The sequence below is a fragment of the Lepidothrix coronata genome, unplaced genomic scaffold, assembly GCF_001604755.1.
Source record: "Lepidothrix coronata isolate B3197 unplaced genomic scaffold, Lepidothrix_coronata-1.0 Scaffold94, whole genome shotgun sequence".
NCBI lineage: Eukaryota > Metazoa > Chordata > Aves > Passeriformes > Pipridae > Lepidothrix > Lepidothrix coronata.
The window spans coordinates 2,901,376-3,039,421 of NW_016690274.1; the positions used below are offsets into that span (position 1 = coordinate 2,901,376).

At 39.8% G+C, this 138,046-nt stretch overlaps 5 protein-coding genes and 1 non-coding gene across 15 annotated transcripts; 5 read left to right on the forward strand and 1 right to left on the reverse strand.

The window, feature by feature from the left end:
* Positions 1-9,214: 9,214 nt before the first annotated feature.
* Positions 9,215-29,318, forward strand: LRP11 (LDL receptor related protein 11). The gene is made up of 8 exons (XM_017822070.1): positions 9,215-9,774; positions 10,501-10,538; positions 14,905-15,068; positions 18,223-18,364; positions 20,427-20,552; positions 21,299-21,511; positions 27,387-27,488; positions 27,731-29,318. The coding sequence occupies exons 1-8, from the start codon at positions 9,215-9,217 to the stop codon at positions 27,883-27,885; spliced, it is 1,500 nt and encodes a 499-aa protein (XP_017677559.1). The 3' UTR covers positions 27,886-29,318.
* A 5,634-nt stretch (positions 29,319-34,952) lies between these two features.
* On the reverse strand, positions 34,953-72,626 carry PCMT1 (protein-L-isoaspartate (D-aspartate) O-methyltransferase). Of its 4 annotated transcripts, none has more exons than XM_017822000.1 (8): positions 72,526-72,626; positions 58,700-58,804; positions 57,516-57,547; positions 55,685-55,789; positions 52,337-52,457; positions 47,542-47,627; positions 45,661-45,830; positions 34,953-37,196 (listed from the first exon to the last, which is right to left on the reverse strand). In XM_017822000.1, exons 2-8 carry the CDS (start codon positions 58,764-58,766, stop codon positions 37,184-37,186), a joined length of 594 nt encoding a protein of 197 aa, XP_017677489.1. In that variant the 5' UTR covers positions 58,767-58,804; positions 72,526-72,626; the 3' UTR covers positions 34,953-37,183. The 4 variants fall into 4 exon arrangements, with proteins under 4 accessions (XP_017677489.1, XP_017677486.1, XP_017677487.1 ...); XM_017821997.1 differs by lacking the exon at positions 72,526-72,626 and adding an exon at positions 71,975-72,230 and having other exon boundaries at positions 45,614-45,830; XM_017821998.1 differs by lacking the exon at positions 72,526-72,626 and adding an exon at positions 71,975-72,158.
* A 6,219-nt stretch (positions 72,627-78,845) lies between these two features.
* On the forward strand, positions 78,846-90,674 carry NUP43 (nucleoporin 43). Its single transcript, XM_017822056.1, has 8 exons — positions 78,846-78,988; positions 79,360-79,482; positions 79,757-79,834; positions 80,741-80,918; positions 84,137-84,272; positions 85,182-85,333; positions 88,188-88,310; positions 89,589-90,674. The coding sequence occupies exons 1-8, from the start codon at positions 78,869-78,871 to the stop codon at positions 89,801-89,803; spliced, it is 1,125 nt and encodes a 374-aa protein (XP_017677545.1). The 5' UTR covers positions 78,846-78,868; the 3' UTR covers positions 89,804-90,674.
* Positions 90,675-91,615: 941 nt separating this feature from the next.
* LATS1 (large tumor suppressor kinase 1) lies at positions 91,616-115,620 on the forward strand. 5 transcript variants are annotated; one of them, XM_017822002.1, is made up of 8 exons: positions 91,616-91,672; positions 96,682-97,190; positions 100,337-100,487; positions 102,246-103,774; positions 108,365-108,947; positions 109,954-110,136; positions 110,381-110,487; positions 111,467-115,620. In XM_017822002.1, the coding sequence occupies exons 2-8, from the start codon at positions 96,840-96,842 to the stop codon at positions 111,983-111,985; spliced, it is 3,423 nt and encodes a 1,140-aa protein (XP_017677491.1). In that variant the 5' UTR covers positions 91,616-91,672; positions 96,682-96,839; the 3' UTR covers positions 111,986-115,620. The 5 variants fall into 5 exon arrangements, with proteins under 5 accessions (XP_017677491.1, XP_017677494.1, XP_017677495.1 ...); XM_017822005.1 differs by having other exon boundaries at positions 102,249-103,774; XM_017822006.1 differs by having other exon boundaries at positions 100,337-100,472; positions 102,249-103,774.
* Positions 115,621-117,533: 1,913 nt separating this feature from the next.
* TRNAG-GCC lies at positions 117,534-117,604 on the forward strand. The gene has a single exon. It is a non-coding gene; the product is annotated as a tRNA-Gly (tRNA).
* Positions 117,605-117,874: 270 nt separating this feature from the next.
* On the forward strand, positions 117,875-136,460 carry KATNA1 (katanin catalytic subunit A1). Of its 3 annotated transcripts, none has more exons than XM_017822008.1 (12): positions 117,875-117,959; positions 120,145-120,445; positions 122,865-123,039; positions 123,768-123,925; positions 125,357-125,540; positions 127,292-127,413; positions 128,706-128,811; positions 129,139-129,297; positions 130,431-130,557; positions 132,121-132,255; positions 132,529-132,655; positions 136,120-136,460. In XM_017822008.1, the coding sequence occupies exons 3-12, from the start codon at positions 122,869-122,871 to the stop codon at positions 136,316-136,318; spliced, it is 1,488 nt and encodes a 495-aa protein (XP_017677497.1). In that variant the 5' UTR covers positions 117,875-117,959; positions 120,145-120,445; positions 122,865-122,868; the 3' UTR covers positions 136,319-136,460. The 3 variants fall into 3 exon arrangements, 2 of the variants coding, with proteins under 2 accessions (XP_017677497.1, XP_017677496.1); XR_001875999.1 differs by lacking the exon at positions 120,145-120,445 and adding an exon at positions 133,604-133,803 and having other exon boundaries at positions 117,879-117,959; positions 136,120-136,225; XM_017822007.1 differs by lacking the exon at positions 120,145-120,445 and having other exon boundaries at positions 117,879-117,959.
* The last annotated feature ends 1,586 nt before the right edge of the window (positions 136,461-138,046 follow it).

A 138,046-nucleotide genomic window follows, 5' to 3' on the forward strand; every position in this document is an offset into this window, starting at 1 on the left:
TTCAACTCCAGAAGCGCCAAGCACATATGCATTGCACAATAACTTGCCTATACAGGGACAGCCTTTTAAAATGGCTTCATGATACAAATCTAATACACTCTTACTGTGAATTGCGCTGCTTCTAATCACAGTTTCCTGTGAAGGAGCAAGATTCAGGATGGGAACAGTTCCAGGCGTGGAGAAAAGCGTACAGCAATTGGCAGGACTTTATTATATGGACCTTACAGTTATCATACGGACTTTACTGTTATTATGTGGTGTCACTGTATTTACACTACAAAGTGCACAGCCTGGACATGCCCAAGCTTGCCATGAGTTTGCCTGCTGCCTGCTCCCTGGTTCCCTCACTCCTACCCCTTTTGCCCATGTCCCTATCCTGGTTTGTCCCCCTGCTTGTCCGTCTCATGCTCCGCCCTGTGTTCTGGCCCTTTCCCCTTCCGAGCTGACAAAAGACAGCGCGCACACGTGAATAGAGGATTCTACTTGCACCCTTCCTCGTGTCCCATCCCCTCTTCGGATCGTGGCAGTTTCCCAATTTCACATATAAATAACTTCTGTACAATATTACCAACGAGAAAACAACCTAGGTGAAAAGTATATTGCATAATGCATATAAACTGCATTCATTCACTGCCCCATATACTGGCAGAAGCACTGTCTGGTTAAGTAGGAATGTACTGTCTTGATCAAATAGAATCATAGAATGATTTGGGTTGGAAAGGACCTTAGAGATAATCTAGTTCCAATCCCCCTGCCATGGGCAGGGACACCTTCCACTAGAGCAGATTGCTCAAAGTCCCATCCAACCTGGCCTTGAAAACTGCCAGGGATGGAGCATCCCCAGCTTCTCTGGGAAACCTATTCCAGTGCTTCACCACCCTTAAAAAATTTCTTCTATACGTCTAACCTAAATTTCCCCTCTTTCAGTTTGAACCCATTACTTCTCATCCTATCAGTACAGTTCCTAATGGAGAGTCCCTCTCTGGCTTTGTTGTAGGCCCTCTTCAGATTCTGGAAGGTTGCTGAGAGATCTCCACGCAGTCCTCTCTTCTCCAGACTGAACAGCCCCACCTTTCTCAGCCTATCTTCATAGAGGAATTGCTCTGGTCCCCTTATCAATCTCATGGCCCTCCTTTGGACTTGCTCCAACAGTTCCATGTCCTTCTTACATTTGGATCACCAGAGCTGGACACAGCACTCCATGTGGTGTCTCACAGGAGCAGTGTCAAGGGAGAGAATCATCTCCCTTGACCTGCTAGCCACTCTCCTTTTGGTGCAGTCCAATATATATATATATATATATGTATGTATGTATGTATGTATGTATGTAGATACAAAAAGTCAGTATTGTTCAAGTCCAAGTATTTTCTTTTTCTCTCTCTAAAATAAACACATGAGGGGACAAACTGGTTTGGTGAAACCATGAACCTGCTGAAACCTTCATGTCCTGACAGAACTGAGCTTCAGGGGAGTTGCTTCTGAGAGTCTGAAATAAATGGTTTCTAGATCAGCTCAGATAAGAATTGTAGAAACACTAAGAAAAGTGATGTTATTACAATATTTCAAGTCCACATTTGAAGCAAGAAAAAAATAATGCTAATTTTAAAAGTATTTTTCAATAGTATTACCAGTCACTTATGGAAATTCTAATGTGCAGTAGCTCAGATATGTATTCAAGCCACGGGTGCTTATTAAATAATAATGCAATCCAAAGTGTTGGGGAAAATTTGAAACTTACACTCCCTGAAACAAAGTCTATATCATATTTAGGACCTTTTTTGGTTAATGCAGCCAGTGATCTTCAATGCACAATTACCCTGGGCAATCTGTATCTGAGCCTAATCAAAATCCAGATATTCTTCCATTGCAATGTGTATACTGTGATGGCATTTAAATTACAGGTGACTGAGATAAAATGACTGGGATTTTTTATGCTGACACCCTGTGCAGCATTTGCCTCGCCAAGTTTGTCACCTTTGAGGAAACATATGCATCCTCTGAGACACATACGGGAGAATACTGGGAAGAACATTGGAGGATTATCTGCATTCAAGTCATTTTGCCTCAAGCTTCACTACAAAATCTGTGATTTGCAGCCCAATTTAAAGAAAATCCCACTCTCTCATCTATCTAAGTTAATTTAACAGCACTCCTGCTTTGAAGTCCAGAAAGGCATTTTTAATGAGGATAGAAGTAAAATGCTTGGGATAAAACTCATATGAGCGTTCCAATTAACACGGCAGTTACAACACACCTAAAACCTGTTTCTCCGCTGGTAGCAAAACAGGAACACCATTAAACCACACCACTGATTTCACCTGGAGAGATTTCTCTGTAGGTACAATGCAACTGAAATCCAAAGGAACTGCTAGGATTGTACCAAGTTCTTCAAACCTCCCCCCAGATATGCAAATACAGCAACATAGGGCAATCACAGTCAGCTCAACATGCAGTAGAGGAATTGGATTGTACTGAGTGAAAAATCAGACAACAATATTTTTAATTGCAGCATTTAATTATTCAAGACTGACCTCAAAGTGTATTATTAACATTAATTATGTTTCCTATTGTAGCTCTCCATTTGTATATATCTATTAGTATTTCCAATTTGCAAATAAGAGATGTAGATTTTGAATCTGACCCTAAGAAAATTGAAGCTAGCAAAAGACTTTTGTCAGAGCGGGGAGGACAAGTTTTGTGATCTGCTCTGCAAGACAGATCTACCAATCTTTGTACATCTTCAGACTAAGAAAAACCATTGTGCTTCCAGCCATCATGGGTTCATTTTTTTATGCCTGCAACAGAAAAATACATCAGGTCGTACTTATTTGACAAAATACTAGCTAGGCAAACCAATTTGGCAAGGCCATAAGCTATCACTTCTGTTATTAAAAATTACTTGAAAACCTAAGAACAGTCTTTGACTTTTTGAACACTGAGATTCAGAATTCTTTCACATAAATTTTATTGTCTTTCCACCTAGTCATGGCTGCATGCATTTAAGACAGTAGAAAAATAGAAAAGCAGAAACTTGAGTGGCTGACTGAACCAAAGTGCCCATTTTTCCAGTGTTAGCTGATTCATTAAACTAGCCAATGCATTCTCAGCATCAAGAGACAAAGTTTTATCCAAGAAATTACTTTAGAAAAATCACAGAGACATCTATCAGCTGTAATACAATGGATTAAAATTATATGCAATTGTTGCTACACTCATTTCTATTGTTTAACATCCCCAGGAAAAGAAGAGAGAAGTGGCGGGAAAGAAAATGGAAGTAGATTTGAGTTTACAATGAGTTTCATCTTTTGCAATGGAGGTTAAAAGGAAGCCTTAAATAGAATGGAGTGAAAAAGATCTTCCACTGTAGATCAAGCTGTCCAGTCAGCTCATGCTTTTTACTGTTGCCAGTAAGTTAAACATCATTATCATTATATTTCTGTTTTCTTGTAGAATCAGTAAGGATGCAAAGGATCTGCTGCCCTTGCAAACATTCCCAAAGCCCTGAAGAGTTTGGTAACTGCCAAAAAGAAAGAAGTGCTAAGAAGTTCAAAACTGTTCAATTAAGAGGAGCATACTAAATCCAGAGTGTATAAATGAAGAACTCCATATAAAACTGCTCCCAGTGACCAACCATTTGGCTTGGTTTTGCTCTTTCTTGCTCTTATGAAAATCACCAGGGGTTACTAACAGACAAAAGAATGTTGGTGGTCACATCCAGTATATTTGCAAATTCAGTGGCATCTACAGAACCCACTATTATTTTGTAACATGTTTCAAAATCTTGACATTATTGACCAACATCAAGGCTGCCACCAGCTTCCATTGACTCACTATTCATGAGCATATTACCGAACTGATTTTTATCAACATACCATGCTGCAGAAGAGTACATGGCTGAAATAGCAATGACTACTTTTTTCAGCTAGATATTTTCCTTCTGGGAAGTGATCCTTTGTAGTTTTATGCATATCAAAGCTTCATGTATTTCAAAAAAAAAACCCGACCCCAAGCAAAAAGGATTTAGACTGTCAATTATGTACATTCAGCCAGTACATGAAATATTTTTCCACATTTTCAATATGCAGTAGGAAATTTTTTCAATGACTAGTGGACTCAAATTATACAAATCTTTGCTTAGCTAACACCTTGGAGCGCAAGTTGTTCTGCTCCAGTACAAATATAGGAAGAGATAGTGTTTTCAAAGGTTATAATATGATGACTGTAAAAAAATGCATAGTATTGACTCACCTTTATTCTCTCAACCATTCTCCTCTTAATGGTGCTGTTTAGGAGGCAAATGACTTTTTCTGCTCCTGACTTCACCTGGGCTCTGGCTGTTAGATTTACTGTTTGTAAATCAGCGGTAACCTATTTCTACAGAACTGGCTGAAATTCTAGCTAAAGATCTGAAGCTCTAACCCTAACTAACCCTTTCACAGAGAAGTATTTTAATAAAAATAAGTGTCCTTCACCTCTCAGACAGCCTTCATGCCTCAAGCAGCAGTTTCCAATGCTATTGCACTGATCAGAAGAATGCTGAAGGAGTATTTGGTAGATTTCAGTTGAAAAGAAATGTTGTGTTTTTCTGTATGCTGACAGATCCAGCTAAGATATGTGATAAGAATGGTACTATTCTGCCAGTAATATTAGGATTTATTTGCTTAGCTTTACCCTACCTCTCTTTTTACCCTGCTTGATTTTGATTTTGATTAAGCAGTCAGTTCACTGTCGTAATGACTATACTTCAGCAGCAAGGATCATGATCATTATGTGACCTCTCTTCTCACAGTGAATTTCACCTTACACCAGGTAATAAGCACAATTAATAACTTCATTTTACAGAAAAGGCTCCCCCCTTCTCACCCCTACCCACCCTTGCTCTTTAAAAGAAGGTTGCTTTTTAATTTAAAAAAAAAAAATTGTTTCAGTAGCAGAGCCTTCGTGCTTTTACTGTCAGAGTGTCTCTGTTGGTACCACGTGGTGCCTGGCTAATGCTGTGCAGTCAATTATGCAGTATCCAGGCAGAAAAGCAATCACAGCACGTATGAACGTAACGTTAAAGTAATCACCTGATGTCTCAGCTCGATCCTTACCACTGCTGCTAGTGGGAAAGGATCTCTAAAAAACAGTCCTGTGCCTTTCTTCATTCTCTGTCTCCTTCCCTGTTTTGTCGTAAAATACTTGCTTTGTGTTAGGCACAATTACAGTAAGCATACAGAAAGGAGGGGAGGTTGTTAATAACATTCCACTTTATCAACCAGCAGAGCTCTCACTTTCTGTACACTGATATTAAATATAGCAGTAGAAAGGCAAGCACAATTACACACACACACACTGCCAAGATACGGTTTAGCTATTTTTCTTTTCTTAAAGAGGGCAAGGAAAACTGTTTACCTACTTGGACTAATATCAGCTCAAGCTGTAATCAGTCATACCTTTTTAATTTGCATCATCATGGGATGTTCATATAATCAATACAATATGAAGCACCTTCACAATTACATTTTTTATTTAGTAATTTGAAAAACTATTCTGCCTGCTATTTTCATAACACCAGTACCAAAGCATTACACAATTATGCTTGGGAAGGATGGGAAATATTAAAAAATAACACTACACAAAAACTGAGTGATATACCTGTAATTCCTCTGCTCCCACTCCTAACATTTAACACCCTACCCTCTGTAATTTGTGCAGAACACCTCGTCTCTCACTCTCAGGGTCAGAAACCTGAATCTTCAAGCTGCAAAGAAAAGGTTATCACTTCAATTCATTCATGGGCAAATTGCTCAAACTCAGCTGTCAATCATCAGTCCACTCCAGCATCTGAGCTGATTTGTATCTATCATGGGTGTTTACTCAACAAATTCTCACAAGCAAACTGGAGCAGAGAAAATGTGTTTAATGATAGCATCATGCCGACAACACGTTTTCTGCAGATAACATTTGCATTATGTGTTTACTGTTTGCAGAGCATCTGTAAGACTTCAAATGAAAAGGAAGACATATTTCTTTTTCTGAGCACATGTTCTCCACAAAAAAGAAAGCACAACTCCATAGGAAAGCAGTTCAGATGAGGAAGTCTGGATGTAACTTTGCCTTTTCTTCTTGCTCTCTTTCTACATTCTCAGTTTTTTTTCATCCTCCTCCATTTCTTTCCCCTGCTTTTTTAATTCTTATTATTCTCTTGCTTTGGAAAAAATATAACCAACAGAAGAAAAAAGCAGATGCACTCAGATCTCACTCTCATAGTTTCAGCAATTTAGGAATTTTGAATATGAATAAAGATTGAAACTAATCAACAGATGGTTGGAAACATGAATATTAATGAATTCTGAATCCCTGTATTACTCTGCCAGGTATTGTTTGGATATAAAGAGTATATGTGTAGCCCAATCACCACTTTTGGAAAAGAAAGATAGCAGTCTCTTTAGCTGTCCCATGTCTGATGGACATTTTGGGTAGTAAACTGTGGTACATGCATGTATCCTTTGAAAAGGGAAAAAGAACTAAAACCTGACAAATACCTTTAGGAATTTCTAATGCCTTCTGCTTGAAAATCAACCATCCCAAAACTTCATTTTCATGAGAGGTAGGAACAAAATATCTTATATTTTACTATAACCTAAATATTAATTCATATTTGTACCTCCACAAACCAAAGGAAATCTAAGGCACTCACAACAATGAAGCAGTAAAGAAATGTGAAATTAAGTATAAGTAGTTATTTACCCTCAGGCAGACATTAACGTCTAGCAGCAATCTGTTTTATATAAGTAATAAACTGCTGCCACCTTCTGAAAGAAGCTCAGTACAACTACAAATGCCATCTTTCTCACAAAGCCAAAGTAATGATATGCGTATTCTAAGCCAAGAAAATTAGGCAAGAAAACAAATTCTTCTGCAGCATCAATACAAAAAAATCTGCTGCACTTAGACACTCTTGCTCAAGAAACTAGTCTGAAGGTGGCATCAACACTTCCAAACACAAATGTAAGAATGTCATCCTTATCCCAACCCAGGAAAACATTTTGACATCTACTAACCATCAAACTGTTAAAACTGACACTGAAGCAAGCCAACAGGACAGTGACCTGTTGGACATACCCTTCTTTACCTCTTAAATGCTCACCTGCTTGAAGAAGAATCTACTCTCCTTGGAGACACCTTCCAACCACAGCTTTCTCATTATAAAGCAATAGAAAGTGAACATTTCTCTCAGTGTTTTCTGCAAGAACCTGCTGCTTCAGTGTCACCACCACTGACAATCAGGGACCACTCTTCCGGTAGAATTGGATACAACAAGGGTTGTGGGATGAGTGACCCCCTATGCCCTGTAAAGGGGCCCCCACTAAGGAACACTGGCTGCGTGCTGATCCAGAACTGGGAGCTTCTGCTCAAAGAAAGTAATTTCAAATCTTTGGTGACTCTGAGAAGTCATGACCTGGTGCATTTTTTCCCTCTGCCAACTTCAGCCTTCACAATGGTGGAGTGAGCTTTAATTTCATTTACATTTTAGAAGCAAAATAGTATCAGAGGGTATGACAGCAGAGCAGCAGCAAACCAGTGTCACTTCTAGCAAATCAGTACCTTACAGTCAGCATCTCCATATGAATAAATTGATCACCTCTTGAAAATTTCCCTAAGAAATTAAATTATGTCATTTTAGCCTGATTTTCAAAGCAAACAAGGATTATACCATTTTATTGTCTAGCTGGTTCATTTTCCCATAACCTTTAAATGTATTGATCATTTTCAACTAAAATTGGTCAGAAATTGAAAGTCTCAAAAATATAATTTCTAGAAATTTAGAAAACCCACAGAGCACACAGCCAGGAAAAAATCAGTCTTCAACAGCTGTACTGATGGCAGGCCAACCTGCTTCAATGACTACAGCCCCATGATTTGGGAGAGGCAGAGGAGAAATCATAACCCAAACTATAAAGCTGCATGTGAATTTTTTGGGCAACACCCAAGGGTCCACAATGGCAGAATAATAAAGTGTATTTGCTTTGGAGGCAATTCTGAGTTATGCTGGGAACATGGCCTGAAATAAGACTTTTCCAGTAATTCAATAAATGTAAGAGTCTGTGTCTAAAGGTGCTTGCAAGAATGAAGCTAATATGGAAAGACAGAGCTACCTCTCTGCCCCTTATGACATCCCCTTGTACGCAGCACAAGGCCCATCACCAGCTCTATACATTTACTGTCAAGCTTAGCTTTTACTAGCTCGGTGCTAGTAGACAGGTCTCAGTGTGCCATTCCAGTGCTTTGAGGCTTCATATATCTGATGAAAAATAACAAAGCGGCTGTTTTGGAGGATTGCTGATTTTGAGGGATAACACACTTATTAATTTGTGTCGCAGAATCAGCCTTAATTTCATGATAAAGCAGAAGTTGTGACAGATATAAAATTGATTCATTTAATTAGAAGAACTTCTCTGAAAGTCATTTAGCAAACATTTCAAAAACGTGCACGGGGAGCTCTTCACCAATGTCTTGGGTGGTTAAGATCCCATGTGGGATTTTTTGCTAAAACTGAAGAGGTCACATCTTTATGTGTTACGTTTTTGACTACCGGGCTTTTTTTCCCCCCCTTAATTTGTGAGCAGAAATGCTACACCTGGGATGGAGCCCTCCACACGATTTCTGGTTGGTTTGTTTGTTTATTTCCTTCCTCAGGGTCACAGAATCACCAGCAGTTTCAGTGATCACCAGCCCCGATTATTTGCAGGTGTCACCTCCCCTAGTGGAGTCACAGAGTCATAGAAGGCTAAAGGCTGGAAGGGACCTTAAAGATCACCTAGTCCCAACCCTGCTGCCATGGGCAGGGGTACCTTCAACTAGACCAGGCTGCTCAAGGCCTTATCCAGCCTGGTCTTGAACAGTACCAGGGACGAGGCACCCACAACTTCTTTGGGCATCCTGTTCCAGCATCTAACCACCCTCGCAGTAAAATATTTCTTCCGTGTATCCAACCTAAATCTCCCTTCTCTGAGTTCGAACCCATCACTCCTCGTCCTATGGCTCCAGCCCCTGACGGAGAGTCCCCCTCGGGGGCGGGGCCGGGGCGGGGCCCGCCGGAGCTGTTCGGGCGGCGGGTGCTGAGCGCGGCCGCGCCGCCTGGTGCAGCCGGGCGGGGCCGGCGCCTCCCGCGCCCGCTCGCTCGGGGGAGCCGGCGGGGGGAGCCGCGCCGCCGCCGCCGCCTGGGGCCATGGCGGCGCTGGTGCTGGTGCTGCTGGCGGCGCTGGGCGGCCGGGCCGTGCTGCCGGGCGGGCGCTGCGCGGCGCCGCTGGCCGACCTGCGCTCGCAGATCTCGGGCGTGGAGACGCTGCTGGAGGAGTTCCGCCGGCAGCTGCAGCAGGAGGAGCCGGGGCCGCCGGCGACGGCGAGCGGCGGCGGGGGCGGCGGGGAGCGGTGCGGCGGCAGCGGCAGCTTCTCCGCCAGGCCCGACTCCATCATCCGCACCAAGGACTCCATCGCGGCCGGCGCCACCTTCTTGCGGGCGCCGGGCGCCGTGTCGGGCTGGCGGCAGTGCCTGGACGCCTGCTGCGCCGAGCCGCGCTGCACGCTGGCCGTGGTGCAGGGGCCCGCCCGCCCTCGGGGCACGGCGGCCGAGCCGGGCTGCTACCTCTTCAACTGCACGCACCGCGGCCGCCCCGTGTGCCGCTTCGCCCCGCACCGCGGGTACAGCTCCTACAGCCGCCGGACGGCCGGCAGCGCCCCAGCGCCGCCGGGTAAGCGACCAGCGCGGGCGGGAGCGGCGGCCCCGCGGCGGGAGGGACATGGCGGCCTTCGGCACGGGGGTGGCGGGGCCGGCGGGGGGAGCGGGCGCCGTCCGTGCGGCTGCCCCGGTGCCGGGAAGGCGCTCCGGGGACGAGAGGCGTCGCCGGCGGGAGGAGGGAGCGAGGAGCGCCTTTCGGCGGGACTCCCCGAGCCGGGAGAGGCGGCCCGGCCGCGCCCGAGGTGACCTTATCCACGTGTATAAGTATCTAAAGGAGGTATGCCAAGAGGATGGAGTCAGGCTTTTCTAGGTGGTGCCGAGCAACAGGACAAGAGTCAACGGGCAGAAACGGGCGCACAGAAAGTTCCGCCTGAATATGAGGAAGAACAACTTTGATGTGCAGGTGACCGTGCACTGGAACAGGTTGCCCAGAGACTCTGTCCAGTCTCCCTCACTGGAGATACTCAAGAACGATCTGGACACAATCCTGTTCCATGTGATGCTGCTAGAGCAGGGAGGTTAGACCAGGTGACCCACTGTGGTCCCTTCCAACCTTACCCATTCTGGGAGGGTGTTCGGGCTTTGGGGGTATTCAGGCTTGGAGAAACCCACCCCTCATCCGTCTGTCTCTGCAGAACCCTTGGGGTCCACTGTGCCAGCTGGCCTGTGGCTGGGAGCCAGCCAGTGGGGTGAGCTTGTTCATGGGCCATACACCCCTGGGGGACCAGAAAGGTCCCAGCTCCCTGGGAACTGCAGGTGCTGGGCACCTTGGAAAGCATGACTGGGATGCTGATCCCAGCTATGCCAGAACCTGGTGCAGTAGCCTGAGGGCAAGCAAATGCCTTTCTTCTTGAGGGTGCTGTCCAAATGTTATTGCCTAAGCTGGTTTCTCATTCACTTAATTCAGGATTTTTCCTGCTTAAGAACTTGAGAGCTAGACTGAAGAAGACAAGGATACCTCACCAGTAGTTCAGAGGTAGCATGGACATTCTCTATAAGCACCTCTGGAACCTGGGCCACATCCAAAGCAGCGGTTTGTTCAACCCTGAAGCATATTTAAAAACAACATATTCCAGAGCAAGCAGCTGTAGATGAAAACAAGTCTGGATTTCTAGATTTGGAGTCTGTTTCCTAGCACCTGATCCAAAGAATTTACTTTCCCTCCCCCACCTCCTGTTGTTAAACAGTTACATCTTAAATAATTTTGACTTAATTTCATTACCTCTGTTGACAATACCTTCCTAAATATCATTTGCATCTCCTTCAGCAATAGATTTCAACTGAAGTAAATTAGTCACTGCATGCAACAGGAAGACCTGATATTGGTGTGGATGAAAACTGTGCCCAGATGTGCCTGCTGTTACTGCTCCCTTGGCAGGGGTCCATCCAGTCCTGCCTATTTCTTGAGAATGTCAGTGGGAATCCCCTGGAAATATGAGAGAGCAGGGGCTGAATTTGTAGAGGCGTTATGATGCCTAAATATTTTTTTGCAAAGTGTGTGAGCAGGATAATTAGAGAACTATAGCAAGAATCTTATGTCACCAGAGATGAAGCAAGCTTAAGGTACCAGAAAAACCCAAGGTATGATTTTGACATTTTCAACGGGGAAAGTATTAGTTACAGAGCATTATTTATGTAGCAACTTCAGGGTAATTGTGTTTCATAAGCCCATATGCACTTGCAAGATGGAAGGGTTAAGACTAGATTTTACATTGAAGCCTTGAATTAGGCTTCATTTTGAACTGCCTTAATTCTTTTATAACCTGGAGCTAATACTATTGTACAACTAATACTCTACCTATTAGAAATCTTGAATTTCTTGAGTTCCTTGAGTTCTTGAATTCTGGAATTCTTAAAAGCTTTGCCTTTTTGTCAGATTTGTGTCTATCGGCACTGGGCTTGCAAGGCAGTTTCAATTCCCAATCTGCAAATTGCTCTGCGTTCTTTTGGGTTTATTTAAAAGTCTGCCTTGTGGGTGATGGTGGTATCAGAAACAGGGGATTATGATTTCTTAATGCAATTACACTGGAGCTGAAGCAAAGCCACAAAGGAGAATGAACTTTTATTCAAATGTCTGTCAGCTGTGACATGGACCAGAAGAGATAAAATTAAGATTGAATTATTTTGCTCTGATGTTCTTTACCACTGAATTAAATTACATTGAAAAAATAATCTAGACAACAGGACAACAAAGGCACATCTCTTTTCCCTTCTGTCACCCCATAACTGAATTTAGAAAATTTAAGAAAGAACTTCTCATTTCAAGATTTTCTTCTATGAGAGGATCATGTTTTAGCTGTTCCTTTTTTTTTTCAGAGTATTTGGTGTTTAGTCTTTTTTTATTTTCTTTCTGAGAATACCAAAACAACATTTTTCCATAGATGTGGTGCCCTCATAATTCCAAAATATTTTTGAGCATTACGATACAGTGTGGGGTTTCATTTATGTTAAGGATCCTCATTAAACCAAACCCAATTGCTATTTAATTCTGTGAGCAATTAATGGCAGATACATATTTCTCAGATCAAGTGTGTCTGTGCAATTCCAGGACAGTTTAGAGAGACTTACATTTCAGTGTAAGTCCAAGTTCTTCACTATACATCCAGTTTGTGCTGGTTTGGCTGTGGATTTATGTTGCACTCCCAGGCAGTTTGTGCTGTGCTAACAGTGAACCCCCGTATGCCTATACAGAAATGAGAGGTAATTGTTTTCACCTTTGCTAGGCAAATTCTTAAATTTTTGATGTAGACATAAAGAGGACTCGAGTGTCTCACTGGAAATGTCTGACTTTGCTTCTGTGCCGCTCATTAGTGATGAGCAATGAAAAGATTCAGCATTAAGGTAAACTAATATCAAACACATTCAGGAGTTGTCAGCGAAATAAACTTTTGTAACAAAGTCTTCATTCAGAAGGCAGCTTAATTATTGGCAGGATAAGTCTGTATAAAGGATGGAGGAAGCAGAATAAGTTAAACCTATCGTGTTACCCTCTCAAAATAAAAAGCATTATAAAGTTGCACCCCTTTTTCTAGAAAGTAGCCAGCTCCATCATCTCAGTGTTGACCTGAGATACCAGTTCTGTACTGCTTATTTACATTCAACCTAATTGCATGTTAAAAACAGAAGTTTAGAGATGCTTTCTGAGTTTTATTTTTCTGCTAACCTGTGGCTGATAGTCCTTTACTCCCATGAGTGGTGTTTTAAGTGGCTCCTGAGAATCCCTCCTTGTTTTTTTATGCTGATTTCTTAGAAGTATGTATTCCTCAGATCTGAAGGTGTTTCACTAACTAAGAATTATGTATTCCATTACTTAAAACTTTGCTGTGGAAAAAGAGTCTTCAGCTCAATAGAATATCTCCTCCCATGCCATATGTCTCTATCAGGCCAATTTTTCCTTTACTAGAACAAACTTGAGCGGTTTTGCTGTGGATTTACTTTTCTGAAGATAATCTGGTGCCTTACAAGCAAAAGGTGGTGCTTCCATCCTTTGGGACCAGAGTGGTCCCTCACTCATCTTTAGCAAAGAGCTGGCATGAATTTCTGTGACCTGCCTCAACATGCAGTGGTCCTTCCATTGCAACTCATGCTGTTGGAGTATAAAGTTAGTCCAGGAAGACAGTATCCTTATTGCTTAGGGCCCAGGGGAAGTGGGGTTTGTCTCTGCCCCTGCAGGACGTTGATCTAGTCATTTAAACAGGCATGTGACATGAAACCCCTTTCCAAGGTAGAAGCGGAAGAATGGGCTCTGCTGTTTCAGACCCAGGTTGTTCTCTTTTTGACAGTTATTGGTAAAGTTAATAATTGTGGAAAGATGTTACATAACTCATATATACCAAATAAAAGTTGCCCTGGCACTATAATGGTGGTGGTTATTAACAATTAGGGGTTTTTTTGCACCTAGATGTTGCTTTTTTTAAACAAAGTTGGTTTTGAGAACTGAGCATGTACAAATTAGGCAAACCTTCCTGTGCCAGCTGGATGAGTGAGAACTGGTTCCTTACTTTCTATTATCAGACCCTGTTTTCAGTTATTTGTATGCTTTCCTAACTTACAACATTTGCCTTGTATTTTTCTATCTCTTACCTACTGCTGACAAAAACAAGAAATAAGAAGTTTGCTGTTCAGTCAGAGATAAACAGTTGTCCAACTGCTCTGATGAGCTCTGTGCCTTCGAGCAAGTTCTTGATACTGTTGAAGAGCATATCCAAGTAAGATCCCCTACAATGACAGGGAAATGCCTTTCCTTGTGCAGCTAACACAGAGTGAAGTTACAACCTTATGTTCAGTAGATGCTTTTCTGAGCATAATATCAATATCCTTTACAGGGGTTGAAGAGCAGAAAACGCCCTGGCACTCCAGAGTGCCAGAAAGAATGAAACTTGAGTGGGGAACTGCAGAAAAATACAATCTTCTGGCTAAAGTTGTCAAATACTGACTTGTTGATCTAGATTTTATCCCTCTGTCTTCTCTGCACTGTCTGCAGATTGCAGAACAAATGGCTTTACTTCTCACAGGCTCTGTCTCTTAACAGCTCATGGCTTTTGTTAGTCTAACCTGAAAAATTTGTGGTTTGATTGGCAAAAATACTTAGTACTCATAATTTTAATCAATAACGATTGTACTTTGAATGTAGCAAAATGCTACAAATCCTAAATAGTCTGAAAATCAACCTTTGAATATCTTAAATGAGGCACTTAAAATTGGTGGTTGTTTCTGATTCTGCTTCACCAGGGTGCCACCTTATGCTAAATAAGTCTTTCACTCCTGTAATGATATATTATAAAGAGACTAAAAGCCTATTGAATTATGCAGAGTGCTATAAAAAGTGTGCTGTAACTGTTTATGTAATTCATATTTAAACCCATTTTCATTAGTTCAGATTTAAAAACTACACTGATGCTAAAAATCTTGTTTGTTGTATTACTGAAACACACAGGTGCCTGAGAGGTTTTCTATGCCATGTGTTTCTAATGTAGCAGTTAATTCCCGAAGACATCATTCAATATAGAACAACTAACTAAAATTGAAGTAGATATTACTTTGGTGCACTAATGAACATGTCCATCTTTCAGAAAGTTGCACAGCAGTGAAACAATACCTTAACCAAGAAAAAAAATGTGTTGTATATAAATAACTCAGCTTCCCCTGATAGTAACTGGTCTTCTCCTTTTTTGTTGAAGAAGAAGAATATGATGAGCCTCCACAGTGCAAGGCAGGACAAGATATTGTGCTACAGTCACCTGTTGACTGGGTGCTTTTGGATGGCCGAGAAAGTTCAGATGACCATGGAATTGTGCAGTATGAGTGGACACTGCTGCAGGGTGACTCATCGGTTGAAATGCAGGTACATGTGCAATCTCACAACATGGACAGTTAATTCCAGATTGTTGTGTTTATACAGTTTTAAATGTAGAGCTAAAAATATTAAATGTATTCAAATGGATCTGTCTACCAGGCACCAAAATTAGGATGTCTGTACAATTTGAACATTTATTTCACAGAAATGTAGAGCAGCCCAGGTTGGAAGAGACCTCAAAAGATCATCTGGGCCAACCTTTTGTGGGACAAGGAGCCTAGATGAAATTATCTGTTGAATCACATCTTGAAGACCTCCAGTGAAGGAGGACTCCCTGGGGAGTTTGTTCCAGTGATTATTTCTAGTGGTTTATACAGTTAATCTCTATCCTGGATGGCATGAGACAGCCAGCAGCAAACAAATAGATGCTAATGCTTTACTGCATTTCAGCTCTGCTTCCTTTTGCCATTGTTTGTGCTCACTTGCACTTGGTTTTCAGCTTCTGTGATCCAGGTTAGAGACTCATCAGTAATTCAGTTACTAAAAATTATTACCTTATTAGGTATTTTCACCAACAGCCTACTGTCGATGCTTCTGGAGAAACTGCAAAGAAATGTGTGATATAGACCTTTTGAGATATTTCATCCATCGCTTTGGTTTCAGCTTAAAATTAGCCATCGAGAGAGGGATCTTTCATCTTAGCCTTCTTTGTGAATGCTCTAGGATCAGCAGAAAAGAAAGGAAAAATGTCTCAAACCCAAAGAGTCTACTCATAGTCTGTTCACAGCCCACAGTATCCAGGGCACACTGGGAACTCCATCTTGAGCGGGAAGGATATGTAAAGGTGAGAGAGCGTGGACCAAAATGAAGCTTTAAGAATAGTTGCTAGATATCATCTAGATGAAATGAACATTTTATTAGCAAGACTTGTTAATATAACACCTTGCAGTATTATTTTCTTTCAAGAGCAATTAAGCACTTAGTGATGTAGTAATATATCTAGAGTAAGAAAAAAATGCAAATTTAAAAAAAAGATTTAAAATTTATATGTTTTACTATTACTCAGAGTCACTCTGAAAATACAGACAAGCCTCATATCCATTCAAACTTGTGAAAATCACATTAGTCTTGGTGGTTTCTTTGTATCTGTTAACGGAAAATGAATTTGACACACTTTCATGCTTAAATAAATACTTTTTCATTGTGTTCAAATAAGCAGGGATTTCTCCTACAGATATGTACCCTGATGATCAGTCATGATAATTTAATTTTTAGAGTTGAATTAATAATTGTGATTTTTTTCATACATTCTTCAGTTGATGTCTTTTGTGCTTTAGTTACTGCCGTGAAGTTACTGAATTTCATGTCATTTATTCTTTGAGAATAATGCATGAATCCACAGCTACAAGGGAGAATGGGAATGTGTTTAAATAAGATAAAAGGCAGCTGTTGCATTGCTCTTATGGACTGAAGAATAAATAGAAGACAAAGGAGGTGAAAGGACTGCTATAGAGAGATCTTATCATATTGTAGAAGGAAGCCAGCGTAATTATTTTTTTTCTATTGTGACTGATTATTGCTTTTTAGATAATTTGCTTCTCAGATTGGGACCCACACTCTGTAGCTGTGCAGCTCCTCGACACTTAGGGACAATAATGGGTTGGGGTTTTTTAAAATGCTGATTATCTGGAAATTTACTATCTATTTTAAGCCAAAGTTTCTAAGAAAGCAAGTTCAGGCAAGCATTCTTCGGGGCAGGATGAAGATAATAAGGAAAGCACAGAGGTCACTGGGAGCAGTGGTGGCATATTTGGAAGTCAGTGGCATTTCTCTAGCTCTGCACTGAGAAGAAACTTGGACTCCAGGGCTCATGAGTTTTAAATACCATGTTTGCTCTCCCAGTAGTCACAGTGAACAGCAGCACATATTTTTTAGAGCATATTAATTTCTGTAATACACTAAAGAATAAAATTCTAATGGATCATACACTCTATCAGAATGTAATCAACAGAATGATCAGATAAGCAAGTGCATTCATGCAAATAGAAAAGGAAAGAAATTTCAGTTAGCAAATTCTGTTACTCAGAGAGAAAAATGCATTTATCAATACATTCTGCTATAAAGGTAGGTCTAGGATGCTATGATCATATTAATCAAAAACTCCTGTTTTCTTTCATGAAAAGCAACTTTAAATAAGCAAAGATCTTTATTGAATCTTTGGTTTAATATTAAAGATAATCACAGAGGATTTTAATATGCCTTTCAATTACTTATAAAAATAGCCCTGTGTGCTTAATTTGTAAAAGTGCACTACATGTCCAGTAAACCTGATGTGCTTTTTTGTAGTTACTGAAGTATGTGTTAGTGAATTCTGAGACAGATGAAATTATTTGTGACTGGTAATGGTTATGAGGTTAAAAAAAGTTCAACATTTACAAATACCACACTCATTTTATTTAGAAGTACTTCTAAATTACTATTATACTAATAATGCTAGTTTGGTACCTGCTTTAAATTACCATAGAATAAGTTATTTTATTAATTTCTTAATGATCTATTACACTTTTAAATTTTTTTTTATCCCATGACTTTCTGAAAGCAAATGATTAGATCACTCACTTTAGATGAACTTATATCTGGTTCAGAGCAAGCCATGGAAATTCAGCATAGGACATGGAAAAATTCAGTCCAGCAATTTGCAAAAGTTGTGACTGTATCAAATGTCATACTGGTCAGAGGTGGGCAGTCTTGTTGATAAAGCCATGCTGCCACTCACTTTATCATAAATCGATATGTAGCAGAAGTCACTTCTGTGGATCCATGTATATTGTCTACAGACTAACTCAATAGAGAGCAAAAGGTTAAAGTTTTACTGCTTACCCTCTAAACTTACATTTCTAATTACTGAAAAACTGAGTTAAATGTACGTGTCCATTTATTTTCCAGTGCTAAGATCCACAGCTCCAGGTAACTGAGTGTACCATGAAAAACAGTACCTAAATATTGTGTTTATTTTTACAAATGGGTGCAAAAAAAAAAAAAAAGAGATCAAATGTTACATGTTGACATACATGCTTGACTGGGCTGACTAGACTTAAGAGAATTATTTAATCTACATGAAACGAGCTCCCTATTCCTAGAAGTTTATGGATGGATTGTTTATACCAGTATGGGGTTTTTTTCACTCTCTGTCTTTAATCAGGTACCACAACCAGGAACACTGAAACTGTCTCACGTTCAGGAAGGCGGGTATATTTTCCAGCTAACTGTGACAGACACTGCAGGTCAGCGGAGCTCTGACAACGTCTCTGTGACTGTTCTGCCCATGGTTCATTCCGCAGGAGGTGAGAAAACGAGTTGTTGTTGCCTGAGTGACCCCCAGGGTATGGTATTCAGAGCAGATTAAGGGTCTTGATAGAGGCAAAAGTCTTATTCTCCATTTCTAGTGTTTTATTTTGTCTTTATCCATTACATAATGGCATCTCTTTCAGCTTTGAATCACTCTTTCAAAGTGAAGAAACAAACAAGCAGCAATTGTGTGTTACAGGAATAATACTTCCAAGCATTGAATGTTTGTCCTACTGCTTATAAGCATGCAGGGTTGTAAAAATGAAATACTGCCGTAGGTATCAGGCACATTGTAACATTGAGGTGGTGTAGACAACATGACAAGGCCTGTGCTACCAGTTAAACTTAGCTGTTGTGCTATCAGCTAAAATCAGTTAATTGTATGTGTGAGGCAGACTAATAATAATAGTGACCTGCATCTGTAGTCTAAAAGATGACTTCTTGTTTTCTTGTATTGAAGTTTTTCTGTCTAGTGGTTGTTATTGAAGCCTATGCTACTGGGGAAAATGAAACTGGAACTGACCCATCATTTTTAAACTCTGAGCTCCAGAAACATGTAAAAAGCATAAAGGATAGAAAATAAGTTAGATTTCAGTGGCTGTCAGTCCTGGTCTCTTCAATGTAATAACTTCTAATTACGTTGTAATTAACAAGTTGTTAGTACAGATCTGCTGCTCTGGCACAAAGTAAAAGTTAAATAGTGTTATCACCCTGTTCAGCTGAACCAGTGAAAACCTTGCTCTGCACCAGTGCAATATCCCTATGCGAGAAGGTAGTCCCTGTGGTAATAAACTGGTATTGCAAAAAAACCTGCTTAATAATGCCTGTGTTCCAGTAATGGGTTATAGAGTTGTGTTCATAAATGTTTAATTCAGCTAAAGCAGCCAGAGAGGTTTACTGGTTTGTTTATTTGCTGCTGTGGGTATCAGGGGTATCTTTTGTATGGAGCACATAGAGGATGCACTGTCTTTTTTATTTTTCTAATTCTCCGTCTGTGTTAGCAATTCAAGTGTTACTACTATAGCTAAACTAGTGCCTTAATGCATGCAAGACCCATGCTACTATTAGCACTGAAGTTTAGGAGATGCATTTTCTGATTTTAGGAGTTTTAAACAGGGATCCATGTTCCTCCCATGCTTCCATTAGCATTGCACAGCTTTCTGGTGCATAGCAGGATAACAACCAAAGGCTGTGACATCCTTATGCAAATCGATTTGCTGTGACAACATTAATCAAACACTGAATTTGATAGTGCTTTACAAAGTGATGAAATACACTGCTGTTAGAAAGACAAAAGCATACATGTAAACACTTGAAAATTACAGGATCAGAATGGGTTTCAGGAAAGCTTTGAGTATGCAAATTGAAATGTGCGGGGACACTCTCCATTTCCGGGGGAATCTAAATATTAGAGCAGGCAGCAGTCAGTCCTTTCTGGTGAAAGTCATTTGAGAGACTTCTGGTAGTCCTGTTCTGGTCTGTGCTGTATTGAAGTCATTGGATTACTAATGTAAATAAATGACGAGCATTCTTTATGTATTTTAATTAGGTTGCAGAAAACATGCTATAAAAGGTCCCATATAGTCCGTATGTGTGCATGTAAAACAACATATTGTCCGAAATACATAATGGGTATGTAGTAGGAATTACATGCTGGAGCAATGCCATTACAGCCATAGAGATTTCATTTATTTATTTTCAGGACTGTTCTTTTAAGCCTAAGAAGATCTCCTTTTAGCTTAGGCCAGCAGAATTTAAAGCACTGTAAGGGTGCTGCACAAGGTATAAGGTGCAACAGCCTCCAGGTTGAGTATTCCTGCAGTAAAGAGATTTCCAGAATAGTGATGAAGGTGCCAGAAATAGCTATTACCTATATTAGCTTCTATGTCAATATGACATTATATAGCTGAGTCTGACCTTTCTTCAACTTTCTGCCTTGTTCATGGTCCTTCTTGACTTAGCATGGTTTTGCTTTTTCCTCAGTGCTGCAGATTTTAGTCATTGACCCAGTACTTACTACCTGGATTTCTTGGTAATTTGGGAATTGTTTCTCAACAGCCTGTGTTGGGGTTTGCTCTCGCTACCAGTTTATCTGCGATGATGGCTGCTGCATTGACATCACTTTTGCTTGTGATGGTGTGAGACAGTGCCCTGATGGATCAGATGAAACTTTCTGCCAGAATCGTAAGTGTGCCAGGCCGTGGTGTAGATTGTGGAAGTAACCACAGCCCAAATGACCAAAAGGGAATGACGCCACTTCTGTGGCCTCTCTCTCCCTATGAGTAAGCTCCCTAAGTTGCTCCCAACATAGAGCCTTTCATTGGAATTAGCACATGGGAAGATGTAATGTCCACATACAGTAGGTGCTCAGAAATTTTCTTCAAAGCATGTTAAAACTATCAAGGGTCCCTAAATGACTGATTTTGTGTTGAATATTTCAAAGATAGTTTTTTCACTTGCATGATGATTCTGGAAAGAAGAACTGTGTTTCATAGTGTCTCAGAGATACTATTCAAAGTGCTGCTACACACCTTACAAGAATCTGAAACACTCACTCTGAGCAGGCAGGGGAACCAGCTGATTCACAATCCCTCTGTTTGCTTTCATTAGTCATCCCTCAGTATGTGCCCACGCTCAACTAAGTGAACGAAAATCTTCAGAGGGTGAATTGGCACAATGGCTAACCACTCTGGCATTGATATTTTAGTTGCTGGACTTCACTGTAGAGTTCATGAGTGTACTTCTGCTTAACAGTTGGCAGCAAGCAACTGTTAACCTTTTATGTATCTGGAACTCACATATCATCATATATGTGAACCTGAGGAAGTTTTTTAGCCTGCCTCAAGGCCCATATTGAAGGGTCTTCCTTAAGAACACTCCCATTCCCTTTAATTATGTACAAAAATTATGATTTTTGTTTCTGTTAACAGTCAGCCCGGGTCGAAAGACAGTGACACATGCAGCTCTTGGCACTACCCAGCAAAGGACTGTAGGACTGACTGAAGACACAGATGAAAATTTCTCTGCAGAAAACACCCTGAAAGCCACTGTCAGAAATCAGCCAGTTCTCTCAGTGGATGCAGACATGTCTAACCAATCGCTTTCTCAGGGACCAAAGAAACAAATCAGTGGATTTGTGCCAGGTAAGAGTTGAAATGAATCAGTTTCAGTAAATCATTCTCTTTAAAGAAAGAAAATGTCTTGCACCTTAAGTTTATTTTAATTGTTTTTTGGTGCCCAAGAGGAAAAAAATTGAAAATGCAAAAGATACAAAAGAAACCTGTAATAATGAAGTTCTATGTAGCTTTCAATTTATTATTGTCAAGTCTACTTTTTAGCAGGTGCAAAAAGAAAGTTAAAATGTAGGGATGCCAGGAAAATAATACAGTCTAAGGAACAAAACATGCAGTGAGCTAAATACAAATTCTGCCCCAGGTTCAGCTCTGCAGGCTGATGTATTAAGGCTTTTTAAATCTGTAGAGGAGTACTTCAGGAGAACATAATAAAGTACTGTTCAACTTGGGTGAAAGTAATTGCTTTCCTCCTTGTGTTAATTATGACTTCTTTCTTTTTTTCCCCTCTGAACTAATATCTTTAGTATTATGGGCTTTTTTTTTTCTGAACTGTGTCTCCAGGGCAGGAGAAGTCTTTCATCACTATAGAAAAGGCTCAGTCTTTGGTAACAAACAACCTCAGGTGAACGTGTACAGGTGCCCGGTATTGTTCTCCATAGTAGCTGCAGGCCTGTAGTGAGTCACCATGTGGTGATGTTACAGGCAGAGTCCCCAGCCCTGGCCTTTGTATGAGACCTCCCACTTTTATTTCTTCATGTTTAGACTGATTCATGGACCCCAAGACACAGCTATTTATAACCAGCTTTATTTTCCAGTTACAACAGAGCAGTGCTCAAGGCCCTCTGCTGCCGACTCTTGTAAAGGGCACTGCCCTGGCACTTGAGTGTTTCTTCAGATGCTTGTACTTCATCTGTGGAGACTGCAAAGGGAGTGAAAACAATGTTCTTCAAGAATTAGACTGTCTTAGTGAATGCCTAGAGACTGATACCAAAATCCTCAGTTTTCCCCTTTTCTGGCAGTGTAGATGACCTCGGTGCTCCTCACTGGAATGACTTAAATCCTGAAGTCTGATCCAAAACCTTCTTGCTCACATAGTCTTGAGTGACACCTAATATGGGGCCACCTAAACTAAACATCAAATTTCCAAGGAACAGTGCAGCCTCCAGTGGAAATTCAGCTGCTAAGTAGGTCTCAAAAATCATTTGGATTGTGAATCCAGACATAAAACCAGAACTGAGGTCACCAACTTCAGCAACCTATAATCAGGGGTTGTAATTGGAAGTACATCTAGAAGTGTGGCACTTTTACATAGTCATTTTCTGTGTTTACCTGTTGCACAATGACTTACTTGCCCTGGTTTTGCTCTCAAGGTAGCCTTTTGCACAGCAGTAGACATGCAAAGAAAGAAATTCTTATAAAACTAAAAAAGTGTGATGGGGCTTCAGTAATAAGTGTACTACCAGTAGCTGTTGTAATTGTTTTAATTTTAAAAAGGCAAGATTTTGAGCTGACCATGTCTAGTTTTAATTCTCGTGGGTTTAATATTGCTTTCTTGACAAAACTCAGTCAAAATTTAATTTTAGATGCTTAAGAATTTCCTTCAGAATAGAAGGTTCCAGTCTTTAGTGACCTAGGAACCCAATACTTTTAACCAAAAAAGCAACAAACAGCTCAGTGAGGTTTAAACTCACCTATGGATCAGTTCCAAATGGGGTGGGTGCATGTGGTGGGACGTGAAGAGGTGCCACGTACCTGGATCCGAAGGGCAATGCCAAAAAATGCTCTGCCAAAACCTGCTCTGAGCTGCTGTCTTCTCCTGCAGACACTTACACTTCACAGGAGTAACATTCTGTACATTAATGATTCACAGAGGTCCAGAGAGGTTCAAGTCCTGCCCCACTCGCGAGCATCACAGTCTTTATAAAGCTGAGGAGACAGGCATCTAACCTGTTCCTAAAAATTCACCCAGATCCATTAATTAGACTTCTCTCCATCACTGCCATCTCAAGAAAGTTACAGACCAAACCTACACACAGAACTGCTGAAGCAGTTCCATGAAGCTCATCTGGAGGCATTCAGAGGTGCAATAATTGCTAGATACATTTTTTAGGAGAGGGAAGCAGCACTGAAAGAAACCATACCAGCAGCCTCAAAAGTTCAGCAATTCCACTGGCAGAAATCCTGTTCTGGGATTGACTGTCTCCTGAGACAGTGCTAGAGCCGCTAGTGGTGCCAAGGTGGAACCTCTGCCTCTGAGTCACACTGAAAAGGTCTTTGTTGGCCCAAGGCTTTTTGGCCTGGAGTTGATTTTGCAAACATCCAGGCTTCCTATTATACATAAATTTTAAAAGATTTACTTATTTTAATGTCAATATGTTGAAAAGCTGTCTACTTAACTTACATATTAAAGGGATATGGCTTTACAGTGGCAGCACAGGTTCCAGCATTTTACTTGTGGCTCCTCCATTCAGGGCTACATTTGTCTTATTTCTTAGTTGACTATTTCAGATTGTCATGGAAATATAATCCAGGAAGGAAAACGTGGTGCTCTCGAATCTAGTGAATGCAAGGCAGAGTAAAAGAAGGTGTTACCTACTGGAGACAGCATGTGGCACGTTCTAGCTGGCTGCTAGACTTGATGCTTGATACAGGAGCTTTCAGCTGACTTCTAAAGAATAGGTTTTCCCCAAGAAGTTGCAGGACTGGGGACTTGCTTTGTTTTCTTTTTTACATTTGTTTTTAATACAGTGGTGGTTACAGTACCAATAAAGGCATGTCCCTTCTGCTACTTACCTCTCCATAAACAGATTTCATCTCTCATATTCCAATAAAAATGTCCAATAAAGGGACCTCCTTGTCAAGTACTAGCATATTTATCCTTTCTCCATTTTAAAAGGAGCTGGGCTACGCTGTAATATTTTGGACTGTGGGATAGTTCCTGCTAGCAAAAATATAAGCTTTCTGCCTATGAGGGTCATACAAGGGAAAATTTGTCCCAGAATCCATTTTCTCTTAATAGTTTCTCTGTTCCAAATGTCCCTTAACCTGCCATCTTTACTCCAGTGGCCCTCATGTTTGTCTCTGACTTGACACAAACTTTTAAAGGATTTACACTGAAGTATGAAAATATGAAAATATGCAAGTCCAAGTTAAGTACTATTTAAAATTTCTACCTGGCCTAGCAGAGGATTTATTCACAATAAGGAGAAAAAGACCACAACCAAGCAACCAAAACAAAAGCCAAAAATCAGTCATTGTTGACAATGGCTGAATCTCATTCTGCATCCTGCCTTTCCAGTGGGATTCCTCTACACCTAGGTGACTCCAGGGGAACACTTAGTCCAACACTAAGAGATAACTTCCTCGGACACTCAGGGCACGGAGTCTTCTGCAACAGACTCATGGTTTAATTTTTGCCCAAGCTGGAAGGCCAAACATTTTCTTCCAAAGTTGGGAGCAGAGGCAGAAGAGGCACTTTATGTCAATAAAGGAATCTGTTCTCTCTCTGCAGACATATCTCCATAGTAAAGTAATCCAGACTGCATCTCCTGCAAAGGCCAGCACAGCATTTCTTCTCCAAAGAGCCCAAGTGTTCTTCTCCAGGAAAGTTCTTAAACCCAGCTGCATATTCTGGCACTGCTGCAGGTGCAGATGAATACAAAAAACATACATTTGCAGCAAAGCTCACTGGAGTGAGCAGTGGGTTGACTTCTAAGCAGCAACAGCCAGTAGCAAACGTGGTCATGCAGACAGGTTGAATTCATGAGCAGCCTGAAGATTTGTGCTCCCCAGCATAGCCAACTCAAGTGTATAAATCACCATAACAGCTTCGCATTCCCCTGGCACAAGGTCCCTGCCTCTTCCAGGCTGCCCATGCCAGCTGTTGTGCAGTGCTGTTCAGGGCTGGGATTACAACATTTGGCTGAGTGCCCAAGCCTTAGTCATGTTTTTACTGTGGAGGCATCAACAGCGGGTGCTCTAACCTAGATCTCTAATTTAGGGTAACTGGAAAGGGCTGTAAATTGCAATTTACTATTAACAGACTAGAAAATCAAGAGAAAGTGAAAACAAAATGAAACCCAGGTAACATGATTATGTCAGGCTTCTAAACTTATTTGGGGAAATTGCTCTTTCTTTTCTAGTGATAATAGATAAGGTGTTAAGCAGCACTGACTGATAGTCTCTCCAGTCATGTAAAAGCAGCCACAAGTCTTAACAAAATCCTACAGGCTTTATTGAAGGGATTCTGTTCTTCTACCATTCCAAACTTTTCCCACCAAACTTCTCTCCATATTTGCCAAATGTCTTTACAAGCAGTTGGCTTAAATATTCCATTTACTCAAATGGCAGGAAACAAATTTACAAAACAGGCATTAGATCTAGCCTTGCCGTTCAGACTGGAGCAGCTCTTAAGAAAAGCCAATATCTTTTGGGTATTTCCAAAATAAAGACAAATATTTGTTTCATTTCATTCAGGAAAAACAGAAGCAGAAAACAGCTGCTGGTTTTAGTCTAAGTTACATTCAGGTGATCTTGCACAGATCTGATGCCATACAGGTACTTTAAAGCCAGTACAATTTACACTTAGGATTCCCTTAAGTCCACTTTACCTGCCAGAACAACATAAAGAGCCCAATGAGGTGGAGGCCACAGCTCATTCCTAAGTCATCTGCTGCAGATGAACTTTGTGTTTATGTACACCTATCCATAATGGCAAGGCAGTAAAACCAGAGCCTGGGAGGTGGTGTTCTGCCTTAGAGTGGAGACATCAGCACTGACCTCATGACAGTATTGATAAAACAATTTAAGCTTTAATTAACAGTTGTGAGTATTCGCTGCTGCCACTGACAGGGACACATTCTGCAGCTCTTCAGAGTTGATGGTGGTGGGTGGGAGTTACACAGAGTGCACGTTCCAAGCTAATTGACTTAAACACTTCCTTAACACCCACCACTCTATGTAATGCCAATTACAACATTTCACATTCATGTTTTACAGATCTTGTAGCACAGTTTGTTTCTGTTGGCTCTGTCACAGTTCTGAAGGCTGCCAGCAAATGTATCGCAGTGCAGTCAAAGTGCCCTTCAATATTTATGTTATCAGTAAACCCCAAATATAGTCAATACTTTAAAAACGTAGGCATATCACTGATTTTTGTGAGGGTGTTGGTGGATTAAGCTGTCACTCTTGCATAGTGCCCCCACAGCTATCGGAGTAGGACTTGAGTGGGAGGGCAGGAGGAGGGAGTCCCAGTTGAGTTACTCTGCTTTTTAAAAGTAGAACTGCCGCCCTATGCATTCCCAAGAACACTCCTTGGCAGCAAAGTGTGTGTTGTCTCTTCTTGAGTAGGTACAATGCTCTGTAATATCTTATGTACCACACAAGCTGCAGTGACTCCAAATCATCCTCTTTGAAATGTTCTCCCCATGTATTTTCATGTCTTCCAAGTACCTAAGTTCTGCATCTGTATGTGTCAGGTAACAGGCAAAGTTAAGGTGATTTGTGCAGCCAACCTATGTGTTTTCTGCTTTGCAAGTTCCAAGGATAGAGATCAATATAATGTGAAATGGCCTCATTTTCAACTACATATGTAAAGAGCTTAAGCAAAGTTTTAGCTCAGACTAGTCTATACGTCGTTTTGGAAGTTTGTAAAACAGAATTGATATCCTTCTTTTTTTAGTGGAAAATGACCCCACTTGGGTTTGGTTGAGATGCATCGGGGTTTGGGATGCAAAACTGAATTCACATTTTAGCTTTAGCTTCACATTATTTCAAAAATTCAAGTTATACAGTTGAAGTCAGAAGTTCTTAAACTACTGTTCTATTGTTTGATTTTTTTTCCCTAAGTTTAGTACTCTACATTATTTAATTCTAGTGTCCTGGGGATAAGACTTTCTAAGTCACTGAACAGCCATATTCATTTATCTTGCTTGACTTTGTGCAGATAACAGTTCCTCAGGGAAAAGAACAGATGATAAAAATGGGAATGGCATAATGGTGCCAAGGAGAGATCAGTTTGGAGGTAGTCATCCAGTCCCAGAAACAGGTAAGACCAACCATGTGAATTCATTTTGAATTACATTAGTTTTTCAGTCAGCTGGTGCAATACACATACAATGGTCAAAAATTGAATAATGTACTCCATATTCTGGTTTCACAGCATGAGTTGCTCGAAATATTAGCATCTAAGTGATAAACTAGGTGTATTTTTAAAGAAAAATGTCAGGTTTTCTCTACCAGCATCTCACTGTATTAAATAAAATGTAATTTCTCTTAACCTTGTTGTAGGTGCTGTGTTACCCTTAGCCTTAGGCTTGGCCATCACTGCTTTGCTGCTTCTTATGGTTGCTTGCAGACTGCGCTTAGTGAAACAGAAGCTTAAAAAAGCTCGACCCATTACATCTGAAGAGTCCGATTACCTCATCAATGGGATGTATCTCTAAAAATTGGATTTTGGTCAGTTGTTTTCTCCCCTTTCTCCTGTGTCCATGAACCTCTGCCTCTGTAACAGGACCAAAATCCTTAGTTAATTTTCAAGTGTAGAAGCAGTTTACAAGATGAGGAACATATTCTTCCCCTTCAGTGATAATATAAAAAAGTGAGTAGATGCCCATGCTCAGAAAATAAGAAGCGTTCAGGCTCCAGAGAGTAGATGCAGTTGTGCAGAAGANACACTGCAACGTGGGGAGACTCCATGCTGGATGCAGGGTGCTCTTGCCCTCCCCACAGCAGCTGGGGTCTCAGCCAAGGCCGAGTGTGCCCCAGGGCCAGGACACTGGAGCAGCCAAGGCCCAGCAGCCCTGGCACAGGGGGAAGCCTGTGCCAGCATCCTCTTCTCAGTGCTGCCACTGCTGCGCTCTGCTCTGGAGACTGGGATGCTCCAACCAAGGCACTACTTCACTGTCCAGCAGAAACCCATTTGTGTACTTTCCCCCAATGCACAGGAAGTGTTTTCATTAAAGAATTTGCCTTGCTTTGTTAATTAAAAGCAACCACTATCTAGGCGCCAGCTTTTGTAAAGCAAATTGGGATTTAAAGAACACAGCATCTTTCTTCCATTCATAGTTTAAACTTCTGTGCCGCTAGCAGAGAGAGCCATGCTTACTAAATGCTGAAATGAAAAAATACAAGTCCTCAGCAGGTGAGCTTGGACCTCCCAGTGCTCAACAGCAATGTACTGTTGCCCAAAGAAGCTGTGGATACCCCATCCCTGGCAGTATTCAAGGCCAGGCTGAATGGAGCCCTGAGCAACCTGATCTAGTGAATGGCATCCCTGACTGTGGCAGGAGGGCTGGAGCTGGATAATCTTTAAGGTCCTTTCCAACCCAAACCACCAATTCTGTGTATGAGCCCAGAGCTGTCTCTCTCCCCAGAGCTCAGGGCTTGTTCAGCCTTTTCTACCCCTAGCCTGCCACCCTTCCACAGCGTGAGAAAGCAGCACACAGCAGTTTTTATCCAAGATGCCAGAGTGTAGCATTCCTGCTGGTTATCCCATAGCTCCCTGCAAAGCTTGAAAGCTTTGGTGATCTGCCCTCAACCCAGAAAAATTCTCATAGAATTAGAGCAAGTAATTCATATGTGTGAGTGAACTTCAGATGTGTTAACAGTAAAATGTGTACAGTACATGTTATATATACATATATATACACAAGAATTGTGCTGTCTGTCTTGTTTGACTGTCCAAGGATGTCACATTCCTCATGGGTCCCAATAAAACCAGAGTCAAATGAGGCATGCATCTTTTTGTATGTCGTCTTTTGTACTTCAGTAGCTTCAAGTCAGCACAAATATTGCCATGGTATAAAAATAGTTCTTCAAGTTGTTTGTTCTTGATTACTTTATGTAAAATAGCTCCAATAAACCTATTTTATTCTTATATTTCTTGCATTGTCTCTATTTTCAGCTACCAGCTAAATTTTGTGCTACTAGACCATATCATGAGAGCACACAGAAGTACATTTCTCCTTTCTGTGAAGCAGCCTTATAAGAAGCTGGAATGTGTGTGGTGGGGGGAGTTGTTGAGATACTTGCTTCAGGAAGAATGAGAATGACAGGGCATCTACCTGCAATGACCTGTCTCTCCAACAGTGCTTGAGCTGAGCAGGACAGCAGTCCCAGAGCTGACTGTGCCAATCACTCAGGGAATCTGGTTTCTTGTGCTCCTTGCTCAGAGCCCTCATGCCACATTAGGCAAAGTCTGGTTGTCTGTACTTCAGCGTTACAGTGGGTCCAGGAGACCATCTGCTGATGCTGCCCATTTCCAATTGGGGAGCATGGCCTCTCTTCCATTCTAGCCTACAGCAGATGTGGCAATTAGCAAGAGGCCCAAAAGACCACATTTTAAATACAGCCTTCTAGGGAAGACACACTGTCCATCTGGTTAAGGTATTATTTCCCATCACTGAAATTTGTTTGGAGGTTTAATTAAATATCTAATTCTCCTTCACCATCTTACCATAGCAGCAAGAAAAGCAGTCTTTTCTCACTGTGCCCACTGTGCTCCTATTACTGAAATCCATTACACCAGCACACAGCCAGCAGCAGGACAAAAGGTTTGGTTTTGTTCTTCCAGGCAGGACAACAGTGAGATCCCACACAAAGCACAAGCCAGCTAGTACAGCCATGGTGTGAGAAAGCTGCTCAGCTTTCCAGTCACTTCACACAACAGCAGGTTTTGTTGCTGTGCTGCTGCAAGTGGAATAAACCTTCATGGATTCTGCGTATGACAGGCAAGAATGAACACCTCCAAGCAGAGAGCAGCAGACAGCAAGCACAGTACAGGAGTTATAATAATGTGTTATAGTTGCCACAGTATTCCCAGGGACTGTTCTTTCCAGGAGGGGAGATGGTGACAGTTGCTGTTGTGCAGACCACCAGCTTGAGGCCTATTACTTCCCGGGTATTAGCAAACTACACGGTTGGACTGAAATAAACAAAAAAGTTTGCATCTTACCAGAAAGCCTGGGCATCATCAGCTGGATGGAGAGCAAGACAAAGTTAGCAAAATAACAGATTGCCTTGGCAGCTTCTGCAATAACACACCCATTGGTCTCAATACCATGTGCTATCATTTAATAACTTCCATGCCATTTGATTTTAAATAAGTGATACTGAACTACTGAGCCGGAGCACACCTGGACACTAGCAGAAAATACTGTGGCAAGACACCCTTGTTGACACGCTTGGGGTGCTTTTCCCCTTCTCTCCAGGCAGTTCCCAGTCGTTGCCTCCTTCTGACACCACTTCTGTAGCCCCTTCCCAGATGCTCCCAAGGTTGGAGCTCTCCCTCTAATGACAAGGCAGCACTCAGAGCAGGCGGTGCTTGTAGCCCATCTTCACAGCTGCACTGCTAATACTGCTTTCACGGCTTCTCGTGCAGACCCTAGGAGCTACGGAGTTATACAGTGTTTATACTGCAGTACAAGTGCAACATTCTGTGGGAAAACTGTCACTATTTGAGGTCTGTCAGATCTGTTTTTCCTGTCCCAAATACTGAAATGTGTTTATCCACATATCTGGGAGTATGCTCAATCCACCTAGTCTTACCAGCATGCTTAGACAGGTAAGTAGAGAATACTGACTGCTCAGATCACATACCCCTGTGGATATTGCTTCTCTGTGTACTAGGAGAGGTCATTATAATTTGTTTTGTCAGTGTATTTTAATGTTGATCAAGATACATATTTCACTTAGACTGCTTTTTGAGTTTTCCTCTGTTTTGCCCTTCAGATCACCTTAAGGGTAAAAACTACTTCAGAGTAACAAACAATACCTAGGTTTGATCCATATTTAGAAGTAGGGGTTTTTTTCTGTGATATGGGTTGCTTGCTGCCCACTTTTGCAGGGGATCCTAGCCTGAGCATCCCTTAATCATTCCATAGCACTGCGGGATTATAGCAGGGGCAGTTCCAAGAGCACATTTGCAAAACAAAAAGGCTGAAATAGGTCAGTGTGATGCTCTATTTGCTTTTCAAATCCCAGATAAACATAAGAGTTTCAATCCCAAGCTGCACAGAGCAAGTCAGAGGCCCAAACCAATAGCAATGCAAACATGCCATCCCAAAACAAAGAGAGAGCCTTTCTAGTAAGCCCCAACAGAATCCACAGTCATGCATCACTGAGGTCTGTGCTGGCTGCTTTCATGAGCATTGGGAATTGGGATTTTTTGGTTTCTAATGGCAATAGCTAGAGTAACAGCAGAGGGAAAACGTGGAAAAGATTCAGAGAGTGATGACAAACATAAAAACCAGACAGAGGCAATAAACACACAGTAATTACTATGAAAGAAAAAAGCCCATTAAACAATTGGCCTGAGCTCAGTAAGAGGGAAACATGCTGTAAAAAGGGGATATTTAAAGTGGGGGGGAGGGGGTAAAGCACGTAGAAGTAATCTTGCTATAAGTTTTTCAATAGTTATTTAAGTCAGAAGGTGAACTGCACTCTGCACTGGAGTCTTGAAACACAAAGAGAAGTCTGGAAGGACTGGATCAGCACAAGAAGCAACTTCAAAACCAAGTTTTTAAAGATACCTGCTAAAATTTTAATTTTTGCAGTTGTAAGGCTCCTGGTTGACAGTTATAAACCACTCATAAATCAACAAAAAATGTATTTTGAGCAGACAGAAAGGTTCAGTGAAGGACTGAGTCACAGTTTGCTTGGCCAATAGAAATGTATAATCCTGTTCTAGGGGGCAGAGCAAGAAACTTTTACATAGTTCTTCACAACTAAATGCACTAATGCACTAAAGACATGCATTAAAGGTACCTACACTTGAAAGAAATAACTGGACAACACATATACAGAGGGAGCAGGGAATTTGAATGGGTGCAGGACTGGAAAGGACTTGAAAGCAGGCAGCACAAAGGAAGTTTGGCCTATAGGGAAAGCATCCCTGAAGGCTAATTCTATGCACAAGAGGTAACTTTCCTGATGCTGCCTCTATATCCAGAGGAGATGAGCTTCTCTAGAGCTCTAGTCAGAGCAGTAGCCTAGGCAGATGCTCTGAATCACCCATTCCCTAACCAGAAGCCTTTGAGAGTGTCCTGCTAATCCATAAGACACCTGCAATAAAAGTTACTGATTAGTCTCAGATGCCCCTTCTCCATTATGAGCTGAAAAAGGATTTGGCAGAACACGGTAAACAAGAAACTTAACCCATTCCTACTAAAGACACATAAGATGGAAACATAAGCTTAAACATGGCTAAAAAAAAGACTTCAGCTTCCCAGTAGCATCAGGGAATGTTTTCAAGAGTATCATCAGGTAATTTGCCCAGAAGCATATGATGAAAATGGCTGAACTACAAAGAAACATTAGAAGATCGAAGTGAGATCTCAGAGAAACTGTTTACACTCTTTATGAAAACAGTCTGTTGTTGCTAAAACAGTTTTGCTAAAAGGCATGGGATTAAGTGTCTCAAATTTTCAAGTTTGCTGTGATGAGACACAAAGTGAGTTATTTTCATTTTTCCTTCCTGAAGCTTTCAGGCAATTTTCAATGGGCAGCTGGATCTTCTCCATACATATTTCAGCATTAACTATGGCCATTCAATTCATAATTTAAAGAAATACAATTTTAGTTCCTGAGCACATTCTGCTGAGCATCTCATTAACACCGTGCCAGGAGCATGAGAACAATAAGAGCCTTTCATAGGAAAGCTCAGAGCACATCAGCTGCATGATGAATTTGTGCTGTGTAAAAAAACTACCACCTGAAAAAGAAAGCAGCCCTGTATGTCAAGGATGAACTGTGGGAGGCAAACAGGTCAGGCAGAGGAAAGTTTACAGCACCTCTGCCTGCGTAAGGCCAAGTTTTAGTCCACGCTGATTTCCTCAGACCTGGCTGAAGCACGGAAACCCAAACCTTGCCACCAGGGGGGCTCTGAGCACACAAGCACATATTGTTTACAGTAGAGGCAAAGAGGGATTATGATATCTAGAGTGTCTCTGCACTTCCCACAACTGGTCTGCAACCTTTCACAATTATAAGCAGATGGACAAAAACTCAAATAGTGCCAACAAAGGCAAAGTGTACAAACCCACAAAATCATCTTAAACCCCATGCTTGAATCCATTTATTGTACACCACAGCATTTAAACTCTAACTTACATCCTGAAATGCAAAAGACCAATTTCAGACCTCATCATCTCCTGCATCCCCCTGTGCACATGATGCCTTTCGGGCAACACTTCCCCTCTGTTGCTTTTCTTTTTGTTTGGTTCTGCATAATGTGCTGGTGTGACCTCACCATTCACCTTTTTTTCTGAGCCAGGACCACCCCACGTTCACTTCAGCAGAATACCTCTTCTTAGGACATTGCCTGGGACAAGGATCAAGGGTTCCATAAAGGTGATTAGAATTACTGATCTTTTGAACTGCATCATAATAGGATCAAATTCAGCTAAACAGAACCAGAGATATAAATCATGAGCTTGGTTTGCATTACTTCCATCATGTCAAAATCAAGAAGGAATTGAGATCACGTCCTCTTTCTGTGAACTCCATTTAAATCAAAAGCAGCACATCCTAGGGCACATTGAGAAAAAGGAAGAAAACACTGCTACTGTTAGAATGTGTTAACACCCTTCTTCCTGGCAGGAAGGAGAGTACTAGTTCAGACTTTTCCTCTGGCCATTTTACTTTACCTCTTTGTGCTGACGGTCAATTCCATAGTCCCTCCATACTCAAAAACCCTGGAGCTTGTCACTCTGTCACAAAAACACTGTACTCGTGGAGAGAACTGCTGCCAGCTGGAAGGTCCAGAGCCTACCACGTAGAGGCCCCCTGGATGCCCGTTTCAAACTCGCCAACTACAAAACATTTCAGGAACCATCCAGGTGGCCTCCATCAGCAGTGCTGGTGCACACGTGCTGTGTGCTAGTTTCCCTCCAGAAAAAAATCATCTAATGAGCTCTATGCCCTCAAGCTAGCTGACCACTTTGAATGGAAATAGTGAATAAGCAGATCATTCCTGCTGTGTAAACAGAAAGCATCCATACAGCACACTAAACTTCTCTGTGGAGCACCCACAAATGTTGGTGCATTTTGAAGACACAGGTATTGGCTCTTGGTTCCGCTGCTCAAAATCTGGTGGTCTTCTACTGTCTAGATCCTGGAAACAACTGGACAAGTAACTTGGTGGTTCAGCCAATCCATTCTCCCAAGCTGTTCTAGCTTAGAGGTGATAGTAATAGCCCAGAGATCATTCTCTCTGAGGTAGCTGGATTCAGCTATGGAGAGCAGGCAGAACTGTGCACAGGAAGAGCCTGTTCCCCAAAACACACAGATGTGAACAAAATAAATTCCAAACAGACATGTAAAACTCCACTTACATCCCATATATTATTAACAGGCTTTGTAACTGCTACAATACATTAACTGACTTAAAATGGACACATAGTTCTGATCAATTAGTAAACTAGTATTTTTATACCTAGTTGCTTTCTTTTTGGACTTGTGAAGTCCTGCTGAAAGTTAGAAAATCAACCACAAAACCAGGCAGACACCTAGATACAGCTTCCTCTCAATTTGTTTTATTTGGCAAAGTAGCAATTCAGACAGTTCACACAGCACTTATTCAAGCTCTTCAAATCTTCTGCATTTCAACTTGTCCTCGTCTCCAAGTTTTTACTTCAGAACCATTGCTCCATCATGGAGGAGTTTCCATTTTCCAATTCCTAAATGCTACTCCTGGATACTCCTTTCTGTCCGAGTACCTTGATACATCCCTTGATATAAATCCTCAGTGGAATGGGTGCACTACTCCCAACAGCCTTGGTCCCTGAAGCCTTACACCTCTTGAAGTGGTTCTCCCCAAAAAAGTTGTCAGCGGGTCTCAGTTTTAACACCACTTCCAAGTCAGGCTAGCTTATTACACTGTGTCCAGAGACAGGAGTTTGGATACAGTTGAGCTCATATCTTTCATTTAACTGATTAAATTAGTGAGAAGATGTAAATAAAGCTGAACTCAAATTGAAAGATACAGTGACCGGAAGGTTGAACGTTAGCATGCATCAGTTAAGATATTTCACTTCAACACCAAGAACTAGATTCACAGTTGATTGTGGGTTAGTACAAATTTGTCAGACGCAAGTGGGTTTTTCTGGATTGTATTTTCTAGAATACACACTATATTAATTTCTTTTTAAGATTAATCTTGTGTATGTGCTCCCAGGCTGCAGTCAGATCAGGAGGTGGTACTCTAACTTCCAAATATCTAAATTAAGTCATACATATCTTTTACAGAGGAATAGGATGGGGCTGACCCTCAAAAGGAAGGTTATTTAAAATGTTACTTTTTCATATTCAGAGTCCTTTGAATTTTAACCTTTATGCTTCCAGGGATTAATCTCAGCACAAATTATTGCTCTTCCACCATAAAAAGTTTTTTTTTTTTTCATTAATCACTATGGGTTGCTTTTATGCAAGTTATTTTATTCTTTAATGTTTCTACCAAAAAAAAAAATAAATGATAACATGCTGTTTTATTTCTGGTTGCTCAAATCTGAGTAAGATGACTGAAGACGCGCTTTCCCCCTTTCCCAAAGCAGCCCACCTTACTGTACTGCTTCACGATTTGCTGTTGGCATTTTACAATACCAAAACAGAAAACTTAGGACAGAAAAAAAAGTTTTATAGCCTTCCAACTATTCTTCTATATGAAAACTGAACAAGTGCATCTATCTGTATGTAGGAGTCCATGATTCTTTCTGCATGTATGATGTTTTCCTTGTACAACAATTTAGAATTCACTTTCTAAAAAGTCAGAATTTTTCCTGGGTGCCCACAGTTAGAAAAATGAGAATATTGATACAGCAAATGGCTTTGACAAAAGCAACTTTCTTTTAGAACCAAACGGGATTTTGTTTTTTAATAAAGAACAAAAGGCAATCCATATCTCAGTAGTCTACTACACACTGATCCTAGTCTTCCACACAAGCACACAACTCCCCTTTTGCTTTTAACATCAGTTGGCAAAGCAGCATTGCATAAATTGTTCAGTGATCGGGACACAGCTTATATCATATTTATGGATTTAAATACATGTGTATCATACCAGTAGTGAGCTATAAACCAAAAGAGAATTTAAAGATTCCATTAATTAATTTTAGAAGGAAAGGGAAAACCATGCCTGTTATATCCAACTTGAACAGGAACGTTTGATAAGAGCGGCCACCCACCTCTGATGTCTTGAAGTTTAATATATACAAATACCTGGTTTTAAGGTAAAAAAGCAGCTGATTGTATCTACTACATGCTAGTCTATGACATCATGTCAAAAGCTTAAAAAGGAAGTTCATCTCCTTTTAGTAGCATCTAGCAGACATCAGAACACAGAAAACCTGGTATTACCTACATAGTGTTGTAAGGTGCACAGAAGCAGTTTTACCAAGGGACACAGGAGCCGAGAGAAGTGAGTGTTCAAGTACCCCCATCAAAATTAGAGTTCACAAGCTATAGGTCTTTATCTGCAGTTTTGCAGAAATTCACTTTGAACAGATGAAAGTGAAATAAAGGCATGTTAAATAAAACAGTGCCCACATAAAACTTTCCACCATTTCTTTATCAGATTTGCCTTGAGCATCTAAAAAAATAAAACAAACACCACGCTTTTCCATGCTGATAACAACAGTATAACGAAGTCCAAAACAAGCTGCAATGCTGTTGGTTTTCAAAAAGCTTTTAGAACTGGAGATGAGCAGTCCACTGTAACACTATGTTTGGGTCAAGATGATGTAGCTTTTACAATTCATCCCTGTAGAAAGAAAACACATGGAGTTATGTTTCTCCTCCCTTTGGAAATCATATTTGAAAAGTTTTGATATTGAATCAGATTACATTTAAGCGCTCATGCACATCAGCAAAACTTCAGAAATCTCTTCAAACATTTAAGAAAAAAAAAAAAACAAACACCAAAGGAAAGGCAACAGCAATCCCATATCATCTATACCATCTCATTCTATTATGTGATTTACTGTGAAATATGGGTCCCTCTATTTTACATTTAATGGATCACTTGCTTTAATGAACATCCCCCACACTGCACAGCTAGTGACACAGCTACCTGTCATCCAAATTCTGCTGGCTACACACTGGCAAGAAACTGAGCCAACTTACTAGACAGAGTACTGGCAAAAACCATCCTCTGTAGCTGCCAAAAAGGCAAGTTTAGCTTCAGCTATAGTCTCTCAAGAAAGCTAAGAACACATTCTTGCATCGACATAATGCAGTTTGTACCACTTAAGTTTATTTATTTCACAGAGGAGCTTGATTACCTCCTGAAGGAGCTATGATAAATCAGGAGTAGGTTATGGAAAGGGTGGGGGTAGGGCAGGATGCAAGGGGGGATGTACGTGGGTGTATATATGTGTGTGTTAAAAGGAGATTCAGTTAGGAGAAAGGAGACATCAAGAAGTCTCTCTAAATCACTGCAAGGAATCTAGAAAATGCAGGCATTTATTCCTGCAGGACATTTCAAACACACTAGAACAGGAAACCCATAGAACCCATATTCTAACTGTAAAGTTATCATATAGTAGTGATTTGTTTAAGTATTCCTAAAGCACTAATTTTAATGCAAAATATCTACCAAATTTCAAAGCTGTGCACTGTCCTGCTAAGAAAATCGGAAAACTCAAATAGAAGTGTTTGCCTTTTTTTTTCCACAAGGCACAAGCAATCTATAAATTCACAATGAGCTTGCTGCAATTTTTTCTTTTAGTAGATGCATCACTCTCATTAGCCAAAGCAAACAGTGTCTGAGTTAGGAAAAACTTCACTTATGTGATTGCTGGCTCAATACACCGGAGTATTTCCAGCTATCATGCAAACTAACACACAAAAATATAGTTCTACATGCACAAAAACAAAACTTTTAAATTACAAAGGTATTATTATCCTTCAGGAATCATAGAGCATGGAATGACAGCATGCAAAACATTCTAAAAGCCACTGAAAAGCCTGTAGAAACTAGTGCTTAAATGACTAGTTTTCTATCTAACGCAGTTGGGATGCAAACCTTGTGATTTGTGAGGGATAAATATTTGCATTCTTTGCACTTTGTACGGCCTCCTAATAGTAAGGTACTAATCATACAGCTTCAGAGTGTTGCAGTAATTACAGACAGCAGAAAAATGCAGAAGGAGGAAGAACACATCTTGGCAGGGGTAAAGAAAAATCTGTTTATAGCCATAGGTTTGGAAGCTCTCCATATTTCCCTATCTCACAGAATGGGTATTTGCTTACTTTAAACAGATAAAAATAAACAAACATCTGATACCCAGTTTAAAATGCAGCACCAGTGAATTCAGGACAAGTGTTTCATTCATCCTTAATGCTTCCAGGAGCTGCATCATCAGTTAATATTCACAACTTCAAAAAGCATATGTAAGTAATGACTACTGCTATTGCTGGTTTAATCTCATATGCCTAATTGTGGGTGTGATTTTCATCCTGATTCCTATCACATACTCTCACAGCTTTATGAAAGCCTGGCCTTTTACTGTGACAAGCAATTCTTAATCCTTCAAACCCAAGCTAGATCCTCAAGAAACTGTAAGTCTAAGAAAAATTCTGTATTTACTCTGAAACTATTAAACATGGTCATTTTACCCAGCCACCGACGTTGGCAAGGTTTTTGCATAATGCTGCTAACTCAATGTATGCAAAGTGTGGGTTTTTTATTTTACAAAATGGTATTTCCACTTAAAATACATAATTATTATATAAATATATAATTTAAAATAAACTATTCTTACATGCCAATGTTTTAATTGTTGGTATTTTGCATTGTTTTACCATATTCCTGGCCACTACATCCTAGATGTGACTTTCAAAATAAAGATTTTCATATTCTGTTTATTAGAACATTTACTGTATTAACGGGATCAGGTTCCCTCAAGAGATTTTTCATTTGTTCTTCTCTGCTCATTAATCTAACAACAGTACGCCAGCCCAAAACAATCCACGATATACATATTAAAATTATACAGCATTTATTTTCTACTGCTAAGAGAAGCTGAGCTTGTATGTGCATTATCAGATTATATATATTAAAAAGTTTCAGAAAAGTCTCAGATCACCTAGTAGGTAACAGTTGCCAGCTTTCTACCTAAAGTGAACAGCTTGCAGATACAAATACAAAATGCAAACCAGCATCAGCTAACCTGAACTTCAGTTGTATGGATCAGAAGTTTCCAAGCTGTGAAATCCACCAGGTTTCCACTAGTGATAAGAATCAGGATACAGGCCTATCCTCCCAGTGGTAAATTATACAAAGCTTAAAAGGAGACTCAAAAGACGACTGCTATTTCCCTGTTAGAAATATCCCGTTGTCCTCTAGAGCCATAGGAAAGATCTACTAACTAATTTGTATTTTCCCCCTTTTAATGGGCATGACTATTTGCTATGATTCTTAGACAATTTGCGTAACTGCCCTCCACCTTCATATATGCACTTCTTCCAATCTGCTTACTAGTTCCTGCTTAGCAAGCAATGTATATATTTAGGGTTTAAGTCACCACAGCAGGCCTTCTCAGGTCCTTGGAATTCTAGAAAGAAAACCACTCATCTCTCAACTGTGGCATCAAAGCAACTTCATAAGCTCAAGTAAAAGCAAATTTCAGAAGTCATTAGCTCAAAATTACTATTCTAGAAATAAATTTAAGAAAATTTTTAAAATTTTGGCTTACTAGGAGGGAAAACATATACATGTATATTCCACACTTCCTATGGTGAGTATCCAACAACAAACCAAGAAACATTCTCAGAAAAATCTAATAGGTAGCATTTCAGGTAAATACCAGTTTGTAATGAAAAAAAAAAAAAATCACAAATCTTATCAACAATAAATTTGGGATACAATTCAGTCATGTAACTTTGCAATCCCTCACCACCTCTTTAACGGAAGGCAAATTAAATATTTGAACAAGCATTTATAAATTTATTTGAAGTCTGTATCTCACTCTTTTAGATCCACTTCAATTTTCTTCTCATTAGGCAGCACGACTTTCCCTTTTCAATACATCATTCATCTATGAAAAACATGCTGCCACTACCGATACTGAAATTCAGAGTGCAGCCTAACAGGAATTAGAAATACAGTACATACCCACTGTTTCAGCAGCCAATTATTTCTCCCTTTATAACTTTAAAGGCAACTAGATGCAATATTTAGACTTGTAGCATTTTAATCTGGAAAGGTGTTACTATAAAAATATTTATTATTTACTATGATAAATCATAAAATTGAGAGAGTCGGTTTAAATGATAAAGGAATTTTCTCTGCAATCTACTGTATCAGTTATAGCACATGCATTTTTGTGTAACTGTATTTGGTTTGCATGGCCAGGTTTTGGTAGTGGGGCGGCTACCGGGGTGGCTTCTGTGAGAAGCTGCCAGAAGCTTCCCCCATGTCCAACAGAGGTAACACCAGTCAACTCCAGGATGGAGCCACCCTGGGCCAAGGCCAAGCCAATCAGGAATGACAGTAACGCCTCTGTGGTAACATTTTTAAGAAGGAAAAAAAGTTGTTGGGCCAATCACAGTTGCAGCTAGGGAAGAGTGGAGTGAGAACATGTGAACAACTCTGCGGACACCAAGGTCAGTGCAGAAGGAGGGGGAGGAGGTGCTCCGAGTGCCAGAGCTGAGGTTCCCCTGGAGCCCTTGGTGGAGACTGTGGCGAAGCAGCTGTGCCCCTGCAGCTCATGGGGATCCACTGGGGTGCAGAGATCCACCTGGATGGGGAACTCATGGAAAACCCATGCTGGAGCAGGCTCCTGACAGGACCTGCATATCAGTGTAGAGAGGAATCCATGTTGGAGCAGGTTTGCCGGCAGGACTTGTGACCCCTGTGGGGACCCACACTGGAGCAGCCTGTTCCTGAAGGACTGACCCCATGGAAAAGTGACCCACACTGGAGCAGTTCATGAAGAACTGTAACTCGTGAGACGGATTCACACTGGAGAAGTTTGTGGAAAACTGTCTCTAGTGTGAGGGACCCCACACTGGAGCAGAGGAAGGACTCTTCTTCCTGAGAGCAGAGGAAACAACCTGTGATGAACTATCATAACCCCCATTTCCCTGTGCCACTGTGGGGGAGGAGGTAGAGCCCAGGAACGGGAGAGGGATGGGGGAAACATGTTTTTAAGATTTCTTTTACTTCTCATTTTCCTGTTCTGATTTTGATTGGCAATAAATTCAGTTAACATCCCCAAGTCCAGTTTGTTTTGCCTGTGATGGTAATTGGTGAGTGATCTCTCCCTGTCCTTAACTCAGGAGGCTTCTGTTATATTTTCTCTCCCATGTCCAGTTGCAGAGGGGAGTGATCAAGCAGCTTTGGTGAGCACCTGGTGTTCAGCCAGGGTCAAACCATCACAATAATACATTTTAAGTTTAACAAAAAATATTTTGTGCAGAGATTGTTTTTGCCAAAGTAAAATAATCATTACTCTGCATAGCCTGAGGAATTCCATGCAAACAATACCTGCTAATTTCAAAGAAAATTGGACGACTAACTCATCAGGGGCATTTGAAACACTGAATAAGAGTTTCTAATCAGAACCATATTTTAATATATCCTAATAAATACATTTTCTAAATGAGTGGTTAATCATGTTTTATGTACAAGTAAGTGGGATCCAGTAACAGCCCCAGTGTAACCACTGCAGTTTTTGCTCAGAAAGGTTACACTGTCATAATAATTTTGTATTTTATCAGCAAATATGAATTTAGCATGACATTTATAAATAATTTCTACTAATGCAATATTTTAAGGTTAAAGTAGTTGTTAACTTTTTTAACAGCTGCCTGTCTGGAAATCAAACCCAAGACGAAACACAGACTCATTGCTAAGTGTTACTTAGATTGTTATTCTCTTATTTCTCTTTGTATCAGCAATAGTAGGGCCAACAGGACAAGGTATACCCTGCAGGTATTTAAGAGATGAGTAAAAGTGGCCCTTAGGGACATGGTTTAGTGATGGACTTGGCAGTGCTGAGTTAACAGTTGACTCAATAACCTTAAAGGTCTTTTCCAACCGAAATGATTCTATGGTTCTATGACTTTTAAAATTGTCTTTCCATATAAGTACTAAGCGAATTCTCACAGAGAAGTAAAACCAGAGAGATCCTAATTTACACAAAACCTGTCAATAAGGCAGCCAAAAAGCCATGCAACACAAGAGACCTTTTCTCCTCCCTACTTACCAGTAAGAAAAAAACCAACCCAATTGATAAATTTTATGTGAAAGGATAAACATCCTTATCAGTATAATCACATAACTGGGGATCTACTGCTGGATCTCTGGCACACTATGCATTGTTTTGTTTTGGACCAGAGATAGGGTTCCTGTGGATATTCTACTTCCAAGTGTCCAAGGGAGTCACATGAGAGGATTCCCACTAATATTTGGAACTTAAAAATACTACTGCAACTGAACCTAAACTAGAAAATTGGACTAAATTTAAAGAAATTCAACATTATTCACAAAATAAGATTCTTTATTTAGCATGACAATATAAATGTATTGAAATCCAAAGAATCTTTTCCTTCCAGCTAGTCCAGATTTTCTTTTGCTAGAAGTTCCAGTTTTATGTAGTGAAGAATGATACAAAACATTTGAAGGCAGGTTTGACTTCAAACACCACTTACTGTTACACCACTTACAGTGTTGTGCTGCTTTGCAAAGAGCATAGTGCAGCTCCATTAAGGAACTGTACTAACTTCTCCAACACGTGAATGGCTAAGCAAAAATTTAAGCAGCTTCTTTCTTGCCAACTGGAAGGTCTGGTAGCCTAGGAAATTGCTGCTGGCCTACCAATTGTATTTTGTGAAGGGACACCAATTCTTAATGTGATGAAACAGTTACCTGGATTAGGAATGAAATCACATAATGTAAACTAAAAGAATGACAAACTAAACACACGGGATTGAGTTACTCTTAAAAAGATGATTGTTTAATGAATTTTAGATCAACAACAACTAGAGTCTCTCATACACTACAACTCTCTATTACAGAAAGACACATAGATGCTCTTTCAGATGAGTCTATAATGATCTCTGCTCACAGATCTTCAACAATTAAAAAAAAGTTAAACTGAAATCTAGGAAGAGCAGAAAAACACCTCTTTCATCTTTGATGCCAGCATAGATAACAAATATTGATTTGTAATTAGGAGTTTGCTTAGAAGCAGCTGGCTGACCACATACTTTGGACTCATCAATAAGGAAAAACAACAAAAAAGAAAGATGTGGCCTCCTGTAAGGTCAGAAGTGCACTGGCATCTACCGTAGAAAATGGAATGGGAATTTTCTTCAGATCACAAAAAAGACAATTACAGAAAAAACAAACATTGCAAGAAGTGGACTTCTGAGATTCTCTTTAACAGAGATTTCCAAGTCTGAACCAAATTTAAATGTACATAGCAAGAAACAGCCTCTCTGCCTCTGTAAATCAAGTTAACCCTTCAGGCTAAGCACTTTTATTTTCTGATAACACCAGTGTAAATTCTTAAATTAAAAATAAATAAATAAAATCTAGAAGTATTTCAGGAAAGAACAGAAACTGGTAAGCAAATCTGGGGAAAACTTAACTAGCAGACAAAATGGAATACCAAACTGCACAGAAAAGATGCAAAGACATTAGAATTCTAGTCCTTAATACAGTACACCACCTTCGCTAGTAGCAAATTATAACCATTGGCATTCCAGAAACCCTTCTTACAAACAGGTTTTGTTGAACACACTTTGCTGTTACCAAAAAGACCCATATAGTACCAATCTGGTACTATAACCAGACTGAGTGGAAATGCAGAAAAATCTATAAAACCTCTCTGAAAAAAGGAAGGCTTAAGAAGAATACTTCTCTTTTCTAGAGTAAGCAGAGCACGGATTCCAAACTTAAACAGAATCCACAACATTTGCCAGAGGAGGAAACTGACCACAAAGCAAAATTTCTAAAGCCTTGCAAGAGGCAGGAAACCCCTGAGTACCACACTGAGGGAAAACTGGCAATATTCAAGGCCAAAGTATTCAACTGCATAACAAATAAAAACCATCTGAATAGCAAGCACACTTCACAAGCTTTGAACTAAGCAGTAACTCATTAACATTGTTCTTAAGAGTAATTTGTACATGGTGGCTATATAATACTCCAAGAAACACCAAAATGAGGTTTCCATAAGCAGCAGTATGCAAACTGCTTTATTTGTACTTTTAATGAATATTCTGATAGGTTAGATGTTAAGTATTCAGGTATCCAAATAACAAGTTATACTCCATAATATCGAGGTAAAAAAGCCAAAAATCTAAATTTAGGAGTTATAAAGCTCAAGAGTTGTTTTCAGAGTTCAGTGCACATCTATGCCCTTCATTAATGCCGATAATACATTCACAAGCATTTTCTGCCAGGAAGCAAAACAGCGCTGCTGCTTTGTTCATTCAGATACTAATGCCTACCACAGCTTAAGCTGACAGCTGTGTTACATCTATGTTACTGGTTGTTCAATTCAGCAAACTGGAAGGCTTACTACCTCTAGAAAGGCCTTAGAGTCTGCTGTGTTGCCAAACACAAATACATCCCCATCAGAGACACATGACATACTTCTAATAACATATCTGAGAAAATTTTCTGGACATTACTCAACTACCTTTATATTTTAGGGAAGAAAAGATTACCTCCTCCACTTTTTGATACTTGGGGGCTGAAGGAAAAGTGCTTACGAAATTATCTATATTTTCCGCAAAGGATTTTACAAAAACTTTTCTTCATTTGTAGCATTTCACAAAAATAAAAAATGAACACTCAATTACCACTAACGTACAGGACAAAACAATATTTATTAAGAAAAATTTTACACTTCACCCTAATTATTGGGCAACATAGTTATAAAAAGTTCATTAGAAGGGAAGTTTAACCTTAGAAAATACTGTATTTAAAACAACAAATAAAAATCTTCAACACACCAAAGACTAAAGAAAACACGTCCAAAAGACACAAAGTGCAACCCATGCAATATTTTTCTCCTGCTTTTAAATTAACTCAAACTTAGCATAACCTCCTTTTGTGATGTAATGCAGACTGAGTCACTTTTCATGGTATGGAGGAGCAGAAAGCAATGACAGCAGCAAAGACAGGCCTTGCAGTCTATCTGCTTAAAATTCACACCCTTTCACCTTGCATGTGTGTGGAAGAAGTAAGTGGAACAGAAAATCACTTCCACCTGGACCACTGCTTCTCTTTATCTGTTAAAGGCACATATATCACTCCCATCAGAGGCTTCATTTTGACACTGCCATCTTCTAGTTTGTCATACTGTTCGAGCATCTGGTTTCCCCCAGCAGGGCCAACTGGTAATATCAATCTTCCGCCAGGTTTTAACTGGTCTATAAGCTAGAACACAACACAGAAATTAGAATGTAACCAGCCACTTCAGAGAAGCTGGATCCAAAGTTTGTTACAGTAGATTAATAGCTTTGCCATTATGTATCTATCTACTTTTATGTAGTAGATAACTACTTCGATTAGGAAAAATAAGAAATGCACTGAAAATGAGAGTATCACAGCAACATGGTAAACAATTAGTATTACAGAAACATTCACAGTAACTTAATATAATTCTAAATGACAGTAAAATATTAATTTAATTAACTGGGTTGGTTGCGGTTTTATTTTTTTATATAAGGGGGGAAAACATGTAAATCACAAATTATTTTTACAGGAGACTCAATCTTCTTTTAACTGCTTGTTTTAACTGTTCAGAAGTTATTGTGCATCAGTAGAGGCCCATTGTCTAAAATTTTGGGGGTAAGTGATCTCCCCTTAAGCCCTCAGAATAAGATTTGAGATTGGTGATTTTTTAAAATTTCTCTTCCTGGAATAATTTTAAACTGTCTACAACACACTCACTACACCCAACAGCTCCTCTTTCAGTCTGTGAAATGAAATTATGAAACTAGTCTAAAATACATGAATATGAGTAAGATAAGTGACAAGTAAACAGAGTGTGTCAGGAATGCCTGGATTTTTTTTTTGGTTTGTTTTCATAATTAAAGAAGGAGGCTAATCACAGTAGTCTTAAGGAAAATTCTCTACTTCTCAGATGCAAAAAACCTTAATCCCCATTGATAACTAAAGTTATAATTAAGAACTAATAAGCTTTCACTTACTTTTTTAATTGTCATGTTAACACTTTGCTGAGAACACACCCCTACACATCCACACACAAAAAACCCCCAAACCAAAACAACAAAAAAACTCCAACAACAAAAAACAACACACACACACACACACACACACACACACACACACACGCACGTGCAAAAACATTAACCAACCAACCAACCAAAATAAACCCAAAAAAACAACCAAACAAAAAAACCCAACCAAACAAAAAAACACCCCCAAAACAATAATTAAAAAAGCCCAACAAAAAATCCACCACTGGTCCTTGTTTGGAAACATCCAATCTCTCTATAGCACCTCAAACTTCCAGTCCTTCACTATTCATCATTAAGATTTCAAAAAGCCTTAACTGGCACCTAATATATCAAAATCATGCTATATATTACCATTTGCTTCATGAAAGGAAGAGAAATAAAATCTTATCTGCCAGAATGGACTTCATGTATGCACATTCTAAAGGCCCTAGCTACTCTTCAGCATAAGAACTGTCCTGTATCCACTCTGAAAGCTACAAACACGTGGCACTGTTTGTATTTCCAGCTGAGCATTTACTTCCTCAACAAGCTCAATGCCTTACAACACAGGAAACAAATACTTAGATTTTGTAACTCAATGTTTGATAAAATTCAATTATCTTACAAAATGCAATGCTCCAGTTTGCTATTGTAATGGAGGGTTGCACACATGTAATTTTAAAGTATGTTTATTTAGAGCAAAGTTATTAGATCGTATATTTTTATCAAACCAAAAGAAAGCCCAGTTGTAAGAGACAAAAACCCCACACCATACAGTAATACCACACTGCCCATTGATACTCCCAGCAGTGCAAGTTGCCAAGTATTTTACATATAGATGCATGCAAAGCATTCTTTACAGCTAAGAGATTATGGAAACACACACATAAGACATAAAGGCTTACTGCTTGGGGCACAACTGGTGCTGCAGCTCCTACATGAATTGCATCATAGGGAGCTTCTTCTGCATATCCCATGCGTCCATCTCCCACTACAAGAAAACATTTTTTTAAAACATTTTCAAAAGGAGTGGAGAAAACAGCTAATTTATTGTATCTATAGGTAGATAAAAAGCTATGCTCAGATTTCAACTAAAGTTTTGCTGTGCAGTACTAATATAATGAAGTCAGTTTAAAAAAATTAACACATCTGTAAAATAGATGCAACAAAACATCCTCATATGTGCATACACATGCTTACCGAAGATATTAAATACTACTGAAGCACCTGAAATTAGAATGATTTATCATGAAAGTCCTTGGAGACACGTGGTCCACCTAGAAAAGATCCTAAAGTATTTATGTGCCCTATCAATTCCAATGCAAGTGAGTTTTCCCCCTTCATTTACCCTCTCAGAACATACATTTGCTTTGCCTTGTCCCCACACGTGCCATTCCTAAATATAACGCAAATCATAAGTCTGAAGCACTAAATGTCAGAAGCACATATCAGAAGACTCCAAAGGTGAGGAAAAGAAAAAGGAAGTGTTCCCATGGACTATATGCCTACAACTATGCCTGGCTGGCATGAAAGCCCACACCTACATTCATACATTATTGCAGTACCACACTAATCTTCGTGCACCCACCTTTGCCAGCAGACGGGCCTCGCTATTCTTCCTGCAGACAATCACTGAACTAACACAGATAGCCACATCAGACCCATGGCTAAAGTTCCAGGTGGCTGCTTGGAAGATGCTAGGAGTAATTAAGGTATTCAGAGGGTTACCAAGGCTGGAGAACTCATGGAGAAGCACCCTACTACAGATGTCTCATAGCATCCCATTTACACAGAAGGAAAGAGTAAAGCTTGAGCTTCTTAAGCCACTGAAACGTGGCAAACTAAACTGGACCCTGAGTTAAGTTTTGAAAGAAGATGATGTGAATACAGTATCCAGTATTTACAGAAAACCAATGAGAAATTCAGAGCCAGTTAGGCAGAGTCTCTCTGGAGTTATTTAGAAACCAAAGTAGTACACAAGGCTGAACCATCTGAACTCATACTCTGTGATTGTAGAAGTCCCCGTAATCAGTCTAGAAAAAAAAAGGACATTAGTGAGCACAGTCCTCTGCTCAGCACAAGTACAGTTGTTTGGGGTTTTCCATCTTCAGGCTGAGCTTTGACTTCTGTGCAATCACTAACATTACAGTTAATTAAAAGGCTGAAAGAGTCAAAAGAAGTTCTAAGCCCCAGTTAGGGGCTTAAAATTTGCCAACTTTTTGCCTGCCAACAACTCACAAGGCAGGAAAAAATATATGGTTGCCACAGCAGGTTTCATTTGACTTCAGTGATAGGGAGGACCATGTGGATAGCAATAATACCCTTCGGTATTCAAGAGTATACAGGAAGATCTGGACAGCTCCTTGTAACAATTAAAATTGAGGAGTTTCTCATCTTCCTTATGAGGTCCTAAAAGACAGCCCTGCCAGGACCTTCTACACCCAAAGCCTAAGGACTATAAGAACAGAGCACATTTCCTCAATAGCTGAGAAGCCTCTTAAAGCTCAGTGACATAGTTCCTCATATCATCAATTCTGACCAGCACAAGCTCCAACCAAGGGCCACAAGCAGAAGCTGCCAAGCAAGAGCTACCAATGCTTCCAAAGAACTCATCCCTATCAACCACCATTTCTATTAAGTCAGCTGGCAACAGATATTGCCAGTCAGGAAAGTTCCAGCATTTCCAGGGCTTAATCTCTCTGACTGCCAAACTGGGTTCTACTGGAACAACCACTTCAATGCAGTCAAGTATATAATTGATACTTATACATCTTAGTAATGCTGTCTGCCTCCTCTAAAGAAGTAATGATGTGTTACAGTATCAAGCTACCGGTCCACCAGAGAAGACAATGGACAAAGACTTCTTTAACTTATACACAGAGATACTGCTATGAATGATGTTAGTTATACAGACCCTCAATCCCTAAGATGCAGCAGCAGGCATCAGAGGCAGCGATCTCCAGTACTGCTGGCAAAAGAAGACACTGCCAAATCGAAGAAACAGCTGCGAAAGAAGCTACCAAGTCGTCTTCTGAAGAAGAACACACATATTCCGAGACATAAATGCACCTTGTGCACTGTCCAGAGAAGTCTGAATGTGACTTCAGCACATATTATCACTTCACTGACAGCAGTAAAATGGACCCAAAACATCTAAACACTTTGCTCTTAGAATCAATAGTCCAAACCATAGCTAACATCTTCAGAATCAGTACACACACACTAAAGAAAAAAAAAATTATGTTCCTTTATATGCATCAAGTACAGCACGGCCTTCCCTTTTAACATCCGCAAAAATTGTCATGGCTGCAGCAGAGATATATCCACCCACAATGGGAAGTCACGTTTACATATTTAGAAGGTGTAAAAAATAGTTAAGTCAGCATTCAATGTGATAAAAATAATTATTCAATGTCCAAGTGGAAAGAGCAGCCCCAAGTTTAAGCTTGTGGTGGCATCCTGAATAACACCACCTATCCTACTCATATCTCCAGTTACATGTAGCCTGTTAATGAAGTAATCATGGTGGTGGATGGCAGGTGGTGATGAAGGGGGAAGCAGTGTCAGGACTTCGTGACATGAGGGTTTTGTAGCTTGTTTATGAACCCAGAACTGATTTGCTGATCACAGTACTCAAGCCTTCAGTGTCTCTATGCAGACTTGCTTCATACAGAGTTGCAGCAGGAGCACAGAAACAGAAGAAAACAACTTTACTGTGGCTAGAATACCCTCATCCCCTCTGGCTATGTCTGCATCAGCAAAGAGTGCAGTACAATAGAAGCAGATCTGTACAGCAAAACAGTTTTTGCTGAGAACATGGTGTCCATGCAACACACACATTTCAGGATGATCATTTTGGTCTAGATCTAGTTTTATTGGCTTAATATCCAGTAACATATGACACATATTTGGTTGCTTCTTGGAGCACATAATCTTGTCTAGTGTCATCCAAGAGGAATCAAAGTTTGTGCTCTCCAGGAGTACTCTCGTGAGCTAAAGCGTGGTAAGTAGAACCACTTGAGAGATTCACCTCAAAGGCTTCCTCCTGATATTAATAGGAAACAAAACAAATAACAAGTATAAAAAAGAAAAACAAACAAACAACAACAACAAAACAGAAAAAAACCCACAAACACAAAACCACCAACAAACTAACATAGACCTGTTAGTCTAAGTATACCTATTTCCAAGTTCTCAGTGCAGTTTTATTGCTGAGACGCCCCAAAATAATTGTGATGCTCCTGAAATCTAGTTATGGTTTATCTGAGGTGTGACAAAGCAACGGAGAATGTCTGAAGCCTACTCATGAAAAGTCAGCAACCAACACACATAGTCTTAATTCATACAATTCCCATCATCAATTAATCCTGGGTTTTCACAGGTTTTTTTTTGTTTGTGTGTTTGGGATGGGGGTGTTCAGGTGGGGTGGTTTTTGTTGTTTTGTTAAAAAACAAACAAACAAACAACAACAAGAACAAAACAGCTCTCTGGATTTTTGCTCCACATCAAAGACCTCCCAGGAATCCAGAGCAGTTGAAACATTCTTCTCCACCTAATTCACAAAAGTGCTACTTGTCCATTTGTACTTTTCTAAGATGTACCTCACAAAAAAATATTCACAAGTCTCCTAATCATCCTGCTATGTAGTCAAAGATAATAAAGATGATGAGGCTTACTTAGAATGCTAGACTTCCAAGAGCACCAGAGTTTGTTTCAGGTACAACCAGAAACGTAAGTCAAAATTGCTCTTGTACAGCAACAATGGAAATTATTCCCCCATTCAGCTCTAACAGTCTAACTTCTTTTCCAAGAAGTTTTAAGACATAAGTATTCTCAGTGAAGGACACCATACTTATACATACTCATTTACAAAAAAAAAAAGACCAAGAATCAAAATGATAATTAATGTAAGAACCAAACATCACATAATAATTTTTCCAAGTACTCTTGTAGGAAGCCTCGAAAAAATCCAGACCTTCAACTTCTTTTTTAAACTTGATGAATAGAATAATGAAGGAATACTTTCCTCCTGCCAGCCTTGCATCTTCTAAAAGAACAGAACAAAAATTCATTTTCTTTTTAATAAAAACCCATTATTTAAAACAATTCACTGTCCTTATATCATTTTGGCATTATTTCCTCAGTAACTCTGACTGAATTAAAGTCGTTTGGTGTCAATTAACCACTTCCCTAACATACAAATACTGCTAATTTTAAAAAAAAGTGAAATAAACTTCAGTGATGGATACTGCCAATCTAATACTTTTTCCACTTGACTCTCTCCATGCAGCTTTCCGTATCAGAAGTATGAAGGCTTTGTTAAAACACTCAAATTTAGATGAAAGGACATTTATTCAAGAAAAGTTGTGAGTTTAATCCCAATTTTAAAAAGCAAATTTAACGTGACAGACCTTCAGCATGTAAAGTATTTTCACCAAAAAACATTTCCCTATTAGGCTTTTCTAGTAGAATGATTACGTATTCTTTAGATTACCAAAAGTCATAATCTCAAAATTGGTGAAGGATACTATTTTTCAAAGGCCTAAAGATGACTTGGATTTTAAAAATTTTATTTGGCTGTTCTTTCTTTGGTTTAACTTCTTAAATTAGAACTTTTAATCACATCCAATTCAGTCATTTTCAATCAGTTGCTAGAAAGAATATCAGTTTAATTAGTACGTATATCAGTCTGATGCTTACCAATCAGTTTCACTCTTCCTGAAGACAGCAATGTGGGATCATCCTTTTTGACATTATTTATTGAGTCATCTACTAGTTCTTTGATATGATCAATTCCTACAACTTGTCCTTTGGGACCAACCTGGAATAAAAATACACAGTTGAACAATTTCTGCTAGTTTTGATTTATTTACAGAAGGAGTATTTATATCTCTAAAATAAAAACAAAAACAGCAAAGTGGAAACATACATTCTTGACATTATTAAAACTACTGCTTGGAATGACAAATCCTGACTGCTAGAAGCACTTAGTAATTCATGTTTGTTGGCACAGTTTTATAAACACTTGTTTATAGTGATCTTTTTGAGATATGATTCAATTGAGTTATACTATTAGTGGAGATTTCTCTGAAGTTTTAGAAGTTAAATTTGATCATGTTTGTTTTCATTACCTGCTATAGAAAGCAAAGACAAAGACTAGAACTAATCTCCTTTTTATGTTGAACAAATTTACTTAAGGATTAAGTCATGCCTTCCATTCTAAGTTATCTCAGGAGTCCTATTCCCTCAGAAACAAATACAGCACTTAACAGTCAGGGACAAATTACCTTCCATCAATGCTTGCATTCATGAATCTATTTTCAGATTTACAGCTCTTCTCCACAGCAAGAACGGAACTTCTTAGAGCTCATAACTCAAAAAAGGTCACACAATTTCTGTGTATTCTGAGGGGGGGGAAGGTCTACTAGCAAAAACTTCTCCATTGCAGGTACTTCTTCTAGAATTTTGTCTTTGGTGTAAAAAAAATATTCAAGAAGAACCCACATCTTCAAAAATCTGACCCCTTTTAACAGGATTCAGCTCAAAGAACACAATGGCAGAATATGTCCTAGCAGCCCACACTGTCATGTAACTGTCTTTGGACACATTTGAATGCATTGGGTTTGTTTCTGTATCTTATACCGTAATGTTATTAAGACATGGAAAATTAGTAACTGGTTATGAATATCATGGGGAATGTTTTTTTATTATGAACAAGTCCTATGTTAAAAACTTCAAAGGAGCAGTGTTACCTTTTCTTTTCAAGTGGAACACCACTGGCCTAGCCTTTGAAACAGAGCAAGACACATAAGTTTTCACTATGACAACTACAGGTTGCTATTTGGAGGAATGCCTAGCAGTCAGTTGCACCATTAACTGGCAAAAGATCCAATGTATTCCAAAGGGTAACATCACAGAAATTAAAATTTAGCAAAATGGTCAGAGCATGAAATAGCCTGATACAGAGAATCTCCTGCTGCATGTCACAGCCTATTACACTATTTCTGAGTCCTCATCAATTACCCCTATTACCCTAGAACTCTGAAGTACCTGCAGTTGAGACAACAGCAAAATGGCACAATTTTTGGGATCTCCATGGTCTGTTAAGAATAAAAATATATCCCACTCTTTTTATAATTCCAGTACTTACAGGATGAAAACTATAATTCATTTATTTTGCCAGCAATCTTCAGAAGCAAATAAACTTAAGTTTGTAAGCTACATAGATAAGTTTATCACAGCAGTTTAACACAAAAACCCAAACAAAAATCTTAAAGATGCTTCACTACTCTAAGTAAACATAAAGCTTTCCCAAAGGTACCACAAATGAGATTATCATCATAGGAGTAAAGCTGTTGTGACATCAATGTGCACTCAGGCCCTTGTGCCACAAATGCAAGCTAAGTCCAGGTCAAAAGCTGACTGAGAAGCAACATCCAGATAGTCCAAAAAGCACATCCCCAACTGGATTTTGATTGCAAACACTCTACCATTAATTCCCACAATAAACTTCTTTCAAGTTTTTGTTACCGTTAGCAATGCTATCAAACAGAACAAAAGTATTATCCAATGTTTCACAAAGCACATGTCTGTAAGCCATTCCACAGCAAACCACCACGGAGGATTCATGACAGAAACACAACATTCATATGCCAATAAAAAGACAGTATGATTAACCTCAGCAAAACTGGAAAGAGATTTCCTTTCTGTGCTACTTCTGACTTCTCTGCAGCTGTTTTCAGAGAAAGGAAAGCACACAACCACAACTTAGCTCATGTCGAATGGCTATTTGTTTACACATTCATAACTTCAGTAAGAAATACATATAGCTTGGACAAAAGTTTTAATGCTTGTAGGATTGGAGTTCCCATGCAAGCTACTAGCACTTGATTACTAACTATAAAGTTAGACTAAAAATAATAGGCAGAAAGTGGAATAAGTGACACTTAAGATTTTCTCTAAACTGCAGTTTGATTAACTTATTTCAACTACAATTATTTTTTCCATTTTGCAGCTAGCACTTCGAAACCTAAATACTTTTGCTAGTGTATTGCCCAGTCCTAAACATTCTTAGCTGTTTCTTAATACAGGAAAGCAGAAGTGATTGCATTCTCAACAGGTTGGTGCTTGAAAACAGTAAGTAGCAAGGAGACCTACATGAGAATTTATCACATGCATTAGCACATTTCAAATTAACTTCTCAGAAAGACAAACCAAAAAATCTAGTTAGCAGTCTAATGAAGGTCTTTGCTAGTCATAAAGCAATTATAAAGCCCTGGAGCAGAAAAGGAAAAACTGATTATATTCCTCTACATGAATCATTTTAGCTATACTATAGCTACAGTCATCAAAAACAAATTTTTTCATCTTTTTTTTCCCTGATGTGAGATAGGGCAGAACCACAGAGAATTCCTTATGTAAGGTTGAATAACACAGAGATTAAATTACTTGGAGAAGATATAAAATATAAATTAATATCTAACTTATAAAAAGTTAAATGGATACTTATAGTGATGCTCATGCAATATAACAAGAAAAGAAAGAAATTAAATTCAAATACAATTTACATATATAAAATATATTTTCCTGTGGAAATAATTCCACAGGAATCATAAAAAAAGGATTCTTTTAGGTCTCACTAAACTCTCATCATAGCATGAATACATGATAATTGACCACAGTAAGAACATTCATAGCCACACAAGATAACATAAAAATTGAGCTGTTCAAGACAAACACACTTTCCTTCAAGGTATAAAGCAATGACTAAAATGTAATCAATTAAAAAAAACCAAAATAAAACCAACCAAACTTCCCTGATAGTCAGTTTCTTCACCATCACACAGTTTATTAGACCATTTAATTTGAACATCAAGTATCAGCTACCATAAGAAATGCATACCAATCTCACCCAGGAGAGCAAATTATTTTCTGTGTAATATACTTCAGTCCACTGTACAGAGGATGCTTTTTTTTTGCTCTGTAATTCAGAGTTACACTACAGTTCAAGCTGTTCTGACAGTCAAGTGATTAAACTAAATATCTCACCATTCGTGAAAAGCATGCTGTAAGGATTCCACTTCCAGATCCTACATCAAGTGCTTTGGCTCCTTCATGTAACTGATCAGACAGAAGTTCAAGAGCATATGCATGCTAAGAGAAGACAGAGACAGAAAATTTCTGGGTATTTTAAGTGTCTATTTTACTCAATATATGTTCATTTCTTCAGAAATTTTGGGAAATGCACTGAGCATTTGTGTAAGAAATTTCAGAATCATCTTCTATTACAAAAATGGGAAGAGGAGTTAACTACATGGTATAATCATTGTTATTTCATTGACTTCAACAAATTATATCTGTGCACTTTTGTTTTTGGTTAGTATCCATACATATAGACTCATCTGACCATTCCAGCTTCTAGCACAGGCTCCATTTATATATTGGGAGAGACACTATGATCAATTTAATTCTCCTCAGGTCTGGTGGCTCCTACTGTTCTGGCAATATGTTGTCAGTAAAGAATTTAGCTTATCATTATGCTATACACATCAGAATAAGCTGGGATAACAGCTAGCTAGGAAAAAGGTGGCTCCGGAGCATCAAGGAAAATGGCTATTAAAACTACATCTTGTATTATCTGCACACTTGCTGATTCAAAGAGTAGGAAAAAGAAGTTGTCTTTTACAAAGGCAGATAACCAGACTCACATATGAAATGCAGTAGTCTATAGACACACTTGATGACTTTTGTTTTCCTAAATGGTGGACCAGTACACAATCTAAGCTTAGGCTGCACACTGAAAAATCAATTTGTTCTTCAATGTTTCAGAGATAGCCATTACTACGTTCTACTGGCTTAATCCATTACACCCAGAAAACAGAAGTAATTAGAACACACCTCGTTAGAACATTTACTTAAAAGATACATCTCCTTTTTGCTCTAACACTTCATATACTACCAGTGGTACACCCACAACGAATCAAAAATAATGACTTAGGGGCATTAAAATTTTGAAAGCATAATTAATACTTACTTTTCCTCTTAGCCACAGTACATTTTTCTCTTTCCTTTAATAATATAATTAACATTTCTCTACAAGATTCTTGATTTTTTATGTCGATAACTAAGTAAATTCTAAGCCAACTACATAGTTTTTACTCCAGAGAAGCAGACTTTTACTGTTTTGACACTTTCCAAACATTGCAAGGCCAAAACATATGCTTCTACCCAGCTTTCATCTCAAATAAAGAAACATAAGAAAATTGTATCTGGGTTAGATTTATGTACTGAAATCTCCACTTTAACACTCATCCTGGTCTCAAACCACTTCACAAAACCCCCACCACTCAATACAATGTATTTTTTTGTGTGCAAAGAACTAAAGGCACTATTACAGCAGTAGCATGCTACAGAAATCAGTGCTATCTGCTCCTGAGTTCTTATATTTTATAAATTACAGAGTAATTTACATTGGAAAGATCTCTGGAAATCCTGTGGTCCAGTCCTCTTTCAATAGAGGGGCAATTTAAATTAGGCTGTTTAGAGCCCTCTTCAGTCAGCTTCTTTATACATCAAAGAATAGAATTTCCACAATCTGGAAAGCCTGTTCCCAGTGCTTAACTACCCTCAATGGGTATTTTTTCACCTCCAAAACTAAGCAGAATTTCCCATCTTGGTTTTTTTTTGTCCACTACCCCTCATCCTATCACTATACACCTCCAAGAAAAATCTTGATCAATACTTTCTGTGCCCTCCCACTAGGGTGGGCACAGAATGTCACTTCAATCACTTATCCTATTTGCTAGGATAAATATTTTATTTCAAAACATTTGGATGTCTATAAAATCACCTATACTAATCTTCTAGGTTTAAAGCTTACCATATGTGGAGCACTGATTGTTGCTTGGAAACCTATAAAAAAAGAGAATGGAAGAACATGTTGATCGTTGCTCAGACAGGAACCTTACAATCTTTATAACCTTGACTGTAAAATGCAATGCCTTCATTGTCACTCTCATTGAGGGCACGACATACACACCCCAACACTTACACAGGTACTGTACTTCAGAAGTGAGTTAAGGTACATCAGCTGAAAGCTATGCCATGTCAACTCTGGACAGGTGAAAAAAGGTTTTATCCTTGATCTTAATTACAATCTCCATTTTGTCACTATTCTGCCTTAAGCTTGATCAAGTATGTTAAATTCAGAAGAGCAATGTCTCCCAGAAGAATGTAATTCCTTTTCCACTCAGCCCCTCTGTAAAAACCTGATTTTGTTAATTGGAGTTGGATGTGGTGGCGACCAGAGAACTTCTGAAGAATAACCCCATGTATTTTGCAAACAGCACATGCCTAGGAGAAAACCCGGAGGAACGCAGGAACGCTCACCTGTACTTGTTTCTGTGAAGATACGCAAGATTTCAGTATAAATGTATCTTAAAATATTTTTGAATTTTCCGACACAACTAGCAAAATCCTAATAAAATTCACAGATCTCACCACCTTCTATTAAAGGTAGGGGGAGAATCAAGTAATTAGTACATTCATGTAATTCATTCTCTTGTCTTAGAAAGAAAAAACTGGGATCTAGATGAGAAACAACAGTCTAAACAAGTGTCCTATCAGCAGACTTTCCCATTTAAAGCCTATTTTCATATTTTAAAAATTTCATGTAAAAGGTTTAAGAAACTCTGCATTGATCTCAATGGAATAATTTCTGTAAAGACAGAGACTGTTTCTGTCCTCAACTGGATGCAAATGATTTTTAAGTACTTCAACATCAGCTGCACCACCACAAATTGCTGTGGTTTCAAAAATAAACACAAATTTACATATATTAATTCTGTCTGAAGAACATCTCTCTACTTGATGTATCCAAATATGTCAATTGCATTCCATAACAAACTGAAGCTTAGTTACATGGTGGCAAATAAACTGATTAAAAAACTAGACAAGCTTCCAAATTTAAAAAATTATGTTCACATTCTTAGCGCATATATGACAAAAGCAGCCACAGTTATGCAAATGAAAATAATCTCAATCCTTTTTACAAGATGCTCTTACCTATAGACTGTGGAGAATCCATGTAAGGGTTGTATTTTGCATAATGGCAACGGTCTGTAGCCAGCATTACTTCAAATACCTTGTCTGATTTGATTATTCCATTTTCTATAAACAAAAAAATAAATAAAACTGAAGGCATTGATTATCTTCTGCCATGCAAGAGCCTGTGAAATGCGTTAACATATTCCTAATATTGTGAGAAATCATGCCACCTTACCCTCTCTAATACTCTTACCCATGTCATACTGCCTGTGGCAGGGGTTGGACTACATGATCTTTAAAGCTCCCTTCCAGTCCAAACTCTTCTGTGACACTAGAATTATATCTGTGGTCCACAGATCAAACAATGCTTAAGCCAGTGAACTTTGAACAAGACTTTCCCAGCAGTTACAGATGCTTTTCTGAAACCATTTGCAAAGATCTATCCCCCAAGAAAACTGAACTTCATGGACACCTCTGATATTCCTGAAAATACAGTCAGTAAGAAATTGGTATTACTCTACACACCAAACAAGATATACTTCGTATTTCTAAGAAGCTATATAAGTAATTATTGGAAAATTTACAGAAGCAAGTTAGGAATGTGAAGCTGAAGCATCCTTGCTCAGTATTTTATTTTCAAGATCTGTTTCTCTTACGTTAGCAAAGAAAAAATCCTTTTGTAAAGAAACTCCTACAGAATCAGAATTGTAATGCTTGGGCAGACTGAGGCCACAAGGCTTTTATATCAAAACACTCTGACTCTCTGCTCACTTTTCAAAATAAAATGTGAACGTAAATGCATGTAAAATGTCAGAAGCACCGTGCAGTGCAGCCATTTTCCCCTGCAATTTCAATAAGTTTTTTTTTTTAACAATCATAATTCTATTTTTTGAAGTTCTGAAGAGGCTTTTGCGAATAACAGAAAACTTTGGAAAACAAATGGAAGAAATTAATTATTTGCATTAAAAGACAGTATAAACTATAAATAACTGAAATTTCAATGATGGATTGCTTTATTAACTACTTCCTTTAAATAAAAACTATTTATTTGCAAAATTATACTTTAAAGGAAAAAGAAAGGTAATTTTACTATGATTAGAATCTAACCTAAAACATAAAAATCAGATTATGGAGTTTTGTAAGACTGTCCTGACGTGGCACCAGTGGTTTTGTTTTAAAAGTACCACCAACACAAACACACCTGTGCGCAGGACTGGGCTTCCCTGACTGTTTACAGTGTGCTCCCAACTACACCTGTTAACGACAGGATTTTCTTGTCTTTTTATCTACCATGTGTGTCAAGGATTTATTTATCCCGTATAACATAGGCTTGAATTCAGAGAGCAAAATAACCCCAAAGATTATCTTCCTTTTTGATCTGAACACAAAGTATCAGATAGAACTGCAAAAGGAATATACTACTATTAAGGAAAACAATCCCTTTTAAAAAATATTAATTTTTAGAAGTATTTCTGTATCTAATAAGTCCCAGAAAACTCCCCTCACAGTCCACACACATTACACATATCCTGTGCTTTGACTTCATTTAGAACTGAATACTACAGCACTTAGAGGATACTAAGTAATCATTTCAATGAAAGTTTTTAAATTGACACAGCAGGCATTTGCAGCAGTTTACAAGTTCACTTACTGAACAAAACTGTACTCAAAAGAAAACAAACAAATCAATCCATTGACACACTGGCACTGACAACATAACATAGTAAGGAAAAAAAGTTTCCCTGACCACATGGAATTAGTTGAATTAGTTGTACAGCAATTCTGCAAACTGAAACAAAACAAAACAAAACAATCAAAATTAGAGTTTCAGTAGGTATCAGTAAGAAATTAGTATCTCTAAAACAAATGTACTTTCAAAAAAAAAAAAAGGCACAAGAACAAGCAAAGCTGAATATAGCAAAAGTGAAGAGCTAAAAGTTCTGGAGGGCAGAAGACAGGTTAAAAAGCAGCAGCTGAGAAGCACTCAGAAAAGATCTAAAATAGTGATTTATTTCTTGACATTGTGTATTTCGTGGATAGATGCACACATTCTAGAAGCTATAGGTAGCCATCTCCTTTTTCCTTTAGTGGCTTGGGGAAACAAACATGCAGAAAACACAGACTAAGCTTCCAGCTTGGAAGAGCAACTGCAGGGCCCTATGGTAAGGCCAAGAACCTTCTCTAGTTTTCAGAGGACCTTCTCTGTACTGCTGTGACTGCAAGTTTCTTCCAAACCTCTTGTTTCACACTACTCATAATCTGTTCCCTCTTTTTACAGAAGTCCTTACCTGCCACTCCTTCGTCTACTCCTGTCATCTTTCTAGTTCAAGTATCAGTAACTAAATTCACTTCTCAGCTTCTAAAAATTTTATTCTGCCTTCATTCTACTACTTTACTTACATATTTTACCCATTCTTCCCCCAACTTGTTTAATCAGAGTATAAGAGCTCTATGGCAGAGATTGTCTCTGCATATGTGTGCAAAACAAAGCACAAAACTTCATTTCAGTCAATGTACATACAACTTGATCAAAAATGACCGAGAAACCCCTAAAAACAGAAACTACTAATATTCTACACATTCTGAGCATTCAGGATGCTCTCATTCAGCAAACACTCCTGAGATTTGCTGACTGTTGGACTATCTTTGATTAGTATCACCTTTTTCATTAGTAAATAAGAATTTAAGCAAATTATCCACACTCAGAGTCCCTAGCAGAATCTGTGGGAGAAGCTGAATTTCATCTCAGCCATTTACTTCAATCATTGAATAATACTCCATCATCACAAAAAAAAAAAAAAACATACCCTCCCAGCTATCCCCCCATAGATCAAGTCTGCTTTTCAAATTTGCTAATTATACAATGGGGACAACAGCAAATTTTAGGTGAGAATTAAGAAAAGCAATCAAGTCCTAACCAGTGAAGTCTATCTTGACTAAACAGTAATTGATAACAAAAGGATTTTTTTTTACTCTCACGGCTGAATATAGAGAAACATAGCAAATGCAAGGTACTGAACTCCAATGAAAGTCCTTTCCTTCCTGCAACAGTCAGTCTGAAGATGACCAGCTGCCAGGATCTTAATTCTGTCTGGATCAAGTCTCTACCCAATTCCAATTCAAGTTCAGAAAACAAATATATCCCCTAAAAAGCCTATAATAGAAGACATTCTAATTTCATGTCTACCAAAAAACCATGACAACAATAAATTAATTATTAATAAAATGCCAACAAAAACCACTTTCTAAATCTTAAAAGGAAGATATATCTTGCAAGAAAATAATTCACAAATATATATAGGTTGAATATCCTTTCCAGTTATAACATGCACACAAGACTCTCCTTGAGGAGACTGTTGGGTTTCAAGACTGATAATCTTTACTGGAAACAAATCAGATATTAAATTATAAAGTGTTTACGAGCAAAGGTTAATACACAAACACACTGATAACTTAAAAGTAATTTCATTTTTTATTAGAGTTATATCAGTACAACTCCAAAGTTTCAAAGGGCTGAAGCCGAAAAGTAACTACTTAAAGAGTGGAGCGTTGCCTGCCAAGTTCAGGAGTTACTCTGCACAGAGGCTCTGTCAATGACAACTTGACATAACTGGAGCATGTTTTGAAAACTCACTCTGGTATGCTTCTTTTCCCCAAATAACACCATGAAAACAGTGAAACCTGTGAAACTGGGCAGCTGGCTGTCAGAAAGCAAGGAAAGAAGAGTCTGAAAAGACACCACAAACTTGTAACAAGTAAACAACCTATTTTTTTATTTTACCTTTTATTTAGCAACAAATGAATTACTAAAGTGCTTATTTTTCAAGGAACCTGACGGTATCCTGACTGTTGATCAAACACATTTCTAACCAAACCATAAGATACTAGCAGTCAACACTTACACCAACTCTGGCTTCCAGACCAGAAAAGAGGATGTGTCATTGCCACATGATAAGATCCAGCACACAAGCTTCCTATACAAACTATGACACCTACTCAAACATGTCCTGTTGCTGGCTTTACAAAAAAAAACAAAACAAAACAAAACAATCAAAACCAAACAACAACCCCCCCAAAAAACCAAAAAACAACTAAAAAAACCCAAAACAAACCAACAAACAAAAAAACCCACAAAACCACAAAAAAAACTCTTACAGATCCAAAAACCATTTACTGTGGGACTACATCAGCATGCACATAGTTCAGTTTCTTCTTACATTACTTTCTCCATAACCACTGCAGAATACTTCACTTATGAACATGAATTTTCAGGAAAACAGTGATATTTCTAAATCATACAGATGTCATAAAGCATGATGCAAAGCACATCATAACAGTATGTTATAAAAGACTAAAACAAGTAGATTAAAATTACTCAAGTAATTACTCAAGATTACTCTATGATTACAAATCATTGAATGGTTTGGGTTTGGACCTTAAAGGTCATCTAGTTGCAAATCCCCTGCCATAGGCATTGACACCCTCCACTAGACCAAGTTGCTCAGAATCCCATCAACCTGGCTTGGAACACTTACAGGAATGGGGCATTCACAGGCAACCTGTTCCACTGCCTCACCACCCTCATGGTAAAGAATTTAATCCTAGTATCAATTCTAAACCTGCCCTCTTTCAGCTTAAGACCATTCCCACTTGTCCTATCACTACATGCTCTTGTTAAAAGTTCCTCTCCAATTCTCTTGTAGGCCTCCTCAGGTACTGGAAGGCTATAATGAGGTCTCTCCAGGGCCTCCCCTTCTGTAGACTGAACAACCCCAACTCTCTCAGTCTACACAGGAGAGGTGCTCCACCCCTTTGACCATCTTTGTGGCCCTCCTCTGGATCTGCTCCAATATATCCATGTCCTTCTTATATTAAGGACCCCAGAGCTGGACGAAGCACTACAGGTGGGGTCTCATAAGGGCAGAGCAGAGGAGCAGGATCGCCTCCCTTGACCTGCTGGCCACGCTGCTTTTGATGCAGCCCAGGATACATTTTGGTTCTTGGCTGCAAGCGCACATTGACGGGTCATGTGCAGCCTCTCATCCACCAGCACCCCCAAGTCCTTCTTGGCATGGATGCTCTCAATCCATTCTCCTCCCAGCCTGTATTTGTACTTGGGATTACCCTGACTCAGATGCTAGACCTTGCACTTGGCCTTGTTGAACCTCACGAGGTTCACACAGTCCCCTCTCTCAAGGCCAAGTCCCCCTGGATGCCATCCCTTTCCTTGAGCATGTTGACTGCACCACAGAGCTTGGGTGCCCTTGATCCCACTCATGAAAGATGTTAAACAGCGTCAGTCTATACACCAAGCCCTGAGGACACCACTCGTCACTGGTTTGCGTTTGGATATTGAGCCATTGACCACAACTCTTTGAGTGTGACCATCCACCCAATTCCTTATCCAGTGAGTGGTCCATCCATCTAATTCATGCCTCTCCAGTTTAGAGACAAGGATGTGGTATGGGACAGTGTCAAATGACAGTCTCCATCTGACCCATGCAAACTAGAGAGCAAGTTTCAAGAGGAGAGTGGGTTGGAACAGAACCACATCTTGATTTGCAAGCTATGTGAAGTTAGTTGGTTTTAAGCACCTGATCAACTGACGTTTTTAAAGTCAGGGTCTTTTTGTGTGGGCAGAGGAAGAAAAAAAAGATGGGAAAGAATGTGATTAAGTTAATTGAATTTTATTTCAGTAACGAGCATAGGAAGATTTCACTCTAAAGCATGAACCCAAAGAAAGCACTTTGAACAAGAAGTGATGCATCAGCACCCCAAGATGTATTAAAGGATACTGACCCTAAAACATACAAAGCTCTTTGTGCTAAAGAAACTGAAAGTAGGTGTTTGCAAACAAGTTTTTTTTAAACTGCTCATACATGCAAACCTCTTGTGCTTTGCTGATAATTTAAGAGTTATCTGCCTCAAACATTCAGCTGCCCACTTGTTATCACTGGGATTCACAATAATACGTTATTCAAACAGGACATTGCATACAACTAACTGGAAGGAATCAGTTGAAAGTCTGTCGTTCAGAAACACAATGACAGAAGGACTGAGGAAAGCAAGGATCCATCAGAGCTAACCTTAGAGTCCAGAAATTAAACAAGAAGATCAAACCCCATGAAAATCCGAAAGTGGCAGATAATAGATAATGAAATAATAATAATAATAATAGTAATAATGTCAGTTACCATTTCAATGCTACTCAAAATATGCAGAGGTAAAACAACATGGGAACCATGAGCTTGGTTCAACACAACAAACTAGTATACAGCCTCAAGATTCAGTTAAATACAAACTTATCTCTCAAAATTTCGCTTGTACTTTATGGGAGTATTCCTTCCCTGTTTGAAAAGAATCATCTTCAAAAACAACCTGTCCATTTTGGTATAACAGATACAAGTTCTCTACTAATTTTCATGGATCTGAAGGTCTGCAGGTAACTAATTTAGACATATTTAACCACAGCTGTATTGCTCCCTTGTACTGGAGGCCAATGTTGCAAAGTTGGTATTAACCATTTCCTTCTCTGGGGGAGGAGAAAGGCCTACTAGCATAGCCCTTCAGCACACAGCTTTATCATAGAAGTCATCTATGTAATGTACTCACATCAATCAAAATGGTTATATTGATTTTGTCTAAATCTGTATCAGCAGCTGAATGAAGAAACTTTGGGGAGTACATGAAAGAAGAAAGTGACTTTAAGGTTGGGTTCAGCACGCAAAAACATAGAACCGCACTTTCCAATGAATTTTAACAAGCATGTGCAGATGAGGGAGACTTCACCTCTGAGCACTCCTTGATTCATTTACATTTCAGAGGGCTGAACTTCAATTACACATCACATTGAATGTCAAAACTGCAAAGTTCAATATAAAGTGGTAACAACCATCAGTAATAATTAAAAATTGTTGCAGAGGTTAAAGATAAACTTAACTGGATAGGACAGACAGACAAGGAACTCTCTTCACAGTAAGGCTTGAGGCAGAACTACTTACAGCTTTAGCAGATCTGTAAAGAAAGGCAGATGATGCACATCTCACACCTTACTGAGCAGATTCCATGCACTTTGCTGATCTGTTTTCAGAAAAGCCAATGATGTCAAGACCAGCAGCCAGAACACACAAACAGCCTATTATTATAAAAGTGGTTTCACTAATACTATGCAAAAGCTGAGGAAGACCATAACCCTGAACATAACCCTGACTGTTGGGACAAAATGACACAGAGCTGTTACAGCAGCAGAAATTATGAAGAATTTCTGAAGTTATATTTGCCTGACCATCTCTTTAAGATTTCAACAGTGCAAGCATTTAAAAATATTTTGTGTTCAAATCCAATATTGAAATAATCAGGTTCTGAAGTCTTAAAACATAAGTCAGCCCTTCCAGGAGAGATGTCATTGCAAAATTGTACTGGTCTTAGTCTTTGAAAGAGTTTACTCAGTTTTTGCCAAATGTTGGTAATCTAAATCAAAATTAAAAACATTAATGAAATGAAGATCCTAAGAAAAATCAAGTAATTTATTTACTTAAAGTGTTATGTAGTATTAAGAAACATGACTTCGAGATATTACATTCACAGAAACAATCATTCAAAAGAAAACGAACATTATGCATTTCTTTCTAAGCTTTCCAACAGGTCTTAGTGAGCTCTTGATACTACATCAGGATGAAAGAAACAGTAATATTAAAAGACAAGCTTAGAGTTATATTAAAACTAAACTATAGAAGATGCCATCTTTTTAAAATGCCCACATGCAACAGTAATGCCCTGTTTTTGACAGACTTGCAAAATTATTTTAATTTTGCTATGCATTATTAGGCAGATTCAGATCACCAGGAAGAAAATTGTATCATACCATTATATCCAGAGACAAAAATAAAAACATATCTTCAATCAAGCAAAAGAACTAAACACTTTTTAATTAAAATTACTAATTATAAAGAATTGTGATGTAAATAACCAGCCAAAAACATGCCCTCTTTTTTTCTTGGATGACCAAGGACTAGAACTTTGTTGCACTCAATTTTAGGGGGTTGTGGGAACATATGGGTATGTTTTTAACATTATATTGACACCATGTCTAACATCAAGAGAAAAAAAATGTGCCAACAACAAAGAACCAGTTAAGAACATAGTTTTAATTTACACACGGATCAAATGGGATAAATTTTTTTTAAGTTTAGGTTTTTTTCTTTCTGTTATAATTTCCTATTTTCTGGGATGTTTAGTTGTCTTGATTTACTTAAAGGCCTGCCTCTTGAATGATCGAGGGTGTAGAAATTTCTTCAAAACACTTCACTGACATGGACGAATCACTAACAAATACTTAAATCACTAATAAAAAAGTCTCACAGCAACTCTTTTAGGCAATTATTCAAATTACTTGTTCAAAAATTTTTTTAAAAATCAGTGTTCCAAAAAATACCATCAGATTTCATGTCTGCCACCTGAGATATGAACTAAACTTAAGAAACTTTAGATTAACATATCAGTGGATGTGTCAGTTTTTTATTTAAAAAAAAATAGTTCTTCCAATGGTTTCACTAGCTGGCCATAAGTTACAATGCTTAGTCACTGAAGCCTCAATACAATATTTATGTTGAAGGAAAGGGTGTTCACAGAATGTACACAACGGGCAGCCTAACTGCTTGTACAGTGGAGGCATTGAATTTGGGTTAGGAGGTTTTTAGGTCTAATTTTCCATTATTATTTCCCTTTTTCATGTTCATGCAAGTTACATTACTCTTCCTCAAGCAAAATTAGACAGATGTAGAAGAGATTTGGATAAACCACGGGAAAAGATATGACAGGATAAAACAAAATAAAACCACTGTTTACCTCTTGCTGAACGTAGGTTAAGGCTTAGCAATGCCATATCCAATTCCTTCCTATCCATGGCAGTTCCCAAGGAGATTTGTCCTCAGCAACTAGAAGCCTGCACCAAAGGTGCAGATTCATTGTAGATAACCCTTCATCATGAGGAAGCATGCCAAGATGACATTTTTAATAATTTAACATCTAAGTAATAAAACACTTGGAGAAATATCTTTAGCATGTTTAACAATGGAATTCTCAAACCCTGACCATACTGATACTACATACTGATTTGAAGCATCATTCACACTGAAAAATTAGGATCTGGTCTCAAGTGAGGCACAAAATTCTCTGGAATTTGTGGTATCTTGCTAACTTTTGTGATACAAGTTTATGTGAGGAAGATAACACAATGTGCAGGAAACGAGCCCACAAATGGTTAACAACCTAACATAGCACTTTAGCCACAGGCAAGTTAATTCACCTTCACTTTCACCGAAATGTGGATTCAAAAGCAAGTATATGTGGTGATAACACCATTGGCATAATATGATCAGAGAAATAAGCAAAGCAAGATTATCATACGGCAGCATGACAAATTGACTGGAGGAGAAAGGTACAATAAGGAAACTTAATTGACTTTGGTGGACTGTAAATTAGACAGGGAACAAATTTTTCAGTTCTGCAGGTAGGAAAGAAAAGCTGATTTCGAAGATATTGCTGTGTAAAGTAACAGGACTCGGCAAGAGCCCAAGGATGAAAGACAGAAGGAGATCAAAATGACCTAATAGTGAACTATCAGTGGATAGCTGAAGAGAGAAAAAAAGATACAGATTTAGAACCCAAGACCTTCAACCAAGCAAGATTACAGTAAATAATTCACTGATTATTTTTTCCTGCTTTCTCAGCATCCCTATATGGCAGGTTCATAATAAAAAGAAATTCCTGTCAGAGGCATTTATTTAAACACAGACAATTATTTCTATATTTAGCATGATTTCTATCCCTACAGTAACCTGCATTTAGATAGCTTCCTAGAAATGTTGTCTGCTAAAAGATCTTAATTTAAATATATTTTAGGGAGAAAGTTTGCTCAAGTATGAAAGCACATGTTCAACTATTTTCAGTTAGGGAGAAGCAAATATTGAAATAATTACTCTGTAAAGGTGAAAAATATTTGTTATAAGTAGCTTTAATGCAGAAAGAATCAAACCTTCAGAATTTTTAAAAATAATTTTTAAAAAATTATAAGTACTTTCAAGAATGACTGGGAAACAACACAGCTGAACACCTCATGGCAACAGCACATTCAAGGACAGCATTTTTGCTGTGAAGAGTGCATTTGAAACAAGTTTATTTTGTGTATGTCAAATGCATCTATGATGCCGTAAATTAACAGTGTAAGAACATGTTTCTAATGCAACAAGAAGCTAAAAATCAGAACAACAAAATGTCACACAACATTCTTTAGTCATTTCTCCCTAAGCACGCACTGAAAAATATGCAGAGTTCCAGGGCCCTCTTTGTTAGTTTGTCCCTTTTAAGACATGAAAGCAAAGATGATGGTTATCTTGCCTAAATCTGCATTGCAAATACTCAAAATCACTTCTCACTGCTCTAACAGAATGGTCGTACCACTACAGAGAAGTTATTTCTATAGTTAATGCAACAGTGAAGTGACCAATAAGCAAATGTCAACACAGTTCCATGAAATTAGAGAACTTTATTGTCACAAGACAGAAACATTAGTAACTGTCAATAACAACTTACAGTGAAGAATAATCTTTATAGCTGTTTTAGAGGAAAAGGATATGTAGCCTACAGTAGTCTTCAATTATATTTTTATTTGGAAGCAAAACCAGTTTAAGAAGTTCCCATTCTTCCCAGCCCTCTTATACCCATAACAAAGTTCACTGCTTCTCTAACCGTAAGAGTAGAACAGCTTACAGACACTGAGAAGTTTAAATCTCGGTGTTTCATAAGTAATGAGAAAGTGACCCAGTCTTAAAGCACACCCTCCCTCACAAGCAATTCTACAAAAACAGTCAGGAGAAGAATTGTGGCATACGAGCATGAGCAGGACCCACTCAACCAGGCTTTGGTGCAGAAGAAAACATACTTTGTCACTACAGCCTGCATTATTTCCTTTATGTTATGCAAATTATACACTAAATTACACACTCAGTTACTAAATTATGCACAAGACAAACACTGGACAACATCAAACCAACCTCATCTGCCTTTTATTCTCAATTCTAGCATAAAATGCTAGAAATGCTATGCTATGTAGCTGGTTTCAGAGGGGAGAAAAGTACACTGAGAGATCTGCTACTCAAAAGAAACCCTCTGGAGCATTTTAGTCTTTCTGTAACCAATGATTTTTAAGTTTGTTAAAACATCTGGGAGAATTATATCATATAAAACAGTACTTTCTTCTAAATCTGTTCCCAACTTTAGCAACAAGGCATCATCTTCCCTGAGGAACTCTAGTTTAAAAATTATGATCTTAATTCAGCAACTGCTCTGCACTGATACAGCCCTACACCATCACCAGAGTCCCACCGAGGCTGACAACACAGTCTTGCTGCAAGATCAAAAGCCTCTGCGTTTCCGCAACATTTTATTGCCAATTCACTGTTTAACACCCCTCAAAACATATTGGCATGCATATGCAAAACAGAGAGGGAGAAATTACAGATTGTAATTTTTCAGGTAATTACCATCACTGAATACTGTGAGATTACAATATTAAGCACTTCTATTTTACTTTCCGCTTCCATACTACTGTTGCTGTGTACTAACTACAATGGTTTTTAGCCTTTTCATTATTATTATTATTTGCAAAGCCCAAAACAGTTTCCATGTGTTGAAAAACACTGTCATTGTCTTTTGCAACAAAGAAACTGGTTTTGCCTTCAGGTTCTGAGAGCCGTAGACAATTCTGGCAATACTCACTTTTTGTATATATTTTGGAGTTTAACATTGATTTTTATGTCAGAAAGTTTTTCCCCGACTATGTAGGAGAACAATATTTCACTAAAACAGTATTTCTAGCCTTTCAGTTGCAGAACAAAACAAAAAAAATACACTACAACTCTTATAAGTAGTTATTATCTATTTATTAAACAGATTTTTACAGTGAAACTGTACAGCAATTAGCAGTTTTTACAGTGAAACTGAAAGTCACTTCAGCATATATTGCTGTGCTGGATGGAACAGTTCTCAAAAGAAAATACTGGAAAAGACCACATGATCAGAGGATCTAACAAAAGCAGACTGGAGAAAACAAGTAGGGTGATTCTCTTATGACTCCAGAATAATGAGGAGGTCACACAGGTGAAGTTGTCTGTGGTCTTTCAGCATCACTAAACTAGGAGACAACTGCCATAATACAGGCCCCAAATCCACATCCTTTTATGTCTAGGACGCGGACTTGAGGAGAGGAAGGGAAAAGGCCAGGAGTAAAGAAGAGAGACACTACAAGTGTACCTAAAACAGGTTAATCCGATGCTGATATGAAAAACGGAAGCTCCAAATAGAGAAGGTGTTAACGCCCTGTCCTCTCTGGACCTGCATACTTCAGGATGTACCGAAGAACACTGGCGAAGAAGCACCCGCCCAACACTTTCCACGTTCAGCACGGGGACAGCACACTTGTCCTGGATAAGGACAAGGAGCGCCCAGTCCCCGGCAGCCACCTCAAACCTCAGCTGTTACAACGCGAGTCCGCAACCCCGACAGCTTTCCTGCCCTCCTCTCCTCGCAGTCCCGGAGGAGCCACTCGGGGCTGGGGCCAGCAGCGAGCACCTAAGACCCCGCCCGGGGAGGATGGCTGTCACACGCCCCTTTCCCCCTACACAAACACCCTCGGCCTCTTGGGCGCCTTTCCCAAACCCGGGCGGCTCCCGCTGCGTTCAGCCGTGGCCTGCAAGAGCGGAGGGCACCCTCCGACACCGCCACTCCCGCCGCCCGCAGCGAAGCCAGACGGACGCGATCCCGGTGCGTGCAGGGGATCGTGAGCCCTCCGGCGCAGCCGCCGCGGCCCGGCCTCAGCTCAGACAGCCGGGGACGAGGCGGTGGGAACGGGGCCGGGACAGGGGGGAGGCGGCGGGCTGAGAACGTCCGCGGCAGCCGCACGGCGCTTCCCCTCCGGGACCGCCAGCGGCGCCGCCCCGCCCGCCGCATCGCCTCCCGCAACAACAGCCCGGCCCGCCCTGCGACACCGCCCGCCGCCTGAGCACACACACCCCCGCCCGGGCACACGGACATGCCGGCCGGACATACACACACACGAGGACACACAGACACACACCCCCAGCCGGGCGCCGCCGCTCACAGCCTGTGACAGCTGGCGGCGGGGCGGGCCGACGCCGCGGGAGCGCGCGGCCGGTAACGGTCACCAGGCGGCCGGTAACGGGCACGCCGCGGCCCAGGGGCCCCGCCCGCCCGCGCCCCCGCCCCAGGACTCACTGCGGAGGTTGTGAATGAGCTCGGAGTGGCTGGCACCGCCCGACTTCCAGGCCATCGCTAGGCACACTCTGCGGAGCAGGTACAGAGCCGCCTTCAGCGCCGCGACTGCGCACAACAGCTTCCCCAGGAAGGACACAACCTCCAGCGCCGACACAGGCGCCGCCTCCTCGCCGCCTCCTCCTCCCGCTGCTGCTGCTGCTGCCGCGCGCTCGCCGAGGGGAGGGGCCACGCGCCCACCGCCCCGCGCGCCCGACATGCCCTGGCCGCCGCCGCCGCTCCCGGCCCGCGGTCAGCCCTTCGCGCATGCGCGCCCACCGCGCCCGGGGGCGCGCGTGGGGAGATCCCTGCACACGGGGGCGGGCGGGGGTGGGGATGCGCAGCGGCCGCTCTCGGTTACGCGGGTTTGGCTGCCGGGGCTGCGGATCCCGTGCTGGCGGCCCCGGTCCCGCCCTCGCTCCAGAAGCGGCGGCGGGGCGGGACGGAACGGATCTAGGGGCGCGGAGTTTGTGGTCTTAGGAGCTGTGTTAATGAATGAGATAGCGAAGCGGGACCTCGGTACACAACCGCCGTCCCCGCCTCTGCCTTGTCCGCTCCCGTAGCACAGGCCGGCACACGCCGGGCACCGAAAAAGGCGCTGTCGGGGCCAGCGGGCCCATCCCGGCCCCGCCAGCCTCGCGGCGCGACCTGCCGCCCTTGCGACGGAGCCAATCAGCGGTGTCCCCCGGCGCACTGTTTTGCATGGGGCGCGCCTATTGGCCCCGGGCAGCCCGCGCGAGCCAGGCCTACGTGTTGGAGGCTGCCATTGGTCAGGGGGCGCGCGAGCGGCGGGCTGCAGGTGTCTCCCCCGTGAGGCGGCAGCGAGGACGGGCGGAGGGCTGGGACTGAGCAGCCGGAAAACTGCGCCGAAATTGGGGCGGGGGAGTAGGTTGCGGAGAGTTGGCATCGGCGTGTGTTGGCTAAACGCTGCCAAAGTACTGGTGTTCCACAAGAGCATCTACTGGCTTGATGCCGACGGCGCAGGACGAAGTTGCAAATTAAAATTCTTTTCAAAAGGCGTCCAGGTCAATAGCTCGGAATTTAGTAAATGCCAAACTGATGATTCCAATGGGGTATTTACTCTGTCCCAGCACAGGCCACGATGAAGTCGCAATCTTAAGGGAAAAGTAGCACCTCTGGTTCCTCCCACAGCCTGTAGCATAATACAGAAAACCATAGGATTCACTTCCTACAATCATGTGGTGTTCCTGGCTACTCCAAAACTCCTTAAGGATTAATTTTGCCACCTGTTATGTATATATAAGTCTATTGTTCTCAAGGGAAAGCATTGCAATTTCGGAGAACCTACAGTCAGTGCTGTGACTTCTGCATTTGTTCTCTGCAAATGGGCTTCCACGTGCCCAGGAATGCTATTTTACAGTACTTCCTCTCTTAACCGGGTGCATCAGCACAGGTATGTCATCTGTCTGGTACCAGACAGCAGGGTTTTCAGTTCTTGGCTTTTGAAACATGAGAGTAGCGATACATAACTATGAATAGGCAGGGCCTAAATTGTATAAACACTGGAGAAAATGAGATATCATCCAGCAGGTATAATTTCAAGTATTATATTGTTTCTTAAAAGCATTTCTGATACAAGGACACACAGCCTAACATAACACCGTGGGAGACACATATAACATCTGTGAGAGAGCCCGTACTGGCTGGGAGGGGTGAACCTGTTCCAGCTCCACACAACACATATATTTCATCCAATCATTGCTGGTTCAGGTGAAGAAAATGAGGTGAAGGTGGGAATCTGCTTCCCTAGCTCGCAGTCAGTCCGCAGCAAATCTGGCAGTTGCTCAATGCATACACCAGAGCCCATCCATAGACTTCCCAGATGTTTCCCATCTGGTTTTTTTAATCTTGGAGACAGATCCACTGCTGTGTTCTGTGTTCTCCATCTAGCTTCTCCTAAGCATGATCTAACAACTGCTCTACAGTCTGTGAGAGGCTCCCAGCCTGCCCTAGAATATAAAAGGTCTCCCTGTTACATCCAGTGGGCTGGGAGGAAAGAAGCCATGGAGTTAGAGGAATTCCCAAAGGGCAGCAAGTACAGAGAACAGAGAGACATTGTAAAAGCACATGCACAGAAATACTTAATTGTTTTAAATGCAAAAGACACTTTCTGCTGTCAGATGCAAGCAAACTGCATTGCTCTCACATAGAGAGGTTGTTGGCAAGAAACTAGCTGGCCCATGTTTAAAAGCATTCCAAGGATACTTACCCCCCTTGGGAGACCAGAAACACTATAGAAACCATTTACATATAAACTGACACCACTTACTAGGACCAGCCTGAATTAGGGTTAGGCTTGTCACAGAGCACCAAGAAAGAGCCCATCTTTATCTCTTAGGAACCTGCAGACTTGCCCAGTTGCCTTCTGACTGAAGGTACCCATTGGCCATCTCTTGGTTATGTTGTTGACAGAACTATTCAGAGAATTAAAACAAGTGTGGGCCTTCCTTAGCGATATCTGGGGTGTCTTGGATGGATACCAGGCATGTGTGAAGGAAACAGCATTTGGCTTGGCAGGTTTCCAGGAGCTCTAAGATAAGCCAAGTTGCCTGAAAGGGCCCTGGGAAATTAACATACACCAGTAGTGGCAGGATGCACCCATTTATGCAGTAAACAAACATGAGTGTCTCTAACTCTTTCTATTTTATAATCCCAGGCCATTAATCAATTTTTTTAAACTTATTAGGAGCACATCCATTGAGATGAAACTAAAAGGAACATAGGCACTCTACACTAGAGTATAATACAAGCAGAAATTAAAAAATTATTTGTATCATTATTCATGTGGAACCTCTCCATTTGCTCTGACACTCAGTATTTCTGTATCCTACTCCCCCTCACTTGTCCAGATCAGTGTGAGCATCTTGGTCCCTGGATGCCCACTGTCAGTTGCAGGCACCTCCGTCTTCCACAGGTACAGCCATCTCCTTGGATTCTCCAGGGAGCTGCTGCATGGATGCTTCTCTTAGGGAAGAGGCAGAGGAATGCTAGCAGCCAGAGTGGGCCATCACTTGATTGTTCTGACATGAAGATCCCACTAACTGTAAGCATGTTGGCTCTTTCTCGTTCACCCACATCTCAATCCCCTGGCTGTACTTACATAGGGTTATATATAAACCCCTCCATGCTGCTATTTCTGTTTTATCCCTTCCCTCCCACCTCATGAACCCATTAGAATTTTTTTTAATTCTTTGAATTTAAAAAGAATTTGAAAAGTTGGTCATCACTGTCTGATCCCATCTGCTTCTGCATATATATACCACAAGCAGAAATTTCCCTGTGAAATGTTCCTGCTGAATATTTCCGCAGTTATGTCCCAAACCCCACACTAATTGGCTTCTACACCTACATTTACTCCTCTCACTGCTTCCATTCTGTTTTTTAATTTAATGGCTCTCCTTCATCTCATTTCTTTTCCTGTAAGCTCAAGCCAGTTTGGTGCGTACCTTCATTTTGTATTACCATTTCAGCAGTTTACATTATTTTCCCAGCTCTGCACTCAAAGAGGAGGTGAGAAAGACTCAGTCACATCAGTGACTTTCCACATTAGGAAGCAGCAGAACTGGGACCCCTCCATAAAGGAAGGTAAGCCTTCCTTCATGGAGAAGGTGAGCCAGGGATGACAACACTACACAGCAGGACACCATTCCACAGTGTTTGAGCGAGGCAAACAGTGCAGGGCTGGGGACAGTAATGGTTTTGCCATCAAGCAAAATGACAAGTCAGGCCCTAAGTCAAGCCAGTTACCAAGTCTGGGCAACGTGGCTGGGCACAGGCCCTTCTGCAACACAGCTCAGGCCAAGAGCAGGGTGCCCCAGAACCCATTGGAGCCCAGCTGAGGGCCAGTGAAGCTTACGAATGCACTCAGGGCCCTCTGCTGTTACATCTGCTCTGCAGGACCTTGCATAGCAACTGTATTCATTCAGGGGACTGAACTGGGCAAAACTCCAGGAATTCTTACTAGCTGTAAATATTGTTTTGGCATCTCCAAACAACTTTCTTTAAATATTGTTCAATGATAATTGGAGGAAAGCAGATTATCAGCAAATCGAGGGCAGAATTAGCTTTATCCTGCCCTAGTACAACCACTGATCTAGTGAGTGCCTTTGTTCTTCAGCCTCCTAACCTCTGCCAGAGAGGTAGGCATGCTTTCAGAGTTTTCTTCCCTTTCACTTACTCTCCTAGCTTTAGCCATATTTAAGGATAATCCACAGATGCTCCTTGTTGTCTCAGCTAATATGTTTGGATCCAATTACAGGAGTCAGCTTCATCTAGACTTTACATTCTTTTTGAAAATCTCAGAAATATTAGATGAGGCATATTTTCTCCTGGTGTTTATTTCCTCCTTTTTATATTTATTTAAATCTGCTATTACACTGAAACAGTGCACTAACACAGTGCACATCTTTCATAGTGATCAAGCATAGAGAATATATTTAAAGGTTTACAGAGCAGCCCTAAATCCATCACAGCTCTCATTTCCATCATATATGGTGCCAACATTTTCTTAAAAAAATGTAGGGCGGGGAAGAAAAACTGTGGCTCTTTTTTTCCTCTAAGTTAAAATAAGCCTCTATGTCCAACCTATTCTCCTTAATACTTCACAAATGCTTTCGAACAAGCAATCCTGAGCAAAGAAAGAAAGCATCCAAAACCACAAGATAAAAAATACACACAGAAATCACAAAGAAACCAACAGTAATATTTGCCTAATAAAACTTTTTGATAATCTCAAAGTGTTATCTCTTCAGCTTTTAGCTATCTGGTCTGTAGCTGTATTCTGAGGCTGCCTATTGATGTTTCTCACAAGTGTTACAAAAATTAGCTGAAAATACCCTGGGAGTTGACAGTGACTTGCAGAATTGCTGCTATCAGTTCAATACAGGGTGCCAGAGGTATTTGCTTCTGTAGAATAATAATGCTACTGCTGTGTGCAACAAAGCTGTTTTAAGGCTTGCAGTATGGTAGACTACAATAGAATCCAGCTTTTTGAATATGTTCAGTGTTGGATTCTGCTGTACGTAAATATGGAAAAAAAAGTTAATCTCAACTGAAAGTTCAAATGATGCATGAAGCATATAAAATATCATTAATTTCATATCACATCTGAGGGATTACAAAACAGCATAGCAGACTCGATGAAGAACTCAAGAATGCTGTATAGAAGAAATCTGACAGATGCCCTTAGCAGGCAAACTGCAGTAACACAGGTGAAACTTTGTCCAAGCCTCTGCTAAGTCCACCTGATAGAACCTCTAAGAGCTGGCAGCATTAGCAGCATCAAGAAAAAATGCAGCAGAAAATCAGATTGTAAAAGTGCTTATGAGAAAGTCCCTTACTGCAGTGCAGTGGCTGGACAAATAATCTCATCCTCTGAAATGACAACTGTGAAGATAGCTATGTCAGCCTTTAGTTCATTTTACAACTAACCTCTGAACCTTTTATTGCATTGTTGTTTAGGTCTCAAGTGAAATACTAGAAAGGAAGTACCTGTGTCCTCCCATTTGATTTAACATGCTATTTGGTAAAAAAAAAAATACTGTATTTATTTCTATACGGGTAGAAATCTGTCAGAAGAATGAGTGTGTCACTTGGACATATTATCATGGTTTACCCCCAGCCAGCAAATAAGTACCAGGCAGTACTTGGTCACATATACACCCCACCCCAGCCTCCAAGGTGGGACGAGGACAACTGGAATAAAAGAAAGGTAAAACTCAACCCATAGGTTGAGTTAATAATAATTTATCTCTTAGTAACATTAATAATTGAAATAAAACAAGATTAAATAGCCCATCCCTGGACAGCAATTGGTCCCTCATGGTCCCTCATGGCCAACTCTCCCCAGTTTCTATACTGAGAGTGATGTTCCATGATATGGAATATCCCTTTGGCCAGTTTAGGTCAGTTGTCCTGGCCGTGCTCCCTCCCAGCTTCTCGTGCACCTGCTCATTGGCAGAGCATGGACTGAGAAGTCCTTGACTTGGAGTAAGCACGACTAAAACATCTGTTATCCACATCATTCTTATCCGGGTGCCCCCTCCCCTTTTTTGGGGCCTCTGGTGGTCTAGTGGTTAGGGTGCAGGACTCTCACCGCTGCGACCCGGGTTCGATTCCCGGCCCCCCGGGCAGATGGAGCTCGTTAGCCCTGTGAGGCAATCCATCTAAGAGAAGGTCACTCTAAACAAACCTACGTTCTGAGACCCTCACTGCCACTGTCCGAGTTTCACTCGGCCCCGGCAGATGAACCTCAGGATTAAAGGGTGGGCTCAGTTCAGCGCACGCTGGGTCTCACCTAAAAAATCCACTGCGCAGGCTCGAAGGGTTAATGACCTTTCCCAAATCTTCGCTCGCGAAGACTGGCCATTATTATTATTATTATACTACATCTGAAACACAGCGCTGTATCAGCGATCAGGAGGAAAATTAACTCTATCCCAGCCGAAACCAGGACATATTTAAAAGCAAATCTAGACCAGAGATGCTTAATTGCTGTCCAAGTCACTTATGTTGAGAAAACGGAAGCTGGTGCACGTCATGCAAAGGTGACACAGATACATAACACGTTGGGGGCTGCCGGCCCAGCCGAGCAGACAGTGAGGACATTCACTCCTTCCTCGATTTCCTCCTCTGCGGGCCCGATTCCGCAGACGCCGCCGGGGGGACACGCTCAGCTGTGGCGACTCCCCCAGCACGGCCACCCCGGCCCCTTCTCTCCCGCGCGCGCCCCCGCGCCCCGCCGCGCCCCCGCCTGTCCCTCCGCGCTCGCCGTCGCGCCGCAGCCAATGAGGGCGCGCGGCGCGGGGCGGGCGGGAGCAGCGCGCGGCGGGCGCGGCCATGGAGGACGTGAGCGCCAAGTTCGTGTCGCAGAAGATCAGCCGGACGCGCTGGCGGCCCCCGCCCGCCGCCTCCCTACAGCCTCCCGACGTCTTCGCTACCGGGTCCTGGGACAACGAGGTACCGCCCGGGCGGGCCCGGAGGCGCGGCGCGACCTTCCCGCCGGGGCGCGGGGCTGGCGGCGGGGGCACCTCACGCAGCCTCTGTGCCCTGCGCCTCCGCCGCTGGGCCGGGGCCGCCGTGAGCGCTTCCCGGCCCGGCGGTCCCGCCCTTCGCCGGGCTGTGCCGTGGTCGTGTCTCTGAGGAGGTGGAGGGGCCGCCTCGCCGCCCGGCAGCTTTATCCCGCCGGGCGAGCGCTTTCCTCCGGCCGGCGGCGGCTTCGTCAGGAGCGGTGCCCAGCCGCATGCTTGGCGCTTTCCCTGGCTGAGGCGTAGTGTTGGATACTTTCGAAAGTATTTTCGGGTAAAAGTGGTGGTGTCGTTTCCGTACAGGATAACAGGATCTCCTTTTGGTCTGCGGACGACCTTGGAAACGTGGGCCTCAATGGTGAATATCATGGAGAACCTCACCTGCTGTGTGATATCCAGCACAATGGTGATGTTATGGACATGCAGGTAAAATAGCAGTGTTGAATAGATCTGTATTTTTTAAGGGCTTGTTACTTAGGAGAAGTTAAGTGAGAGTGAGCTGTCAGAATGCTCAGATTGGCCAAAAAACTCCTACAAAGAAAAAGGGCAAAAGCCAGCCACTGTGGCTTTGTGGGGTTGTTTTTTTGGGGGGGTTGTTTTATTTTTCCCTCTATCTACCAATAATTTAGGTTACTCAAAAATCAAAATTATCATCTTAGTATTAACATTGAATAATAGCATACTTACTATCTCTCGTTAGTTTTTGGATCAAGAGAGAATCGTTGTTGCCTCATCAACAGGAACCGTAACTATATTCCGTCATCATCAAAATAACCAGGTATGTAACATGCATTGGCTTTAAGATGCTATTCTGTGTAATACAGCTCACTTTGATCTCAACATAAGAAACATCTGCCTACCAAAATCAGTTATTTTAATAAGTGTGTTAGAATAAGCTTTGACTTTATACATACAAGGAAAGAAAAATGCATTTTACACACATGCTACATAAAGCAGATTTCAGGGTAAGACTGGGGTATCTTGTAGTGTACATCTGTAACCAAATAGTCCATTCACTGAAAACATACTTTAGGAGATTAGATTGTTTGGGGGGAGTGGGTGTTAATGAACTTGTACCTGCGTTATTAGAGTTTTTGCATTCTTGAAGTAAATGACTTATGTTGAATTTCTTCTCACGAGTGTCATGTGAGGGAAGATATGCAAACTCTGTAGTCTTTTGCTTTGATTATAAATCACTGAAAATAATTACTTTTCTTATGTATTCTGAATGACACAATAAAGACAGATGTCTGTTAATAGTTTGGTATGGTACCTAAAATAAACTGAGTTCTTTGCCATCAAAATCTAAATGTGACCTTATATTTTGTAAAGGTTTCAGGTCTTTTCCCTTGTCCTGGAGAAAGATTGAAGGCATCAGCCTAGTCAAAGACATTTTACAGTTCATAAATAGTGTTCTCTCTAATTTCTAGGTCATGTGAAAATGGTGGTTCAGAGAAGAGATAAATAATGTTTCATGGAAGGGTTGTGTGCTTAAGAGTTGATGAAAATTTAGATTTCTTGATTCCTTTTTGTGTCATGGCTAGGCTTTGCAAACGAGGTTCTTATTCCTGTGAGGTGGTATGGCTTTTCCGGAGCTTGTTTTTGGTTTCATGAGTAGTCTGGAAGCTTTGTTCTGTAAGGTTCATTATTTAACAGCATAATTTCATGTCTGGTTACTACTTAGACATTATCTGCCAACCACCGGTGGGAGAGAGCCCATTATCACGTGGATCAAGACACATCTTGTGGTGGAGCAGCATGTACCGGAGTCGTCTGCAACAACCCAGAAATTGTCACTGTTGGAGAAGATGGTAGAATAAATCTCTTCAGAGCTGACCAAAAAGATGCAATAAGAACTATAGGTATGTCAGATAACTGTTCAAATTACTACAGTTTGGAGGGGTTTGTTTGGTTTTCAGCTTCTCAAATGATAACCAAAAAAAAAAAAAAGTCAATTGATAATTGATTTCAGTATTCCAAGCTGAATGCGTTTGCTCCAGACTATTGCAGTATCTCTTCAGACTTTAAATACTTGAACATATTTCACATGTATTTCTATATTTATTCAAGTATATGTAAGTTAATGTTTTAGCTGATGGAGAAGCTTCAAGCCCAACGTTCTCTGTAGGTTTCTGTTTCACCTAGAATTGTTAAATACTATACCAGTATATATGAAACACAGCTAGGTTTCAAGAGGAATTGTCTCCCAAGTTCTTCATAACTGGAGGCCATGGAAATGGTCACTTCAATTCACTATTTGTATTAAGATTAACCCTTGTGGTGTCCATATACTAAAATATCTATTTGTCTGTGTCTAAAGGAACAGCAAGAACCAGAAACCACTGTTTGTACCCTACTTTTCTGCCAAATACGGTGATAATACCAAGGGATCATTTCTCTCTTGGTGAAAAAGCTCCGTATTCCCTAGAGTAATAGATTATGTGATGAAGCAAGGTGTCAAAACCTGGTTATTCCCAACTCTTCTATCATGCTAGAATAGTGAAAACAGAATACAAGTTTGGAGCATCTGCCGGAAATTGAACTTAAAAGCAGAAGTAATTTAAAGGATGGTAAGACTATGTTTGATAGTGGCATTGCTAAACCAAAACTTTATTTCTGAAGCTTCAGTTTGATACAGCCCTTTCTTTCTTCTTAAGAAAAACCTGTCCTCCAGTGGATAAAGGAATTTACACAGTGATAGAGCCAACTAAGGAAGGAAGTACTTTGGGATTTCTGGGCAGAGAGTGTACTCGTGTGTCCATGGCTGTATATACACACAAGATAAATCCTATTAATTGCATACAGCCCTTTACCAAAGTTCCTTGAGAATTTCTGTAGAAAACCTTTTTATATTAAAAAAAAAAGTAGCAAGGCATGAGCCAGACTTTATTATCAGGTACACACAAAACACAGTAACAGTCTCGGGGGAGACCTTATCACTCTCTACAACCACCTGAAAGGAGGTTGTAGCCAGGTGAGGGTCAGCCTCTTCTCTCAAGCAGTTGGTGACATGACAAGAGGACGTAGTTTAAAGCTGTGCCAGGGGAGGTTCAGGTTGGACATCGGGAAGAATTTCTTCAGGGGAAATACTGGAACAGGCTGGCCAGGGAGGTGATGGAGTCACTATCCTTGGAAGCATTCAAGAAATGACTGGACATGGCACTTAGTGCCATGGTCTCATTAATATGGTGGTGTTTGGTCAAAAGTTGAACTCGATGATCTTAGAGGTCTTTTCCAACCTTAATGACTCTGTGATTCGTGATTCTATGACTTTTTGAGGGGCAAGGACATTAACTAATTTAAAAGGATTATTTTATTGGAAAATTTTTACATATACACAGATACCAACACAGAGTGTTCTGGTACAAGTTTAATAGAGTAGAGTGTTTTGTGAATTCTCATGCAGCAAATGTCAAAACCCCCAAAATTATTTTTCTCTGGGTAATTTCTTGGATGCTTACATACAGATTTAATAATGTGCTGGATGCAAGTTGCTAGTTTTATTGGTGCTCACTTCATAGTGCTACTTGAAAATGTTTGCTTTGTAGTGATAACTTCATCTGCAGGGAAGACTGCATTTAGATTTGCTGGCACGTAAGCATTTAAGAAATCAGATGTGAGTTAACTGAGAAATGTCCTTTTGAAAATGGGTAGGGTAAATTAGGAATGGTACATAAGTAAGTCTGTCATACCGATGACCCCTTAAATGAAGCTTATGTGGAGTTAGGTGGAAAGGACATGCACAAATTTATGTACTATGGATGGTTTTACGGTAAAAGTTGGAGAGGGGAGAGAGAACATCTTGGAAGATGCTCTCAGGTTCTTCAGGATGGAGTTCTATGGTGTAAGCAATCTTTCATACTGGTTCCCAATTCCATGACACTTTGACATTTCACAGGCACTGAGCTGATAGAACTATTGTACCTCATTCAATATATGGAAAGGAATACCTTGGTATTTTTGTTATTGTTTAATGGATTTAAGAGTATAATACAAAGTTGATATGTTTGTAGTCAATTATGGTAGGAGAAAATCTCCAAAGTTAGAGATTCTGTAAAAATCTTTTGGAGCCATAAAAATGTATCATTGCTAAATCACTTAATATTACTCTGTCATAAAATTTTAAATCCTTTAGAACTTCACTGTTCAGTAATCTAACATTTGTTTTTAAAAGTGTTTTGGTGAGGTTTTTTTTTTCTTCCCCTCAGTTTTCATTTAAATAGAAGGCAGAAAAGTCATTCAACTATCTGTAATTAGGCAACTATCTTATTCAGAAAGATAATAATTCACTTATGTTTTCTTTTTGTTTGGGCTTACACAAAGAATTTTAAAATATTTGAGGTGAAAGTAGACTTAAAAATGTTACCCTATCATAATCAAGATGAGAAGTTTCTATATAATAACAGAATTAAAAGAAAATGGTGTCTACATTTTCTCCTAAGGCCTCAAAAGTTTCACCTCAGTGCTGTGAATTGTTTAACATTTTAAATTACTCTGACCAAAAGAAGCTCTGGAGAAAAGGACCTGAAAAAAAAAGAGCTTTGCCATTTAGTTATTAACAAGCACTGATTTAACAAACTCTGATTTAACTTGATATCACATTGACAGTTCTTGGAAAAGGTCTAAAAGTTGGTGAATTAAGTGTTTCTGTATACAACTGCTTAATGTTCCCAGTCAGAGTACTGTTCCTTGTGTTCAGAAGAACTCCATTATAAAAAGCTCCATAGTTGCCTCCTGTCAGAAGGTGCTAGGCATATAAAGAAAACTGTTGAAAACCATAAACTTGGCTGAACTGATTCCTCTTGAAGGAACTGCAAAAAGAAATCTTATGGATCAACAAGTAGTTCTCTAAGCACCAAACGTAATCAACACAGCTTCTTACTGATTTGTCTCAGTGGTGTTTGATACAGGAAGCAAGGGCTCCTTTTTCACAGGGTATTTGCAGATACTGATCTGTCTCTCATGCTGAAAATGCAGAGGTTGTAAGCGTTTCTCTTTTCTATAAAGAGGTATTTTGTTGTAACTAAGGGGAGATTAGCATTCCATAGGTTTACCTGAATGCTTTTCTCATCTCTTGCAGACAATGCAGACAGCAGTACGCTCCATGCAGTGACCTTCCTTCGCACAACTGAGATCTTGACAGTAAATTCAATTGGACAGTTAAAAATTTGGGACCTCAGACAGCAAAGAAATGAGCCATCTCAAATATTTTCTTTGTAAGACCTCCACTTTTTTACATATTTACTGAGAAGCATGTCTACTTTATATAATCTGATGTAAATCTTTCCTGATAGCATCCTAACAATGGGATGATATATCAGTGATTTTTTAAAAGGATTTTAACTTCTTTGGTATTTAAATAATCAAAAGCAGACTGCTTAATGGCCAAACCACTGTTGTGACTAAGCATTGTGTTTAGGTGGTCTGTTTTATGATTTAATTCTTGAAGGACTATTGCACCTGTACACTTGCTCTTTTTTAAGAAAACAAATTCCAACTCTCAACCAAAAACTCTTTCCCTATTTATATATATACACTTTACATCTGCTTTTCTCCACAGGCCTAATATAAGGTTTCTGGCATTTGGAATGTATTTGAATGGTAACTTTGTGCCTTATAAGATACTGTGAGAAAACAAACTGAGCTAGATTTAAATCCTGTTGTTGTCTGTGTAATAATTCCCATTGCTGTTAATAGGCTGTGGTTTAGGTAAGTGATTTTGTCAGTGCCCAGTCTCTCTTGGTAACTGTTAGTACATGTTGAAACTGTAATTATAACATGCATTTCACAGTAATCTTATGGTAGGTATACGTAGAGTATTATGTGTATGCGAGGCACCCTCACTCCTGTAAATCTGTCAGATGCCATGTAGATGTCTGTGTACCGTAGGGCACAGAATCTGATTCTCATCCGATTGTAGCTTCATGTTATTGCCATACCTCTGGTTTCCAGTAGATGTCATGTGGCTTCAGCCTGTGGTGATGAGATGCTACAGGAATTGAAGCTGCAATGGATACCTGTGCCTCACTTGTCAACACTCCTAGGGATTAAGAAGGAGAAAACACAAACTAAATAAAGAATTCATGTTTCGGTTATTTGGTTGTTTTGGTTTTTTCTCTTTGCAGGGCAGGTGACAGAGTTCCACTGCACTGTGTGGACAGGCATCCCAATCAGCAGCATATTGTGGCCACGGGGGGCCAGGATGGGATGCTGAGCATATGGGACATCAGGCAGGGTACTATGCCAGTGTCCCTGCTAAATGCTCATGAAGCAGAAAGTAAGTACCTGAAATGGAGGGGGGAGAAGAAGGTGTTATTTTAGAAAAGTTTCTAAAAGGTAAGCTGTTGTAACTATGGTAGAAAACAATCACATAAGTTGCCTCTTCATAGAATCATAGAATGGTTTGGGTTGGAAGAGACTTTAGGATCATCTTGTTTCAACCCACCTGCCATGGGCAGGGTCACCTCCTACTAGATCAGGCTGCTCCAAGTCCCATCCAGCCTGGCCTTAAACACTTGCAGGCATCCACAACTTCTCTGGGCAATCTGTTCCAGCTCACTTTTTCTCACCACCCTCACAGTAAAGAATTTTTTCCCAATACCTACTCTAAGCCTGCCCTCTGGCAGTTTAAAGCCATTCCCCCTTGTCCCATCACTTTGTTAAACATGCCTTTGTTAAAAGTCCCTCTCAACTCTCTTGTAAACTACCTTTAGGTACTGGAAGGCTGCTGTAAGGTCTTCCAGAGCCTTCTCTTCTCCAGGCTCAAAAACCCCAACTCTTTCAGCCTGTCTTCATAGGAGAGGTGCTCCACCCCTCTGACTGTCTTCGTGGTCCTCCTCTGGACTCAGTCCAACAGATCCATGTCCTTCTTATGTTGGGGGCCCCAGAGCTGGATGCAGCTCTCCAGGTGGGGTCTCATGAGGGCAGAGTAGAGGGGGAGAATCACTTCCTTTGACCTGCTGGCCACACTGCTTTTGACTCAGCCTAGGATATGTTTGGCTTTCTGGGCTGCAAGCAGACATTGCTGGCTCATGTGCAGCCTCTCATCCACCAACACCCTCAAGTCCTTCTCCCCTGGGCTGCTCTCAATCTGTTCATCCCCCAGCCTGTATTGATACCTGGGGTTGCCCCGACTCAGGTGTAGCACCTTGCATTTGGCCTTGTACTTCATGAGATTCCCATGGGCCCACTTCTCAAGCTTGTCCAGGTCCCTCTGGATGGCATCCTGTCTTTCAGGTGTGTCAGCTGCCCCACTCAGCTTAGTGCCATCTGCAGACTTGCTGAGGGTGCACTCGATTCCTTTGTCTATGTCATTGATGAAGATATTAAATAACACTAGTCCCAGTCTGGACCTCCATGGGACGCAGTTTGTCACTGATGTCCATCTGGATGCAGAGCTGTTAACCACTAGCCTCTGGATGTGAGTGTCCAACCAGTTCCTCATCCACTAAACAGTCTACCCAATCTCTCCAATTTAGAAGGATGTGGGAGATTGTGTGAAAGGCCATACACAGAAGTCCAGATAAATGACATCTGTAGCCTTTCCCTTGTCCACTGATACAGTGGATACTGGGACACAGGGCACTAGGTTGGTCAGGCAGGAGACCTGCCCTTGGTGAAGCTGTGCTGGCTGTCTTGAATCACCTCTCTGTCCTCCACATGATTTAGCACAGCTCCTAGGAGGATCTAGAATGTTTTTCCCAGGCACAGAGCTGAGGCTGACAGGTCTGTTGTTCTCAGGGTCCTCCTTTCTACCCTTTTTAAACATGGGTTTGTACCCATCTTTCCCTTTTTCCAGTCACATGGGACTTCACCTGGCTGTCATGACTTTTCAAATATCATGAAGAGTGGCTTGGCAACTACATCAGCCAATTCCCTCAGGACTCTGGGATGCATCTCATCAGGTCTCATAGATTTATGTACGTTCAGGTACCTTAGGTGGTCACAAAACTGAGCTTCTCTTACAGTAGGAGGCACTTTGCTCCCTCAGACCCTAACTTGCAGTCCACTCACTCGAGAGGTGTGGGAAGAGAGGTTGCCATTGAAAACTGAGGCAAAAAATGTTACCAAGTATGTCAGCCTTCTCTTTATCTGTTGTTACCAGTTTGCCAGCATTGTTTATCAGGGGGAACATCTTTGATCTTCCTTTTCTGGCTGACATACCTGTAGAAGCCATTCCTTTTATTTTTTCATCCCTTGCCAGGTTCAGTTCCAGCTTCCCCTTGGCCTTCCTCACCCTATCCCTACATAACCTTCACCTCTATACTCTTCCCAGGATACCTACTACTACTCAATGTGTTTTCACCCAGTTCTCTGTATGTGAGACTGTTCTTATCTAAAAGCCAACTCTATCTAAATTAAAACTAGACTTGGTAAGCAATTCTTTAATGAGCCCTTAAATGCATTTGATCAGAATGATTGTTTCTAGCAGGGTAGGTGTATAAAGAGTCATAGAAATTGATGCTGTGTTATGCACATAGAGTAAAGCAAGAATGCAGATGCTAACAAACTCGACAACATTAGGAAGAAGGGGAAACTCAAGATAGTACACATCCATTTGGTGCCTCCACAATGCTGAAACAGCTCACTTTCCTAGTAACTTTACACAAAAAAGATAGCAATTCATTTTATGGGGGAAAATATCTTTACTTGATGCTACAATCGTATTAAATGAGTAAAAATATTTCTTGATGTTAAGTTCTACTGATTTAAATGTGTTTTCCACAGTTGTGGTATCCAGAAACAAAATAACGTGCTGGGAAGGAATGCATGCTGCGTGCAGATTTAAACTTAATAGTAGGGAAGATGGCATCAGATGGTATACAGAATGCCTGAATTCAGATATGACTTTAACCTTTAGCAATTTTTGCAATACTGAAAATGCAATAAAGTAAGGGGGTTTTCCCCCACCCCTCCTACCACCCCTCTCCCAGGGGAGGGAAAACTGCAGTATATAACTAAGCATGGGGCTTTGGGTCTCCTACCCACACACACTTAAGAATGGAAGGTTTTGATGGGGGCATGGGTTCTTGTAAGTGCATGTCCACATCATACTATCCAAAGTGCAGTGATTGAAGTACTTGATACTTGTTCTGAAGTGGTTCTGACAGGGTTCTGTTTGATACTTACAGTGTGGGAAGTTCACTTCCATCCCTCCAACCCTGATCACTTATTTACATGTTCTGAAGATGGATCACTTTGGCACTGGGATTCTTCCACAAATGTATCTGAAAAACCATCTTTTCTTCATCAAGGTAAGGACGTTAGAAGTCCGTCTGCATTGAATTTGTCAGTGTTCATGACAGTCAGTGTTCTTACATGACCCAATTAATAACACAATCCTAATACAGAATAATAAAACCTAGTTTCTTTTCTTAGAAAGCAAGCAGTGATAGGCACTTGAGGAAAACTACTTAAAAGGCTAACAGTTGTGTGAGGGTTTTTTGTGGTCTGGTTTTGGTTTTCTTAATGTGCTACACTCTTACCAATATGTGAAAGGGCACAGCTATGATTTCAAAGAGAGATTGTGTTCACTTAAAAATCATCTGTATTGTAGAAAAGACACAGAGGCAGCCTCAATGACATTACTGAGTCTCTGAGGGAGATACACAAAGTTAGAATACCACAAAATTGATATGTTAATGAGATAGTAGAATTAGGAATTTCCAATTCAAGGTCATAATTTCATTCAAATTCCAATGAATGAAACTGGATCCTTTTGCATTATGGCAGGATTTTAAAGTTATGATACTGACTTAGTACAAACATTTCACATTATAATCACAAAGACTGCTAAGTGTTTGTCACTTCAGACTGTAAACAGTGGGGAAACTTTCAGATGTCACCTGCTGACTTTGGCCTCAAAATTAAGTTTTATATATGGAAGAGATAGGATTACTGATTTTGGGTTGCACTCTGCATGTTTTCAGGTATATGAAATATAAACCCTTTAGCATCACTTCAGACACCTGTTAATTTTATGCTGAATGACAGTTCTCAAACTGTGATACTTCAGTTTAAATGTAAAATATTACATGGAAAAATTTCGAAGTCAAATACAGGTATGTCACTTGCTTCAGAGTAAGTAGGGAGGAGGGACAGTAGGGAATAAGTGTTACTGAAGCAAAGCTGAAACCCCCAATAATAGCAAGACACTGTATAAACAGACTTCTGTTCTTCTGTTCTTGCTTTAGTTTCTGGCTAGAAAAACTTGCAGGTACTTACACTGGTGAGATGAGTTCATAGCTGTTGTGATGTATTTGTCTTAACTGAGACATGATGTATTTGTGATGTATTTGTCTTAACAGAGCTGGTACTAGGTTTCTGTAATTAAGTACTTGATTTTTTTAAGCTATTTTTTCCTTCATTGACCAAAGAAATGACATCTGATAACTAATCTGAAAACTGACTTAAATGTAAAATTATATTCCTATTATGTCTGTCCCATATCTACTATGTTTCTTCAAATTCTGAGAATATATAAACAAAATTGAAACTTTTTTTCCCCTTTCTTCCATCTTTCCTTCTTTCAGGAGGAAGAAGTACTACCTATCTTTCCCACAATACCATTAACCAGTCTGTAGTAAGTGCCTGGCTAAGCAACGATCCTACCAAAGACCGCATGGAAATCACCAACTTAATTCCAAATCAGACTTTGTCTGTGAATAGCTTAGATGTTTTAGGACCATGCCTAGTATATGGTACTGACGCAGAGGCTATTTATGTGAACAGACAACTTTTTGCATGAAATGACTGCAGTATCCTGTTGAAGTACTGATCAACTTGAACTACTGGGAAATGTCAGGTTCACTGTTATTGCTACTCGTTAGTCTGTTACTGGCGGGTGGGGGAGAGACCTACAGCTTGGTCCTGGTACTGCAGAAGAAATGTGAGGTACCTCAGATTCTGACAGCTGTCACTCGCTATTCATACTCTGGGATGGGTAACTGAGCAAGCTTACATGCCATTTCTTCCCTGCTGCCTGTTTGGATAAGGAGGAAAGTAGTCACTACGGCAAGATCTTTGCTGTAAAGTTATGTCTATAATACACACACGCATAAAAACTGAAGAAAAGGTAAACCCTGGATTTTTATTTTTCCCTGTAAAGATATTTTTCAAGTATTATTTCTAAAGCAAAACTATGGGGTTCTTTGAAATTCTTTTTATGTCACCTGAGAGACATGAGGGTTTTTTTAAGCAGAGGAGTTTTTCTATATATTTAGGGGAGCATAACTTTTAATGTTAGTTCATGAGAACTGGAAGGAAAATTGTTAAAGCTATGAAATCTGAAAGGTTCTGTAAGAATCTAAGCATTCTAGCAACATTATTTTGCATTATATACAGCTTTATCATGGGTGCTGCATGTTAAAACCTGATAATGCACCAGTAAATTTACCAACTGAAAAGTGGTTTTTATAATTAAGAGGTCATATTTGACAGATGTGTTGGCTGTGTTTTCAGGTGTAAGAATAAGACTTTCTAAACTTGAGACATAGTCTTTGTCAAAATTTCATGTCTGGTCTGTTGAAATCTTGGAAAATTTCAATTTTATTATTAGCATTGTACCTACCTTTTGTTACAAAGAACCCTTTCTCTTTTTAATAAAAAGTTTTGCACAAGAGTAGTGGTCTGAGTTACTAAATTAATTCAAACAGGTGTGCTTGCACTCATCTTTGGAGAAAGGTAAATAACTAACTCACTTGGACTGATCCTGGGTATGCAATCTGAAGGATGGAGAGAATCCTCAAGATTTGGGCAGCAACAGGTTACTTACAAGGTTTTATGTGATATTTTTCCACCATAACCACTTTAGAGTGTATTTTACTTCACATCTGCAAGAATGGCCTTGGTCTGCTGTGCAAGAACACCTTACCTGATCCGATTTCCTTGTGTCTGGCTGCAGTAGCTGGGTGCCAGGGCTGTCCTTCCTTCATCGGGCAACGTACGAACTTGCCAACGGGCTCGTTAGAGCAGCTTAAATTTTGCTTCTCGGTTTGTTTGAAATGCAAAAGATGGAAATTAAATGGATGAAATGGAAAGGAACGGTCGAGATGCGACTCTGAGTGATAATCGGTGGGTGTTCCTTCCTGTCGGTCCGTAACGAGGCCATCGTTCGGGCAGTAGCTGGATCGGGAGGCTCGTCAGAGCTTTTTCACCCCCATGAAGAGATCGGGATTCGTCCATCGACCTCGGCACTGCCACGGGAGCAACAAGCATTGCCTGAAGCCCGGCAGCGGCGGGGGGTGCGTGTTGTGTGTGTACTGTGTGTGGCTGCGCCCAGCGGGCTCGCAGGGGTTACAGGCGCTGCCGCTCCCCGCCGGGGCGGGCGGGAGCCGCCGCAGCTCCATCCGGGAGCGGCAGGAGCCGCGCGAGGCAGGCCGGGATCTGCCCATATCCGGGCGGCTCCGCGGCGGGGACACCGACAAAATGGCGGCGCCGAAGTGAGCGGCCCGAGGCGGCGGCGGGCGCTGGCGGAGGCACCGAGCGGGCGCTGCGGCATCGCCGAGGGGCGGGCGGAGGGAGGGAGAGAGGGAAGGGCCGCGGCCGGTCGTGGCCGCGCGGGCGGGGCCGAGCTCCGGGCGCCCGGGGCGCTGCCGCCGCCGCCTTCTCGCCGGAGGTACGGTCCGCGGTGTCGCGGTGGGGGCGGTGGCGGGACGGGGGCGGTACCGAGCGCGCTCCGGCACGGCCCGGCCGGGCGGTTCTGAGCCCTTGTCAGGACGCGGCCGTGGCAGGAGCGATCTCGGGTCACGGCCTGGGGCCGGAGGGGCGAGAGAAGCGCAGGTGTCCCAACAGGACGTTCGGGATACTCATCCCGACGATGAAACCCTCCTGGCCTGCGTGGTCCTTGGGAGGCTGGGTCCTGCAGCGCTGCAGGAATGACCTCGGTGCTAGCCTGAGCCACCTTGGTCCTCAGAATGTTGGTCCTGGTAGTGTAAGCCGCAAAAGTCGCTCTTAGGTGCGCCTGCAGTAACTCCTGCTGCCAGGAATACGTGTGCGTAGAAGAGCTGTATCCTGTTGAAGGAGATAGCAGAGCGTGAGAGATGAAACAAGCCGAGCGAATGCACAATGTTCATCTGGTCACTTCCAGCTCAGGCTTCCCTGGCAGTATGTAGTTCTGTTTATGTGCTATTTCAGGGTCCAGTTTTCTCCTCATTCTGTGGAAACTTTTAGCATTGGAAGTGCATCCTTTGGCAAATTACTGTTAGAGCTCGATGACTCGTTTCCTGAAGAAGAGCTTCCTTTTGTTGGTTTGAACCAAGCCCCCTACAGACTTAATTTTATGACTTCCAAAGTCTTGATTGCTCTCTTTTTCCCTAGCAATAAAGTGTTGTGATTATGTATAAAATCATGGCTGGGCTTCGCGAACGAAGATTTGGGAAGGCTCTATCCACATTTGGTGGCATGTTGGTGACTTATGAGGCAAATACGAGACAGACATATCCGATTGCAAAAGGCACAGCAGAAAGACTCCTTAGATGGTGTATTCTGCAAAACACGGTTCTTTCTGTGTTGCCTTTTCTCCTCGAGAGTGATATTGCGGGTGTTCTCAAAGGAGACAGCAGCGTTATAGATGGCGTGTCTCCAGGCCTCCCGATTTGAGGCCAGAGTAGACCAGTTATGGTGATCAATATGGCCAAGGCTGAGATGTTGTTTCAGGGAGTCCTTGTATCTTTTCTTCGGGGCTCCTCTCATGCGGCAGCCAGTGGCAAGTTCACCATAAAGCAGGATCTTAGGGAGGCGGTGGTCCTTCATCCTGGAGACGTGCCCTGACCAGCACAGCTGTGTTCTCAGTAACATGGCCTCAATACTTGTGACTGCTGCTTGTTCTAAAACAGATGTATTGGTCACATAATCTGACCAGTGGATGTTTAAGATTGAACGGAGGCAGCGTTGATGGAAGCGTTGATTATGTATAAAATAAGATATTAGAATAGGTACATGAGAGAGGGCACCAAAATAGATTGATATGTGACATTCAATACTTACATGTAAATATGAGTAATTAAATTATATTCAAAACTTTTGGAGATAAGAAATGCTAGAGTTACATTATAAAGCTATGTATTTTTCCATTAGAAAATCTTGGAGGTCACTGACAGTTGTTTGCAACCGTTCATGAATCATAAAATGGTTTGGGTTGGAAGCGAACTTGGAGATCATCCAGTTCCAATCTTGCTGTTGCAGGCAGGGATGCCTCCCATTAGACCAGGTTGCTCCAAGCTACATCCAACCTGGCCTTGAATGCTTCTGAGTTTTCATTCAAACACTTGTTTCAAAATCCAGTCTTTAATGATTATAGTGTAAAAAAAACAAGTTGGGTTTTTTTTCCCTGCGGTTTGACCTGTAGAAGAAAATGCTTTATCCCTACATTTTGAAAATAAATTAAAGATATCATTTTTTAAACTCCTTTAGGGAAGTGGAGAATTGCATCAGCAAAGACATCTGCATTAACAAACAAATCATTTAGTGACACAAAACTGTGAGGGGGAATAGACATCAGTTCCCTTGGATGCAGCTGGTGTTTGCTAGTTAGAAGTACAAAACTGGAATCCATTTCTTATTCAGCAGTCAACACTTTCTTGCTTTAAAATGTGTGCAAATGTCTATTAGAGGAGGTGACTTGTGAATTTTGAGGTTCATATATAGAGCAAGGTGAACTGTAGTAAATCTTGCTTTCTGGAGGACCAGTTTAGTTTCATTTCTGAGAATTAAGACTTAGTTTCACATGCACATCAATTGCTGATACCCATCAGTGCTGCCAAAAGAAACAACCCACCAAAAAAAGTTACTGTTTATTTGGGTAAGTTCCTTAGCTTGGTTCACACTGTATGGCCTTAAAAACAATTATGCTGTCAGTGGTAAGTGGTGGGAGATAAGTGGCCTGGCTGGTTTACACTGCTAAAGCTATGCTGCTGCTAAAAATGTAAATGAAAGTGCAGCTTTATTTTCCAAGGCCGCTCCTGATTTATGGTTTACGTGTACTGTTAATTTAACCTTGATTTCTCTTAGGAGTATTAGATTTGACTATCTCAGCTATCTGAGGTGTAATCATAAATGAATATTGAAATACCAGATAAATATGTAAAATATGTAGATGTAAAACAGCTATTTTCTTTTAAATTCCAGGCCTTTGGAATTTGTTAAAAGCAATAACTCATGTATGGACACTTTTCTCCGCTGCTCATTGGTGTATGTGTAACACAATACCAAGTGTTTTTGCCTAGATTATGCTGCCAGTGGTGGAGTAGTCATTACTCCTGACTGAATTTGAACAATATTTTAGATTACTAAGTCTTTAAGATATTTTGCCTTGTTGTCCTGTGTTCTGGGATGAGTTTGTGCTGAAGATTTCACTTTTCTGGAGGTGGTGATTCTTTCAAGCCTTACTGGCATATATCCTTGCACTTGTGTTTCTGACAAGTATTCTTTTGAAGAAGGTCACTTAAAAGGAAAAGGAACATCCATAACAAAACTAGTACAATGGTCTAAACATACTTACTTCACTTTCTTTGGAAAAAGTGTTTTTGGCAAAGTATTTTTAATGTGATCTTAAGTACAGCATGTTTTGAAAATGATTTTGAAAGTGGCCAAAATTACATTATATTTTAGTTGTGCTCATGCTGTACTTTCAGCTGATTTCTGAATTTCTTAATACTTGGATCAAAACTTCACTGTTAATTATCACAATTCACTCACTGAATTGTCTGATGATCTTGTCCTTATTCAGTGAGCACTGAAGAATTACATGGTATTGGACCATATGAAAAAATAGTATAACTACCCCATTACACTCATTTAAGGTGCCAAACCTATCACAGGGCAAAGAAGGCTTGTGGGTGCAGTCATACCTCTTAAGATTTAGATAGTTTTATAAGAGAAATTCTGTTATTTCTTAAATGATTCTCAAAGGAGAATGGGATTGAGCGTCCGTTGTGTTTCTTTTTGCAGTCCTCATTTATGTATTACTTCCCAGGTTTCAGGTTTTATCTGTATATCAGTAGCATGTATCTTTAATTTATACAATATTTATGTTGTTTGCGGGTTCTTCTTCCTATTAACTTGTCATTTTCTTCCTCAATCACTGAATCATTGATTGTTTTATGACAGTGCAAGTATTATAGAAGTGAAACATGGATGAAGAGTGACTTTTTTGTAGACTGTGTAAATTTATGTCTAATTTATGTTTAATAAATTAATTTATTAATTTATGTCTAGTATAATTGATTTTAATTAGACTGTTTAATTTATGTCTAATATGAGAAACACTTATCAACACAGTACTTCTTTAAGAGACAAAAGATGCTTGCAGATGTCTGAATCCTCAAAAGTAGTCCTTCAGAAAACAAGGAATGCAAATTTTTAACACTTTGAGAAACAGAAACAAAATAAGAACGTTTCAATATTGCTAGTTAGACATTGCATGATAGTAAAGCTGAAGTGTGAGTTGAGCTTTACCATTTTAGTTGCCTTTGAAGAAAAGACAGTGCTAAAATAATATTTTTTTTTTATCTTGCAGTATCTTAGTAACTGATCTTCCTCTGTGAAGCAGTAGAGACTGAAAAAGTTTTATTTCATGATACTCTAAAGAGGCAAATGCTCTGTAACTTCTTCAATGTTTCACTCTGGTTGCTCTATCCTTTGCCATAGCAGTTGCAGTACTAACTGGTGCCTGGCCTGAATGCAGAGTTCTCTGCAGACACAGGGCTCTTTCCCTGATGAGTCAGTGCCTTCAAAATGCAAACGTTTTTTATTTGGCTTTTGGCAGAAATTTCTGTTTCCCTTACCAAATGTCATAGCTATGCTAAGTGAATTTGATGCTTAAATTGTTAAACAATTTTACAGTAAAAAAATTTGATTCAATTTTCTTTGTTTCTTCCCCTGCTCTCATCTTCCCTTATGTAAAATAAATTTTAAAATTACTTAACTATTGACAAAGCCTGATTCAAAGAGACTTGAGCTGAGACTATGACAGCCCTAGAAAACTGAACCCTTAAACAGATTTAAATGGCAGATGGTACAAGAAATCATAAAGTCGCATGTGGTGAGCTAGGCAAGTGTTTACTTTTTACATATGTGACCGCTGAAGAATGGATAAAATCATTGTAATTATGTGCTCTTACTGGTGTGCTCCATCTATTTGTGGAGCTTGATGTCAGAATTGTTGAACAGCAAGGGTATTTGGTCCATATCCTGGCTAAATGGGTAGTAGAGTTGGCACTTTTGGCTATAAAGGTGTTGATGAAGGGAATGAACATAGGTGACAAATGGGGACAGGACACAGCGGAAAGCGGAGGCAAAGCAGCAGTGCTGGGGTAGCACACACAGCAGCAGTTCATATCTGCTCTTGAAAGCTTTGTCCACCATACAGAGGAGTTCCTTTTTGTCCATGCCCTTTGCAATTCAGGACTGTTCAGACTTAAGGCACCTGAAACGTTTGTTCCTAGAAGTCCAACACAGTTTGTAAATTAGGTTGAGTAAAGGCTGCCTGAAGAATTTGCTTAGCGGGCTTTTAGTATCTGTGAAGGAAGTGCTACATGTGAACATTTCACTGCCACCAAAGCTACATTGTGAATTTTTTTTACTGCTGTGTATATAATGTGATTCTTTCTTGTTTCGTTTTGCTAGCAGAAATACCGTTTTGGGTTGTGATGAGCTCCAGCACTACAGGAACCAAGGTTTCACAGTGAAGAGCCACTGCTTTCACAAGTTCTGACACCAGCCAGTCTTCCTTGAATTCTGGTGTGTGCAAGTCCTTGGTGGAGGTTGCATATATACATGTTTTCATGAAGAGAAGTGAGAAACCAGAAGGTTATAGGCAAATGAGGCCTAAAACTTTTCCTGCCAGTAACTATACTGGCAGCAGCCAGCAGATGCTACAGGAAATACGAGAGAGCCTCAGGAATTTACCTAAACCCTCCGATGCTGCTAAAGCTGATCACAGCATGGGCAAAATGTTATCTGAAGATCCTAGACAAGGTCGAAATCCTCCCAAATTTGTAACATATCATAAAGTTTTGCAGGAGATAAGAAACTCACTTCTGCCTTTTGCAAATGAAGCGACCTCAGCTGTCAAAGGAACATCAGAAGTTAATCGACAAATGCTGCAAGACTTACAAGCTGCTGGCTTTGATGAGGTGAAGTGTTTTATTTTGAAGATTTGGTGTTCTGCTAGCTATAAACTATTAGTGTATGTTGGAGGGGGTGGTGGTCAGGGAATATTTGAACAGCTTGACAAGCAAAAGAGCTTCTTCAAAATCTGATAGCTTTCTTATTAGGGAATGAAACTGGTAATAGTGGGGGATGTAAAAGAGGAATAGAAGGATTTAGAGAGGCTTGGTTGTTGTTTTTTTAAGCATCTTGTGCAGATTGTTCTAATGTGATAGGTTGTTTTAATTATATAATTTTAGTCAGAAAGGACTGGACTCTCTAGAACATGGATTTTGCCTCTGATACTCAATGGAATTTTGGATTGCATTCATTTAAAACAGATTGATGCAATATGGCCATTCTAAATTGAAAGGCAATACCAAATACTTTGGAAATTAGTCTGAAATGTGGTTTCCAGGAAGAAAAAATGAATACATTTATAGTTCTTCTGTTTTTACTGGGACTTGCATATCAAAGTAAATCACACTTGTTTTCATGTCTTCTGTGTAAACCTGGGTACAAAAGGAGATTAAAAAAAACCTACCAAACCACTCATCTTTCTAAAGGAAAAAGGCACAGTACCAGACAGGGATTAACTTTACAGGAGTGTACTGCTTGCAGTAGTGACCAGCTCATGAGTTCTGCTGTCTGGGATGCTTTGGTATTTACAGAGAAGATCTACCTCTACCAAGAGTGAGCTGCTCCAAGAACTGGCTTTTCCTCAACAATGTCCCAGTGTCAAGTGTTGATAGTGATTTTTCATGTTCCTTTTGCTTGATCAAATACACAGTCCAGTCAGTCTGTGCGTCAGGAAGAATGGAAGGATTTCATAATGATAAATTATTTTTGCAATAATTTGTGCCTGCTCTCTGGTTTGTTGCTGAGGTTGCTTTTTTGTTGTTGTTGTTGTCGGATTTTGGGACAGCAGTGTGGGGGTGTGCATTTGTTTTTTCAAAGTAGATCAGTTCTTAGATCCATTTTTACAGATTGAACTTGCAGTCATTTTTGCAAACTAAAGTTTGTGGTATGTGACTGGATAATAACCCAGAAAGGTATCTTAAGTTTGTATTTTTGTTGGATCCTTTGTATCTTGAAGCCTTTTGCTCCTGCCCTTTGTTCTTGGATGGAACTGAGAATTCCCGTGACACTTTTGATTGTATGGAGCTTTTTTCAGGCAGAGTGCCAGTGAGAGCCATTTCTGCCGTGTGTTAACCTACAGTTGCATTGCCACAATAGCCCATATGGCACTGATCCATGTGTGCGTTAGGAACAGATACAGCTGAAGTCAGAAAGCATTTTTCTTGGTGGGAAAGTTTCAAAATGTATTGAATTTATATTTTACCTTTTACTTTTTAAAATATATTAAATGTCACAAACGTTCTGGTTATTTTGTCCCCATTCCTCAGGTAGTAGATAATATTCAGGGTTAAAGTGGAACAGATAGATATCAATCAGTATCAGATATGTCTGTACATAGATTTTTTTTTTATATATATATGTATAATAATTCAGGTAGAATGCTGTTCATGGTATTTGGTTTTTGTTTTTTTTTTTTTTTTAAACAACATCCTAAATAGTTTACTGGTAATCTCTTCTGCTTATTATGATTCAAGTTCAGTCCTCAGAAGTTCTGTGTAAGGTGATACTCTTTTAAGACATTGAATACTTCATGTCACATAGGTGACCAAGTTTTTTGTGCTTCAGCTAAAGGAGATAGAGATCCTTTGGCTCTTACTCAGATCCTCTGGTTAGTGGAGAGGGAATTAAATTTTGTCTCTTAAAATATTGCTGGTTTTGTACTTTGACATTCTGTGAGTCTTTATGGCCCGGTGATGTGAACTTGCTGATTTAGGTCTCTGTATTGTAGAATTACTTGGCTAAAAAGACAATAAATTTGGGTTTGAAGCTGATTAAGAAAAAAATTAAAGTCAATAGGTAGAAATTAATGATGTATCCTATAAAAATATATTCAATTTGAAAATTAAATTGGACTTAACTTTCCATTTGCACAATGATCAAATAGTTTACCAGTGCTGAAAATGTACTTCTTGCCACAGATAGTCTTGCCTATAACAGTAAAAGTGTTGCAGACATAACTGTCTTGTGAAGGAGGTATGAGATCAAAAGTTGTATCTGATTTTTCCAACAGTATCAGCTGGTCAACTGGTAAAGATTGGGACAACCTTATTGTGTAGCTTTTTCTATTTTAAAATCCTTTTTTAAGGTTCTGTTTTGTTTATGGAATGTAATTACTGTTTCTGAAAGTTGTATGTAATTTTGTATGTTTGTGTGTTAGAAGTGTACACAGGCATAATGAAAGTATAAATGTGGGTTTGAATTTGGGATTGGTACTAAGTGCTTCCCTTCTGAGCCCTCTTTGGTGTCCCATTAGTTTGAGTAGGAGGTGAATGCTGTCGTATGTTTGTAGGTAACGGGTTCAAACATTGTATGAACCAAAGTGATTGCTTTGATATGACAAAATATGGCCATAAATCTTTAAAGTCAGTGTGCTTAGCTATAGGGAGTTATGCTGTGGCTTTGTCTTAAAATTGTTGGGTCAACTGTACAAATCCCATTCAATACCATCTCTGGAATTCTGCCTCTGTTGCTTGACCTTACTTCATTCAAGTCTGTGGAAAAGCCACTGGTCCATAATACATTTTATGTTGACTGAGCTGGGATTGTCCAGCAGATCAGAACTTGTGTTTGGATGTCTAAGATCACAGAGCCTAAATCTACCACAGAAAGAATAGAGTTTCTGCCAATAACGTTGTCTTCATCAGGAACTTAGACTGGCAGGGACCTCTGCCCATTCTGTAACTAGCTGTTACCTGGGCAGTGCACAGCAGTAATAAATGCTGTTGTATAAGCAAGCTGTTGTACTAATAGCAAGATGACAAGATTTACATCAAACTGCAGTGCTTTAACACATTAACTTTTTTCTGAACATCCAGACTATTTTGAAGAGTCTGTTGTGGGGAAAAAATTTAAAAATTAGTTTGAAAATGATTGAGAGAAATCAGTTACGTACTTTGGTAAAATTACTGGAGGATGTTTGGCTAAATAACCATGAATTTTGGTATTTTTTGTGATTTTCTTGTAAATTATTTTTTGTATATAATTTTCTCTTTAGGATATGGTTGTACAAGCTCTTAGGCAAACTAACAACCGTAGTATAGAAGCTGCCATTGAATTTATAAGTAAAATGAGCTACCAGGATCCTCGTCGGGAGCAGATGGTTGCAGCAGCAGCAAGACCTGTAAACGCAGGTATGAAACCCCCAGGTAGGTGTATCCATGGTAACTCAGTAACTCACTGAGTGTATTCTTCTAGATAAAAAATATAGTAAATTCTGCCTTTGTGTGCTCACAGTGCAGCAGAGATGCTGAGATACAGGGAATTTTGCCTTTAAAAATCTCATTTTAAGCATATAATGTAGTTCTTCTAAAAGGTAGATCCATTTGACGTGAATTTCTTAAACATTTGTTTTTATAACTGCATGGTTTTATTATGATGTGTAGACAAGGAATGGCATTCAGATCTCATTTTAGTAATTTTTGTCCCACATTGATGTAGTGCCTGTATTTTGTTCTCGGTGTCAGGTAGAAATCAGTGGTGAGCATTGAATTCTTATTTTAATTTTTTGTCTCTCTTCACACACTCACCCACACAACAGCACTATGTATGTGTATTTTTGTGTACGTGTGTGTGTATTTATATAGCATATGACTACAATATTTGTATTTTAGGATGTTCTATTTGCTTAATTTTCTGCTTGGTTCCAGATTTTGTTTGTATGATTTTTAAGGCAGACTTCTTGTTTTTGAAAGTGTTAGAGGACAGGCTATAGCTTTAGTAACAGAGTCAGAATTTTGCCACTTGCTATTATTGCTTTCTTTAAAGATGAAAGCACATTTTTAATACACCTTGGCCTAAAGCAAGGGTAACTTTCAAATGCAGCAGAAATACTGAACTTCTATTTGACTAAAGTTGGGTGCTGAGCTGCTGGCTCTGGAGTTAGATTTTAAATTAACAATATAGGTATGAGGAAAAATTAGTAGTCAAAGAGTAGCAAAGAGCGGTGTCATTGTCATTTAGTCTGTTAAGAGGATTAGTTGGTGCTTCTGTGAAGCTGCTAGCTAAATGCCACCATTTAGACACAATTTTCATTTTTACTTGCGAAGGTTTAGTAATTCACGTGTTCTTTTACTAAGGATAGAGTGACTTTCAGCAGTTACAGTCCTGTATGTGTTTACACGTACCTTAGTATTAACATTGCAAAAGCACAATAAGACTGCCTGCACTATCCGTTCCTTGCATACTGTTTTGTTTATATGACACAAAATAATATCTATGAAGTAAATAGGTAGTAGAGTTTTATTCTCTAAGTTTTGCTTTCCTGCAGTTTTAATTCTTGCCTGTCTACAACACTTTTACTCATAAGGACATAACTTTTGAAATTAAAGTACTTAATTAAATTTTGCATGCAAGGAATATTACAAGTCTGGATGAACTATATGCACACAAGGGTGCAGGCTGCTTGATTTTACAGCATTCACTTACATTTTAGTTTAAGAACACTAAATGTCTTGTAAACTGGAAGGAATAGCAACGTAACTAAACATATTTTTCTGAGCCATTACATTTTTTTGCACTTATGCTGAACATTCTTATGAGGGTTTCTTGTACACAAGATTAAAAATACATTGTGTGCCTAATAATTTTGCACATTACCATTTGTTCAATTAAAATTTGCATTTTTACTGAAGCAAAATGCATTTTCAGACAAATTATTTCTAAAGACTCTGATACTATAGTTTCAATGCATTTTTTGCTCTTACATGTCTACTGAGCATATTACCATACCGTGATGTGTATTACTAGACAGAGAGAATTTTTCATGTGAAGTACACTGGCTTATGTTATGTCAGAGGTTTCATGTCCTTTTTCTGTAGCAATTAATGCAGAAGAACAAAATTTTCAAAGCAGTAAGTGTAAATAATTTCTAATAATAGAAATGCTGTGTTTTCTTGTTGTGAAAGCAGGGACTGTTCAGCAATCAGTTAACCGCAAGCAGAGCTGGAAGGGTTCTAAGGAGTCCCTGGTTCCTCAGCGGCATGGCCCTTCCCTGGGAGAAGGTGTAGTTTATCGCTCAGAAAGTCCCAGTTCTCAGCCTGATGTAGGAAGGCCATTATCTGGGTCTGGCATTGCGGCATTTGCTCAGGCTCATCCTGGCAACGGACAAAGAGTGAATCCCCCACCTCTACCACAGATAAGGAGTGTCACTCCTCCTCCTCCACCTCCTCGAGGGCAGACACCCCCTCCAAGGGGAACTACTCCTCCACCTCCTTCCTGGGAACCGAATTCTCAAACAAAGCGGTACTCTGGAAACATGGAATATGTGATCTCCCGTATTTCTCCAGTGCCACCAGGAGCATGGCAGGATGGTTATCCACCTCCACCTATGAATCCTCCACCTCTGAATTCATCCACGCAGAGTCAGAGAGGCATGAGTGCTGTCCCCATTGGCAGGCAACCAATAATCATGCAGACCTCTGCCAACAGCAAATTTAGTTTTCCATCAGGAAGAGCTGGAATGCAAAATGGCAATTGTCAGGCAGAATTCATAGTTCACCAGAATGTGGTGTCTGGGAATTCGGTGAGTCGCCAGCCACCTCCATACCCCATGAATTCAGCTAACAGGCAGAGTCCCACAGCACTACAGATGCAGGCAGGAGGATCTGCTCCTCCTTCAGCGTACACCAATGGGAATCTTCCTCAGGCGATGATGGTGCCAAACAGAAATAGTCACAACATGGAACTGTACAACACAAATGTAGCTGGAATACCCACCTCCTGGTCACAGCCTTCCCCTGTGCAGCCGCAGTCATCACCTGGCAACGGGCACGACATGCCTACATGGCAACCCAATGTTCCCGTGCGGTCAAATTCTTTCAACAACCATCATGGCAATAGGCAAAGTCACTCTGGCAGCTCTCAGCCTTCGGCCACAACAGTAACAGCCATAACACCAGCTCCCATCCAGCAACCAGTGAAAAGCATGCGTGTGTTAAAACCAGAGCTGCAGACTGCCCTGGCACCCACTCACCCTTCCTGGATGCCACAGCCCATGCAAACTGTGCAGACCATTCCCTTCTCTGAGAGCCCATCTACAAATATGGCAGTTATGGCTCCTGTTGTGGAGGCTCCAAATTACCAGGGCCCCCCACCACCTTACCCTAAACACTTGCTACATCAGAATCCTTCTGTCAATCTGTATGAGGCAGGACCCAAGCTCAACAAGGAGGAGCCACCTCTTTTATCCAGGGAGGATGAGAATGAAAAGAATTACGAATGTGTTGATTCAACAGATAAAGAAAAAAAACAAATCACAACATCACCTGTTCCTGTTAGAAAAAACAAGAAAGATGAAGAAAGAAGAGAGTCTCGCATCAAAAGTTATTCCCCGCAAGCCTTTAAATTCTTCATGGAGCAGCATGTGGAGAATATACTCAAGTCACACCAGCAGCGTTTGCATCGGAAAAAACAACTAGAGAATGAAATGATGCGGGTAAATTCTTCCTTCTTTCTAAATCTGTGACTACATTGATTTTAAGCGATATATCTTAATTGTAGAATGTTTAAATAGTATAGATAAATAGAATATTGTGGTAAATTGTGGTATTGAAGTCTATTTTTAATTTTTGTATTTGAGATGTGGCAAGTTCTTCAGTGCTTAAGTAAGTTTTTTGCATGTCTAAATGTAGTTCATCTGGCCTGTGTACAGTAAGGCAGCAGAAGCAAAATAGTTGTTACATGAAATGAGATTCATGAGATACATGATAGCTTTCTGTTATGAGTTCTATTTAATCCTGATTTCTTAGTTATATGCAATATTTTAATGATTTTCAAAAATACTTTTTTTTTTAAATAAGCACTGCAGGTACAAGCAAAGCAGGGACAAGTGGTAAGCTGGTTACTGCATTTATACAGTCACCCAAACAGTGATATTTTTTACATTCTGCAGTTTGTTTCCGGTAGTGATAGTTTTTTTAAGTTAAAATAAAAAAATCATTTTTTAAAAGTTAATTTTTTTTTAATGAAAAAGACATGGTATCTTTTGCCTGATTATTTTATAATCCAGGCTGTAAACGCATCTGTTTAAACAAGAGGCAATTGAATGGGGTAATAAAGTAACAGACATCAACAAAAGCATGTAAAATGTTGTACCTGCATGGAGTCGGTCATCTAGTTCTAGTATTTCAGTGTTCTATTAAAACAAATCAAAAGGGTAAAAACTGGAGCTGATGTCATTTCAAAAGAGCAAATAGTGAGACGCAGTGAAGCTAAGATTTGCAGAAAGATAAAATTGAGATGTCACATAAATATTTCTTAACAATTGTAGTTGAAAGTTTGACATAAGTATGATGTACTTTTTAATTTATTCTATCAGAATATGTATTTGGCTTACACCACTTTCTTGACATGCTGTTTTTTAAATGTATTTTCTTACTATTTTGAAAATTCTTACTTTAAGCTTCAGTCTTTTGTGTTTGCTTAATTGTGAATATGTAAATGTTAGCAAGATTTCATCCTGAAACTCTTACTAGATCTTTATTCTTAGTCTTCTCTCTTTCCTTTTTCACTTCCACTAACAGCTGATTTAAACTGTTAAGGTGTGGGAAGCTTTCCTGAACTCTGTAGCCTCCATCCCTGTGTAGACAAGTAAGATTCTGAAGCAACAGTGTTTATTAAGAATAGCATGATTCCTTTTTAGAGGGCTTTGCATGCAATCCTGCATCAAAATTAAGCATGAATTTACTTTGGCTATTTTTGAGTACTTAAAAGTAAGATTATAATTAATGTTGGTTTGCAAACTTCACTTTCCCTTCTTACTGTGTTGTGTTCTGTATAAGTATTACTTATATGAAAGCACTGATATAACTTTTCATATGCATTTAAAGCACCCTAGTAAATGTATTTTCTTATATGAAATGCAATTTATAGTATTTATGCTAGATTTAAAGCTGGGATGTTTAATTACAGGCTGAAGGGTGGGAAATGGGCTATTGTGCTGCAGCAGACCTCTAGTTTTTTAGGAGAGGAATCCCAAAACAGTGAAGTATATTTTGGATCTTCACGAGAAGGAGAAAGGGAAACTAGCTCGTTATCTATTTTCAGAAAGTTTAAAATTAAGCAAGTATTGAATCCCTTCTTTTCTTCCCTTTGGTAGGAATTTTTGAAAGGAAAAAAAAAACCCAAATGCATCCCTATGGAAATACCTACCTTCACAGAAGGTTGTATTTCTAGCATAGGTGGCATATTTCTGTGCTTTCAGGTTCCCTAGGGAATTGAATGGAGCAGTCTCAGAAATATTTAATTTAAATCCGTGAATCTGGCCAAGAATTATGCTAGATGTCTCTGCTGCGGAGAGCAACTTAAGTCATCTTTTAAAGCACAGCAGGATGAAAAGGGACCAAAATGAAAGCAAATTGCGTGATGATACAGAGCAATTCAGGAAACTCTTCTGTCCGTCATTGTCCAGAAATAACTGGAGATGTATGCACAGAAGAGTTTGTGCTGCTGGTGAAGTTGCTTAATTTTTGGTGAATGCTGAAGCTGAGGAGTGTTTTAGAGAAAATGCAGCAATGCAGAGAGCAGTGAATTTGTAATTAACCTTTGGTTTAGTGGATGACAGGAAAACATGAAGATGGATTGAGGGAAGAGATGACAAATTGCAGTACTTGGGCTGGTCTCTACAATAAAACTGTTAGAATGCAACAGCTAGAGAGTAGGCAGTAGAAAGTAAGCTACAAGGGTTTTGGAGACTCTTATTTGTATGTCTTGCAGTGATTAATTACTGTATTGAGTCTCCTCATGGGGTTTTGTTGCCATCTAGATTATATTCTTTGCTAATTTTGTAACTGATCATTGAGGTTCACTTTGTGTGCAAGTGAGTCTGTACTGAAGCAGACTTCAGGTTTCAGATGGGCCTTGAGAAGGTGACTCATCATCATCTGAACTTTTAACAGGGTCAGGTCTTCAGGTGTCTTCTTGACATTTTTGTAAGTCTTCAAAAAATTCTTCCTTATGTGTTGAAATGGGCTTTAAGCATGTTCATTCACAGAAAACTTGAGATGTTTCTGTCCTGGAAGACAGTGCCCAGATATTCCTGCAGTGATGTGTTGAAAAAGGTTCAACTCCCTATTTCGAATAAAAAAATTGTCTATTTTGCACATCCAGTCTTTAAACTACTGCTACCCAGTCCTAACTACTGCCTATCTGATGTTGACAAAAAATTTTGTCTCAAAATGGAGACAGCTTTCCCCATTTAAATTTTACTGAATTCATATTCCTTGGGCAGTTTGTTGGGGTAGACAAGCATTTTCTGTGCATTTTTCTAGTTGCATCTCCTTTGGATCCATTTTTGATTTGATGCCTGCAAGAAATTTTATGTGTTTTAACAGTATTTTCTTTAATAGGTGACATATAGTAACTTTTGAAAGCATTTTTAAGATACTGAGTGATATCTAATTGATCTTTTCTCTTACCTTTTTTCTCAATCAAATCTGTTATACTTTGTTTCAAGTTACATTGTAAGTTAGGCAAAGCAGAAGTCATCTATTAACACAGTTTATACAGGCCTAAACTAGTTACATAATCCTAATGGTGGTCCTGAGTAGTGTTCTGCAGACAGTGTCTCAAACATTTGAAGCATCAAGTAAGGAGATGGAAGCAACAAGATTTGGTATCAAGAATCAATAAGATGTGACAATAAGAAATTGAAAACTTTTAGAATAATGCTTGATTACAGTTGTGATGTTTGCAGGGATTCAGTTTGGCCATGTTCAATTTTAGAATCAGAATGTCCATGAAAAAATAAGGGAATATACCCTAGGTTGAACTTGGAAATCATTGCTGTGGGATAGTGATTTCAAGCCAGGTAGGCAGATAAAATAATTGAGGTCCTATGAGAAAGGGAGCATATAGTACTTAGAAAACACTGTCAAAAAACAAAAGAAGGAATGAACATGAAGCTTTGGGGGGGAAGGGTCATGGAAAAAAGAATATAAAAAATTGAAGACAGATTCTACTCACATTAAAACAAAAAAGAAGAGAGAGTCTGATTCCAGGCCCTGAAATTTAGCAAGAAAAATGGCACTGAAATTGAATGGCACTTCTAAGGAATTGAAACCAGAAGAAATACACCAGGAGGCACCCAGGTTGTAGTTCACTGAGAATGCTCAATGTGGTTCTTGCAGATAAGGGTTTCCACGTTGTAGGTGATGAGTTGCATGTGGCCTGTGAGTGTTTCAGCTGTCACAATGTTGGTGGTGTTGGCCAGAACACCAGGGATGTTCAGTCAAGATAGGGGTAGGTATAGAGATGGGAGCCAAGAAAAGCTACTGTGGGGAGGAGTGAGCCACTTCAAAGAAAGTGCTCTGCTCAACGAGTTGGTGTGGAGAGCGGGAGTGAGAGTGTGAGCAAAGTCCTGTTAGAAAGGGGTGGGTTATGTGATAAGAGAGAAGATCAGGTCTAGGCTTGCGGCAGAGGCACAGGCTTGGTGTGGGCGGATAGTAGGAAACAGTGCCATGTGGATCTGGTTTGTGTAGCTACAGAAGGAAGCATGAGTGAGAGAGTTGCCTGTCCTCTCCTGCAATTGAAATTCCACAGCATGGTCAGGAAGTTTAGTGACTTCTGCTCTAGCTAGTCTGGAGGGGGGCTGCCTTTCCCATGGCAGCATCAGCCCTCAGCAGCTTACAGCTCCTAGGCATGTCTTGGCTCCCTTTAGCTCTACAAAGAGAATCAAGGAGGCAGTCGATGCACACTGTTACTCTGATAATAATCACAGTAGTTTTTATCAGTGGTTTGTAAATTACCCTTTCTCTCCTCAAGAATGTAGTCCCTTCTCAAGAACCTTCTGGTGCATGGCACCTTATGCATTTTGCTGTTGAAAACAATCACGTTTTGGCTTTTATCACTCTTATATGTTTTTATAGAATCCTAATGTTTAAAACAAAACCAAACCCCTTTAAGTATTATTTCCTGTGCTGTGTATTAAGTATTTGGTTTGCTTTGCCTAAGCCTTGTAGTTATGAGAAGACCATCAAGAATTAAAAGTACTGTTAATTCTTCAGATATAATTCTGTTTGCTGCACAGGTTGGATTGTCACCAGAAGCCCGAGATCAAATGAGGAAAATGTTGTGCCAGAAAGAATCTAATTACATTCGACTAAGAAGAGCTAAAATGGACAAGTCAATGTTTGTAAAAATTAAAACCCTGGGAGTTGGTGCATTTGGAGAAGTTTGCCTAGCAAGAAAAGTGGATACTAATGCTTTATATGCGACAAAAACTCTGAGGAAAAAAGATGTCTTGCTTAGAAATCAAGTTGCTCATGTTAAAGCTGAACGGGATATCCTCGCAGAAGCTGATAATGAATGGGTGGTTCGCCTGTACTATTCATTCCAAGATAAAGACAATTTGTACTTTGTAATGGACTACATTCCAGGAGGTGATATGATGAGTCTCCTGATTAGAATGGGTGTCTTTCCAGAAAATCTAGCACGGTTCTACACAGCAGAACTGACCTGCGCAGTTGAAAGTGTTCATAAAATGGGCTTCATCCACAGAGATATTAAACCTGATAATATCTTGATAGACCGTGATGGTCATATCAAATTGACTGACTTCGGGCTCTGTACAGGTTTTCGATGGACCCATGATTCAAAATACTACCAGAGCGGTAAGAGAAATATAAATCTTCTTTGTAAGGAATTAAATAATAACTGAATAGAAAGATGACTGTGCTGTTTCCTTTCTGAATAATAACGCATCTAACAATATGTCTGCACACCATACAAATTACAGAAAGCAACATTTAGTATGGGAGGGTTCCAATGTGAGCAGTGATTCCTTAAGGGAGAAGGAATGAGCTATGCTGCTGTAAGTTTTTCCCATTAGTGGATTTTGAAATTTGGAGAGAAAATCACAGAGGTAGTGAGATAATTACATAGGCAACAGCCCCAACTCTGTTTTGAAGATGGGACTGATGTTTTAAATGTAATTGTTCTTGAAAACCTTACCCCAAGTTCTGAGTGTCTCATGTACTCCTTTTAGTGTAACCTGTTGATTTCTGACTAGGTTACAGTGGGCTTTTAAAAATCCTACTCGATTACTTAAAACAAAAGCTAAAAGAAAGAGGAAAAAAAGTCACAGTTCTGAGAGTGGTAAAATACAGATTTTGTGATAACCTGTTTTTAATTTTCAAAAAAACCCACATAACTTCAGAAACAATTTTTGAATTACTTTTGACTAGTTTCTATCAAAATATCATGTATCTTAGTCCAGACTGTTACACAGTCTCTGGTGAGAAGAAAAAGATTTAATCTGATTTTATTTTTTGCTGATTTAAATATTGGCTGGTTTATGTTTGCATAAGAACAAGAACAGTATACATCCTGTACCCCCAATGTGGTTTTGTTAAGAAAAAACTGAGACTATATCAAACTTGATACTTTCTCTAGTTATGTCGAAAGTAAGCTTAAAAAAAGTGTCCTCAAAAGTTGGTGTTTTATATCATAAACAAAAAGTCAACATCCAGATGTTGATGACTGTTGTAACTCAAGTGTTGAAACTGAAACAGATTCTGTCGTGTAACGAGGAATATTAACAGATAAAGAAGATTTCATATTGGATAAGAAGTAAAGTACTCATGCTCAGTTTTGCCATCCTTTCTCCCTCAATTACAGGTGATCACGCACGACAGGACAGCATGGATTTCAGCAATGAATGGGGTGACCCAGCGAATTGCAGGTGCGGAGATCGGCTGAAGCCGCTGGAGCGCAGGGCTGCACGTCAGCACCAGCGCTGCCTGGCCCATTCCCTTGTTGGCACACCCAACTACATCGCTCCAGAAGTGTTGTTACGAACAGGTAATGCACTTCTGTACTGTAATCGTGCTGCAAAGTAACTGGTATTCAGGTATCTTGCTTCACCTTTCTTACACTGCTGCTTTTCCCAAGTATATAATATTTTAACAAAAAAATAAAATAGTTGTTAATATGGAAATCTTTAAAAAGTATTGAATAGAGTTCTCCTGTGAAATTTTGTACTCCTAGAAATCCAAGATTAAAATTATACTGAGGCTTTGACTACTTCATTTGAACTTTATTTCAGGCTACACACAGTTGTGTGACTGGTGGAGTGTTGGAGTAATTCTCTTTGAGATGCTAGTGGGGCAGCCTCCATTCCTGGCACAAACACCACTGGAAACACAAATGAAGGTAACTTTAAAATTCTGGTACTAACAGTCTGAAAAGGCAGGCTTGAAATTTACATGGGCTTTCTAATTTGTATTGGAAACAAAGGTGATGTTTGAGAGTGCTGCCTATCCAAGCATATTGTAAACTAACAAGATTATCAGCTTTATGTTACTGTGGAGGTGCTCTTCATTTGTAAAGGGATCATGTTTGCATCTTTTATCTCAGTATAGTAAACATGCCAACTAAAAACCACATTTCACTTCTTGTATCTATTCCAGTTATTATTTCCACTCCTCTCCTCTTTTCTCCCTCTTTTCTTCCTCTTTTCTTCCTCATCTCCAGTGTCTGAGTGTTCTTTTCCCATACTTGGCTTCCATGCCTGCTTACCTGCAGAGGATTTCCTTTGGTGATGTACCTGCAGGTGCTTGGCATGGAAAGGTGGACGAATAGCAGATGGTTGTGCTTGCTCAGAGTTACTGGCAGCTTGGAGCCATTGGTTCTTTCCTTTCTGAGCCCCAGCTGTTTCAGAGAAAGCATCGGGGCAGTCTTCTGCAGGTGTCATTTTTGCAAGATTGCATTCAGCTTGCAAGATATTAGTTGGCTTAAATGTAGTGTAGTATTGATTTATTTTTTTTTTAACTTTAAATCTATTAATCTTTACAGTGCATCATCTAACTCAAAATTCATCTGCCTCACCTTCTTTTTAAGATTGTAAGCCATGTGCCTAATCTCAGGTTCCAGGTGCTGGATTTTACGGGATCTTCATTGTTTTATACCAGGGGCATCCCATGCCAGACTCTAATTTAGATTTGGATTATGCTAGATTTCCAGACAAAATATTCCTCGTGTTTCTGAAAGAGCAGCTCCATGTTTTCCTCTCTAGTGTGAAAACCCTTAGACATGTTGAATGATTTCTTTGTGGCTGTTTGTTTTGTTGTTTTAATCTGTTTTTTCCTTTTTATGAAATTATAAATAAACAATACCTCTTTTTGTTTTTAAGGTTATCAACTGGCAAACTGCACTTCATATTCCACCTCAGGCTAAATTGACTCCAGAGGCCTCCGACCTTATTATTAAACTGTGCCGAGGGCCAGAAGATCGTTTAGGCAAAAACGGTGCAGATGAAATAAAAGCTCATCCATTTTTTAAAACAATTGATTTTTCAAGCGATCTACGGCGACAGTCTGCTTTCTACATTCCCAAAATCGCTCATCCTACAGACACATCAAACTTTGATCCAGTTGATCCAGATAAATTGTGGAGTGATGATGATAAGGAGGGGAACAGAAATGATACCCTTAACGGGTGGTACAAAAATGGAAAACATCCTGAACATGCTTTTTATGAGTTCACCTTCCGAAGGTTTTTTGATGACAATGGCTACCCATACAACAATCCAAAGCCCATTGAGTACGAGTATGGTAGTTCCCAAAACTCAGAACAGCAGTCAGATGAGGATGATGATGATGATGAACAGGCAGGTAGAGGAGTTCAGAGCCGTGATCTGGTTTATGTTTAGTAGAGGAATAAAGATCAAAAAGTAAATAATCAATTTTGCAGCTATACCTTTTGAAAAGTCTGTTTTAAGAGACTTGAAAGAAGATTGCTACGGTAAATACATGCACACTTTTTTGGAAACACAAAAAAAATTATGTCTTCTCCTTCCCTGTCAGTACATTTTGTTTCCCCCAAATACAGAGAAATCCTCAAACATTAATTTATTCCAGTGATGTTAATTGTTTAATTTAGAAGATATTTGATGTTAGGTGGAAAAAATATCACTTGAATTTTGTTATTGGTTCTCTGTACTCTAAGTACTCAAAATAGGAAATAGTGACTTTTTTTTTCCCCTCCCTAAGATGATGCCTGGTATCTGTTTGTACATATATTGAATAATTTTAGAAAACAGTTCTCTGCTTCAGAATTTTTAATGACAGTTTTTCCATGCATTGACCAAATATAAAACCTACTTTACTAATAAAGCTCTCTGATACATTTCTGAAGAGGAAAAAAAAAAAGGCTGCTGTACCGTCACTTCTCACTGTATTTAACCTAATTATTCACAGTGTTGGAAAAACTGAGCCATCTATCTGGTGAAACATTTCCAGCTACTGTTTAAGTGGCCTAGTTCTCAGCTTTGAAATAAGAAAGTGTCAGTCTCAGCTATAGGATAATTGTAAGATGATAAAGCATTAAAACTAGTATTTTATTAAATAGTAATTGGATTTGACATTAGTAACAAAGTAGCATTTGACTGGTACTCTCAAAGCAGAACGGCTCACTCAGAAACAACCTGATTGTCTCCTGTCATCAGTTATCCTATAGATAGAAGAGGAAAAGAAGCTTTAGAAAAAACACTTTCTGAAATCTAGTTTAATTTTCTGACTACAGCCAAACTGTAAAGTGTGTACAGTGCTGCTTGAGTTGGAATTTTTAGTTTGAAAAATAAATTTTAGAGTAGTGTCTTTATTATAAGTTTGAGATAGTAATGGAAAAGGATTATGGCTTTTGAGGCTGTTGTTGGGGAGACCCGTTTCACTTGGCTGGAATAGTTTTCCTCCTGGTCACAGAGACAGTAAGGAGAAGCACCGTGCACCAGCCTATCTGAGCCATCAGTACAGTATCGATGGTCTGTCACAGCCCAGTTCAGAACAGAATTAGGAACTTAGAGCTGTGTCTGCTGCCTTCTGCGTTATTCTTCCATAATTTCTGGTAGCAGGTGATCAGGTATCCTCTTGGGTCTCATGGTGGGAGGGTACTGAGCCTACTGAGGTGACTGGGAGTACAGACAGGAGCATCCCTCTAAGCAGCCTCCCGGAGACTAGACTGGGAGTTACAGGTGAGAGGCAGAAAGAATTATGATTTTATCTCTCTCCTTCTTTCTCCTAAAGTTAACACAGTGGTAAAGAAAATGCACTATTTTTAGTAAACTTTTTGGCTTTTAAAACATTTCCTCCTCCTTGGAATTGAATTCCAATGGATAATCTGATAACATGCCTGTAACCATTACTGCTTTTTTAAATTATTACTTGTGCCATTGCACTGGCATTGCAACTATCTAAACATCGTGAAATTGGTGTTCACAGCTATTCTTGCAGCAAACACGAGTTACTAGTTTACTTTTCTCACCAAGCTGGTTTGTTTATTTCTGGCCAATTTGTTCTCTTTCTGTGCTCCAGTGCAGTGTCTCTCTTTGTGCCAGTGCAACTGTCTATAGTGCTGTCCTAAATACTGGATCAGTGAAAAAACTGTGTGGTGTTTAGCATTTGGAGTTTCCTTTCTTGCATGTTCATTTGAACCATCCAGTTTCTAGTGTGGTCCATAAATGATTCATATCGGCTTAACTGAGGAAGGTCTGAACTGCAGCATTTGGCAGCGAGGAAACTTCTTAAACATACTTGGTCACGGGAGAAAATGTTTGTGGAAGTTCACTCCTCTACTGTGAAGTGTGTATAATTGTTAGAAGGTGGTTATGAGAAGTTGTTTTCTCAAACAAGTAGTAAGTTACTTTCTATAATGAAAATGAGTTTGCAGTTTAATAAAACAATTCCTGTTCTGTCTGCCTTTTCCACAGCTGTTGAAATAGAATAGCTTTTAAGATTCATTTCATTTAGCTTAAATATTATAAAATGGCTGCAGTGTGTAACTACTCCATTTTATATATTATGTAAAAAAGATTGCTTTTCTTGTAAATAAACTTTAAAGATTACCCTCCTTCATAGTAAGTATCCCAGTAAAACTGGTCTACTTGTCTTAGAGTAAAGTGTAATATATTACTGGTTAAAGGTAATTTAATCAAGCTTGCCTCACCATTTTTGAAGTGTGCAGAGAAAATAATGTCAATTCTTCATTAAATTGACTCTTAAAGTATATTTCTCCTCTGCCTGCACTGTACTATGGTATATTCCTGTTTAATACTATTACTGGTCTTCAGCCAATTTAAAAATAAATTTAAAAAATATATAAAAAAGGATCCTGTAATGGCACCATTGTTCCATACAAGCAAACCCAATTGCTTTTTTTAAAAGACATCATTAATTCTTTCAAGGACATCTGCAAGTACTGAAATGTTAAATATTATTTTGCCTTTTTAAACAAATACATGAAAAGCTCATATCTTTAGAATTTGGTAGATGCTTCTGGCATTTCCTAACATCATGTGTTAGAAGTTGTAATATATGTTGTTTGAATTTTGCCACCTAGATGCTGCAGTACTATGTATTTCCTTGCAAAAAATACAGTTTGTTACAATCCAAGTTCACTGAGAAAATTAGTTACATGTAAATGTTGTCACAACTCTCTAACATTCTCTGCCTTACCCATGTTTTGAAACTTCACGTTTCATACATAGATTCAGAGTCTATTATAGAGATTCTTCGTAGCTGCTGCTTAAAACATGGGTGTTTCACTGGTGACCTATGATGGGGATTGGTTTGTGCAGGCAGTGAAGAAGAGAGGCTCCTAACCAGCAGCTGTGGAATTCTGCAGTAAGTTTTAGTTCAGGTTGCTTTCACTTTGTAAAGCATGAAAACCAGATTCTCTTTTATGTGCCCTTGTATACATATTAATTGTATTTATAAAATGTTCTATAATCCTATAACTGTACTGTAAATACTATTTGATATTCAGTGGCATTCTATCCTCGGGCAGGCCCTCTTGCTGTATCTTTTCTATCCTTGATTTGTAATAGAAGTCTATAGAATATATGGCTAGAAAGTCTCTTTGAGACTGACTTATCTTCTGGTGTTGCAAGGCTGTGAGTGGGAATGATTTATTTAGACTCCTTTTAATATTATTCAGCTAATAGGCAGTGCAGTGGGTGCGTTCTTAGATGATGATGCTGTCACTGGAGGTAGTGTTAGGCTTTTGTTTCAGATGTCATCGGTGTTTCAGATCAGACCTTTAATCTGTTTGCTTTATTTCAGCCAAAGCAAAAAGATGATAAATTGGTTCAATGTCATAGTAAAATGTTTGAATGCCTTAAGATGCTCATGAGAAAGGCACTATTCAAGTTTACTGATTTATATATATCTATATAGATATATATAGACATATTCCATGTGTGTATATGTATATATATATAATGTCTTTTTTGTATTATAAGACTGTCAGTTCTTTTGGATTCTCCAATTAAATACATAGACCACCGCACAATTCTGTTCATGCAAATCGTTCTTTTATGCTGTGTCTGGCAGGTAAACTTAACAAACTTGCATTGTCTCATGGCCCTAGTAAGTTATTCAATGGTCTTTTGAGTATTCTTTACCTGTCTCGGTCATGACATGGGCATCCCCTTTTGCTAGATCTCTACATACCTGTAGTCCAGCTACATGTGATCTCTGAATGCTTACTTGGGATGTTTGGGTCTTAGAGGGTTACAGGGTGCTGGCTTGGAGCATAATCTCCAAGTCCCCTGATGTTCATATGAAAAGAAAGGGCATCTTTTCTGGTTGCTTTTCTAGTAGGTACACTGGAGCATCTGTACCCTTTGTCCAAGAGTGACAGGTTTCTAGTTTGTCAGTCTATGCCCGGTAGTTGAGAAGCTGAGACTTCCTTGCCTCTGTTGACTTAACATACAGCATGTGTGTTTCACCTAGGGGACAGGATGTGAGTGAATGGTTGCATTGACCCTTCTTAAAAGTTACTAGAGAAAGAATTCCAGCACTTGTGAACAGCCTAACTGAATTATCGCCTACTGGTAGTCAGTGGCTTTCCTGAGTTTTAGAAACTGTTTTCTCAGAATCAGTTTCTGTAGCAGAACACTTGCTGGAGTAATAAAAACCACGATGAATCTTTATAAGAAGTGAAAATCAAATCTTGTTTTGGCTAAGCAAATATGAAATGCAAACACTAGTTGCCCAAATGCATTTCTTTTCTTTCCTTCTCCTTCACATCCGTCTTCCACAAGTCCCTTTTATGCTGCAGCAGCTTTACCCTCTAACAATAAAATGGTGCAAGTGTAACAGTAGAGATGCTCTTGTACTTGGCAGTCACCTCATGTTTGTAACCTGTTCTCAAAAGTATACATTTTGATGTTCAGGAGTTCAATTTATTGGAGCTTTTTCTGTGTCCTCTGCTGCCTTTTTCATCAAAATAAGTAAATATTTTTAATTATTAATTATTGTTATTATTATACATACATTATGTATCATAAAGCTATTCCTTGAGAGAATGACAACATATCACAGCTTTCATCTGTGTTAGGAGGGGAAATTGTCCTTGAGAAAATCCCATTCTTTAATTGCACATCTCAGAGTGCTAATGGAGAAACCAGTGTGTTATTGCAGAAGACTACATTATATCCTAATTCTTCTGTGTTGGGGAGGAGGGATGTGGAAGTACAGCACATTTTTCATTTATTAGCCACGTACAAAGAGGAGGAGGGAAATCCTTCCCGCTCTCCTCAACCAAGTGATGTGATACAGTAGCACTTCGAATTTTAGAAACTCATCAACATCTTTCTCTGCCTTTATAGCTAAAGTAATGCAGAAATGATTGTTTTAAACTCGGACACTCGTTAAAGGGATAGACTAAAATTGTCAGTTTAAGAACGGGTAAAAATACAAGAGCAAGAAGAGTAAGAATGGATGTGATATAATTAATTAAAGGACGACATAATGTTGTGGGTCTTGAGTTCACCCTGAAGAACTGTCACAAACCTGCTGCATTGTGCCCAACCTTTAGATCCTATTTGTTGCTAAGCAGCTGAGTCTATTTAGACAGGTGAGGAGGTACTGCTCCATCAGGGACACTCAAGGGCAGTTTCCTGGTCTTACTCAGCTCGGCAGCTGCTCTTCTCAGCACCGTCGGACGCGTTTTCTTCCCCCAAACAACACCCTCTATTAAGAGTGTGAAGAGGTAGAGACGAGTCACAGACAAGGAACATGCGAATAAAAGTTGGTGCGTGCTATTCACTCGGCAAAACCCACATTTGTGAGTTATAGAAAGGGAATAGATGAATGAAGCCTCTCCACCCACCACCGCGGGATATCAGCCGGGTGAGTTGGGGCGGGCAAGTCCGCTCTGGTGAGTTTCGAGTGACGAATGCACAATCGCTATCGTACACAGCATTGGTGGTTCAGTGGTAGAATTCTCGCCTGCCACGCGGGAGGCCCGGGTTCGATTCCCGGCCAATGCAGTTACTCTTTTTCTTCCTGCTTTGTTTCTCCCCGCCTGATTGTTTGTTTTTTTTTTTTTCCTCCCTTTTCCCCCCTTCCTTAAAATTTAAAACCAAACCGGATCATCGCTGTCACTAATAATGCTCAGACACCGACTTCTTCCCCCCCCCGGCCGGGCAGACCTTCACCCCCGGCCTCGCCGGGCTGGAAGTGACGCAGCCGGATTTGCCTTCAAAAATTGCCGGCGGCAGGAGGGGGAGGTGGCGGGCAGGGCCGGGGGTGGGGTCGGGCGTCGCTGGAGGAGGAAGGGGGCGGAAGAGGTGGTGGAGTCGCAGCTGCTGCCGCTGTCGCCGCCGGTCCGAGCTCTGGAGAGGAGTAAGTGAGCGAGGGAGCCCCGCGGTACCTGCCCCGCGCCCACCTGGCCGTGCGGGGCCGTGCGATGCCCCCGCTCGGCCCGGGTGGGGGCGATGCCCGGTCCCGCTCGGTGGGGGCCGCCCCGAGGGCTGCCGGGCGCGGGGAAGGCTCCGGCTCCTCCGTCCCGCGGCTGGAGAACGAGCGGCCCTGGGCGCTGCTGTCGCGACACCGGCCACCATTACACGGTGCTCGTCGGTGTTGTTGTGTCGAGGCTGTGTCTCGCACGTGCTCGGCGCGGCATCGCCATGGTGTCCCTGAAGCCGTCGGGAGGGGAGGCTGCTCCCTGTCCCGGGAATCCTCCTAGGTGGGCTGCTGGGCACCGCGGGTGCTGGTTCAGGCACAGAACTCTGGTTCCCACTTTTCCCTTCACCCTCCACCTGTTTTGTTGTTTTGTTGTTCGGTTTTTTTCCTTAATGAAGTAGTTTGCAATGATCTGCAGTGATGTAAGTTTTCTCTCTAGATAGAGAGAAGCAATTCCTCGTATCCATTTAGCTGCAGACCCTTCAAAACTTTCTGAGAAATTTGCTAATTTAATATAGATCATCAAAAAGAATGCTAGCCCCCCATGAAATGGGGAGTAAGTAACGTGTTTAATCAAGTCTTTTGAAAGGCTTAGCCCGGAAAACATAAAATCATCTGCCACAAGTGTATCTCTGCCTAATGTTTGATTTAGGTTTTTTTCTTTTCCACGCCTAGGCATGCTTGTGTTCATGGTTGCTGGTGGTTCTTCTTTTGCTACCATTATTGTTAAATACAATAAGTGGATGAGAACCATTTTGTTTAGCATCCAATAAGTCTGGCAGTTCTTCTCTTTCCCAAGTAATTAATGCAATCACTTCTTGATACCAAATGTGGCTAGCTCTGGATGTTATGAAGATGAGTATTAAGCTAGAAGGGAGCTCCAAGGTGATGCCATCATGTAAACAGTAAAAATTGATTCCTGAAAGATGTTACTTTGGGGTATTTTTTTCTCATCTGGCTTGCTGAGAGAACTTTGCAAAATTTACATGATTGCTTTGATGTCAGAGCCTGTATAGCAGGCTGAAATAATGGAAACATGTGCGCTCTGCCAAAATTCAGGCTCTGGCTTAGTCCAGATATTAAGGTTGGACTGAAAGACTCTTGGAAATATTTTCCATGTATGTCTTGTGCTGTTTGCCAGGTCAGCAAGTCCGCTGCGGTAATTGATGAACTCCAACTTAAATCTTCACTTCCAACATTTGCATTATCAATCTCTTGATTTTTAAAGTTTGGGGGATTTCTTTGTGAAATACGATTGATGCAGTGTTTGGTTATAGTTTCCCAGATTCTAATGTATGACTGTGAGCAGAAATCAGTTATAGTCATTCCTTATGATAATTCGTTAAAGTCCTTATGATAATTTCTTAAAGTCCTTATGGAAAACATGAAGTGCTCCCAGTGTTTTCTTGATGATTATCTGTTACCTTTCAAATGAAATACAAAATTACGTTCCAAAACCTCATTCTCAAAAGTTGTAGGTATCTTGAACTTTGGTTAGGTTCAACCCTCTCTGCTCTTGGCTGTTCTGTACTCGAGAAGTATTTTAGGTCCTCTGAGCAAATGATAAAATGTATTCTGTTACTAGAGATGGGTTAATTTCAGGGAACCTTATATGGCCATAGCTAGTGTAAAGAGTGATTACTGGGAAGTGTGTGTTTGTACACAACGTAGAATTAAACTTGCAAGACAAAGTGCTTGTTTTCCTTATATCCTGTTCACTGTAAACTTTATGAGCTCTTTACTATTTTAGTTGCTGTTGGAACATAGATAACTTCACTGGTCATGATTCATGGAAAGGTCGTGGCTGATAAGTGCAGCCTTGCAGCTTTGACATCCTGTTACGTGATAACACCAAGTATTTGTAAACACATGTGGTATTACTAAGTATTGAACACATGTGATATTACTTTAAAAATTATTAAGTGGTCAGGATTAGTTTTGTGGGTGTTTTAATCCCTTCGGTTCTGGTTTAACTCTAGATCTGTGTATGCTCACGCCTCTCCCACATGTGTCTTACACGCTACTCTGAGCTGCCACAGCATATGGCAACTTTCTGCTGCAAACTTTAACCTAGTTTCAGATTAGTACGCTAACTCCTGTTTGTTTGTTTGTTTTTTCCTCTTAGAACTGCTTCAGCATCTTCAGTTACAGGTGCAGCAAGCCCATGGATTAGTGTATCAGCTCTAACACTGCCTGTGTTCAAGTGGCAGCATCAGTGGCATGTCCAGACATAAGCAGAGCCAGCAGCTTTTTCTGCCTCACTTGTACACAAGAGCCTTGTATTTGGAAGCCACTTCAAGCTCTCCTGCTCTTATGAGTCAAGATGAAGCAACAAATTAAATTGGTTTTCTTGTTTCAACTAAATTATTTTGCTTTTTCAATACCACTCATGAAACAGATAGATTCGAATACCATTATAAACTTGAGTGAGCACCTTCTTTTTTTTTTTTCCCTACATGAGTTGCTAGCTCATTCTGCTTATTCTTCTGTTTCTGCTTTCTGTCCTTACTTTTTCTGCCTTTTCTAACCTGAAAATCTCATTAACTCTTTTATTATGTGCAGTGCTATCATTTTGGTCCCAAGCTTTCGTATCTTTCTGACTTAGCCTCTTTAGTTTTTTTTTTTCCTTCTAGCTATTTTCAGATGAAAACTGATATTACAGGCTGTTTTGTTTGTGGGGGTTTTTTTCTCAATACATAAACAGAATTGCTGTTCTGCTTGGATTGCTCTACAGCATTCAGTGTAGAAAAAAAAGTTATCTATGACCTCTCTTGGCTTTTAAAAGTCTAGTTTGGTTATAGTAACTTGCTATTACTTGATTTTTAAACTGTTTATTAGCATCTTGCTCAACCTGTGATTTCAGTAGTGTTAATCATGGGTTTGAATTCTCAGGACAGGCAAACAGGTGTTTCTGGTAGGATGAGCAGAAGTGGAAAAGCTTGCTCCTAAATTTAGCAGGGAAAACTTTGGTAATATCTGCGTGATGATCCATACAGCAGTTGACAAACATCTTCAGGCTTTCTTCTCCTGAGGTTAAAACCAACAAAACTCCCAAGTCAAACTGTGTGTCCAAAGCCTAATTAGCCTGGGATATGTTAGCCTTTGTCGTTGCTGGTCACATTAACTGTATCAGCTTGTAGACATCATGGCCAGCTCAGCAAGTCTCTGGCCAGAGTGAATTACATAATGTAGGTTCTATGATAGCAGGTTTCCAAGCTCAGCCCCACGGGTCCCTTCTGTATGGATGGGTGTAGGCTGTTGGAGGCCTGTCTTCAGCTCCCTTGCTGCTAGAGTTTTGCTGGTTTGGACTGAAAATTTTCACAGCAGCTATCTGCTCCAAGGGAAGGTGGGGAAGAAAGAGGAAGGAAGCAAAAAAGAGAAGGATGTTGGCTCAGGAATGCCTCAGCTGTGTGTCTGTGTGTAAAGCTACTTGGGAAGGGGACAGAAAAAGGAGTGCAAGTCTTAAAAATGTTTGATTTGTACTTCACAGGCCCTCTTTACAGTGGAGAGCTAACATTTTAGTATTAAGTTGGCAGGTGTGTACTAAGTGCGGCTTCTGAAACCTCTGATGTGGCCGAATTCGACCCTGACCTCATCTTGAAATGTGTTCAGTCTTAAGTCTGTTTATTGCGCATGAGTACCTCTTACATTCTTTAAATAGTTGATCTGTATCAAGTATGCTTCATCCCAGGGCTTAGCTCTAATTGCTTGTCTGCAGTTGCTTCTTACTGGCACTGGGTACAGGTACCAAAATGAGAGCAAGATGACTCTCTTGCAGGTGTGTTTAATTGTTTTCTGTGCTTGGATAAGGAAGTAGAAGGAGAGTGGGGAAATTATTGATGTGCAGGAAACAAGAAAAGCAGAGACAGTGAAGATATCATAGAGAAGAAGGGCATGGGATGTGTAAGAAACTTTTAAGAACATGGAACAACTGCTCTGTGGACAGTGGCAACTGTAAAGAACAAGTCTACTGCTTCTACTTGCTACTGTCTTTGTATAAATAATACTTCTGTGCTATTCTAACCTAAAAGTGCAGATTCTGCTAGTGCTGCAAAGTGGAAGTGGTCGCAATCATTGATGATTGCTCCAAAAGCCCACAAACTACTGCTGCTGGTGGAGAAATGTAGCATGGTTTGAACAATATGTTAAATAAAGTGGGTCATCACACATTACACATTTAATCGTACATTTCCTTACCTTTCAGTGCTAATTTAGCAGCCTCAGTATGTTTCAAGTGTTCCTTTTTAAGTGTCAAAATGAAGGTGATAGGAACGTGCAAGCTGGGCATAGAAGGTGTATATTTGTTTCAAACAAACATTAAATAAAATTCAAGAGTTGTAAAATCAAACTAATGGAAGAATAGTTTTTTCCACAAGGCAAAATAAGACTGTTAAAACTTACATGCATGGAATGTTAAGGCAAAAAAATTAACAAAACATAATGCATCTGGAAAAGGGTTTGATTTGTTGCTCATTGGGAGTTTTTTTTAAACCACAGATGAGCACAGCGAAATACTAGTTTATCCTACAATAGAATGAAAAGGGAAGTATGCATTTGTGGCTTGCAACAGTTGTATTTATATCTGCTAATCTTGTATGGGCTTTTCAACAGAATCTCCATGGCAAGAAACAATGCTGTGATGTGAAGAGTTTCATTTCTAGTAACAGAGCAACAATTACCATTTTATATGGATGACATTAATTTTAGGGCTTTTTTTTCTAACACTTTTCCAGCTTCTATATTTTGATATGCTAAATGAGGTAATGAGCGTATGAAAATAGTTGCAAAAAATTGTTCTGCTGCTGGGATTTTTTTTCTTTCCTTAATATCTTCTATTTTTTTCAGCTTCATGTTGAACATGAGCCTTGTTATGATCATTGAGAATGTAAAGTTGGCCCGTGAATATGCCTTACTGGGAAATTATGACTCTGCAATGGTCTACTACCAGGGAGTTCTTGACCAAATGAATAAGTATCTGTACTCTGTGAGAGATACCTATCTGCAGCAGAAATGGCAACAGGTAAATATTACTTTTCTGGGGCATTTTGTGGGATAAGCATTAAAGTAGCAAAAATTGCCACTCTTATTGTAAACAAAAGTATAAAAATACTTACACCATTCTCTGATAAATTAGTGCTGTTATATATAGGCTTCTTTTTTATTATATAGACTTATTTAAGTCATCTTTATGACTTTCTCTGTCAGTGACAAAAAAGTCAATGGAACACAGCGCTGGGGAGCCAGTGCACTCTGACTTGTCAGCTTCTTGCTGATGAGTGCCCCTGTAATGCTGAAGTTTTGTAGTCTGGTATCATTTGGGTCCTGCTTCCCTCAATATTTTAATATGACTAAGGTCCTTAATAGAAAGTGCGTTGTGGCTACCATGGTAATTTGTCCTTAACACAAACCAACATTTTTTTCATTGATATTCAGTCTGATGAGTTGATAGTTTTAATTGATATTTAATCTATTAGGTTCTGTCGTACTTCTTTAATATCCAAACTTTGTAAAAAAATCTCTTTTGTTAAATCCAAAATCTATTTGTTTATTCTTTAAATGTGCTGAGGAAGGCAGAAAAACCTCCTCAATATGTAATGTGCATAATTCTTGTTTATTGAAGTAGAATTAGGTAGCTCATTAAACCCTGTAGAATCTATCCAGGCATTACATGAGCTTGAACAGAGAACTGTTACAAACTTATTTCCAATGTGCTTAATCTACTTCTTTTTTTTTTTTTTTCTTAATCAGGTTTGGCAGGAAATAAGTGTGGAAGCTAAGCATGTGAAAGATATAATGAAAACACTGGAGAGTTTTAAATTAGACAATACTCCATTGAAAGCCTCACAACAAGAATTACCAGCTCATGATGCAGAAGTCTGGTCTTTGCCAGTACCTGCTGAACGTAGGTAAGAGGAAGCCTGAAGGCCTAAATTAATATTTATCAGGACAAAGTGTGCTTTGACTTCGGCCTGTTTTGGTGTAATTTTTGTTCTAGAACTTACATGTGTAATACTTGCAGCTTGGCATTGTTTGTAGTGAAGAAGATGCCAGAATGTTCTGAGGGTTTTATCTTCCATGGCATGACTAATGTCAAGCTTTTCCCCCTCATTTAATAACTTTGGAACACTCCTAGCCAATTTCATTCAAACCTTCTGGAAGAATAGAGCCTGAGAGGTAGAACTTTCCTAGTGTTTTGAAGATTTCTAGAGAAAATATACAAATTCATGTTACTAAACAAGGAAAGTCTTGAGAGAACTGTTTCTGTTCCGTTTATTTTGCCAGCTCCTGAAGTACTGAATTGTAGCAATATGAAAAAGCCGCAGTGAAAACTTGGGCCATATTGTGTTGGAATAACTGCAGTAAATTCCCATGCTGAGATAGCAGAGCTCAAAAATGTAGGTGGAAATTAGATGTGGAATTGCACTATTCCTTTATTTTGAGCTTTGGAATGGCATTCAGAGGTGGCTAGGTGTTCATAAATATAACAGTAGGTTGGTAGATACTCCATTTGGAGAATGAAAATACTCTAACATGATCTTAGCATCAGCATATCTGTGTAGTCCAATATGCATTTTATCCTGAAGAGAGATGTACTGCTCTGACAAACTCACTGCTGTGAATCACTTAAAGACAACTTCTGTAAAGATGCTGGATCCTTGACACATATTAAATGATGTGTCAAATCACATCATCTAGTTTCAGTAAGTGCTCTCCAAATACAGAGTGTTACATTTACTGTTCTCTGGAAATATCCCTGACCTTTTACCTTGACTCATAGCTTATTAATGCAGGAATTTTAGGAAAGCCCATGGAAAAAGTGCTGAGAGTAACAGACACGTATAGAAAAGAAACTTAATTTTAAAAAAGAAATCCATAATACCAGTCGTAGTATCGGTTTGTTCACGTGCTTCTAAAATTAGTTTCATTTTAAACAACTGGAAGCATCACATAGACTTTTTTTCTTTCAAAGGAATTGGGCATGAAAGGAAATGAAAGTAGAATTGTCATTCCCAAAAAACTTTTACATTTCTTTGTATAGGGAAGTGAGGACTGTTGTAAGGAGAATTTTTGGTTTGTTTGTTATTTTTTTCCTAAGCTCCACAATACTAGAATTACTTTTACTGATAGAATATGCAGGCAAGGAGCTTGTTTTAAGCAAATGAGCCCTGCTGAGTTTGTGACCAAGGGAAAATGGATTTTTAGTGACTATCTAGAAATGTTTGTCTTGTTTCTGACATTATCTTGAGCAAAAGGCTTTGCAGTTTGTAACCACTTGATATGTAGTGCTCACCAGTGACTTTACACTGAGGCTTTTTGCATATTTTACAACTAATTAGACCTTCGCCAGGACCCAGAAAGCGTCAGTCTGTTCCATGCAGTGATTGCCGAGGTCACAATAATCGTGTAAGTGCAGCTGTCAGAGGCCCTCACCGTCCATCCTCTCGAAATCCCAATGATAAAGGGAAGGCAGTCCGCAGCCGGGAAAAAAAGGATCAACAAAATAAAGGAAAAGAGGAAAAGGTAAGCTTGCAAATAACTTCACGGAGTTGAGAAACTCAGTCTTTCTTTCTTAGTATTGAGTGTATTATAGAATTAGATGCCTAAAAATATTTCTTTTGTTCAAGTCAGTGTGCCAATTTGAATCTCTCACCTTGTAAGATGTCTTTGCTTTGTGGATAGTGTTGGTTATGGATGAATTAGAAACAAACAGATGCTCTTCTGGAAGAAGTGATCTGGTAAATGTGTCAGAAGGGAAGGTATCGAGCAGATGGAGCCAGGCTCTTCTTGGTGGTGCCAAGTGATAGGACAAGAGGCAACTGGCAGAAACAGATGCACAGGAAGTTCCACCTGAATATGAGGAAGAAATTCTTTGCTGTGCGGGTGACTGAGCACTGGAACAGATTGTCCAGAGAGGTCGTGGAGTCTCCCTCACTGGAGATATTCTAGAACTGTCTGGACGCAATCCTGTGCCATGTGCTCTAGGATGACCCTATTTGAGCAGGGAGGTTGGACCAGATGACCCACTGTGGTCCTTTCCATCCTTACCCGTTCTGTGACTTGTTTACTGCAACTTGGATATTTTAAACTGAGATTGACTTGCTTCTTCCAAAGCACTTCAAGATTTATGTAATCCTAAAAGGAGAACTTTACTTTTTTTGTTTTGGTGGGGATTTTTTGTTTATCGTTGTTCAGATCTGATGTTAGTTCCAGTTAGTTTTCAATTTAAAACAAACAAAAAACCAACATACTTCATGAGAGAGAATAATCTATGATCTATTCTTTAAAATCAGACTGCTTTAATTTTGCTTTGTATCTCCATAAATTTAGCTGATCACCAGAGTAAGAGATCATACAGAAGGCACTAGAATCGTAGTTTTCCAGAGTCTAAATAAATCCAGTCTCCATGTAATAGTTTGTTAGCTTCAGCAACCTTATGTTGTGGCAAGGTGTCATGGCCTGTGGAGATAGTACAGGATGGAACTGTTTAGCTATGTAAGCTACTACTTTTATTAGGAGCTCACTCAGGATATACACACAGAGAGACCGGATAGGACTTTTTTTCTTTTTTACAGTTGTTCTGTCATCACCAGTGCTTGCTGTTAAGTGTATAAAAAAATGGGGTATGTCTAGTGCATTTTATTTCCTCTCAGTTGCATGGTCTCTGCTGTTTTTGAGCCCTTTCAACTGTCTAGCTTCTTTGCTTCGGCTGTACTGCAGAGCTGCTTCTCTGCTGTTCATGTCCGTGCTTCTATATCAGTTAATTAGTTATTTTATTACTTCTGTGGTCTTCCTGCAGATCACCTTTGCTCATTCTACATGGAAATCATGCTTACTTTTTTTGTGTCCCATGTATATGGCATGGATATGACACTTAGGGGATTTGAGATACCTAGGTCAGTGTGACTTTATGGTTCCAGTCTTACACATAATTTCCCCTTACCCAGCTACTGTCTCAGATAGTTTTTGTTTTTTCTGGGAGAAGAGGCAAAAACTGTTAAGTGGGATAGCTCTATGCAGTTTTTATTAAGTATTAAGCCAGCGGTACAATATGCTGGCTTTGGAGAGAAGGAAATGGAACTGGGGCAGTACAGGAATCTGGGTGAAAGACACAGATCTTGCAGTGCAGCTGTAATACAAGTGCTTTCATAATTTTCCATGCTGGTTTATGTTGCCGCCTTCTAGAAATACCACGCTATTGTGGACTTGTTATGAAATCCATTAGTAGCATAACCATTGTTATGTATTTATGTTGTTGTATCTTTTATATGTAGAACAAATCCACATCTGAGATTTCAGAGTCTGAACCAAAGAAATTTGATAGTACTGGATATGACAAAGATTTAGTAGAAGCTTTGGAAAGAGATATAATTTCTCAGAACCCCAACATTCGATGGTAAGTTTGAGTACTGCTGCTAGTCTTTCTGAATTGTTGCTTCTATTTCCTCTTATACAGTATGACAAGAATTAAGTATTTTAACATATACTTACATATAAAAAGTACCTACAGGTTTTCCTTACTGCTTTAAACAGGCATCTAAACTTCATAAGAAGTTTAATATTTTTAGAGCATCTTTTTTCCATGCATAGATTTGTAGAATAGTTTGGGTTGGACAGGACCTTTAAAGATCAGCTAGCCCAATCCCCTGCCATGGGCAGGGACATCTTTCCCTAGATCAGGTTGTGTAAAGCCCTGTCCAGTCTGACCATACAAAGCTTCTCAAACTTTTCTAAGAGACCTAAAATCAATTTTTGAGATACTCTTTTGCAGTGTAAAAGTTTCTAGTGTCTGTCAGTGTCTCTTCATTTGAAAAACTGTTTTGCTACCCAGGGGCATATCAAGACAGAAAACTGTTTAACAAAGAAATTATGTCAATATAGGAACCCTTTGAAATGTTGCTGGATGTGATGTGGCTGCCAGTATAAAATATAACCCTGTGCCAGTACCTTTACATAAACGTGTTAAATATTAAACGTTATACAAAGGATGTTTTGTATTCCAAATGTTTTCAAGCTCAGGTGGTTTCGTGAGGATTAAATGAGCAAAAATCTTCTGTCAAATAAAGTAGGCTTTAAAAAAACTTAACACTCCCAGAAAAACTTGGTGTGCGTGCAATTGTCATGTATTTCAGTTTAATATGTAAATACATGTTTCAGTTTTTATATGGAATCTTAAATTATGACTTCAGATTTGAAACTAATTCTCCATATAGATATGCTTTGAAACCAAAGTATTATTTGGGCACATGCTGATAAGAGGAATGCCCTGAGAGTTACCCTCAAGAAAATAAGACCAGCCTATAAAGTACCTAAGAATTAGTACATTTGTAACTCTGAAAAAGAATTCTGAAAATTCTGTTTAATTCTGCTCCGTTTACTGGTCTTCAGCAAGTTGTTCTTGTAACAATGAAAGATGGTATTTAAGTTTCAGGGACACCCAATGTCTCGGCAAAAGAAGAAAGCATAATCTGTAGCTAGCATAAATTTAACCAGCTTCCTCTATTCTGCTTATCATTCTGTGAATGCCAACAGTGGCGCTCCAGTGAAATAGTTAATGTCCTTTTTTTTGTTGGATTTATGGGAGAGCCAATACATAACGATAAGTTTAATTGCGTAATTTTTTGAGCTGTGGACTGATTCTTTTGCATCCTGTCTGAATCTGTCAAACAACTTTCTCTTTCTTGTCAGGGATGACATTGCTGATTTAGTAGAAGCCAAAAAGCTGCTTAAGGAAGCTGTAGTTTTACCCATGTGGATGCCAGAGTTTTTTAAGGGAATTAGAAGACCGTGGAAGGTATGAAAAAGTCTGATCCTGTGATCATAATTAGGATTCTGAGATTGGATCTTGGCAGAACAAGAAATTTCGAGTATTTTACAGTTTATATAAGTTCTTTCCACTCTTTAGCAACAAAGTTATGGTACATAGTACCAACCAAATAAAGATGTCAGCCAGGTACACACACTGTCTTGTTTTGGGTAAGCAACAGTAATTGATACTTACCTTTGAATAACTTTTCAAGGGAAAGTTTACATCCATTGTTTTACTATTGCACTACTAAATAAACTGTAAATTCCTGTGGTTTGATTCTGGTCTTAAAAATGGTTCTTTTTATTTTAATAGGGAGTTCTGATGGTTGGTCCTCCTGGTACTGGAAAGACCCTCCTAGCAAAAGCTGTAGCCACTGAATGCAAGACTACTTTTTTCAATGTTTCTTCTTCCACACTTACCTCAAAATACAGAGGAGAATCTGAAAAACTTGTTCGTCTGCTGTTTGAAATGGTGATTGAAGTTTCTGAATATGAACAGTGAGATAATGAAGAAGAATCTCTTCCAGAATAGTGAAACCTTGCCAAGGTTTCAAACAGTATGCACAAACAACTCTCCAAGCTTCCAAATGCTTTATGCCTTTCTGATTTGCCTGTTTACATTTCAAGATTATTCCTAAATAGCTTTATAAAAGCTGAAAAATTAGGTCATCTTTTAATTTCAGGACTAGCTTGCTACATTAGAGGGAGCTCGCTATAAGTTATTGAGTGATGCAGAATGTACTTGAATATAAAACTAAGATGAAATTAATTGCTTTCTGGGTCTGAACCCTATTTAGGCTTTGTGTGTTTTGTTGTTGTTATGGGTGGGTTTTTGGGTTTTTCTTATGCTTAGAATAAGTGGACTTCCAAACTGTAGTTGGCTTCAGAGCACATAAGATTTGAAATTGGCTCAGAAAATAGTAATTTTTCTTTTTTTTTTTTTTGTCATGTGTTACCAGGTTTGTATGCAGTGTTTGTTAGGGTGTCCAGTTCTGGGGAGGGGCAGCAGAGTTGCAATTACAGTAGTCAGAAAAGTCAGGAAATAAAAGATCTTTTACACAGTAGTTTGATAGGCATGATATCAACTCATTTAATATGATTGATCGAAAATGTATATACACAATGAATACTATCTCAACTGTTTTAAGACAATAGCCTTTATTATTGTAGATCCTTGTCTTTGACTTCCCTTGTTTTCAAAAGGGTCAGAGTTATTTTGCAGTTGACCTGGTTCTTGGACAGGTTCCATGTCATGGTGTCCCAGCATAACATTCATTCTTGCTCAGACTGAAATCTTATTCAGGCATTCTGTGATGACTTTCACAGTTATAAATGTTAGTCCTAATGTGGAAAACTGTGTTTAGCTCATTAAATGTTTGTTTATAGCCCTAACAATTACAGGACTTTGCCAAAAGCTGTTCTGCTCAAATGCACAGCTGCTCTATACCAGTGTGCAGTGGTCCAAGAGAGGGAAGATTGGGAATTGTTTGATACTTATGAGCTGATTGAATGGGGTAAATATGTCTTTACTCAAGTCTGAATATGCTGCTCTTAAATGGGAGTAGACTGCTACTTCAGCTTCCACTTTGTCTTTGCTTTCTTTAGGCTCGATTTTATGCCCCGACAACTATATTTATTGATGAGATAGACTCTATCTGTAGTCGAAGGGGAACTTCGGAGGAGCACGAAGCCAGCCGACGTGTGAAGGCAGAGCTCCTGGTTCAAATGGATGGTAAATAACCTGATTACTGGGAAGTGCTGGACTGGAGGAAACTTGAGGGACCCAAAAAAACCCCCCACATTGAAAACGTCATTCTTCAGAAGCAGTTTTGTCAAAGCCTTACATAGAATTGGGTTAGAGATCTACAAGTGCACTACTCCAATCATTGGTGTGGAAGGAAAAATTATTTAACAGTCTTTTAGCTTCTGAGCTATGACCTTATATTAGTGACCCAGAATAATGAAGTTTCAGTGGAAAATACAAGATTTCAAAACAACAGAAGAAAAAAAAGTATTAACTGCTTCTTTCAATCTTTGCCTAGCATATCACTCACTTCTCCAAAACCAAGTAAAAAGTGTTTCAAAAGTACTGCCACCTGTTTCAATTTAAACTTCAAAGGCAATCAGTACACTTAACTTCTTTGGGATCTCTTTTTCTCTTAAAGATACAATCAGAAAATGAAGACTTTTGTATAGAAGTGGTTTAGAGAGTTTTCATTTTAGAACACTGAGTTTATTACAGCTATTTGGTTAATATTTCACAAATCAACAAACTTCAAAAGTAGGTAATACAGTGCAAAGTTTCTGTAGAGGTATCCTTTTTATACTCTGGTGAGCAGAGAGAAGGAAAGGAGTAACTGAAAAATGCTACTCTGTGGGATGATTTGTGATAGAATTCCATGAATCGCAACATCTGTTTATTTATTTATCAGTCTCTGATGTCAATACCCTTTTATGTTTGATTTTAAATAGCAGCAGAGCTGTACTACTGTTCTCATGTCAAGGATGTACATAATCTGAATTTATTAGTAGCAACTATTTGAATCCTTTTACTTGAGCATTCATAAATGGTGTTTTATCTGCAGATTCTCTGGCAGACTAGGTACAATGCCTATCCCATGGCCCAATCGTATAATTATAAACAAAAACAGTAAATGCAGAGAGTAGCAAGTTTAATGAAATTACCTTCTTCCTGTTCCAGCAGATTCATAGTGTTTAGAAAGTGGGGTGGTCTCCCTGTCTCTGAGAAGTTGTGATTTAGTCCACCCAATTTAAACATTAACTCCAGCAGTTTGTAAGAATCCACCTGTATATATGAAACCTTTGGCCTGTATTCAGAACTGAAGAAACTTTGTAAGGAAGTAATGCTGCTCTTGTGTGGCTGTTAGTGAATACTGGGGGGGAATGTCTGTTTTAGAGTGTAGTGATGGTTCTGGAAAGTTGTTTTGTTTTTCCTTACATGCTGTTAGAAGATGTTGATATGAAAATTGAAATGCTCTAATGGCAGAAATGCATACAACTCTGCTGTAAAACCGTTCTAACCACGATAGAGAGGAACTTCCTGATCTCAGCAGTGGCCTATGCCACTGCTCGTATTTAAACCAAGTTTCCATTTATGTTTGCAGACTGTCATAGAGATGAAAAAGTGAATTCTGTTGCACTTGGTGAGTCTGTTATGCTTGGACTCACTAAAGTGCAATAGAGTAACTGCTTTAATATTATAGAACCATGGATACTGTTCTCTCTATACATGAAATTTCTATGTATGTTTTACTTTCTCTTTTCTCTATTGCAGGTGTCGGAGGGGCTACTGAAAATGATGATCCTTCTAAGATGGTCATGGTACTTGCTGCTACTAATTTTCCTTGGGATATTGATGAAGCCCTAAGACGGAGACTAGAAAAGAGAATTTACATTCCTTTACCATCAGGTAGGAAGAGTTGGGGAGAGGAGTGGTTAAAAAGACTAAAATCTAAACTTTATCAATATTCCTTTAGTTTTGATTGCCCGATTTAAAAATCTAATTGATACATGTAAGCAAATTCACTTACGGATTCAGGACCAGGTGAAATCTAAACATGAAATTTACCTTTATAGCAAATACACTATCCTTTTTCTCATTCTTCCTTCTTATCACTCTTCAATTTATTATTTATCTTCACAGAGCAAATTGTATAGTCTCAATTTTCTTTTCATTCATTAGCAAAAGGTAGAGAGGAACTCCTAAAAATAAATCTGCGAGAGCTGGAACTGGCTGATGATGTTGACCTTGCAAACATAGCTGAGAAAATGGAAGGTTATTCAGGTGCAGACATCACCAATGTATGCAGGTAAGTTAACATTGCATCATTTGCGTTACTATCGCTACACACTGCAAGAAAACTGTTTGTAAGGTAACCAAGTTACATGATTAAAGTTGTTGGATAAAAATGGACTGTAACTTGTCTTTTATGTGTGGCTAAAAGGTGAAATACTGCGTTAATATTTACCTAAGTTTCCATTTGAAGAGCAGTCAGTTGCAACACAGTAATTTAAATAAGCTATGATTTAGGTAAAATTCCGCGTTCTTTCGTGTAGACTAAATTCCTTTCGTGAGGAATATCCACAGGATGGTAAACTTTAACTTGTAGATTTGCAGTCATTCCACTGGGGTTACACTTCTGCAGAAATTCATATGTAGAGAGGTGATAGTGGCAGTGGCCAGAGTACCTAAGTAACAACACAGAGCATTCTTCCTTCATGACACAGAAAAGGTGTTGTGTGGTGGTACAAGAGCTCTGTACTCAGCACAGTGGCTATTGTGATGAGGCTGACCTAAGGTTTTTTTCTACCTCCTCCATTTCTCCTTCTTCTCCGTACTGTTGACATACAATCATTTGTGAGCCTGTTCTCTAACCTAGATTGCTGAAATAATTGACTAAAAATACCTTCTAACCCTTCCTCTATATTTTCTTTCAAAAACTGAAAAGGAGAGGACTGATCTTCAGTCATGTGGTTTACATCAAAAGACTTGCACTGGCACAGTTGCAGCAGTGGCAAATTATGGAATTGCCAGGAAGGGACAGGGAACTGAAGCTTTTTAAGATGATGATAAGCACCTGTGTAATGATGCTTTCAGGCTTTGGAGGTAGCACTGCGGTGTGGCAGGGCAAGGCTTGAGCTCCTCGTTGTGCCAGCCAACCCTTGTGGTGCTGTACTTTGAACAGGATGAGAGAGCTGTTCTGGATTAAAAACACCTTCTCATTATTTCCTCAAACGCGAATCTGTTTCTTGCCTAGATTCCTAATAAGGCTCTGCAAACATGTGTCAGCACAGCTGAGAGGACAATATGCTGTGCCACAGGGATGAATGCAAGTAGCCTGTACACAAAACTGCCACCAAAGGCTCTATCAGCAGGGTCGCTTAAGGCTGAACTAAGAATGTGGAGCCTCAGTACGGCTTCCTGAACAAACCTTGTGCAGTGTCTGGGAAAAGAATGGTATGTTAGTTGCTTTGAATCTGTGTTGTGCAGATTTGTTTCATTTGTAGGTTTGTGAGATGAATTTGTGGTGTTCTTTTGATCAGTCTTGGTTTTGGTGTTGGTTGTGCTCTGAAAGGAGCTTGTGCTAATAGGTTCATGTCATATAAAAGAGTTTATTTGGTCTGCTACTTTGTGCATTTTAGCTGTACTTTGTCTCCTCTGGTCTGTTTAGTGTTTTTTTGTGATTAATTTTAGACTGAATATCAATACATTTAATATTTTTCAGTGGATTACATATGTGTATATATATATATGCACACACTGTTACTTCTGATTTTTTTACCTAAAGTCCCTTTGTACAAATACTATTAAACAAAACAAAAGCAAACCAACAGATGAAAAAACTAAAAAGAAACACCTGAGTCTTTCATTTGTGGCAGTCTTCTAAGTGATAACTGAGGTGGCAGCAAGCATAAATCCAAATGAACTGAGGTTTGGATTCACAAGATTTGAAATTACTTAGGAAGTACTCATATTAGCCTGTGTATTTACACTTTTTTCATAGTGTCAGGAGAAACAGCTCTTGGATATGATTGTTTCATTAACACTGAGTCAGAAAGATGTGGCTGATTTAAGTGCTTTTGTATGGTTCAGACTCACAATATGTAAGCATAGTGAAGTTCAAACCTGTAGACTATGACCGTCCTTGCTAGTGCCACAAGCAAAACCAAAGAAAAAGTGGCCCAAGACGAGGTTTACTGAAATTACTCCCCCATCTTAAAGAAATTGAAGTTCAGAGTTTGCTGAGCCAGAGTGAAAATCAGTCAGAGGTTACAGTATAGTTTCTAATAGTCAGCATATAACCATGGAAAATGAAGGCAAAACTTTATTTTAAAATGACATTCAGGGAATGCAAAATGCATCTGAATTGCATATTACATTGAGTATGAATTGACTTTGAATTGTTGTTTTGAGAGGGCTGTGAATGTTGAAAGGCCTTTTGAACAGAACTGGCCCCTGCTGCATCTTTCAGTGGGTGGCTGCTTGTTTTTTTGAATACAGTTTTGGTGCTTCTCCAGGCACCAAGAATGCGTTTGAGAAAGCACTGAGAGTTCATGTTGGAATGACTGTCGATAAAATGACTTTACAAAAGGAAGTGGTGGCAGCTGCACTTCAGTTGTGTGGGTGTGTTGAGGTGTGGTGGGCTTGTTGGGTTGGTTGATTGGGTTGGTTTTGCTGGATTTTTTTTTTTTTTTAACTGCTGTATGGAAGCAAATTAGATGCATGGAATGCTCCCCCTCACCATTGTGTAACACTGGCTTTTAGTTCACAAATGGTGTTATAACAGCAAAGCATGGTGATATTTGGCTAAGATGGAATTCAACAGGCAACTTCTTGGGGTTGTTCTGAAATTCTAGTTCCTGTATTATGCATTTTAATTTCTTAATTAACAGTTATTTAGTATGTTCATGAAGTCTGTCAGTTACGATTTTCTTTAGGGGGTGGGGTTCATACTGAAACAGAATATGCTGAAACCATCTTTCTAAATCCTCCTAGAACACAATGTGCAAGTTTTTTCTCTTTGGATTCTCACCTGCTAATGTGATATGATACACTGTTGTGATATCAGTGGGATTACCCTTCCATTTTTTTTTACTACTAGACAAATAAGCAGCATTTTCTTATAAGCTATATAACGATGAATTAGGAGGAACTTTAGTCTCCCAGTGTTATCTGTCACCTCACCAGCTCACCACCTGCTGCTACTAGATTTACTGCTGGAAATCTAAATGCAGTCAAACCTAATGCAGAAAGAAAATGACACACTTTTAAAGACACTTAATGCTCATTGAGGCCAGAAGTTTGAGGAGCTACAGATGAAGAGATTTTGTCATTTAGCATTTTGCTGGTTGGAGGTAGATACTGTTGACTGTCTTTGAAGCGGGTTTCCTATTCAAACCAGGAAACATTCAAAATGCTCCAGCTACTCCTGCTATATCTAGGAGGAGTGAAATTGTTACTTTTGCCTTGTTTCTGTTTAAAAATACAATAAACAGCAGCTACATCATAGGCATTAGATAAACTGGTTAATCATCACCTCTTTTGCCTAGCCTGTGAGTACTAGCTATTCAGACATCCAGGGGGATAAATCCATATCTGAAAAATGTGGATAGCATTTGGAGATCTTGATATAAAAATTTACAGTTCTTTATTCTATCTTTTTGAATGCAACAGCTTAACTGGAATGGTATGTTGAGCCTTTCAAACAACTGAACTCACTGTCCTGCATTGAGTAAACGTTTATTTCTTTTTATTTCTTACCTTCCTGAATAGAGATGCATCATTGATGGCTATGAGAAGGCGTATTGAAGGCTTGACACCAGAAGAAATAAGAAATCTTCCCCGAGATGAAATGCACATGCCAACAACTATGGAAGACTTTGAAATAGCTTTGAAGAAAGTTTCTAAATCGGTATCTGCTGCGGACATTGAGAAATATGAGAAATGGATAGCTGAATTTGGATCATGTTGAGTTGTCTTCTCTTGAAGAAGCTACCTTATGTCTTAAAACAGCTTTAGATGTAATCAGTGGTGTTTCAGTGCACTGCGTGCTCTTTTTAACTTTTGTAATTTAAGAGCAACAGATGTCTCAATAAATTTTTTTTAAATGCAAATTTTGTCTAGCTCTCTTTTAACTTGCTCAAAAGTCACCAGTTTTTCTCAAATGCTGATTGTATCTGCTTTGATTTTCAAGATTACTTAAATTTAATACTAGAACTCTCATATCAGAGAGTTACAGCATATTAAAATATTGCTGTAACACCAAAAAAAACAAAAACCAAAAACAAACTAGCCCTGCTAAATGAGTAAGGGATGCTGAGAACTGGGAAACAGGAAGAACGAGTTGGTTACAAAGACAGTTTTCCTATCTGATCTTGGAGAATTCTACCCTCAAACTGTTTCTAAGGTATTAATAAGGAACCTGTGCAAAGGTTGAGATGTGGAACAGCAGCCCTCGTGCTATAACACTTAATAGAGTCAACTGAAGTTCAAGCAAGGGGTAGGATCATTGTGGGTTTACGGTGTCTGTTAAATGATATTAAAATACATCCAGCCAGTGTTAACTAACTCTGTGTGGTCAGTGGTGATGCTGAGTCACATGTGAAGTCTCCTTGTAAGTCTAAGAGAAAACAAAATCTTTCTGACATTAATTCTGAAATATGTTTTTCTGCCTTGACTGTATGGTACTGTAAGGGTCAGAACTCTAGACTGGTAGGTTGGGTCCTGGCTTACACGTTTAAGGCTGTTCTGATAAGGCAGCATGTGTTACATTTGTGCTCAATTGATAACCCTGACTTAACAATTGACAAAAAAAATCCAAATTCTCTTTTTTCATTACTTGGTAAGTAGAATGTAGAAGCAGTTCTCTGAGAACGGTTCTACGGTGACCATCTAGGTAATAATTTTAGATTTTTCTCTACAATGGTAATTGTAACTAAAACAGCTATAATTTCTATCCATCTGGTACTACTTTGGAAACACTTCTTTCTGCTAGCTCCTCCCAGAGCAGGCAGCTGTAGTTCTGCTTACAGATAAACTTTTATGCTTTTTCATGAATCAAATAGGTCCAGACTTGTTTCAGATGGTAGATACATGCTATACGAAACTGGCTGTGGAATTCCTGCTCATGTGTCTCTTTAGATGCTGCAAGGCAGCCGGGAAGGACAAATGGTAACAAAAAGTTGCAGTTTGAGTAGGAGGCAAGTGCATCTCAAAGATAGAGTTGTGTAAATGCCATTATTACATCTTCTATGTACTTAAAATTCATCACTATGTTGTAAGTGACAGCTGGACACACTGAAAAGGGACTTCCAGCAGTGTCAGCGATGAGACAATCTAGTAAAACACTAAGATCTTGTGAGAGCTCCTGCACCCCTGAGGGAACCTGGCAGAAATGAAGGAAAGTTCAGGTGAGTACACAAGTGTGTGCATTTATACTTCCATTTCCAAAGTGGAAAACTGATTTACTTCTTTTATTTCAAATGGATAGCCTTGTGTCAGAGTTAAGAAAATGATAATTATGTGGTATTTTGAAGAAGTGGGTTCTCTTACTACTTTTTTTTTTTTTTATGTTAGGATGAGAGTGGACCTGTTAACTGTGTTGCAGGAGGAGATTTCTTCTCATAATTCATTGCAGGCAAACCAAAATACTCAATCTGTCCCCCAGGTAAGAAGGGAAAGGAGGCAAGCTTTGATCCTT

Bases quoted from the DNA above. Each gene is read 5' to 3' on its own strand.
- LRP11 (XM_017822070.1), top strand. From the start codon at position 9,215: ATGGCGGCGCTGGTGCTGGTGCTGCTGGCGGCGCTGGGCGGCCGGGCC. The intron at 21,512-27,386 runs GTAAGAGTTGAA...GACTTTGTGCAG, and splicing joins AATCAGTGGATTTGTGCCAG to ATAACAGTTCCTCAGGGAAA. The intron at 27,489-27,730 runs GTAAGACCAACC...ACCTTGTTGTAG, and splicing joins TCATCCAGTCCCAGAAACAG to GTGCTGTGTTACCCTTAGCC.
- PCMT1 (XM_017821997.1), bottom strand. From the start codon at position 72,230: ATGTCGGGCGCGCGGGGCGGTGGGCGCGTGGCCCCTCCCCTCGGCGAG. The intron at 58,805-71,974 runs GTGAGTCCTGGG...TTTTGTTTATAG, and splicing joins GCTCATTCACAACCTCCGCA to AAAATGGAATAATCAAATCA. The intron at 52,458-55,684 runs GTGAGATATTTA...TTTTTATTCCAG, and splicing joins CAGCATGCTTTTCACGAATG to GTTGGTCCCAAAGGACAAGT.
- NUP43 (XM_017822056.1), top strand. From the start codon at position 78,869: ATGGAGGACGTGAGCGCCAAGTTCGTGTCGCAGAAGATCAGCCGGACG. The intron at 79,483-79,756 runs GTAAAATAGCAG...ATCTCTCGTTAG, and splicing joins GTGATGTTATGGACATGCAG to TTTTTGGATCAAGAGAGAAT. The intron at 88,311-89,588 runs GTAAGGACGTTA...TCCTTCTTTCAG, and splicing joins ACCATCTTTTCTTCATCAAG to GAGGAAGAAGTACTACCTAT.
- LATS1 (XM_017822002.1), top strand. From the start codon at position 96,840: ATGAAGAGAAGTGAGAAACCAGAAGGTTATAGGCAAATGAGGCCTAAA. The intron at 103,775-108,364 runs GTAAATTCTTCC...TTTGCTGCACAG, and splicing joins TAGAGAATGAAATGATGCGG to GTTGGATTGTCACCAGAAGC. The intron at 110,488-111,466 runs GTAACTTTAAAA...TTTGTTTTTAAG, and splicing joins CACTGGAAACACAAATGAAG to GTTATCAACTGGCAAACTGC.
- KATNA1 (XM_017822008.1), top strand. From the start codon at position 122,869: ATGTTGAACATGAGCCTTGTTATGATCATTGAGAATGTAAAGTTGGCC. The intron at 123,040-123,767 runs GTAAATATTACT...TTTCTTAATCAG, and splicing joins TGCAGCAGAAATGGCAACAG to GTTTGGCAGGAAATAAGTGT. The intron at 127,414-128,705 runs GTAAGTTTGAGT...CTTTCTTGTCAG, and splicing joins CAGAACCCCAACATTCGATG to GGATGACATTGCTGATTTAG.